Source organism: Crocuta crocuta, unplaced genomic scaffold (assembly GCF_008692635.1).
Source record: "Crocuta crocuta isolate KB4526 unplaced genomic scaffold, BGI_CrCroc_1.0 scaffold16, whole genome shotgun sequence".
NCBI classification, from domain to species: Eukaryota; Metazoa; Chordata; class Mammalia; order Carnivora; family Hyaenidae; genus Crocuta; species Crocuta crocuta.
In genome coordinates this window covers 3256367-3400545 of record NW_027531893.1, presented here as the reverse complement: position 1 = coordinate 3400545, position 144179 = coordinate 3256367, and the positions used below count along the sequence as shown (strand labels likewise).

Sequence of the window (144179 nt, the reverse complement as noted above, 5' to 3'; positions counted from 1 at the left end):
AGGTCACTTCCATTTCTATTGCACTAGCCAAAGTAAGTCACATAGCTGCGTGTAACTTCAAAGTGGGCAGGGAAATATAATCCTACTGTGTAATCAGAGGCAGAGAGAAAGAATTATCTAGTAAACAGCACTAATGATAGTAGTAAAATCAAAGATAGATTCTTGGCAAATTTAATCAGAATCAGATTTCTAAATCTGATTCATTCCATCCCTGTCCATCAGGGGTCAAGCTGGTTCCAGTAAGTAAGGACTATTAAAAGGAACTAAGATATGTCTCAGATATTTTAAATAGTTGACCCAGGAAGTAGGAGAAATATGATCATTAATAGCTGAGTTTTATTCCTGGCCCAGCAGTTTACTGTTTCTCTGAACTTTGTGCCAGTTATTAATCCCTCTAAGAGTTAGCAGGATGTATATTCAACTGTCAGATGGGGAAAACATACATACCTCACAAATTTATATAAGTCTATATAAGTATATCATAATACTAACAATATTTAACATTTATTGCTGGTTTTACTATGTGCCAAGTACTGGTTTGGTGTTTTTTTAAAACTAATTCATATTATCTTCATGAGTCTAGGAGTGAGTCATCATTATTATTCCTATTTTCTAGATAAGGACCTAAGGTACCCAGAAATTGAGAAATTCTAAGGTCACATATTCAATAAATTATAAGACCATCGTTCAATCTAAGCCAACCTGGCACCCAGGTTTATACACTTAAACACTATGGTAGACTGCTTCTCAGAAAACCTGACTAAATGTTAGCACTAAATGTTAGTTTAGCCATTCCACAATTTTTGTCAAAATAGTCACCTTTAGAGTCAGGGCTCTAGCAGCTTAGAAATAATTTTGGAAATCTCTTGTATAGTTTCTTCAGGACCTTGGTGCTAGATTTCCAGTATTCCTCATGGATACTCCATCATTGTGCTTTATGGATAGATTGTTTTTTAATATCCAAAAACTATTCATAGCCATGACTAAAGTGGATCCACAATGCCGGTAATTTTGGTGTGCTTTATAACTAACTTTGTAGCTAATTCCAGAACAGGATTTTAATTATGCTTTTGAATGATGTTGGTCTTTTAGTTGAGTATAAAATCTCACAAACTAACTCTCAGGAAAGTTCAGGGAAACCAGTAATCAGTATGGTCACAGAGCATCTACCATCACAGATCCTCTGCCTTTTGCAAAGAGTCATTTTGTCAGCTTTGTCCTTTTTTGCTTTGCAGACTCCCCCATTTTTGGACATGTACCTAGCCCTTAATTATTGTGGAAAATAGAGTAGTCCAATTAATATGAATATTGGAACTGATAATTCAATAAACAGAGGCTAGCAAAATGTACCCTCGGAGCAGTTTTATAGTCTCACATAGGGCATATCTTTGGCAAGCAGAGATGGAGAAATTTTGGCCACAGTTGGCCCCTCCCCCAGGGGCCAACTCACAACTGTGGCTCTGCCCACGCATCACAATCCTTCTAACTGGGCACACATGTACATTGTTTAAAATAACAAAAATCTTAGATCCCCAGGACCCATCCATCTCCATTCTAGAAATCCTTCTTTGATATAAGTGCATAAGAGCGGGGCGCCTGGGTGGCTTAGTCGGTTAAGCGTCCGACTTTCGCTTAGGTCATGATCTCGCGGTTCGTGGGTTCGAGCCCCGCGTCGGGCTCTGTGTCGATTGCCAGCTCAGAGCCTGGAGCCTGTTTCAGTCTGTGACTCCCTCTCTCTCTGACCCTCCCCTGCTCACGCTGTCTCTCTCTCTCCTAGAAATAAATAAAGACGTTAAAAAAAAAAAAAAAAGAGCATAAGAGCTACCTATAACTCATGTTCCCAGTGGGGGAGGGGAAAGAAAAACTGCCTATAAGGAAAATGTAGGAAGTACAAATCTGACTTTCTAATAAATTGAACACCAAAATATCTGTATTTTCTTCAAACTTTGTCATCTGCAACAATCAAATCAGTAAAGAGAATCTTAGAATAATTTAGAAGCCTTTTTGCATAAATGAATTTAGAATTTATTCCTTAGGTTAAGGCATTTTAGGTTTATCTGGAACTAGGTGATTTGACAAATATCAAAGTTATCAAAAATTAGCTAATTCAGTCCAGCAAACAGTCAGTTTAGTAAAAACATCAGTCAAGCTGAATAATAAGGAATATTACACAACACTTTTTTAGACCATGGTTTTCAGTGTTTGGTCCTATTTTCAGTTCCAAACTCAAGCAAAAGTGTGAAATATATACAATATGTATTTAAGGGGTGCCTGGGTGTCTCTGTCAGTTAGGCATTGAACTTCAGCTCAGGTCATGATCTCATGATTCATGAGTTCAAACCCCACATCAGACTCTGTGCTAAGAGCTCAGAGCCTGAAGCCTCCTTCAGATTCTCTGTGTGTGTCTCTCTCTCAGCCCCTCCCTTGCTCTCATTTTGTCTCTCTCTCTCTCAAAAATAAATAAACATTAAAACAATTTATACATTTGAGAACATTCCCCTCAGCACTCAAGGATACTTTCCTTCTTCTAGGCTCTTCTCCCAGCAAGTACTCTTCCTGCTTTCACTACCTGTCCGCACTCTTAAAAGGAATGCACATTTCTAGCCACCATTGATCATTTTTTATTTTTTAAGTTTATTTATTTTGAGAGGAAGGGAGCAAAGAAACACAGGGAGAGAGAGAATCCCAAGCAGGTTCTGCCCTGTCAGCAAGGAGCCCAACTCAGGGCTCTAACTTATGAACAATGAGATCGTGATCTGAGCCAAAATCAAGAGTCAGCCACTTAACCGACTGAGCCACCCAAACACCCCATCCTCGATCATTTCTTAACTAAACACTGACCTGTGGGTGAATATAGACTTAAACTGGAACAAGTCTCCTTTCACCCCTACCATTAGAAATTGTATCTTAGGGGCATCTGAATGGCTCAGTCGGTTGAGCCTCCACTTCGGCTCAGGTCATGATCTCACGGTTCATGGGTTCGAGCCCCTTGTCAGGCTGTGTGCTGAATGCTTGCTCAGAGCCTGGAGTCTGTTTTGGATTCTGTGTCTCCTTTTCTCTCTGCCCCTCCCCCACACATGCTCTGTCTTACTGTCTCTCAAAAATAAATAAATGTAAAAAAAATTTTTTAAAAGAAACTGTATTTTAGTAGATGTATTTATTCAATAGTATTTGAGTTATTCAATAGTATTTATTGATTAGAATATATTTGCTGGGACACCTGGGTGGCTCAGTCAGCTAAGCGGCAGACTCTTGATTTCCACTCAGATCATGATCTCATGGTTCATGAGATGTGAGTCCGAGCCCTCTGCACTGACAACGTGGAAACTGCTTAAGATTTTCTCTCTTCCTCTCTCTCTGCCCCTCCCCTGCTCTCACCTGCATGAGCTCTTTTGATCTCTCTCTCTCAAAATAAATATACATAAAAAATTTTTTTAAAGAAAACAGTTGCCAAAATAAAGCTAAATTGATACTATGACAGATAGTAGGGTTGATATTTTGAAGTTGGGAGCCTACCTTGCTTTAAGATACAAATCACACCAGTCAATCAAGGTGTGATTACAAGGCTAATTGTAAGTAATTTTCATGTATAATAGTAATCATAATTATAATTATAATTTAATAGTGCTAATAGCAAAAACAACAACCCTCTCTACAGTTTCTAGTATATCCCAGGTGGCTTTATATCTGTTATTTTCTTTTTCACAATCAGCTCACACAAGAAATGTTATTATTTCCATTTTACAGATGACTTTCATATACATACACACCTACCGATTGCAGTCTAAGACAACAAAATTCTGCCATTAATAGAGTTATGTATTTTAGGGATTTTCTATAGATAATTCTAAATACAGTGAGAAGTTTTGGATCAGTGAGCCAATGTACAGCCAATGGACAATGTAAGTAAATTTTTGCTTGCCACATAAAAATGTTGACATTGATACAGAAAGAAGTTACCAATACTCAGTCTTTTATCATACTTTACTCTGGTGGTTGTCAAACATTAGATTCATTGGAATTATCTGAAGAGCTTTTTAAAATATAGACTGCTAGACCTACCCCTGTAGCATTTGATTCAGTACTGTGGGATTACAGGAAGAAAATTTGCATTTCTATCAAGTTCCCAAGCGATGGTGATACTGCTGGTCTGGAAACCGTACTTTGAGAACCATTGCCTAGTATATTAACTAATGTCCAAATCAAATAATTTTTATAGAATTTTAGAATAATTAAAATAAATAACAGCTTTCTAGAACGTGAGTATGATCTCTCTTAGATTACCCAATATTAAAAAGTATCACAGGGTGCCTGGGTGGCTCTGTTGGTTAAGCATCCGACTTCGGCTCAGGTCATGATCTCACAGTTTGTGGGTTCGAGCCCCACGTCAGGCTCTGCGCTAACAGCGAACTCAGAGCCTGGAGCCTCTTTCAGATTCTGTGTCTCCCTCTCTCTCTGACCCTCCCCCGCTCATGCTGTCTCTATCACTCTCTCAAAAATAAATAAAACAAAAACAAAAAAAAAGTATCACTAAGGCCATCTCTGTGGATAACTAGATGTTTGTCTATAGCTTAAGAACCCCCATTATCAACACATGAAAGAATCTGAAGGTTGTATACATCATGATATCCACTCTGTGTTTCAGCCTTACTGAATTACCTACTTCCGCTCTTAAGTCTCTGTTCCATCCTCATACCACCAAATATAACCACCTGGCAAACTCCTACTGAGGGTGCCGTACTCAGCTCAAGTATTACCCATTTTATGAAGATTTCCCTCAATGACGTGGACGCCATTACTTGCTCCAGCTTCCCTCCTCCTACAATATCATGCATCCTCTATTATCCTGTATTATACATATGCTCCCTCTCCTCCATTGTTCTAAGTGCAGTGCTCAGCATAAAATAGGCACTTAATAATTTGTGAAATGAGTGAAAGAATGAAGAGTGGAGTCTTGTTCACCTTGACAGTGTCCTCCATTCCAAAGGTTGGGTGGACATTCCTAGGACCAGTTGAAAACAATATGGGAAGCATGATTTTTGTCTCTGGTATGACCTACAATCTTCTCTCAGTTCTTACCTCTTCCCACCTGGAGAATTCTCGTGGCCCTCTCTTTCACCGACCCTTTCTTTCAGGGTCCCTTCCACTGACCCAAATGCTGGCACTGTTTCTGCCCAGACCTGCCATCACCAGGATTAACCAAGCTCTAGAGCTGACAAATTTGCACTATCTTCCACTGATTTCTTCCCCCTCTTTCTTTTTATTAATATTTGGCATTAACTTGTCTGATTTCTAGGGGAGCTATTTACCTTAACAAATGGAAAGATTCCAATAAATTCCTTAAATTTGTAAATGCTGATAGAGCTTACTTGCTACCTCCACATGAGGCATTTGACTAAACCTTAAATGAAAGAAACGAGTCTAAGTCAAATTTCCAGAATAAATGGTACATGAAGTATGTGGGCTGGTGTTTGAAGAGTAAGGAATTGCCTCACATTACAAAGGAGAAAGACCTTCTCAACCTCATTTGTAAAGCTACCTAAAATACGTTTATTTTTCAAAAGTAATGAAAACATTTTGTGATTTGGCAACAACATGGTCCAATAAATCCTCACAATCTACCTCCTACTTCATTTAGAAGATAGATCACATTTAAGAAAATTGCTATCTCTGTGGCTTTTGGCTTATACCGTGTCTGACTGGGTCCCCTGTGTCTGTTCCAGAGAATACATTGTAAAGTTTATATAATGTCATTTGGTTCAATCATAAAACAATCCACTTGCTGAAAACCACTGCATACTAGCCTCTGAATACTGTACAATAAAAAGGTTCCATGTCAAACTAGTCTGAGAAAAATTATATACTATATCCCCCTTTTGTCTTCATAGTGAACATCCATAATATGGTATGTTGTAAGGAATCCACCAGCAAAGAAATCTGTTTGACCTCTCAGCATTTCCCAAACTTCTCTTGAGCACAGTACCTGTTGTTTGTTTGTTTGTTTCATTTCGTTGGTTTGGATTTTACCTATAATACTTACTGGTTCTTTGGACCCCAACTTTGAGAAATCCTGCTGAATTTAGAGAATTTAGAAGAAAACTGAATTTATAAAGAATTGAGACACATGGGGGAAAATGTGCTTATGAGACAATTTATTTCTACCAACACCATCGGTGTTTCTAAAGAATTTGAAAATAACTTCAAAGCTATGCTTTTTATTTTTTTACACAGACAATACAAGCCTTTTTGTTTAATTAAAAATCTGAAAGCCTCCTATTTTCCAAATAGGCTATTTAGTGAGACCTTACTTTCACTCCATAATATTTGCTGGTACTTGGCCATGCCAAGAAGTTGTATTTCCTACAAAATAGGGGTGGGGGCTGCAAGGAATACATTTCCTCCTAGTAGCTGGTGGTTTTCTTTTAATCTCTCATCTACAAAGCCACAATTGCCAAGACCGTCATACTGAGTGGGTCAGAAGTAAAGTGATTTTCTAAAATATCTTCATAAAAGAAATTTCCTCAATTACCTACTGAAAGCAAAGATGTAATCACAGGTCATAAAAACTGGCATTGTTCAACAGGCATTTGGTGTGATGCTCCACAAGACCAATTAAACCAATTAACTTATATAGTATTGTTGTAAAATGGAAGAAAAGTCGTGATTGAAATTTGAGGTTAGAGTTTTTTTTCTAACAAAGTACATGGCTTAGCAAAATGGCCTTTCTGTGTCTACAGCAACTGCTTATTTTCCCCCCAAGCTTAGAACTACTGCTGTAGTAGTGGTTGCCACCATATGTAGCTTTCCAGTGTGGACAATACGTGTCGTTTTCCATTGCTGGACGGTGTTTTGGGTTAATGTAAATAAATATCTCATTTGTGAAAAAAAAATGTTCTAATACTGCTGCGGAATGCTTGGAGAATAACATACATGAGACTAGGGACCATGATATAGGCAGTGTAATTGCATACAACAAATGCCCAAGGAAGGAAGAAAGAAGGGAGGGAGGGAAGGAGGAAGGGGGGAGAGACGAGGGAGAGAGGAAAGGTAGGAGGAGAGAGAGACCAAAAACAGGCATCAACTGTTTCAGGAGACCAATGAGATTTTAAGACTTAAATTTCCACAATAATCCATTTCTGGAAACCAAATGTATATTTAAATTACTTATTTCCGAATTACTACATCAATTCAAAGTCACTTCCAAATGTGCTTGTCATTTCCCATTGTTTTATCAAGTCTGGCCTGAAATCCTGTCTGGGCAGCACAGCTTTTGAAGTTAAAAATTTCCTACCTTCCAACTTCATTCTCTAGTATTGTCTCAGGGCTTTGAGTGATCTCAACGGTATACTGCTAACAAAGAGTGAGTTTTGTCTATTTTTCCCATCACTTATCAATATGATCTTTGTACAAAGTATTATTTTAACTTGGAGTCAGCAAACAGGAAGAATAAATTCACGGATGAAGAGAGAAGGGGTGGAGTTGAAGCCAGATGATATCTTAATGCTATTTTGAGAACTTCAGATGTCTCAGTGCTACTCTCAAATGCTGTGAGTGAAAGGGCATCTTGGTACAACTTTGGAGGGAAGTGTGATAAAACACGCACAGACACCCTTTGATCTAGGAATACTTCTGCTTCTAGAAACTGTCTTGCAGAAAAGTACATCATGATGTTCAAGTGGCAAAAGATGCTTTAAAAAATTAATGGTCGTTGGCTGGTTAAATAAATGATGCTTTATTCACTGGTATATTATATATTTATAATGAATGAGGTGGATCTATATATGTAGATATGGAAGGAGTTCCAATCTATTAAATGGAAACTGCTGAGTGCAAAGGAGTGTGAAGCAGATTGTCCCAAATGAATAAAAATATGTGTGTATAAATGTATGACTATATATATATACACACACACACTTGCTTTTATATGCCTAGAAAATCCCTGGCAAGACTCTCTAGAAATATTACCAGTGGTTGCCTCTGAAGTGTAGGAGTACGGTAGCTCCAGGTCCAAAGAGACTTACTTGCTTTTGATGCACTTTTGTGTTAAAATTTTCGTCATATGTATGTATTCATTTATCATTTTGAAAGCGGTAGATAATTTTTAAATTTTTATTTAAAAAAAACATCCCAGGGCTAAAGACTACGGATTGTATTTATCTGGGTTGTTTGGAAAGGAAAAAAGAAGAAGGCTTTATGGGGTAATTTTATAAGAACTTAAAGACGCCATCCCAGGCTTTCTTATATACACATGCTAGATACACATCTTACAAACAGAATGTTCACCAAAAAATGCCCTCCAGGAAGTGAAAACCAGACTCATTCCATGACTCATTCCATACACAAACAGCAGTTCTAAAGTAGAATGGAATACCAGATATCTGGCTAAACAGTGAGTTTGCTCAGTAATTGGTGATCTCACTGTAGCTGTGAACAATTGAAGTAACCACCCTTAGCCCTCTAAACTGGAGAACGTTCTCTATACATAAATGTTTTAAAGTTAAAAAATAAGTTTACAAATCTCCTTAGAGTGGCTCACTATGGTCTCATCTCAACAAATTTCAGAGAGAAATAAAAATCAGATAAGCATGCTGTGGTATGGGCCAGTGTCAATAGAAAAAAAATGGATAAATTGAGGATTTTTTTTTGGAGACTCCTTATTATTCGGCATGGGGTCTACATTGTTCAATTTAACAAAATAATTGCAAAAATATTTTTTGGTATTTGAGAATGCACATACACTACTTTATTATTTAATACAAACCACATATGTATTTTTAAAATACATTTTTTAAAAAATCTTATTTTAAGAAAAACTTTAAAAAGTAAGGAAAGAAGGAGGGAAGTAGAAGAAAGAAAGAAAGGGAGGCAAGCAGGCAATTCGTTCCTGGAATATATTTACTAATATTTATAAAGACATTAGTTTAAATGAAAATGATTTGGAAGGTAGTGTGTTGTCTTCATTTGATTAAGTTAAGTTATTCAGATTGGGATAAGTGAAAATATAAATAAAGGACTACTGCCGTTTTTCTCTTAACACAACTGACAGAAACTATAATGAAATAACTTGATCTTACTATAAAGACTTCATTACAAGTCTTAAATGCACCAACTCCAAAGTAGTTAATTGATCTTATTGAAAAAGTTCATGAAAAAAAAGTACTCAAATGGTGAACATTTAATTTTCAATAATCATATGTGAAAAGCTAGCATACTTATAAAAATGTGTATGCTGACTTGGGCATTACACAAGGGTGCCTTCACTGTTTTAAGAAACTAATTCATGACTAACTATGTACAGAACATTTATTTCTCTTCGCGCTTATAGAAAGCCAGACTCGCCAGGATCCGAGCAGCCAAAAGCGGAAGTGCTAATGCTTACATGCAGAGCAAACGGAATGGCTTACTCAGTAATCAACTGCAGGTACGGTCAAGCATTTCACTTTTTTTAAGGTTTGATTTATTAGTGTGATATTGATTTAGTTCTATTTAACCATATAATTTTATTGTGGGCAGTAATGAAAATGGCTACTGAAACAACAAAAGTGTCATTTTTAAATACCTCGCCCTCTGTACAGTCTCATTGGCTGTATGTAGCAGATTAGAACCTGGGCTATGAAATATTGCCGGTGAGTCATGACTCCCGTTCATGATTGGGCAATATTTCCTCACTGTCTTATTGAAACATGGGAAAGTTCAAAAATTCTCACCGATTCAAATACCTATTTTTATTTCAAAATTACTTATGCTCCTTAAAATTCGTTTGTGTGGGGTTAAGATGTCTTGTTTGGTTTCTTAATTGAGAGGAAACACCATTCAGTGTTCTAAAGCTCACATGGCAGGAAATACAAGAGAAACTTTACTTTTACCTCAAATTTTCCTTTAATATTTAGGATTCCACTCATCTTGCTATCAAAATAGCTTTTATATAGGTGAGCATGATCATGATTTCAGAATTATCTAAGGACTAGATTAAAATTTATTACCCAAAAAGAATAGCTCCCAGGCTTTCAAAGGTAGCAGTAGTTGAATTGGCAAAACCGATTTAAATTTTCAATTCAGGGAGGCAAGTCTAAAAGCCCGCTAATTTCACAGAAATATAAATGCTGATTACCAAAATTAAAAGCAACTGCACGTTTGTCCCTTTTTCGTTTAAAAAAAAATTAAACTGTTGCCATTTAATCTCAGGAAATAGGCTAGATCTCTCTGTGGAAATGTGTAGCTGAGGTTCTCATTGTTTGCAAATGAAACAGAAAGCACTTCTGTCTTCTGTGTGTTCACAGTCCTCAGAGGATGAGCAGGCCTTCGTGAGCAAATCCGGTTCCAGCTTTGAAACCCAGCACCACCACCTGCTTCACTGCCTGGAAAAAACCACGGTAAGGAAGAGGCCTAACTGTCCACCCTGTACTGAGACAGTAATAATACCATTTGCTTTGGTGAATACTGAGTGCTTCCAAGTATGATTTCACTGTCTACATTACTGGAAAATAGACTAAAAATGAAAAAAAAAAAAACCCACAATATTTGAAATTGCTTTGAAAGGCTATAGTGACATTTCCACTTGAAAAGTATTTTAGAGAATTATTTAAAATGTTTTTACCTTCAGTGATTATCTTAACTCTAGTCTGAAATATCAGTTTAATGCCAATGGAAAGTCGTTCCCCAACACCTGACTGCAGGTCCTGTAAATTATGACTTTTCCTCAGATAATCAAAATGTTAATTAAACAAAAAACAATGTAGTTCCTGTGTTCCTGACATCTAGGTAAAGGGAAAAACAATAGCAATAACAACAAAAAAAAAGATTAGTAACTGAATATAAGCATTCTTTCCATTAAAGGTTATAATAAACAAGATGGATAATAAAAACTATGTGTTCCCATAAGAAAAATGACACATTAATCGCTGGCAAGCCCCTTGGAACTGAGGATTGAGTCTGCACTTCTCCACATAGAAGCTTTCAGTCAGACCTCCACTTTAGCAGACGGACTCTTCCCTAACTGGCTTGTCAAAAAGGGTCACAGTCTTTGACCACAAAGCAAAACAAAACTTTCACCATATTTGAATCAAGTCTACTCACTCAGTCCCCAGGGGTACATACTTGTATTCTCATTTCCAACATATTCCCCATTCATTTATTCACTTCCTTACGCAGTCATTCGACAAATTTGTGTGGCTTGCCTACTACGTGGCAGACAGTGAGCCAAAAGTCAGGTGTGGCCTCTTCCCCCACCGAGCTTCCACGTATGGGATAAAACACAGATGTTACTGGAGAAGGGTCGTGAGCTGCAGAGGAAAATGAGGTCACAGTGCAGCGCCACAGAGAGGGTGGAGTCACTAGGGGCTTCCTGGAGGAACTTGCATTGAGACCCACAGGATGCCTAAGAGTTGGTTAGGCAAAGAAATGAAGGAGCTGAGAGGTGGTGTAGGCACCCGGGGAAGCCTGGAAGTTGGCCTAAGAGGAACTGCAAGAACTTGAGGGGGCTCAGAAGACAGGGCATACAGCGACTCAAGCAGAGACAGAGAAAATCTAGATAATGGAGGCTTTGGAGGCATGTGAAGAATTTTGATCTTTATCTCATAATAAATGAAATATTATTTGAAGGTTTTAAACAGGGTGGTTACATGATTATATTTGCATTTTTTAATGTTTACTTTTGAGAGAGAGAGAGCGAGCGAGCAGGGAAGAGGCAGAGAAAGAGGAAGACAGAGAATCCAAAGAAGCATGAGATCACAATCTCAGAGGAAGTCAGCCACTCAACCGACCGAGCCACCAGGGCACCCCTTCTATTTGCATTTTTAACTAAAGATTCATAACTTACAGGATATGGTCTATAACGTTTAGGATGCTCTTTGAAAGGTAAATGGTAACATTAATAATCAAATCTATTTATCCCCATGCTCTTCTCTTTTATTTTCATTTTTTACTATCTTACCTTTTATTTTTACTATTTTACCTTTCAAATAAAAATTATTTAATACCAATTAACACAGTTTAAATTGAGCTACCTACAAAAATAACAAGCAACAGAATGACTTCTTCACTTCCAATCACTGATGTGATAACAAATTAGAGTCTCGTGCATTATACGTTTGTATTTTGTGTGAGAATTGTGCATTGTAAAAGAAGAAAACAGATAGTGAATGCGTCTTGAACTATATTTTTTCTATAACATTTGACATTGAAATTCACTTCTTAATGGGAAATTCTATCTTATCTGGTCATATTATTCTCTGGACTTTAAACTAGAATCATAGATTTCATTTACTTCAGAATGCTTCTCTCAGCAAAGAAATAACAAAATGCGTAACTAAAACAACCTATTTGCTATTGGCCAGTGAATTGCTTCAATCGTTTCGCTAATATTTTAGGATGAGAGATAGTTATGTGGAACTTGGCATGTGCAAAGCCTTCCATTATAAGATTATTCCCACCCACACAAAGAAAAAAAATAGTAATTGAAGTCATTCTCCAGCAGTTCGTACCCAAATGTTTTCCCTTACATTTATGAGGTAAAATTCCTACATAGGCATTTTAGGAAGCAGTTCTTTATTAAATATTGTAGATGCAAAATTTACACTGTGTTTTGTTTAAAATGTGGTATGCAAAACGATGCCCATCACTGTTTGACATCAGAAGAACTATAAATACAGGCAGTGCTGAGTACAGCCAGTGACCTATCACAAAGGTAAGAAAGGAGACCTCAGAGTCCGGTGCTCACCCTTTCTGGATCAAATATAAAATGGCACATTTGCAGTATTTTACTTATTTTAACTAACAGATCATTTGTCTATACTTGGGAATTTTAAAGGAACAGCTGAAGAGATAGAAAGTATAGGGGCACCTGGGTGGCTCAGTTGGTTAAGAGTCTGACTCTTGATTTTGGTTCAAGTCATGGTTTCAGAGTCATGAGACTGAGGCCCGAGTTGAGCCCCATGTCGGGCTCTGCAGTGAGTGTTGAGCCTGCTTAAGATTCTCTCCCTTCTTCTCCCTCTGCCCCTCTCCTCTGCTGGCACTCTCTCTCAGAAAGAGAAAAGAAAGAGAAGAAAGAAAGAAAGAAAGAGAGAAAGAAAGAAAAGAAAGAAAGAAAAGAAAGAAAGAAAGAAAGAAAGAAAGAAAGAAAGAAAGAAAGAAAGAAAGAAAGAAAGGAGGGAGGGAGGGAAAAGGAAGGAAGGAAGGAAGGAAAAGAAAGAAAGAAAGGAAAGAAAGGAGGGAGGGAGGAAGGGAAGGGAAGGGAAGGAAGAAAGGAAGGTAAAGAAAGGAAAGAAAGAAGGAAGGAAAGAAAGAAAGAAAGAGAAAGAGAGTTTTAAGTATCTCATTTTCTAATTAGAAAATGTTTCAATCTCATGTGAAAATATTTGCTAATGTATAACAGAAAATCTAATTTGGGACATTCTATTAAAGCAGTTTTTTTTAACATAATTCCAAACTGTTTAAAAAATAAAGGTCAATTTGAATTTACACATTCACTGTGAATACTGTTTTATATGCATTTTCAACCATTTTTTTCTTTGCCTCTGAACTTCCAGAAATTATGTTTACATTAATAAGTTATATTCAAGATAAAGTTAGTCCATAAAGACATATCAAATCAGCCTGCAGTTGTCTATCTCAAAGACTAACAAGGGCCATGTTATTTTGACACAAATGCCAGCGTGAGCTGGCTTTGATATTCCAGCATTTATGAAAGTGGCTAGTTGCCCATTGGATAGTCTAAGTGTATGGGCATATTTGGGTTTTAAAAATAAAGCCATTCATTTCCTTTCTTAAAGTCACAATGTGTTTGTTGCCTTCTTCACATGTTCTCACAACTATGGAACAGAATCACGAGTTTGTGGATGAGCAAGTCTTTGAAGAAAGCTGCATGGAAGTTGCGACTGGAAACCGTCCTTCAAGTCACAGCCCGTCTCTCTCGTCACAAGGAGTCACCAGCACTTGCTGTTCACGACGACACAAAAAAACCTTCCGCATCCCTAATGCCAACGTATCAGGAAGCCACCGAGGCAGTGTGCAGGAACTCAGTACGATCCAGATCAGATGCGTGGAGAGAACCCCGCTGTCTAACAGGTACCTGAGGTTAATCTGTGTGGGCGCCCACACCTGTGCTTGCTCCCAGAGCGTACCTCCAGCCGCAGGCACGTCGCTGTCTTGGTGTATTTGGCATTTTGGGGGTGGGGTGGGAGTGGGGGGGTGGACAAATAATTTTTTTTTATTTATTTTTAACAAATACACTTGAGAAGCACCGTGGCATCTAAATCCTAGTTCCTAGGGTTTAGTATGAGACAAGCTAATACCGTAGCAAGTATGCCATAATATTCATTTGAGTCAAAAGCAGCAGCTGTACAGTATGAAAAGTAGGAAGAAGGCAAAATGGTCAGGCACGCACACATGTACTTCTGCCTCTTTAACTCCACAACTTTTTCTTATTTGAGCAGACACCTTTATACTCAGGAGCCGCTTGTGTAAATGCAAATAGCCTTAAATGATATGTGGTCAACACTTACTAAAGAAGACAAATTAAATTGACATTGGTATCATTGAAAAGTACTCAGCAGCACCTAAAAATAAATCAACACCTTCAATATAACAGTGAAAAGTAAAACTATGCCTATACAAATCTCTTGAATCAATATATACATTTGATCATAAAGATATTTTGAGCCACAAGAAACACAAAAATCAATCCCACACACACAAAAAAAGATAAGTGATAGGCTAAAATGGTTCACCTGTGGTTAGTTTATGGACAATTTAAGTGAAATTTTTCTAATGGTATTTTCCTTTGCTTCTCTTTATTCGCTTTTTGTTTTTTCCACAAACATGTATGTGTAATACAAAGTAATCCATTTCAATTATGCAACTCATTAAAATGATCAATTCCTGCCAAAATAATTTTGCTTTATTCTTCAAATTAAATAGCTATGTTTTTATATTAACGATCCATTAATTCAGTGCTGCTTCTTTGTTCTCATTCAACAATCTTTGTGAAAAACCTGTTTGAGATTCTGAATTGAGGCTGTGTTGATTTACATAAATCAGATGTCTCTGGGACCAGAATATTAAATTTTAGAACAATGAAAGATTTCTGTCTCTAAATGTTCTACCTCTGCATTACAAAATAAGGAGAAAACAGAGAAGCATTTAGAAAGACAATTGTAGGACATAAACATTTTAAGGAAGATTTCCACGAAAATAATTAGATTTAAGTATACCATGTATACGCTTCTTGTGCCTTTCTCCTTTTCCCTCTATCCACATAGAGATAAAACTCACACAAGAACACCACTTGGGAAAATCTTGAATTATAGGTAATGTCTAACATTCTAGGATTCTTAAAATTGGCTGTCACTAACTTGAGAGCTTAAAGGGCATCATCTCTCCCCAAAGAGACAAGATAGTAAAATGTTTCTGTGGTCAAAAGAACTGAGACACATTCCACAGGTGATTGAGGTACATGCCTTTCATAGGAGCATCTCAAAGCTCTCAGAGGTCCTGTCTTAAAGAAAGTAATTTTACGTTGCTTAACCCTGGATTTCCAAAACTGGCCTGAGTCTCTTTCTTGCATTTTTGTAGAAAACACTTTGATGAACACTGACTGAGCAGAATTGAGCTGGCTATTAGACACTTAGTTAATATTAATGAACTGACCGATGTTCACTTCAGCATATATTAACGTTTGGGGCTCCATTTTTTAAAAATCATGGTGACTGTCATTAGGTATTTGAAATGTTACTGATAAAATACATTCCTCAGTTGCAGGGAAGAATTTTCTTAAGTAAACAACTTATATTTTAAATCTATTTTTTCCTCATCAGCCGATCCAGTTTAAATGCCAAAATGGAAGAGTGTGTTAAACTAAACTGTGAACAACCTTATGTGACTACAGCAATAATAAGCATCCCAACACCTCCAGTAACCACCCCTGAAGGAGATGACAGGCCAGAATCTCCTGAGTATTCAGGAGGAAATATTGTCAGAGTGTCCGCTTTGTAAGACAATTGGAACCAGGTCTAAGAGAAATTGAGCTCTGGCTGTGGAAAGAATTCCAATGTGGAAAAAAGAAGAAACAATAAACCTTTTGCAGATGAAAACAGCAAGGCAAGAAGGTTGGCAGTGAAATAAAAACAAAGCTTCCAAACTTGAGGATGGAAATAAAACTACCAAATGGCATTTCTAGACAGAATTTGACCTGTTCTGCAGAGGAATAGTCCGTGACCCTTTGACTTTGTGATTGAGCACAATGAAATGCCACCTATCGATGCTTCTTATGATCTGAACTCTTTTTTAATAAAATAAATAAAATAAATCTTTGAACATAATGTTCCAGTTGAATGCAAAACAAAAAAATATGGAAAACATTTTGATAAAAATTTTTCCTGTTAAAACCATGAACATTGGCTATGATGAAGATTATTACATATTAAAAAAAAACTCATACAACACATTTGTATTGACTGAAGGAAACCATCATAATGCATGCTAGAGTTCTTTGGAGCAGTGATCTCAGTGTCCTTATGTTGTCTTCAGAATAGGCATGATAAACTATAATTGTAGAAAGGGGGACTTTCTATGCACTTACAACAAGCTGATTGCTCATGTTCCATGGTGGGCTGTGCAAATTAACTCCTTTTAGAGCTGCGGTATTTCTCATGGGGATGCTCATTAATAAATCTAAAGTGTTCAGATAGTTCAGTATTAATTATCATTTTACCTTGCACCTAGATACTGTTACAACTGCAATAATTCATTGTACACCTGTTGTATCAGGAATCAGGATTTTTTGTTGTTGTTGTACTTTCCAGATCTTCATAGATACAGTAAGAGCCACATTCATAGAGAAACTTCTGGTGCAGCCAGATTTTAGAGAACTTTTTAATCCCAAACTATTGTGCCACAAATGTTTTTCGGTAATATTTTTTGGTCTGCTGTATTCGTGTGACAGTGCATTATCTGTTCTTGTATTTCTACAGCACCTTTTCTTGGGTTTCTCGTCATCAACTGGACTAACGTTTTGTAGTTCAAATGACTTTCCTACTTTTGTATTCCCAACATATTATCTTGTAAGTAGATTACCATCATCAATCCCCTTGTCAAAAATTAGGAAAAAGGAGTTGACATCTACGAATGATCTCTAACCTCTTTGCTGTTAGGGAAAAGCCCAGACACTGGATATATCGTTACGTGTTCCCGGCAAAGAGTAGGCTGGGATGAATATGACAAAATCAGTGATCCCAGAATCTCACTTGATGTATTATTTATTTTACTTTAGATCTTGAATACATTTTGAGAACAACTAATGTGAATTGAAATGCAGAGATAAACTAGAGTGCTTTATGTAGCAATATTTGATAAAAGCACGCTTTCTTTCTATGCCGTTGGAGAAGGCAGCACAAATTTATCTGAGAAAGGCTCCTGTGGACGGCAAGGAGCAATTCTTTCCACGAAATCAGGAGGATAGGAGTTTGATGATGCAAAGTTGATCTCTATGTACATTGAAGTGAAAAGTCTTTACACCTTTTCACCTTTAAACTATATCAGCAGACAAGTCTGCACGTGACAGTGTAAAAAAGTTGTATGTCAAATGAAAAGTTTCGTTCATTCCAAACCACCACTGTAAGAAATAAAGTTTAGCTTCTGTACATGGAAAGAATTAATAATTATCCCTCTACTATAGAGATTTTAAAATGCTTATCATAATTTATCATAAAAAAGAATTAATCCAACCATTTTCAAGTAAAGCCAGAAATTCTTGCTTCCCATTTCTAGAATAGCTTCTAGAACAGTGCTGTGCACACAGTAGATCTTAATAAACATTTGCTTAATAAAAGTAAGATAAACTCTACTATCCTTTGGGAAGAACTGGCTTTATTCCTAGTATATCGTTTAAAAAGTTACTAATCTTCCTAGAGCGTGAATATTAACAATTATGTTAACACCTGCCTCATGTCACTTTATGCTTCTAGAGCAAATATATAGTGAAACTTCTTTGATGGCAGTGGTTGAAAAACTTTTTAAAAAGTAGACTAAGGAAACCACAATCGGGAATACTTAGGTCCTTTGAATCCCAATGAAAAGTTCTATTTTCATGTTCTTAATACTACATTTTAAAAAAATGCAGTTAGATGATTTCAGTTGACAATTCTGCCTCCTTTTCAACTTATCATTTTTCCCAAACTATTAATTTCTTTAGATTTTTGGAAAAGAAAAAAAAAACTTTTTGGTGTTTTAGGTGATTTAAAAATCTACTGTGTTGGTGGTGAATGACTATTGATGACTGTGTTAAGTGCATCTGTATCGTAAGTGAAATGTAATTATTTCTGTGTACCATATGGAGTAACCAAGGTCATTGTTTTTGACGATTTTGTTTGAAATTCATATATCTTATTTCAAAGGATAGCATAATATCTGCATTATGCTGGAAAAAAATAGACCTTTGGAGAATACTTAAATAAAACATGTGCATGCTTGAACAGGACAACATGGTTGGCTGTGGCTCTTTTTTCTTAGACTTCCTTCCTTTCCAAAATGGAGGCTGTGTCATAATCCTATTTGGGGGAACCTTATAACATGTACAAACTCAAAGAACCTGTCAATTGTGAGTAACACTTAAATCTAGTCTTCATCAGTGGAGAGAGTAGATTTCTTCCAACAATGGGATTGAGAAAGAGACTTTTAAAAAAGCAGTTAATATCACTTAAAGATAAAATAGAGCGCCACTGCTTTAGATGATCCTTTTAGGAAATATGTTGGCAACTATAACTCCATAGCTAATGATGTAAGTATATTACAAGGTTTCCTTGGTCATTACCAAAAAATGGTAGTATGTGTAAAATCAGTTGTTTTTGTATATGTGATACTTTTAGGTAGAGTGCTTTCTGCAGTGTATGACCCAATTTCTTAGCCACTAGCTGACATGCCACATGCCTATTGGACAGCATGGTCCAGAGACAAGTAAGGCTGGTGCCTGAACACTGTATGCTTCTTGACTACCACTACTTAGGTTAAGCAAAGTGAAGCTCTGAGTTAACGACATTGGTGAGAACGCAATCAGATCCTTAGTCAAAGAGTCTTTTCTATTCAGGCAAACAGACAAAGTGATATATTTGTCTAGCTATATGTGTGTATGTATATTTATATGTATTTATTCATATACCTACACATAGATTTTTATTCCTTTTTTTAAAAGATGTACATCTGATGGTTTCTCTTCAGGAGGAAAAAAGCAAGGAACTTTTAAGAGATTATTAGAAGAGGGGAAAATTCAGAATAAATTACAGAGAGTGATTTTGAATAGTGATAACTAGTGATACTCTTAGTGGATTGTCTCCTTTTTTTTTCTTGTTGATTCTTTTCTTTTATAGTCCTTGATTTATTGAGATGCCAACCCTCGTTAAAAAGGTTTAACACACCTCCTGATTCCTTACAGTGTTGGCTTGGAAATAGCCTCCAGGGAGTTATATCAATGTCTGCCAGCACCATTACTCAAAAGAATAAAAAGGGTTCTTGATATCAAATACATGACTCCTCAGAGTTTCATAAGAAAGACATCTCTTCTTCCCTGGAGTGTTATTAGGTGTTTGTTTTATTAACTCACAGGTACAAAAATGGTTATTCCTCTGCACCGTGTAAATTTCATCTGAACTTCCAACACAATTGGATAGGCACACTGTATTTTTTTTTAAATAACAGCTTAAGTTGGATATACATCAGCTGGTTGTGTTTAGGGTAGCAAAACATTTTCAAAGAGTAAGATGTTTTATATGTAAGGAATTATTACTTTTGAACAGCACATTTGCTTAAGAGAATTATAAAATGTATTTGTTGCAAAAAGTTTTTAGTGGAAATATTATTACATCTATAGCTTCTAATTCTTTGTTCTTTACTGTCCACTTTACATTTTCCCTCCTTTTTCTTCAAACACTAATCATTTATTCTCTCCCTTCCCCTAATCATTTTCCCCTCTGTTTTTTTCTATGGAAATCCACTAGGTAACTACTGCTCATTCTATATACAATTCAAATTATTGAGTGCATCACATGGGTCAGACACTGTGAAGGTGTTAGAGAAATAGAGATTGAAAATCCAAACCAAATCCTCCTCAAGGAGTTATATACTGGAAAATATACTTACATGCTCTCTGCTTTACACTGCTGTGCATAGTCTTATACTGCAGGAATTTTTCTTTCTGCCATAATAACAGTCATGTTTCTACTTCAATCTGCTGAAAACATGTCTTCAAAGGAGCTACATTGAGATAGTGTTCTTCAAAGCATTTTCTAAAACCCTCCCATCATATGATTAAAATCTCCTTTTTGTGGGTCATGGTTGTCTTTCTGTGGGGGTGCAGGGAAAGGGTACATGAATCCCTACCTACCTGCTTGGAGAGAGATTAGAAAGCAAGGCAAGACAAAATAAATCAGGAAAAGAGACAGAACTTCACATTTATGATGCAGGCATGGTAAAAAACTAGACTTCCCCAAGTTTGCACTCTGCCCTTCCTACCATCGCCAGAGAATATAAAGAAAGCTATTGAAATAGCCTTGCAGGAAGAGTATCACATAACATTGCTGTGAATCCTAATGCCCCTCCTCAAATTCATTCATCTGCTTAATCCCATTGAAGTATCAGAGAGATACTCTGACAACAGAGCAGTGAGTCTAGAAAGAAAGGTAAGTTTATAATTAGCAGCACTCACCAAAAAGGTGGGCACAGGTGGTCTGTGTCAGTTCCAAGGGATGAGGCTGGCTGAAGAAGGGTATTGAAGGGAAAATATCAAAGATGTGGAAAGAGATTTGGAGGAACCCCAGAACAAAGATGGGGGTATTGACACAGGCTACAAGGTGATAGAGAGGGGCATCTTTGGGCTTTGATTCTAAATTCAGCCTTTTTTTACTTTAATCAAGTCAGAGCTTTGTTAGAGCTACAAATCATAACACCAAAGGTATTATCTTAATCTATTAACAGTTTTTACTATTCAGTCATAGACAAATTGCTCAGAGATCTCCTGGGCTCTCTGAACAATAGAGAACAAAACCCTAAAAGAGGAGAATACGGAACCGGTACTGAGAAATGGGAAAGAGATTTGAAAGAGTCAAAGCATGAACCATGACCTTGAGTAGATGAATCTGTTACATTTCTGAACCAAAGGCACTGGATATAAAATTTTAAAAAGTAAAAATGTCATGCTCATTACAAGTTTAATCTGGACTTCATAAGCATTAATTTTATTTCCAGCCAACCTGGTAAGGAACCTCTGTACAAGCCACAGAAGTAAAATCTGAAGGCATCCTTTCCAATACACAGTTTCTTTCTTCTGTAGGTTCACAGTGAACAGTGCGCAATTATGATTATAGCCACCATGAAAAGATAACAACAGAAATAATGGCTGCTAACTTTTACTGTGCTCTAAATATATACCAGGCACTCTGCTCATCACTTTGTATGTATCAGTCCATTAAGTAATTATATCAGCCAAATTTCTGTTGAGAAAACTTTAACACTGAAAACTGATGGCTCTGGATATTCCTATTCAGATAATATAAATTTTTGAGATAAATCATGTATTTCTGTGAGAAAGTTCCCTTTTGTAGAAATATATATACCATTTCTTTTTTTAGTATAAAACAGAACTTAAAGAAAATGGGGGCAGGAAGAGGCCTGGTTATAATCATGCTGTATCAGTTGAAATGTCATTATCAAAGATAGTCAATGTTTCTTTCCATTTTCTTTGTTCTAAATTTCTCTTATCTTGAAAAGCATGCTACTAATAGCTATTCCTGATTGACTATTGGTGAATTAAAATAAAAATGAAACCTAGCTGGGAAATATATCAGTGTCCTAACTGACAAAGATTTTTCTAACAACTCCATAGCATGCATGGCATACATATTGAGAGAATTTTCCAGTAGCAGAAAGAATGATGTGCTAGGACATCCATTCATTATCTCTCATTTGCTTCCCTTTTTGAACAAGGCCTGCCAAAATGTTCAAGGTTGTTGATCAGAGCTGTGGTGATGACTGTGGCATCTCACTGGCCCCTAATCCATGTCCTAGAGGCATATAATAATGGAAACAGAAATGTTTTGGAATTACGGTCAATAACCACAATTCCCATTTTCATTATCTTTTATATTTTCCTCAGATTCTTGGAGGCAAAATCCCAGAGTAGGACTATGAAGTGCCTATTGGCATGTGGAATAAGGTGCAGAGAGATTTGGATTGGCAAAATAACTGTAGAATTCAGCATCTCAAATTAAGATGATATAATTTAAAATATCCTTGGAGTTTTACATCTTCACAAAGAATTCCAAAATTTTTCTGCAGGTCGCTGATAGTTTTTATTTGCTCCTAATAAAATAGAGAGCTTCAATACCGGTGTAAACACAGACATTTGATTTATATAGAACTGTAGAAAATTTAATGTACCTTTTAAAATGGTACTTGGGATATAACTACTTGTCATAAAACTTCTTTGGGTTTCACCGTTTGCTTGTTTTATGTTCGAAAATAACATTGGGCTATTAATAATATCTCTTTACCTTCCATCTCACTCTTTCCTTTCCTACTTCTCAATACGTAAATGTGTTAGTCATCATGAGTATTAACATTGTGTCCAAAACTTCTTTTTCATGAAAACTTAAGTTGAAATTATGATTAAAAAGAAAGCTACAGAAAATTTAATATTACATATGATTAATCATGGTCAAATCCTATGGAAGATGATAAGGGTAAAAATTCTCATGTCTGGTTTTTTTTTTCCAAAGTAGGAATATACAGCAGGTGAACCCTAATATAAAAAAAAAATCACACTGTATTTTGAAAAGGAGATATTTATATAATATCAGATGGCTCAACTAGTATCCAAAACAAAATGTTTTATTCATCCAAAGGTACATGGGCCCACTAATGAGAGACTAAAAGAAATGGTTCCATTTGTGACCCCAGAAATCTGAAATCACATTTTGTTTGGAAGATACAGAGTTTGAAAGGCCAGACAAATTTAACATCATCTCTCTCTCTCTCTCTCTATCTTAGTATTCAGTTCCTTGGCAAAGATTCTGAGAATTTAGTTTGATTACCCCACAGTTAATTACTATTAGACATAGATTATGAATTTTCTAGGATTATCTGAAATTAATTCAAGTCACTTCCCCCATTACTTATAGCCTCCAATTATAATAAGTATCTCAACATACATTTAAACCGAATGCTAAAATGATTATAATAAACTCAATTTAGGAGAATAAAGTTAAGGCCATCAGTCAAAAAGTAAGAGTATAAAGGCCTCAATTTATGTGTCCTAGTATCTCTGATTCTAATTAAATATATTTCTATAACAATTCCTGACTCTAACCGAAATTTAAATACAGATGAACTTTAAAAGTACTATTCTTTGTTTTTAAGTAGTTGCATTTCCCTTCTTATAGCAGAAAAAAAATACGTGATGCCCAAAATGTGTTATAGGAGCTTAGCCTCAACAAATGGCTTTTACAATATAAGAGAAAGCCACACAATAGGGCTCCTGGGTGTCTCAGTCAGTTTCAGGCTGAGCATCAGACTCTTGATTTTGGCTCAGGTCATGATCCCAGGGTCAAGGGCGAGCCTGCATTGGCTCTGTGCTAAACGTGAAGGCTGCTTAAGATTCTCTCCCTCTCCCACTCTCTACTCCTCTCCCCTGTTTGTGCTCTCTCTCTCTCTCTCTCTCTGTCTCTCTCTCTCTGTGGCTCTTTCTAAAAAATAAAAATAAATATATTTATAAAAGAGAGTGAAGGCCAAACAAATAAGTGAATGTAAGCATCCAATGCATTCTTCATAATATAAACATGTAAAGTAATATAAAATATTACTATAAAATAGAAATTCTTAAGAAATGTCTTGTATGCACATTTCTGTGTTTCTAATTTATGCAGTGGTTCTGCTATGAAATCTCTTTTATGTCTCAGATAAAGCTCAGAAGAAAAATGGTAGAGGGTGGGGTACGCACATACTGAAAACAGGCAGAATGTGGAGTTACATTTATTTCACTACCTGATGAAACAGAACTTTAAGGAAATTCTTAAAAGGACACTTTCTTGCCAGTAACATTGTATCTTCTGGTGCCCGTTTTTCTTTAACTAGAAAATTATAATGTAACCATCTAGTCTTTTAAATAAATTTTTCTGAAAAGATGGATCAAAAATAGCAATTTTAGGGGTGGCTCAGTTGGTTAAGTCTCCAGCTCTTGATTTGGCTCAGGTAATGATCTCACTGTTTGTGAGTTTGAGGCCAGCGTCGGGCTCTGCACTGAACATGGAGTCAACTTGGGATTCTGTCTGTCTTGTTTCTCTCTCTTTCTCTCTGCCCGTTCCTCACGTGTGCTCACACATTCTCTCTCTCTCAAAGTAAATAAATAAGCTTAAAAAATAGCATTCTTAGGATTACCAAACAGCGTTGTCTTTTGCTTAAAGTTAAACAAAACTATTTTCCAGCGGTTGCCTGAACCTGCATTAGTTGGTAGAGGGAAGAAATAAGTTAGGGGTGAAGTTGAGGGCACACGTGAAATCTGCAAATGTAGTGAGGATCTGTGCCTTTTAGGTGACTTTTAAGTAAAGGGACAAATAGATTTCCTTAAAATTTTATTCATTTCTTGGCTAAAGTTGTTTTCAATTTGAAGGTAATTATATCCAATAGTGGAATTGTGGGAAACTACCGCATCTTATTGCCATGACATTAGAAAAGACACCAAGAGCTTGAAATTCTTGCTTTCAAGATGCATCCATCAACTCTGCCCTGTTCCTCCTACATTTTAAGTGGCTAAACCACTTTCTCGTAAATTGTAAGGATCGCAGAGTATACATATGCCCTTGTTCTCTGGGTCACATTAATCACTGTATGTGACAATTTGTGGAGAACTAGGAAAACACGAAGACGAAGGGAGCACAAACACAGAAATGTGCATACAAGACATTTCTTAAGAATTTCTATTTTATAGTAATATTTTATATTACTTGAACATCATTCAAGGGGGATGTTAAACAGTGCGTTGCAACTCTAGAAAAGTGTTCGAAGTTCCCTTAATGGACAGTATAATAATGCCCACAGTTTATTTATTTATTTTTCAATGTTTATTTTTAAAATTAATTTCTTTTAGAGAGAGAGACAAAGCGTGTGTGGTGGAGGGGGAGAGGGAGAAGGAGACACAGAATCCGAAGCAGGCTCCAGGCTCTGAGCTGTCAGCACAGAGCCTGATGTAGGGCTCGAACTCACAGACCTCAAGATCATGACCTGAGCCGAAGTCAGACACCCAACTGACTGAGCCACCCAGGCGCCCTGCCCTCAGTTTAAAATTACACAAATTTCCAGAGATTTTCTAATAAGAGATTGTTTTAAGGAATGACCTTGCATTATACCTCAGCTATGGTGAAAACAGGACTGCAAAGGGCACCACGAAACTCGGGCTGTGGAGGTGGCCTTTCTTCTCATTCATTTTCTTCGTGAGCACATTGTATGCTCCAGGCACTGTGCTGGGTGCTGGGGACAAACTGAAAACAAGGTCCTGCTCTTGCTGGATCTGTAAGGAAGGATTTTCCCTCTGGCCTTCTGAGTTCTCTGTTGTGACCCCCTGTAGGAAAACACAGACTACAAAGAGAAGAGCAAACATGTTCATTCATGCGTATAGCTCATATATACACGAGAGATACCATAGAAAATGAATAACCATTTGAGGCGGCCTAGAATTCAGGACTAAACAACCACCTTGTAGGAAAAGAAGGTAAGTAGGTCTCTTAGCAGACAGTAAATGATATTGAGGAAAGAATAGATAGAAGGTATGATCATTTGTGACAAAGTTTGTCTGGATGTTCTAGTCACATAAGTGGAATTCAGAGAAAGGCTCTCTCTGCATTTGCTATTGTTCACATACCTACAGCTCAAAGTAATCAGAATACCAAAGTGGCATATTTGGGGGGTCCTGAACTCCTACAGTTGTACTGGGGAGGTGGGCTCTGCTACCTACCCTTCAGTGTTCATAGTCTACTTGTTGACTTGGACTCCAAAACAGAAATATAATTAAGCAAATGAAGTTCATAGTGAGATGTATTCTAGCAAAAACACATATAGGGTTCAGATCAGCAAAGACACGGTGATGAAGGAGGTGAGCAGGGGAAATGCTTAATATGATGGTAAAGGAAGGGCCTCTAGGAAAAGAAATGTATGATTTGCAGAAAAAAGAGCTAGTAACTCGAAGAGCATTCCAGGCTGGGAAGCACGAATACATTTGCCCTGGGTATTTAAACAACCAATCTGTTGGATTTCAAGAAACTTCTCGGGTTTTAACTTTTCCCTTTTGATCTCTGTTATTTCAGGCCTCTATATGATTTGGGGCCACATTTTTTTCCGGATATTTTAAAGAAATCATCAGTTTATCACTCTTCATTCCTATTTATTTCCCTTTCATAATTAAGTGCCAAGATAAACATCTTGCTGTGAAAATGACTGCTAACATTTACTCATTAAGCAATCACACAAGCGGAGCCATTCGCTTCCTTTCAATTCCTTTGTAACAACTTGGGAGCTAGTGTTAAGATAACCACCTTCCAAGTGAGGAAGCTTAGGTCAAGGGAAGTTAAGCAACTTGCCCCAGGCCACAGGACTGGTAAATGATTAAGATGGAATTCAGGTCCACTTTCAACTGCAAAGCCTGTGCATTTTACCCTCCAACTGAATCTCCCATTTGTCCCCAATAATATTAAATAGTACTGAATCTGAGTAGAGCACACAACTCCAGATTTCATCACTTCAAGGTAAGAAGTTTAGGAACATCTGTAACTTGCTTACATTTGTGCTATTGTGTTTTCATCACTGAGATGACAAATATGATCCCTGTCATTACAGTGTTTGCATCTAGGTGACAAGACTACCATTAAGCAAATAAACGCACAGATAAGTCATCATTGAAATTAGTGCCGCAACGGGAAATAACGGGGTACTAAAAAAGGGATAACAGAGAGACCCTCAGTTAAGAGTCAAATTTCAGAAAAGTTCTCTTTGACTAGTGACATTTATGGGGGCCCAAAGGAGAAGTAGGAATTGCCTACAAAGAGGAGAAAAATATTCCTAGGAGCAAACTTGCATCCCACAGGATAAAAAAGCTCTTGCAACATTTGGAAACTTGTGAGAAGGCCTGAGGGGTTGAGCCCTGGAGAGTGAGTGGTGCGGTGACTGCAGAGGGGAGATGGACGTGGCAGATATGGATGAATTCAGACACCCTTCCACGTAAGGGCTTTGGATTTTGTCCTCAGTCCAACGGGAAACCATGAAGAATTTTGAGCAGGAGCGACATAATCAAAAGTATGCGTTTTAAAGATCATTGTACTTGAGGGGCATCTAAGTGGCTCAGTCAGTTAAGTGTCTGCCTCTTGATTTCAGCTCAGGTCATGATCTCACAATTTGTGATTGAGCCCCATGTCAGGCTCCGCGCTGAAAGCACACAGCTAGCTTGGGACTCTCTCTCGCCCTTTTCTCTCTGCTTCTTCTCCACTTGTGCCCCACTCCCTTCTCAAAATAAAAAAATAAACTTAAAAAAATCACTCTGGTTGCCTTATGCTGAAAAATCAGTTGGGGGAAAGGCACGAAAGGAAGCTGGAGATCAATTAGGAAACCTTTTCAGTGACTCAAGTGAGCGACAAGGTATGGGTGAGTTAGAGAGACACCTGAAAGGACTGGTTGACTTAAAGAACATTTTAGAATTAAAGTCTAGGAGACTTGATAATGATTGATAGCAGCATGAGAAAATTCTAGAAAAGCTGTCAATTTCTGATTCGAGGTGAGTGGAGGAAAGTGCCATTTGCTGAGGAGATCAGATGTTCTGTTTAAACATGTTCATGAGTCATCCAAGAGGAGAGGGAAAATAATAACAATAAGAAGAATTAGTACATATTTATTAAATGCCAGACATAGTTTTTAAGTGCTTTAAATGTATGACTTCATTTATCATCAGAAAAAGCCTATAAAATACATACTCAGCTTCTCTAGTTTATAAAGAAGCAGAGGCACAGAAATGTTACATAACATGCATAGGGTCACTCAACAAATAAGTTGCAAAATTGGGATTGCTCTCCAGGTATCTCCAAAGCTTGAAATCTCAACGTCTGGGGACCTCTTGTTATGGTCTTTAAGTAAGCAGTTAGATACAGGTGTACACAACACTGTGTACACAGCACAGTGCCCCCCTGGGTTTCCTTCTTGGAGCCCCTTGCCCTTGTTTCTACCTCTGATTGCTGTCAGGCTATGCTTGGAAGAACACAATCTAACTGCAATAACTCATCGGAAGATACAGATGATAGATACCACTCCCAGGATATTTGTAATTGAAAAGAGCTCACTTCAACTTAATGAGTCTCTGGAGAAATATCCATATTGAGAGAGAAGATATCTGTGGCCCCTGAGTATTCTCAAGGAAGCTGCTTTACCCAATCTACCTATCAATAGGGATGTCACTGCATACACAGAGACATGCCAAGGTACACATACAAGCCCCCCCCCACAGACACACATGTGCATATAGTCAAAACACCAACACATTGAGACACATGTATGTTATACTCATGCACATACACACTCAAAATGCAGATACACGTGTGCATACAATGTGTGTTAATATACCTAAGTCCTGTGTATGTTTTTACATGGAATAGATGTTTATTAATAGCCCTTATATTACCATCTTTATTAGCTTATCATTCACTAAATTAGAGCTTCTTATTGGTGTGCCCAGCTTACTGATCCCAATCCTCCTCATCATGGTTTTTGGGGGGATTTTCTTTTGTTTGTGTTTGGTTTTGGGGTTTTTGATATAACATGCACAAATATAAAATCTCTTTCACTTTTATAGTGATACTCCTGACTCTGGGTTATTTTGTTCAATTGTTTCCCATAATTACTACTCAAACCATGTGTTCTAACTTTGTGCTTACAATTGAAATAAAGTATAATTTCCAGTTACATGTTTTTTTATAACCAAATTGTATATTATGTGTGTGTGTGTGTGTGTGTGTGTGTGTGTGTGTGTGATCAATGTGGCTAGCAAGTGGGCAGGGGCAGAAATCTGTAAAAAAATTCTAAGTAAGAGCCAAGAGTTTGGGCTTATTATTCTAAGTGAAATAAAAAGCCACAAAGAGGGTTTTTTATTACTTTTTTACATTTATTTTTGAGAGAACAGAGAGAGGAAGAGCACAAGTGGGAGAGGGGGAGAAAGAGGGGGAGACACAGATTCTGAAGCAGGCTCCAGGCTCTGAGCTGTCAGCACAGAGCCCAACTTGGGGCTCAAACCCGTGAACCGCAAGATCATGACCTGAACTGAAGTCAGACACTTAACCGACTGACCCACCCAGGTGCCCCAAGAGCCACAAAGAATTTTAAACAGAGGAGTGACAGGGATTGGTTTCATTTTCGAAGTGCTACCATGAGCTTGAACAACAGGGTGGACTTACTATGAAAGAGAAGCCCAGGAGTAAAAGCAGGGGATCAAAGTTCTCATAGCCATGGTACATTTGAATGCCTGTGAACCATGTGGAGATTTCAAGGAGCAGCTGCAAACATAAACCTGGAATTGCCAGGAGAGGTCAAGGCTGCAGACAGATGTAAGAATTGTGAGAATAGAGGTGGTGTATAAAGCACAGCACCAGAGGATGTTAGCAGGTGAGCATGAACATGAAGAAGATGTGAATACCTGGGACTCCCCAACATTTTCAGGCAGGGGACGAGGGGCAGCAAAGAAAATAGAAGAAACCATCATTGAAGGATCAGAAATAGCAAGTGAGTTTTTATCAGTTTCACCAGCATTGTGAACCAGCTGAACAAAATAAATCTATTTTATATGCTTTCTTCTGCAAAAGCTAAGAATTGGGGTGAGGCATTGCAGTAATTTTTGAAGATGTGTCCATGGATTCTTTGATACTTTGCCCTCCAAAAAGTGGGGCTGACTTTCCCTCCCCTTGTGTGTGGGCTGCATTTAATGACCCACTTCTAATTAATTGAATCTGGTGATTGTGATGGGCTATCACTTCAAGATGAGATTATAAAAAGACTGCAGCTTTAAAAAAAATTTTTTTTTAATGTTTTATTTATTTCTGAGAGAGAGAGACAACATGAGTAGGGGAAGCTCAGAGAGAGAGGGCAACACAGAATCTGAAACAGGCTCCAGGCTGCAAGCTAGTTGTCAGCACAGAACCCGACGTGGGGCTGGAACCCACAAACCACGAGATCATGACCTGTGCCGAAGTTGGACACTTAACCGACTGAGCCACCCAGGCACCCAAAAGACTGCAGCTTTTATCTTGGGTGCTCTCACTTGCTTTTTCTCACTTTCTCTTGGATCACCAACTGCTGAGGCAAGCTGATTACCACATTATGAAGTGACCCAAACGGAAAGGGACTGAGAGCTCCAATCAAAAGCTAGCATCAAATTTCGAGCCCCGCGTCGGGCTCTGTGCTGACTGCCAGCTCTCGGAGCCTGGAGCCTATTTCAGAGTCTGTATCTCCCTCTCTCTCTGACCCTCCCTCCCCTGCTCACGCCGTGTCTCTCTCTCTCTCTCTCTCTCTCTCTCTCTCTCTCTCTCTCTCTCTCAGAAATAAATTTAGGGAAAAAAAGAAAAGAAAAAAAAAAGCTAGCATCAACTTGCCAGACAGGTGAGTGAACCAACTTGGAAGTGGATCCTGCGTCATCAGTCACACCTCCAGATGACCGAAGCCTCATATCAGGCCTTCATGTGAGACCCTGATCCAGAACCACCCAGCAAAGCAGCTCCAGAAACTGAGAGATAATAATTGTTGTTTTAAGCCACCAAGTTTTGGGGTAAAATGTTAAGAAACAATAGATAATTAATTCATCAGTACATTGGAGACAACAAATGCTACATAACTATGAATAATAAGCTTCCCCTCCAATAGTTTTGTTACTTTAATCCTAAGGGGGAAAAATAAATCAAACATGTTAAATGTGTTTGGAGAGACCAGAGTTGATGTTATCTTTTCTCCACAAAGAAGTGAGAACTTAAGGCATGGACCCCGGTCTGGTTAACACCTTTCATATGCAGCTATTTGGGTCATTAGTATTCCTGGTAATGAAACACAATCTCTAGACATTTAGTGTCCACATGCTATACATTTTGTAAAGTATTCCCAAAAGGAATTACTTTAAAGCCTCCCCAATCTCCCTGAAATTGAAAGGTCAAGACCTACCTTACAGAGAGTAAGGAGAATAAAGAGTGAGTGAGATCTAAAGGAAAGAACAGAAGCCCGGGTTCTCCCCCAACCCTTCTGGGGACTTTGGAAATGTATCCAGCCTTTTGAGCCTCGTGACTGCATCTCTAAAATAAAGTTCTGCCCACTTCACAGATGGATGAAAAGTTAAATAAAATAATATGTGTGAAAAGACTTTTTAAATGACAAGGTCTTAGGGACGCCTGGGTGGCTTAGTCGGTTAAGCGTCCGAGTTTCGCTTAGGTCATGATCTCGCGATTCGTGGGTTCGAGCCCCGCGTCGGGCTCTGTGCTGACTGCCAGCTCAGAGCCTGGAGCCTGTTTCAGTCTGTGACTCCCTCTCTCTCTGACCCTCCCCTGCTNAGGTTGATTACACAGGCCATCCCTGTCTACTCCCTCTGCTATTAGAATGTGGATAGAAATAGCAGGATAGAGGTCAATGGTTTGTTTGAGGATAGAATATATTCAGGTGACCTTGAATGTTCCACTTTCAAATTCTTCATATATTGTATGAGCTCAGCACATTTTACTCCAAAGCACACATTTCTACCTAAGTATCCCTAGATAGCCTTATACACCTGATTCAGCTATTCTTCTGTTTTACTTTTAAAAGTGATTATTAGGAGCTTATTCCTTCTCCTTTTTGATAATTCTTGGTATGAGCTATTTTATCTGGATTAAAGACACAGAAAATCTTAGGGAATAGCTGTAGATTAGCTAGCATTTTTAGCATCAATTTTCTACACTCATTTCTCTGAGTTGAAATCATTAAAAAGAATCATACGAATCATGGCAGTTGCAGCAGATAATCATATTAAGTTCATTTATAAATAAAACCTACACTTTGAAAAATCATTACAGATGAAAGGTATATAAACAAAATATATGTGCTCTTAGTTGGTTCTTAAGGGAATTGTGGCATCAGACTTATTATTATTATTATTATTATTAATTATTTTAGTTTTATCCTTTCCTAACCTTTAATATAAGGGAGAAGAGCATTCCTACGGGAAACTTATGGTCTCCAGGAGTGAATGGAGAAAACCATCATAATGACTAGACTCATCTACCTAACCAGTCAAAGAAACATGCAGAATTAACATCTCTTCATAAAAAAAATTCAAATTAGAATGTAAATTTCACCTATTTTTGTCTTTGTCTTCTTAGAAGTTAAATTTTTTGTGATCAATTCTTTTAAAGGGCCTTTAAGAATCATTCTTCTGAACTTTAGCAAACATTTTGCAATATTATCTATACTACAAACATCTTTGCTTGCAACTGTTGGCTTCATCTCAAGTGTTTGAGATGTTAAAATATTTTTAATATAAAATATTTTGCAAATAATGAAAAGTAGGACAAATAAACAAACACTACATTCTCACCACTGAGATCCAACAAATGTTCATATTTTGACTTGTTTGTTTCAGATATCTCTACTATTTTTAAGAAATGAAGAATTAAAATGACAGGTCCAACTTTCCAGATTCCAATTCCGTCTTTGCTTTTCTGTACACAAACCTTACCCTGAGATTTATTTAAACCTTACACTGTTATTTATGTTTTAATAACTGTTCTGTATAAGGGAGTCTGCAGATTAAACAAAGTTGAGATACCAGAATGTCTTTGGTTTATTGTAGATGAAAGGATTCAAAGGCTGGGAGATGGGAATTTGGAATGTTTTTATCATGTGTGACCCACTCACCCACCCACTAACTCTGCCTTAAGGAAGTACCCAGAAAACACTACCTTTGCCAATGCTTTGAGAAATATACTGGTAAGGAAATGGACCTATACCTTAAAAAGTTCAAGATGCTTCAAGCCTGTGACGATGTTGAGATGCTCCCTCTGAAATGGGCTTCCTGATGCTCATCTTTTGCGACAGCTGGAGGGGATTATCAACATGGGTGGCAGGCCTTGCAGGCCTAGAACTGTAATCAAGAGAGTTTAACCTAAGAAGATCGTTGGTAGTAGCTAATCGATTATGGTGCTCCTCAAAGAAATATATTTGCACAGTCTACACTCTAAGGGACAAAAATTAATCTTTAATTCTTGTGAACAGTCTTGACTTTAATTGACTCAATGGAGTCACAATGTGTCACATAATCCCTATTCTTGAGCCAGTTTGTAAACATGAGCTCTTTACATGAAAGGACCAGATTGCTTCTAGCTTAGCTGGCATGTTTCTGCCACACTACCACAGGAGGTTGTGTAAATCTTCCTGAGTTGCCCAAAGGCACCAGCAATCATTTACTAGTGTGGCTGTGCAATGGAAAAAGTGAAATATTTAGAGTTTTCAGAGATTGTTGGACTGACTAGGAGTTAACACCAATTTAGGGAAATCTTGTAAATCAGTGGCCCTGTAGTCAGAATAAGGACATAAGAAGTCAGTGACCTGCATTAAATACAGTTGAGAAGCCAGAAATTCTTTATTATAATGTAGAGAAAGGAATGAGAATCAGAGTCCATCTCACTGAGATGGGTGAGTGGACTGAGTGGGTCTATAAACTCACCTGTGCTTTACCCAGTTTCTGAATACAAATCATGCCTTCAACAACAGGAAGTTTACCTACTTCAGCTCTTTTATCTATGGAATGAGGACAATAAGGGAGGAAGGATCAAATGAAAGTGGCTGGAGTAGCTCCTCCCTCCCAAAACAAAAAATCACCAATATTATTTCAGAAATTAGTGCCACTATCAAATTTCAAAGATAAGAGGTGGCTGTTTCTGTTACCTCTCCCGATTCATTCGTGTATGTAGTCTGTGCCAAGGACAGATGGGTTTGTAAATGTATGTGGATTATCATACATGTAATCAGGTAGCACTGACACTTGCACGGTTGTTCAAGTGTGGTTAATAGTATGCCATCATTACATCTGATGAATCCTCCTCCTCTAGACCAGTTAGTGAAGACCAGAGAAGCAATTTGTTTTTATGTTCCAGGGGCAATAATATAGGTGCCCTGTATGAACCTTGTGCTTTGAAGACTCTCTGGCTCTTATGATAACCAAGTTCTGGGGATCTTCGTCATCTTACCAACCCACTGAACATCACGCTGGCCCACTATTTTGGTAGCACAGTTCCAATTGACCCTGGAATGAAATGTGTGGGAATACTATTACACTGAGGCTGAATTTCTGCACATCATCCCTCACCTTGACAAGAGTTACATCTTTTTCTCTCTGTGCACTCTACTGTCTTTGTTTGGTCCCTTTACCTGATAAAAAAATCATGTCTCAATTTTCCCTTACCTGGCCTCTCTTACAAAGTGTGCTCATTTTTTTTCCTTAATTTTCTGACCATTCCTTCTCTGTGTCTTTCACTGCCTCGATCTCTTTAACACACACACACACACAAATAAAGCTCATTCTAGTCATCGCCCATAATCTCTGTACCCAGAATATGTTTTTGTGTTAGGATTCATGAGGAAAGAGGTCTCCAGTGTAGAAATTTTGAAATATAGGAAAATACAAGCCTACCAACGTTAGAGCTGGAGGAATCAGAATGAAGTCTGGGAAATGGCCAGAAATCTAGAAGTGATCTCTCCCAATTGTGAAGCCACCAATGAGAAGCCAGATGACAGCTGCCAGAGGAAGAAGTGAGGACTGAGCCACCTGAACTTCATGAAAGTGGCTCTCAATGGAATGATCTACCCTGAAGCCACATAAGAAGGAAATTCTGAGGACTTCTTTTCCTAAGTAACACAAGATGATGAATGAGTTGACAGAAAACAATCCAACTGTTTTCAAACACCAATCCTGAACCTGAGCTTTTCCTTTAAAAAGTTGTAGCATCCTGAATTTGCCATGATCATCTCAAACTTGAATCCAAAGCAAAATCTTTACAACAGTTCTCCTTTCTAGTTTTCTCTTCTGTCTCTGGCACTGTATTCTTAACAGTCTCTCTGACTTATACATCAGGGAGTCAGATGTTATTCTCTCTTCAAAATCTATGAGCCTCATTGTTTTCAGCCTTCCATGATTGGTTTCTTTCTTCCCAATCATACTGCAAACATGGTACTTCAAGTTGTCATGATTCAGTTCATTATACTGCTATGTTTAGTTCTCTCTGCCTTCACGTATTTTCATTGTTCAGTCTCTTCTCCATGCTATGCACATGTAGACTTCAAAAATATGGCCCTGCTGATAAAAACCCATGTGGGGCTCTCCATGGCCTCAGAATTAAGTCCAGAGTTCATAGGAGGCCCCCCACTGACCTACCTTCTCCAGCCATAAGGGGTTCCTTCCTGCTGTGAACACATTCGGCTAATGCCTGTCTTTTCGGCTTATTTATAATGACCCTAACCTGAAATATGCTTCTCATTTTTTTCTCATAAAATCTGCCCCACCACAAGTACAATTTTCCCATGATATGCCAAAACTTCAGTCTGCTTTCATGTCTTGCTTTCTCTGAAATCCTATATCTGTACCACATACTTTTGCATTTAGCCTTATACAAATTTTCAGTGTTGTTGATTCAATTCACATATTAATGAGTACCTTCAGCTGCCAGAAACTGTACCAGGCATTGATTAACTATTCCATGTCCATTTGCCTGATCTCTCCGATTACACTGTGAGTTTCTTGAGGCAGGGATTATGGTTTATTTTTTTGCTGATCTTTACAGTGTCCAGCCCAACTTATTCTACATAGCAGATATTCAATGAACCTTACTAAATTGAATTGAATTGGTCTCAAACTTGGCAAGAGAAAATAAGATGAATTCCAAGGAAAGCTAGGAGAGAATAGAAGAGAATTAGGACCCATCATTAGAAATCTGATTGTCAGATTGATTCATATTGAACCATAAGCAGAATAATATAGCACATTATACCTTCGTCACAGCAATTTTCTTCAATTTTGCCAGAGCACAGCTTTCCAGAGGGGAATAGATTTTAAGTTATGCATGTGCGCAGAACTTAACAACACAAGGGCAGTTAAATTCTCACATACTTTGTCCATAATATAAGAGGTAATAGTCCAAGGCGTAGGTTTTAGTACTGAAAGGCAACTTCCCCCCCACCCAACCTTTAACTGATCTAGCTTCAGGACCCTGCGTTTGACAAGCATTTGAACAATGAATCATAAAACAAAGGGAAGTTTCTCCTGCCTCAGTAATAGATGCCTTCTGTCTTTCTTACTATATCAATCAAAGATCATTATTTATAGGTCTATTTTGTTAAAACTTCTTTTAAGAATAGGAAAAAACATGTTCTGGAAGCACAGTAGAAATGCCCTGGATTGGAGTAGAATGAAGTCCCTGAGAAATGGAAGAGATGCTGTATCTGATTGCCTATCTTGCTGAATCATTGCAAGGCTCTAAAGATCATTTTTAGAGCAGGCTCAACATTTGATGTGTTATCTCTGTCCAGGTGAATTTCCTTACACTAAGCAGGAGTAATTCAGCCACGTCCTCAAAAAGTGTTAACCACTAAACACTGAGATTAGTAAATTGCTCAAATGGTTAATGAAGAATGGATATCAGCAAAGCCAGCCGAGATCATCCAGTTTGAGTAAGAGCAAGGTAAGAGGTGACCAAAGCCCAAACAGGCAAGTAGGGACCTAACCAATCCTCTGCATGCTCAGAGACTGAGACCCATCTTCAATTATTTATCATCCACATGATCATTTTAATTTTTTTTCCTCCCTTTCCTTCTTCAGTCAACCACTGATCTTTTTGTCATTATCAATTAATTTGAATTCTCTAGAGTTTCATATAAATGGAATCATGTAGTATGCATTATTCATTGTTTGGCTTCTTTCACTCAGCATATTTCTTTTGATTTTCACCAGTGTTGTATATATCAATAGGTCTTCCCTTTTTGTTGCTAAGCTCCATTCTCTAAGCATAGTTACTTTGTGACTTATCTGTGTTGTTGCATGGTTCAAGAGGCCATTCTTTTTCTTATTATTATTGAGTTATTCCATTATATGGATTTAATGCAATTTGTCCATTCACACGTTCAAGGACATTTGGCTTGTTTCCCGTTTGGGGCTGTTGCTGATAAAACTGCTATAAACATTCATGTGTAAGCCTTTGTATGGAAATATGCTTTGCTATCTCTTCAATAAATAAGTACCTAGGAGAGGAACAGCTAAATCATATATTACTAAGTATATGTTTAGCAATTTAAGAAACTGTCAAACTACTTACTAATGTCTTTTTCTTTTTTTAAGAGGGAGAGAGAGAGCAAGCAGGGGAGAGGAGCAGAGGGAAAGATAGAGAATCTTAAGCAGGCTCCATGCTCAGCACAGAGCCCAACTGAAGGCTTGATTCCACAATGTTGGAATCATGACCTGAGCCAAAAGCTCAACTGACTAAGAATCAGGCGTTCAACTGACTAAGCCACCCTGGTGTCCCATGTCAAACTGTATTCTATTGTGATTCAGCCATTTTACATTTATACCTGCAATGTATGAGAGTTCTAGTTCCTCCACATCTTTATCAATACTAGTATTGTCAAACTTTTCATTTTTGCCTTTCTAGTAAGTGATACACTGTGGTTTTAACTAACATTTTCCTAATGAATAATGGAATTTAGTATTTTTTTCATATGCTTATTCTCCATCTGCACATATTCTTTATGAAGTGTCTGCCCAAATATTTTACCCATTTTTAAATGCAATTTGTTTTCTTATTACTGAGTTTTCAGAGTTTTTATATATTCAGTATATAAGGTCTTTACCATATGTATATTTTGTAAATATTTTCTCCCGTCAGTGCTTTGTCTTTTTATTCTGCTAATGATGTCTTTCAATGAACTGTGTTTTTAACTTTGATGAACTCCAATTTACCAATTGATTATTTTTTAGATTATGTTTTGGTATCATATCTAAGAAATATTTGTTTAATCTGAGGTCATAAAGTTTTTCCTTTTTTTTTTTTCAGTGTTTATTTATTTTTGAGAGAGAGAGAAAGAGAGAACCAGCAGGGGAGGGGCAGAGAGAGAGGGAGACACAGAATCTGAAGCAGGCTCCAGGCTCTGAGCTGTCAGCACAGAGCCCTGCACGGGGCTCAAACTCACCAACCACGAGATCATGCCCTGAGCTGAAGTCAGATGCTTAACCGACTGAACCACCCAAGTTCCCCAAGATTTTCTGTTTTGTTTCTAGAAGTTTATTTTAGTTCCACATTTAGGCCTGTGATTCACTTTGGATACACCATTTTATCTTCATGTAATGGTGGTTGTACCATTTTTTTAATGATGCAAAATATGGAAGAAATTTTGGGGTTTTGTTTTGTTTTTTGGTTTTGCATCTAGATATCTTATTGTTCCAGTAGTATTTGTTGCAAATGCTGTCCTTTTACCATTGATTTGTCTTTGCTTCCTTGTCAGAAATCAGTTGTCCATTTATGTAGGTTTATTTCTGGACTTTTTATTCTATTTAATCAGTACCACACAGTCTTAAAACCCAGTATTATTATTAGCCCTCCAACTTTGTTCTTAGTTTTCAACTTTAAAAAAAAAATACCTTAGATCTTTTGCATTTGCATATGAATTTTAGAATTAGCTTGCCAATTTCTACAAAAACGTCTGCTGGGATTTTGATTGGAATTTGAACCCAAAGATCAATTTAGGGTGAATTATCATCTCCACAATATTAAGTATTCTGATCCATGAATATGCTGTAAGTGTTCATATATGTAAGTATTCTTTAAATTCTCTCAATCATATTTTACAATTTTCAATGGATAGGTCTTGTACATCTTTTTTCCCCTAGATACATCCTTCATTATTTAATATTTTTAATGTAGTTGTAAATGGTGTTGTTTAATTTCAGTTTCTGATTTTTCTTTGCTAGTATATAGAAAACATTTTATTTTTTAATACAGACTTTGTATTTTTCACTTTTACTAATATCACTTACTAGTTGTAGTATTACTTTTGTAAATTATATTGGATTTTCTGCATAGACAATAACATGGTCTGCACAAAAGATAGACAGACAGACTGGGTGTCTTTATTTCTTTTTCCTGCCTTTTATGACGAGGAAAAATGTCTTATATATTTACCCATGTAGTAGACCCTCCTTTATCCTTTAACACTTCCTGTAATGTAGTCTGCTGGTGATGAGTGCTTTTCAGCTTTTGTATATCTGAAGTCTTCATGTTACCTTCACGGAAAAGATATTTTCAGTGGGTAGAAAATTCTAATTTGAAATTTTTTTTCCTTCAGTATGAGACATTATCCCACTGCCATCTTTTTCCAGTAACGATTCCAGTGGTTGTTATCTTGATGCTTATTCATCTGTATAACATGACTTTCCCTGTCCTCCCTCCCCCACCACCCTCTCTCTGGCTGCTTTAAAGATTTCCTATATTGCTGATTTTAAGTAAAGTGATTATACTGTGACTGGGTGTAGTTTTCTTCATGTTTTTGTGGTTGGGATCCTTTTATATTCCTGGACCTTTGATGCCGGAGTCCCGCTCCAGCCAGGTCCAGGGGTCCCTGAAGGATGGACAGTGTTGGCAAGAGAGAGTGACAGAGCCATGAGAATCTTTCTGATCACCAGGCAGGCATCTCTGCTCTGACTGGGGCTCAACTTTATTTTATAATTAAGTGTTTGGGGGACGGCACAGAAGTGACATTTGCCTTAGACCATGATTTCTGATGACAAACTTTTTCAATTTGTAAAGACTCCTGCATAACCTTTATCAATAGTGATTGAGGTAGATGATTTAGATGCTTATCCTATGGGGAAGGAAGGTATCTTTAGCATACAAGACAATGTTTTTAGCATAAAAAAGGCAAAGTTAGTTCTTTGTGAGCAGGGGTCAATAGCCTGTTTACTTAAGGGGAAGTATTAAGAAAAACAGGTTTTTCAGGAAACACAAATGTTTGCTCCCATAATCACAAAAAAAGGAAGTTCCTACAATAGGTTCCTTCACAAGGTGCAATCAGCATATCAAGGCCAGAAGAAGTCACTCTGAATACCAATCAACAAGATGCCTTGGGGGTTAATGCTCAAGCAAAAACAATTGGGTGGGGGTGGATACAGGTTGCCATCTGACAGTAAGAGTTTGTGCAATTTACCTTAACCTCACAAGGAGTTCTTTCTCAACTTATGAGTTCAGAAATGGCTCCCAACACTTTGAAAATCAAGCCTGGAAAATTTTCTTATTCTTCAAATCTTTCTTTTGCTCCTCTGGCTAGAGGAATCTAATTACATGTATATTAGACCACTTGACATTGTCACAGTTCAGTGATGTGCTTGCATTGTCTCTAATTTACTTTTCTGTTGCAGCTTTCTTTTGTATAACCTATATTGCTATGTCTTGAAACTTGTTCATCTTTCTTCCACAATGGTTTATTTGCTGTTAGTTATAAGCAGCATATTTTTCATGTCATGCTTTTGGAGTTTTTATCTCTAAAAGTTCAATTTGATTGTTTTAAAAATTTCTTCCCTGTCTCCATTTAATTTTTATAACATGTGGAATACCAAGATAATTACATTTTTAATATCTTTGTCTGCTAATGTATCTGTGCCAGTTCTGGATCTATTTCATTTGATGTTTGTTGGGTTTTTTTTCTCATTACGGGTCACATTTTCTTGATTTTTAGCATGACTGGTCATCTTTGATTGGATGTCAAACATTGTGAATTTTCCCTTGTTGGAGGATGGCTATTCCTGTATTTCATTAAGTATCTTGAGCTTTGTTCTGGTTTTATTTACAGTACATAGAAGAAGTATGATAATCTAGGGTCTCGCTTTTGTGATTTGTTTGGTGCCGGCAGAGCCCTATTTACTTAAAGGCTAATTATTTCTCAGTACTGAGGTGGGACTTTCTGTACTCCACTCACTGCCCTATGAATTATGGGGTTTCTGGTCTGGCTAGTGAGAATAGCACTATTTCTAGCCTCTATGGGCACTAAGTACCATTTGCTCTAGTCCTTTTGAATGTGTTGATCATGACTCTTCTGAATACTCAAAGGGGATATTTTACATATCTGCTGAGCTGTTTATCCATGCATTTCTTTTCTCCATCACTCTCAAACTCAACTGCCTTGGTCTCCCTGTATTCTGAGCTTCATCTCCTCTGAATATGGAATCCAGTATATGGAATACTTAGATTCTCCCCCCTTTCGCTACATTCTGGAAGTTGTCTTAAGGAAATAAGTTGGGGAGACCACAAGGCTCACTTCATTTGTTACCAGCCTCTTAAAGATAACTTCTTGGGGCGCCTGGGTGGCTCAGTCGGTTAAGCATCTGACTTCGGCTTAGGTCATGATCCCACGGTTCATGGGTTCGAGCCCCACGTCGGACTCTGTGCTGACAGCTCAGAGCCTGTTTCAGATTCTGTGTCTCCCTCTCTCTCTGACCCTCTCCTTTTCATGCTGACTCTCTCTCTCTCTCAGAAATAAATAAAATATTTAAAAAAAGATAACTGTCTTTATTGTCTAATATCCAGTGTCTTTTAAAAAAATCATTGTTTCAAACTTTTTTTGTTATTGTATATTTCAGGCAGAAGGGTACATTTGATCCCTATTGTTCTATCTTGGCTGGAAGTGGAAGTCTTATTTTGCATTCTTAATGTTGATAATAGGTATATTAAAAAAATTTCATCTCATAGAATTAAAGACAGTAGGTAAGCCTTTCAAATTACTAGACTAAAAGGAAACTTAAATACATTTATAAGGCTCTAGTTTGTCCTTTTACAATATCTATCAAAGATAAATGAGTTAACAAACAAAATAAATGAATATAACTTTTGAATATATAAAATATTCCTAAAGAAACATTAATTAGCAAAAGTCAGCAATATGTTAAAATAACATGTCATAACCAAGAAATTAAGAATAATTTAGGAAATCTGTTAATATACTAGCTCTCTTGTAAAGTAGTTAAGAGCATGGATTTTGAATTTAGACAAGCCTGGTTAAAATCACACTTACTTGTTTCAGATCATATTAAAAAAAAATCACACTTACTTGCTCTGTAATTTGGAGTATGTTCCTTATGATCTCTGATCAATAGGCACCTTTTCTTTATTATAAAACCTACATCATTGGTATTATGAGAAGAGTAAATAGAAAACTGTTTCTGTGCTGATGAACTCAGCACAGAAGTTTTGGATACCACATATTATTTTATTTATTTGTTTGTTTATTTATTTTGAGAGAGAGAGAGAAAGAGAGAGAGAGAGTTCACTCATGCACAAGCAGAAGAGGGGCAGAGAGAGAGAGAATTCCAAGCAGGTTTTGACCTGTCAGTGCAGAGCCTGATGTGGGTCTCAGTCTCAGGAACTGTGAGACCATGATCTAAGCTGAAATCAAGAGTCGGATGTTTAACCAACTGACCAGCCCAGGAGCCCTTGCCAAGTATTTTCCTAAGTTACTTTCTAGAATTGCATGAAAACTGCAAAATTAGTGGTGATCTGCTACAATCTATAGCTCTCCAGAGATTTTTTTCAGTGATATGAACTCAGATTTTACTCTGTACACTTCCAGTTTAACAAATGTAGATTCAAAAGCTAAAGGGTTTGGGGTTAGGCATAAAAACATTTTATAAATGTAAGACACTCTTATTTGACTAGACCATAAGTACAACTTGATAGTTCACTCAGACATTTTATAAACTTGACTGAGCTCTAACTGCATTCTACAGATCCAATCTACATCCACTTACAGCTTAATGAGTACTTAGCCCATGAGAATCCAGTGTCCCCTATCCCAGTCAAGAACAGATGGCCTCCTTTAGAGTAGTTTCTCCTTATTGAAATCATTTTGGACAATAGCTTTTGATTCATTTAACTAACTCATAATTCATGCATGTATTAATTCATACACATAGTGAATAGAAATGCACTGATACCTAAGAAACACTACCCAGCCCTATGCAGTGTTGAGTGGGATACAAAGGAGCATATCTGTTCTCAAGAGAGACCAGACGTATGAAGAGAAAATAATAATATAAATAAAAAATAGTGTTATAAAATAGAAAACACAAGGCTCAAACTAGATATCATGGCAACAAATAAATGCTGAGCTCAGAGGAAGAAGGTTGCTATGGGCTGAAAGAAGGTTTGCTGTGGAGCTGCAGGTAGGAAGTGGCTGCTGAGCTGGAACTTAAAGGCTGAGTGCAGGGTGAGCTGGTGGACATGAAGGTCTGTGAGAGGAGCACCAAGATGTGAGCAAGATCAAGGAGCCCCCAGGTATATCCCACGAGGTTAGCGGCAACGAACAGACTATGGTTGGCCTGTGTGGCTGGTGAATATTGACCTGTGTGGGTAAGTACAAAAGGATTGGAAAAATAAGTTCACATGGACGATCTTATTCTGCAAGGACTGAGGAATGTGGCCGAGATTGCTAAGTGACACCTATACCAGTTTCCCCTTCTTCTAAGGTCGTAGAACTTCCTGGTTCAACTGGATACATGGGCACCTGGAACAAAGACTATTCCCCCACCCCCCTTATAGCTGTGAGATGTGAATGGAAGCTCTGTGTGTTTCTGGGCATGGGTATGCCCTTAAAGGGAAGAAGTATTTCTCCTCCCATCCGCTTTGCGCTTCCTCCAGCCTGCTGCCATATATGTGGAAGTAGAGTGTGCCATTTGGGGCCATGTGAACACAGCAGAGCAGCATAAGCAAAGGGCTTGAGTCCCTGACTCCTTCAGGCAGTCGTACCTTGGGCCACTCACACATGTACATTTTATGAAATATAAAATCACTTCTATTTTGTTTAAACTACTGGACTGCAGCCAAACCTGGGTGCTGAGCTATTGCTTTCCGGTAGCCCTCATTTAGCCGGGAAAGGCGCGGGATGGCCGGTCCTCTCAGACGTTCATTTACCCCAATGTGCCACAAAAATGACATATACACAAATGAGCTGGACATCTCTGTCTTAATTAAAGCAAAGAACTCCTGGAAGGGTTTGAATAAGGAAGTGACATGATAGGAATTGTGTTTTATAAAAATTGAGTGACATAAAGCAGGCCAGTGTCACCTGGGGTTAGGAGTGGGGATTGTAGGGATTTACAGCAAAGGCATGAGACGATGAAATGTCCTGTATCTTGATCATGGTTGTACTTAAATGAGTATATAGATTTGTCAAAACTAATACTTAAAATAGGTGCGATGTAGTATATATATATTTACATATCATCTCAATACAGTTGATTACAGAAATTAATTTGGCCCTGTATATGTGCAAGATAGATCAACGGAAGGAGACAAGAAATGGAGAAGAGAGAAATGTAGGGCTTCAGTCAAAGTGTTTGATAATTTGTTCTGGGAAATAGTAGGAAGAATGAAATTAGAACAAAGAGTCATTTTGAAGGAAGAGAATTTGGAGGCAAGTGGGCCTAGTGATACTGATGGCCATGGAGGAGGATTTGGCTTTTCTGTGTGGGGCAACAGACGCGCTTCACCACAGGCTGACGAAGACGCCACGTCACAAAGTGGTTAGGGGGAAGATACAGCACTGCCGCTTCCTGGTTAGATGTATTTCTTCAATATCTCTGAGTCCCCCTTCTTCATTTCTATCATGGGGAACATGATGCCTACAGATTACAAAACGGTTGTAAAAAACAGAGAAAATCCGTGTAACACACCCGGCACCTGGTGGCCTGGCACCTCACGCCCACCCCCGAATGCATCAGATGAGAAGTGATTGCAGTAACATATTCTAAGAGAAAATAAATGATTTTCAAATGGTATGAGGGACTCTCCCATACATGTTTCTAAGAGGTGCATGGAGGCGAGGAAATAACTCGATTAATAGGAAAGAGAAATCTGCTTGTAAATCACAGGATGATCATAGGGAGTGGGGCTGGATAAGCGACATAGCATTTGGCAGTATTGTTTTAAAAGGGGTGGCTCCTTTTGCCACAGAAGATTCAGTGGTATATTCATTTCTCTTTTCTTTACCTCGCTTGACTCATCCACAGGAGTGGGAGTTCAGACAAAAGGAAGCTTTTGTAGCATCCTACTTAAGATTCTCCTCATATTAGATTTGGTTCCCAGCCCATTTTCTGCCAGGCTTCCTGAGATGGGAAAGCAATGCATAAAAATTCTCAGGCTCGACAGTGAACTCTCTAAGCTCCAGACTGGAATTTGCAGCTGCCTGTGGACATCTCCATCCGCATGTCCTGCAGGCATGTCCCACTCGGTATGTCCCAAACTGAATTAATTACCCTCCCACACACCCACTCCCCCTCCAGTCTTCTATCTGGGTTCATGCCATTGCCAATTTACTAGCTACAAAAATCTAGAATTTCAGGTCTTTTACTTCTCATTCCACCCTCAATTGGCTGCTAATTTTTCTGGATTCACCCTGTTGTAATCTGTTTTATGCTTTCCTTTCCTGTTTTGTTTTGTTTTTTTCCTTCACATCCATTATCCTGGTGAGGATCCTTCTGTCTCCAGGACTCCAGCAACAGCAATCTACCCAGCTCCCCTCCAGAGTCCCAGGTGTTCTAGAATCCAGAGCACCCAGTACCTACACCAGGTAAAGAATGACCACCCCACAGTGATGTGTAGTAGCTGTACCTGTCCCGCTGCCACCAGTTTCTCACTGGGTAATCCGGTTCCGGTTACATTTCTTTTTTTTTTTTTTAATGTTTTATTTATTTCTAGGAGAGAGAGAGAGAGAGAGAGACAGCGTGAGCAGGGGAGGGTCAGAGAGAGAGGGAGTCACAGACTGAAACAGGCTCCAGGCTCTGAGCTGGCAGTCAGCACAGAGCCCGACGCGGGGCTAGAACCCACGAACCGCGAGATCATGACCCAAGCGAAAGTCGGACACTTAACCGACTAAGCCACCCAGGCGCCCCCCGGTTACACTTCTGAAAGTCAAATCACTTCTGAGAGCAAGCCCTTCAGTGGCTTCCCATTTAGCTTACAAAATGAATTTCAAAACCTAAATTTCACTCATTTCCTTTCTCATGCTATCTCTTCAAGCATCCTGTGCTCTGTCTCACCACATCAAAGGACACGCTCTGCCCCCAAAATAATAAATATTTACTGACCTCAGAGTCATGGAATGTTCTCCATGAGTTCGCTAAGGTCTACTTTCCTTCCTGACTCAGCCTGAAGACCATCTTTTCGGTGTAGTTGCCGCAATTCCACTCTTCTTAGTCTTTTGTTCCTCAGCATGACCCCAGTCACTGCACGTTCTCCTGAGAGTTCTATCTCTGGCTAGCACAAGGACCTCTCCACCAGATTTTAGTGCTTGAGGACAGACCCCATCTCCTACTGTCATTTCTGAAACTCCAGGGCACCCTGAATGGACTATTAACTAGTCTGAAAATAATCTTAAATTTTTACCTTACAAACTAGTGATTTTTTTTTTATTAAAGAAAGCTTTTAAAAACTTCCAAAGAAATAGTTAGCATTTTATTTCCTGCAGTGTACCCAAACAGTGAACTCCCTCAGCTCTCCCATATTAAATACACTTTTTAAAGGCTCTTGCAGTTTTATTTTTCCAGGTGCACTGCCACCGTAAGAGGCCTGTGTAGACCACGGCTATAAATGTCGTTTGTTCCCATTAAGCAAGTGTAGGATATATAAGATGTCTGTCTAAATTTATGTTGACTATTCTAGAGTACTAAGTTAGGTAATATATCAAAATATCTAAAGTCTAAAAATGTGGAAATTGGCTTTTATTTGTAATTTGCAGATTTTTAACTGAGGTCAACACAGTATGTGCTGTTCTTCCTGTGACTGAGACACATCAACGAAAAAGCAGCCATTTGGGTAATTTAAACATTATCCAAATAATTCAAACAATAGTCATAGCTGTCTCAATTCCATGGGCATTTTAAGTGACGTTATGGAGAGTTGGGTGTTGAGGAAATTATAAAAAGGGACTCTTTTGGTTCTGATTGAGCAAAGGATTTACTCAGTTTTCATTTGAATATAGTGGAAGAGATAAAATCTGGCAGTTAATTTCATATATTGCATTTCTTAGACTCATTTGCTTCTAACAGTTAACTTGAAGAAACTGGGATGTGCAAACATTGAGAGGATGAATTAGCATGAATGTGCATATTTTTATGTTCTAGCAAACAACCACATTATTTATCATTTCACTCAAAACCGAACCTGAAAAGTAAATGGGCTTCTTTTTGTGTTTTCTCACTGAGGATACATCCTCTTATAGATTAGTTCCAGAGTTTGGATATCATTATTGTTACTTTACTCCACCATTTCTTCTCGTATTTCTCTCCCCTTGCCAATCATTGTGAGTGGAAAAAGTGCTTGTCGTGCATAAAAATTAGACACAAAGTATTACTCTCTAGAAAATATTTATTGACACATTTTAATTTTCTCTTCATTTTCTATGAAATAAAAGCAATACACAAAATACAGTAAAATGCACTCTCCCCATTTCAAATAAATATATCTTACTCTTGTAAAAAATTTAATAATCTGTGTAATTCACCACAGTATCTTAATCAGTGAAATAAAACAAAGAAAATCTCTAGTTAAATTGTCACTAATTTTAATGATTCTCGTGGCATTTTGCTGAAGAGAAGGAACAGTATTCTCTGTAGAATTATATTCAGACTTGTGAACTATTGCCTCTTGTTTGGAAAAGACAAAGGTAAGCTTCTTTTAAAAAGTGTTGAGTGTCAAAAAGAGCCTTAGTTTGGGAGAAAGGTAGCATCCAAGACTTTGCTAAATGAACTAATGTTACGTGTAAACTTTCTTGCTAATACTTCCTAGAGACCAGACTACATTCTGAGTTAAAATGATTACTATGTATCACACTGGCAATGTTTCAAAATTAGTGGTTAAATATTTAAATTAACAGTTATGTATGTAATATAAGCCCAAGATGGATTTTTAAAGCTCTATTAACAGGAAAGGTTAACAATAATGGTGCTATACAGGACAAATTTATCCTTTTCACTCACAGTTGTTATTCTTAACATTATAAGAACTGAAATCTACTGAATTATACAGACTTGCCACAGACTCTTATATACACATAGATCCCTGATCAGTTTAAGACAATGTGTTAATTTGCTCTTGTTAAGTAGTAAGAATATTTTAGTAACCAGAAAAAATCACATTTAGATAGTCACCAATCTTTAGAGTTTTCTTATGTATAATCTACCCACTCTCAAAAGAATATGTCATCAAGTAATACAATTCATTAATACTGCCTAATTTCCTGTGTTAGCAATCCATTGGTACTTGATACTCTAGCAAGCTTATGAAAGTAAATCACACTTTACTGTGGCTCCAATGCCACCAGAGCATGGCTTGTTTACATGGATGCAGAAATGCTGGTCAAACTATGCCAAAGTATGAGCCTCAAAGAATAACTGTATTCAGTAAAAATCTTACACAGGCTATAAAATGGGTATTAGATCTGTCCTCAACATTAAAAAAGGCATCAACCATTATCCAGGTGGTGACTTATAAAACTTTTCCCTCTTCACTTTAAAGGGTAGAAAATTATATGCTTAGGCATTCCTAAAAAAAAAATGGCAACATTTTTATTTCCACACATTTCTGAAATGGTTAAGTGTGTGCTCAAAAATGCACAAGTCCAATAAAATAAATTTGTAGTTTCCTTCTTTGACATTCTCTATAATTCTTCCATCTCGAAGTGCGTAGTAAAGCTGTTTGCCATAGATGTGTGTTCAAAGATCCTCGACAGGCTTGGTTTCAACAGTTCAACTGAGTGACATGACAGATGCTGAGTCGTGTCATTCTTCAGGGACATCATTTGGTCTGTCCCAGGCTCCCTTCGATCATAATAGAGAGCCCAGAGCAGAGTAATGGTGAGAATCATGGCCAGGATTTGTGTCACTCCAATGGAGATCCCCAGAAACCTGAGCACCTGCAGTTGTTTGGTTCCTCTCAAAAAGGAATACATTTTCTTCCCACAGCCCTGTAAAAGAAGAACCACAGTCAGTATTACTTTGGGTATGGCACCGAGGGTCAAATCGTGAAAACAAACAATCTGTGTCAGTTAATGGAACCAAACAGCATGAATCATAAAAGTTTAACACAGTGACTCTCAGCAGGGAACACCTATGGAAAACTGGAGGGGAGATGGAGGGGAAACACTTTTTGAAAAGCCTGCCCAGGCGATTCTGATGAGCTTACTCCTTTTTCTATCTTCCTCACCCTTTAAATTGAGAATCACTGGCATAAAACACACTAGGGCAGGGATTGGTAACTTGTTTTGTTTTGTTGTTGTTGTTGTTTGTTGTTTGTTGTTTTTTTTTGTATTCAATGTTACATTATAGGTCATTTGGTCAGAGACTTCTCCCCAAGGACCAGGAGATCAGGAATGCTTGCCCAGTCTGCTACTGAAACTTGCTGATGGGTGGAAATTAATCTATTCCCTTTCACCTATCATCACACAATTTTGTCCACTGCCTTGTGAAGAAATACACATGGGGGGGGGAGAGGGTTTGGCACAGTATCAAGTCTTAGCTGGATTTATTTATTTATTTATTTATTTATAGACAGAGACACAGAGAGAGAGAGAGAGAGCATGCACGTGAGCAAACCAGGGAGGGGAAGATGGAGAGGGAGTAAAAGAATATTAAGCAGGCTTCACACTCAGGGTGGAGCCTGATGCGGGGCTCAATCTCGGGATCTTCAGATCTTGACCTGAGGCAAAATCAAGAGTTAGATGCTTAACTGACTGACCCGTCTAGGTGCCCCAAGTAAGGGTTTGAAAAGGATCTTTAGTTTCCCTACATGCTAAAGACACTTGACTTAAACTGATTAACAATGTTTCTTGTTTGTTTATATTTAAATTTAAGTACAAAAGACTAAGGTGTGCTTGTGGGAGACAGAAGAGAATTCTGAAAAAAAAAAGAGACGAAGAAAAAAAAGGGGAAGAAGAACTAGGACTAAGGATAAAAATAGGGGTGGGGGGTGGGGGAACTGCAAAGAAAAGGAGGGAGAATGAAACTAACAATTGTCCTAAGTCACTTCTCTGGTGAACAAAAAGCACAGACAACCTGCCAAGTCTCTGTCGAATCCACAACAAAGAAATGATAATTCCCTCTTCCAAAGGGAAGCTGATTCTAAATGAAGGTGAAAATCTAAGAAAGAATTTTATAATAATAAATTTCAAGAACTTGGAAGTTTCTGAGACTTTGCTCTACTTGGAAGAGAACAAATCTGCCTGCCACAGTTTCACGGACTTCTGGCAGAAGACAGAGACCATGGACTTTATTACTCATAGCAACAGCAGCAGCCAGACTATGTGCCAGTTCCTCGGGGTCCAAGTGCAACATGGAGACGACTGCACACACAGTGGACTGCATTATGAAAGAGAAACCTGAAGTTAGGGAACCCTAATCTTTCATAACGGGCAGTAAGCATAAATGTCCTTTGCACTAGAGAAAGTCATCATCTTTATTATACTGGACAGTAAATAAACTTGCCCTTTTCTTTGGAGGGAGACACCATCTCTATCATCAAGGCTGTTTTCTGTGCAAAAGCTCTTGAAAAGATAATCCAGAAAAAGGCTTCCAGTGCTTCTGCTCATAAGACATGCAGAAATGCAAGAGACCCATGGGAAATTATCTCCCAACAAGATGAATTTGACTTTTCAAGACTTTTGTTCTGAATTTGTGGTAACAGTGACTCATTCTGCTTACCCTATTGAGGCAACTACTTGAATAAAAAGAAATTGATAATTACTTAGAAAACTGCCTCCTGTTTTCTTCTCTAGATTCCACAAAGAACTCCAGTAAATCAAGGACAGCAAGACTACTGAATCAGTTGTTAATCTGTGCATTATAGTGGAGAAGAAGAATGAACAATATATAATTCTAAGATGTATTCTAATTAAGATTGATCAGTAACTTTACTCCAATAAGTCATTATTCTCAAAAAATACAAAATCATATAAAACAAGTTCTGGACATACTACAAGAAATTTTTCTGGTAAATGATGTAATGCATTAATGACAAAAGATTAGCATACCTTGATCAATGTCACCAAAAGTGAATGTAAAATATTTATAATTTAATACTACTTAACATGGGTTTAATAAAATCACTTCTTTGGCCATCTTACCTTTTTAATACATATACAAATACGCATGAACATGCATGTATGCACACACACGCACATACAGTCTGTGAAACCAAAACAGCTGTCACGGAGAAAATTCACCCAAGTTACATATAATTCTAACAAGCATCCTTGCATGACACAGTATAGAGTAACAGTTAAGATCATGAACCGCAGAGCCAGAATTCTGAGTTTCAAATCCCTGCGCTACTTAGAAGCTATGTGACTTTGGACAAGTTACTTAATCTCTCTGTGCTTCAGTTTTCTCATCTAAAAAAGATAATAACAGTGCCTACTTATCTGTCATGTTGGGAAAATTAAATGAATAAACACACTTAAGACTTAAAGTGGGGTCTAGTGCATGGTTACAGTCCCTTGGGTGTCAGCTCTGATCTGGTGCGTCGGCCTCATGAGGTTTTGGGGGTTATTGTGGGTGATCTGGGGCCAACGGCCAAGAAAGAATTCTTGAAGATGGAAATAAAAGGGTGATTTTTATTAAACACTGGGACAGGACCGTGGGCAGAAAGAGCTGTCCCAGACCCTGTAGAGAGACTGGTTATATACTTGGGAGTTGGGGGAGGTAAAGTCAAAGGAAAGTTTCCAATGAGACTTTCATATGCTAAAGAAGACTCCGAATACTGGAGACCTAGCTATGGTCAAGTCAGGGTTGTTTTTCCCTCTAGCAAAGGATTGGCATTAAGACAGTAGGGAGTTCCTAGAGAAATATTTTACTCTGCCTGCCTCAAGTATTTGTCAATGGGCTGCAGGTTATAAGGAAATTAAATTCTATCTGCCATTTCCCTCTGTCTTTGTTTCCCACATCAGGCCCACTAAAAATTAGAAAACTCAAATTAAAATAGATAAAAAATTGGGGCATCTGCCTTGGGCTCAGGTCATGATCTTGCAGTTGGGGAGCTGGAGCCCCACGTTGGGCTCTATGCGGACATCTTGGAGCCTGGAGCCTGCTTCAGATTCTGTGTCTCCCTCTGTCTCAGCCTCTCTCTCTATCTTCCTCTCCTTCTCTCTCTCAAAAAAATTAAAAATTAAAATTAAATTAAAAATAAAATAGAAAAATCTATGAAAAGCAAGTTTGGATGAACAAGTACAAGGTACAACACTTTTTAAGAGTATGAAAATAGCAAAATCACAGCATTGTGTCACAACTGAGTATTGATGCAACAGCCCTTGCTCACGAGAGCCAAAGTGGCTGATGTTGTTTTTCAGGGCAGTGAACTAACTATCTAAAATGATTATTTGCCACCGATACATTAGATCACTAGCTTTCTCATGAAGCAGAGAAGTATTATTCTTTTTAAGTTTATTTATTTATTCTGAGAGAGAGCAAGTGGGAAAGGAAGAGACAGAGAATCCCAAGCAGGCTTTGCAGCATCAGCACACAGCCCGATATGGGGCCCAGAACCATGAACCGTGATCATGACCTGAGCTAAAATCAAGAGTTGGATGCTAAACTGACAGAGCCACCCAGGCACCCTGAAAACTATTTAATATAGTTTAGAAAGGGTCACATTAAAGATAGTTAAATTTAAATGGTTTAGCTTCAAACATTTGGAAAATTAATTTCTATAGATACATTATTTAACATCATTGCCAAGTAAGATAGTACCAGATCCCCATAACCATCTTCAGAACAAAGAAATGGATATAAAATAGGAGCGGATTATGTTTAGTTAATTCCTTACCTATATTCATCAGTACTTAGAATAAAAATGGATGCTTAATAAGTAAATAAAGGATTAGTTAGAATAAACAAATCAATAATTTGGTAATAATAATTAAAATAAACTTCAGAATTAAATGTAAACCATTCAAGAAATACATATGCTAATGATTCAATCCTGTGAAATACCAGAAGTCAATTATCGTTTGGTTTTTACCTTTTTAGTAGTCACTGGTACTTACATTTTACCTTTATCATGATATATAGTTCTTATTGGCATAAGATCTCCCACTCCTTTTGACTAATTCATTGTAACTTAAAAAACTGTGCAGGAAAGGCAATGTTTCTTATTTAACAAGTCAGTAAAATCAAGCAGAGATTGATAACCGAACTACAGTCTATTGTGTTCCATATTTTGGCTTCGGGGAAAGTTTGTTCTAATTATATTTTAAACAACCACACTTATAAAAAGGGTATGGTAAATTATATCCTCTGGGATAGTTTGGGAGATGTGATATACTAGTTAACAATGAATGTTCTAGAGTGGAAGGAGACCTTGGAAGTTAATGAGTTCAACTTTTTAACCTTTAAAAATATGGCTAAAACCCATTTCCAGAACAACATCTACAAAACTGGCAGAGAAAGGACCTCTAAATAGTCTCACTTCCACGTATGTAATGAAAGCATTAGCAAAACAGTGTCACAATCAACTTTTTTGAAAATCAGCTCTGAAAATTAACCAAAGCTTACAGCCATCTGAGGAGCATTATTCAAGAGAAGTACCTGAGTCTCGGTAAGAACAGCAAGCACTGTCACATCGTAATGAGCCCTGTCCCATACCCTCTCCTCAGCCCTGCAGCAGCCTTGAAAATCAACAGCCCATAATTATAGCAAAAACCAGTGGCTTGGAAGCCAGAGGCAATAGAATATGACTGGAGCTCCTTCAAAGCCCTATTCTCAGAGAACTGTCATTATTTGTCCAATCTGGTGGTTCCCTGGAAGACCTCATTTGCAAGGCTGTTTTTATTTGAACCTGAGTTGGAGCTCAACAGGGCAACAGCTTTTTCCCTGGGGGTGTCTGTCAAAAGCACCCAGAGGAACTCTGAGGCTGCCTGAGGCAGTGTATAATAACTGCACACAGTGAGCTGGTCAAAAAGCTTAAAGAGAAAATCTGGGGGAATGAGAAGTCCACAGGGGCCTTGGCAAAGCTCTGGGATGCTTGTGGAGATCTCCAAAGTTACACACAAGAGTAGGGCAGTGCTCATGCCCAGGGCTGTGTACATGTTAAGGGAAGACCTAGGAAGGCCCTACAATCTCACCTCTGGCTAACTCTGAGACTCTGTGCACCCTTGACAGAGACGGGGAGCTTTATCAGTTCCAGAAATCTTAAGGAAATCTCTGTTCATTCATTAACTGCCCCTAAGTTAATGAAGCAGACTTTAGAGTCCATACATGACAAAGAATACAGATTTTACAGAATTAATTCAGGAAGGTCACTAATGAACAAACAAGCAACAACAAACTCTAGGGAGGGAAGAGAATCTGATTTCCAGAGTTGCCACATTTTACTATTTACAATGTCCAGTTCTCAACAACAATAAAAACAATTATAAGATGTGCAAAGATTCAAGAAAAGAAGGACTCATATGAATAAAAAGAGACTTCAAGGAAAATGCACTTCTTTTTTTAAAAGTTTTTAATGTTTTTAAAATTTATTTCTGAGAGAGAGAGAGAGATAGCATGAACAGGGGAGGGGCAGAGAGAGAGGGAGATACAGAATCTGAAACAGTCTCCAGGCTCTGAGCTAGCGGTCAGCACAGAGCCGGATGCAGGGCTCAAACCCACAAAACGTGAGATCATGACCTGAGCCGAAGTCGGATGCTTACCCAACTGAGCCACCCAGATGCCCCAGAAAATGCACTTCTAATGAGAAGAATTCCCTGCCTCACTAGGAACATGGTGAACATCTCAAGACAAGGGAAGGCAACCAGGCTATGTGTATGTGCACGACATTCCTTATGGCTCTGTAACATAGACTGCCCATTCAGACTGTATGGTACCAGATAGGAGATGTACAGGAGCAAAGCTTGTACAAAAGGCAGCCCCCTGCTGCACTAGGGCCTCAGTCTTTTGGGTCTTAGCCCACTGAGCCCATACTGGCACAAATAAAGCTGATTCCTGGAAAGAAAACTCTCAGTGTCCTGACTCTCTGTGACTCACTGCTACATTCGGACAACCGAGGTTGTTGTGAATGAAATTGGATTCTGGGCAAAAAGCTTTTTCAGGTTCCCCAGATGTGTGGATATGGGGATATGTCATATGAATCATATGACACATAGTCAGGACCTGGCCTCCTTCTGGATCTTGGAGACGCTAAAGATTATTTCCATGTTAAGGTGGGCAAGGGTTGTTCATTAAAGGCAAAGGTCTTAGATTCCTCAATTAATATAACAATATGTCAGCCTTATCACTAACTCATTTAGTTTACAAAGCATATAGATAACTCCTCAAACAAGATAGAATTTTAATACTTAAGTTTGTCATTAGAATTCGTTAAATGCAAATCTCTCTATACTGCACACAATTTAATACTTTTTGATGACTCAGAGGGTATTGTAGCATGCATTGTGCTGAATATCAGTGAATCATTTACACAATTATTTAAAGTTAATTTTCCAAAAGAACAGTCTTCTTCTTCTTTTTTTTTCAATATATTTTTTAAAAATTTATTTCTAGGAGAGAGAGAGAGAGAGAGACAGCATGAGCAGGGGAGGGTCAGAGAGAGAGGGAGATACAGACTCTAAAATAGGCTCTAGGCTCTGAGCTGGCTGTCAGCACAGAGCCCGACGCGGGGCTCGAACCCACGAAACCACGAGATCATGACCTAAGCGAACGTTGGACGCTTAACCGACTAAGCCACCCAGGTGCCCCAAGAACAGTCCTCTTCTTGAGGACAGTGTTTTTCCAAATTTCTTTTTTTTTTTAAAGAATTTTTTTAGAAATATTTTATTTATTTCTAGGAGAGAGAGAGAGAGACAGTGTGAGCAGGGGAGGGTCAGAGAGAGAGGGAGTCACAGACCGAAACAGGCTCCAGGCTCTGAGCTGTCAGCACAGAGCCCGACGCGGGGCTCGAACCCATGAACCGCGAGATCATGACCTAAGCGAAAGTTGGACGCTTAACCGACTAAGCCACCCAGGTGCCCTTCCAAATTTCTGTATAAGCATTGTCCTCCTTGGTCTCTCTCTTCCATTATGCACCTTTGAAGTAAGTCAGTCTGAACACAAGTTGTGAGCTTATTTTCAGTCAGTCAGATAATCATGCATAACATTTACACTTTTCAGTGCAAACTTGGACACTTTTGTTAAAAACCAAGACACCAAGTCTAGAGAAGAAAAAAAAAATACAGATGTGTCTCTATACCCTCTATTGTACTATTCATAGAGATTTAGTTGCATAAACAAACATTTCTGTTGAGTGAGTCAAAGAGGAAACAGAAATGTTAGAGTTCAAAACTGCATTCCATTTCACAAAGGGTGTTTTATTCAGAATTGGAAGGAACTCAATTATACTTATTTGCTTTTCTCAAAATAAAAATACTCTAAGTTGATTTACCTTTAATATGTTTTCTTCCTACATAAAGCAATGTTAGTCGTATGTTAATAACTTTGGAAAACTCAAAGGTATGAATACGCATGTGGGCTAACCTACTTTACTTGCTGCAATATTAAAATTCTGGTCAACTATTAACTGTAAATAATAGCACTAACTTTTTATTAGAGAAAAAAATCACTAAACTCTACATTTCCTAGAATCTATTAGAAGGCATGTCAGGATACCTCATTTTACTTAAGGAAATGATATACTTGAAATTATGCTCTGATCTATCTCCAAAATGAATTTCTAAAATGGGAAGAACCCCATGGCTTTTTGTTACTCAATATTCATGGGCAACATAGAAAAAATTAGGCAGACTTCTAATCAGCTTATAAAGATAAAGTATAAATTAAGTCTATGTGCCAATATATGCCAGTATTGATATTTTTCTAATTGATGTTTGGTAATAAACATGGCTCTCAAGTTTGAAATGACTGTGTTAATAATCACATACAACTATATAATCTTCAGCCTTATTTCTTCTAAAATTAAAAAAGAGAATGTACTTCATGAGTCCATGAACTTTACACAGGTTGGACCAAATGTTCTCCACTGATAATCATAAGTGCTGCAGGGAAATGAATGCTTCCTTTAAAAAACTTAAATAGCAAGTAATAAAATTCACCATAGGACTTTCTGTTTTCTTTAAGGGCAAGGCTAACCAAACCCATCCAAAAGAAATGCAGTAAAAAAAAGTCTTCGTATTTCTTAATGACACTCCCTGGTGTCTCTATTAATTCTCACAACATCCCCATTGGATAGACAGAATCACCAAATCTAAAAGACTGCATCTACTGAACATTTTTTATTTTTACAGAGAGATGTGGTTGTAAAGAGACTATACAGTCAGAAAACACAGACAGTGCTGTTCTCCCCTGTGAAGCCGGCTCCTGCAGGAGACACTCCTGATTGACTGAGCAGAAGCACATTTACAAGCTGCTCATTCAAACATTGTCTCATTCAAACATTGGGCCCTTTGGCCACCTAAATTACATCTATAAGAAGTGAGAAGGTGTTAAAACAAGTGAAGTCAGAAACCACATGAAATCCTCAAACTCTTGACCTGAAAATCTACCTTCAGTCAGCACAGATCTATAGAACCAGAAAATGTATACTCTTCCTGTCTTTAACTAGCAAACCCGAGTCCAATTTGGCTGTTAAAAATCTAATCATAGATTGTTAATCTTTCTATTTATTTTAATAAATACATTAATGAATAAGTTATTATTGTCATTACTGTCATTAGCTACCGCCACACATTGGAGATTTGTGTTTATTATATGCCAAGTGGCTTGCTAAGGGTTTCTCATTAAGAAGCTTGATTTATCTTTGTAATACTAGAGTGCTGTAGGTACTATTATTATCATTATAAAAATAAAGACATTGAGGTTTATGAGTGAAAAAAATCTAGAAGCATTCAGCTTGTTCCTCACCATGTATTCTACATCTCAAAATTTTAGTGTCTAAAAATATGGGCTTTGAAATCAAATAGATCTTAGCTCAGTCACTGACTAGCTATGACACAGGGTTAGATCACTTAGCCTCTTTGAGTCTCACTTTTCTCATCCGTAAAATGGAGATAATAATACCACACCTTAATGGAAATATTTTAGGGCTTTAATGAGGTAATGCACATTTATAGAGCTATGTAAATATGTATCTTATTTTAAAAAAATCCAAGGAGTTTCTAATCTCTAATTTATCTTAACTCTCAGCTGTTACTGGTAGTATTTACTGCAAACAGGCATTGTTCTTAGGGCTTTAATATGGTCATTACTCTCCAAACAACCCTGAGATGGGTACTTTGGTTATCCTCATTTTGCAGGTGAGAAAAATGAAACACAAAGACAGGAAAATCTTGCTCATGATCACACAGCTAGTAAGGCACAGAGTGAAGATTTAACCTCCAGAGTCTGGCCTGGGAGCCTGGTCTTAATCTCTGAACCATGCTTTCTCACTGAAGAAAACTCATTCCTAAAACCCTCTCCTTCCTTGACCTCCAGGACACTGCTTTCCATTTCTCCTCTGCCTATAGGTGGGGTTCTTTTCTTTCCTTCATGGCACCATTCCCTAAATTCTGTCCTCTGCCGCATATATCACACCATCTCTTTGTGTGACCTGATCTCCTCCGATGCATTCACTGCCTTACCTACACTGATTACACCTATAAACTGTCAGTCCCCCCGCCTGCTCCAGCCTGTTCTCCACTTCATTGTAATCAGCGTTGTCTATGGGAACACAGTCTCCTAGTCAGAGGCCACATTTCCCAGCCTCCCTTGCAGCTAAGCAGGACCAAGGAAGCCCTTGCCAATGGAACATGAGCAGAGGCGATGAGTGTAAAGCTGAACACGCTGGATGTTCTCTTTCCTAGTTCTTCCTTCCCACTGACTAGAACTGGAGAAAAACAGGAGCAATTTTGGAAAGCAGGTATGAAAAAAGGTGAAATTGTCTCACTATCCTGGGTCCCTGGATGAACCTAGGCAGCAGAGTTGTGTGGCAGCCTGGCCCACCTGACTGGTTTATGAGAGAAAAATAGACTTCCACCTTATTCAACCCACTGCATATGGAAATAGCTCTTTCCCTGATCGGTCCACACAAAATCCACATCTCTGACTGATTCGGTCTACTGAGCTTCGTATTTTTTACTGGATTTCTGTACGTGGCGTACCTGACAGAACATTAAACCCACCATTCCCAAGATGGACGCAATCAAATCCAACCTATCTCCTCGGTAAATGGCTTCTTTATCCAACCAGGGTCCAAGTCCAAGGCTAGTGTCCTTACAGCTTCCTGTCATTTGTTCTGCACAACCAATTCATCATTTTGTTCGTGTCCCTCAAATCACTCACATCCTTCCCCTCCCCTCTGTCCTCAGTGGCACAACCTGGAACCCAGCCCTTATCGTCACATGAATCACTTGCAATAGTTTCAACAGTCCCCTACCTCACTTGCAGGCCTCAAGGCCTAGTCCTTACCTCGACTCTTCACAACGGCGACATAATGATTTCAAGGCACGCATCTAAACTTGTCACTTCGTGAAGTACTTCTTTCAGGTCAAAACATTAAAATGGCTTTCTTATGAGCAACTTCTAAAGGTAAACCTTGCAAGTCTTCATTAACAAAGCACAAGAAGAAAAGTCATTTGAACAGTGACTAGGTACCTGGAAACCCACAAGTGAACTGTGCCAGAAAGAAAAGAACGCATTTGTACACCTTAGGCAAAACCAGCAGAACAGTTCAAGGCCCAATTAGATCAAGCAAAGCCTGAAGATAAAAGGCACGTTCCCCCCACCAAGCACAAACTAGTCCTGCAGGGCTCTGAATGATAAAACAGACATCACCCCAAGTCAGAGTCAACCTGAGCCCTGCGGGCAGGTGCTGAGGAGATAATGAAGTCAGCAGAGGGGCAGGAGGGAGTGTCTTTGACTTCATATAAAAGAACCCTGAGAATGGAACTTCTTGGGGATATTCCATCTAAATAACCACTGCGCCTGAAAGCTGCCTACCGATTACTATCCGCGCAGGAGGTTCTGTGTGTGTTTATCTGAGAATGGAGCTTCATTATTAATAAATCAGAATCCTGCAACTGCCCAGCGCTAAGCTTTCCTTTCATAATAATGCCTCAAATTTGTGAATTTGTGCTTGCCTTCCTACTTGGCAACTACTCACAGACTTTAGCATAAAATGCATGCGGTTAGCTGGACAGACAGGGGTCTTTGTAATCCAGTGCCTGCCCTGGCCCCCAAGCCAGGAAGGCCCTCTCATGCCCCAGGCTCTAGCTCTGCTCTGTGCCTCCAGCTCTAACTTGGCACAACTAACTCTTTGCTTGCGATGCTCTTTCCGGTCTTGCCACCCCAATACTTTCTCCACCTGGCTAACACCTGCTTCTCTCAGGGAAAGACTAGCCCCTCTGTTCCCAATGCATATCTCAAACATAAACAAAATGGTAATTACTTACCTGTGTCTGGATCCTTCATGTGGCCCAATATGATGAGGTCATCAATTCCTATCTCTTATTGTAACCACTGATGTGAGGATCATTACTATGCAGATTTGACTACGTTTATGTTAATGCAATGGCCCATCCCTAGCCAGGGGCCTAAACTGTTACTTCTGGCTTCTGATCTTACACTTATCTTTCAACACTTGCTTCTCATTTTGTTTTTTTGTGTGGCAATTTACTTGGTCCTAAGAAAAATCCTACTACTAGTAATTTAAGAGCAGGGTTACCTGGGAGAAAAATAATCTCATAGCTATGTAGAACTTGCCAGAAAACCATACCCCTGTTCCCCACATCTCCTTTTGTATCTACAATACTCTGTCATGTCTCTACCACAGAGCATTGTTAAGGAAATATTTCTGTGTTGAGGATGTTGTATATGAAAATTATAAAATCAAAGTTGTTTCTATTAATCAAAGCAGACGTATAGAATTGACTCATCTTTCTAACTGTTAATAGAAGAGTGTTCATCAAAAGTGCTGAAGGCTAAGATGCTGCCCACAAAAGTAAATGTGCACAGATTACAAAGCAAATACCATTTGCCGACGACAACAGGGTACAAAGGAGATAGAGGAACAGGATCTCCAACCTGTGAGAGATGATGGCTGAGTTCACGACTCTCAGCTCACACAGCAGAGAACACACAACAGAGAGAACAGAAACCTAAAACGAACCATCCCACATGGTTCACCATGAGCTGGCCCACCTTCAACCTGGAGGGGGGTCTCTAATATGTCCATCTACCTTCTGGGAGTACCATGGACCCCCTACATGCCTGTCACCATCTAGGCTCTTCATGTTGAAAACCAATCACATCCCTTCACGTCCACGTTCCCTGGCCTTCTCTATCATCCTATCTGTACATGTTTTCTGTTACTCAGACAAGAAATAAACAACCACCTAAAGAGGCAGAAGTGGTTTGGGGAAAAATTACTTGGGAATTATAAAGAATATTTGCTATTCAGACCCAACATCACATGGAATATATAAAGACAGAGGGTCTAAAGGGAAAGTGTTGCAGGGGCACCTGGGTGGCTCAGTTGATTAAGTGTCCAACTTTGACTCAGCTCATGATCTCATGATTTATGAGTTCAAGCCCAGCATCAGGCTCTGCACCAACAGTATGGGGCCTGTCTGGGATTCTCTCTCTCTCTCCCTCTTCCTGCCCCTCCCCCACTTGCTCTCTCTCTTTCAAAATAAGTAAATAAACTTAAAAAAAAAATAGGGGCACCTGAGTGGCTCAGTTGGTTAAGCATCTGAACTCACAATTTGTGGGTTTGAGCCGTATATTGGGCTGTGTGCTGACAGCTTGGAGCCTGGAGCTTGCTTCAGATCCTGTGTCTCCCTCTCTCTCTGCCCCTCCCCTGCGTGCATTCTGTCTCTCTATCTCTCTCAAAAATAAATGAACATAAAAAAATTAAAAATAAATAAAATAAAGGGAAAGTGTTCCAAAGGCACCCACCTGTGTGGAAGTCATCTCTGTATCCAGCCCTCACATAAACTGCTGTGAGTACTACTTTTCCGAAGAAGCCAACGATATCTTTTAACTGTGGTCTTTCTCCTAACTACAAAACAAAGACATGTGCCTTTGGAGGTACATTTCACTTTTACTCTCTGTTCCTCGTTGTTTTACATTTTGAATTGGTCCATTTGAAGGAGGGCTAGTTGTGAACTTGTTTACTTGCATTCATTTTTCTTGAGGCGGCATGCGGAGGAAGAAAATGACATTCCAATCCCTCTGAAAGATGTTTATGCTTCATTTCCCAACAAGGGAAGCAAACACTGCAACTATCTCTATGACTGTGGTTCTTCACACTTTTTGGTATGAAACTCCAAGAAAAGCTAACGAAAGCTAAGGATCTTAGTCATTGAAAAACATGCATATATAATATTGAAAACAATTCCAGCAGTACCATCTTTCCCTTGAAGCCTGTCCTAGAAGAGTAAGGTCCACGGACAAGAGGCTGACAGTCCATACTCGACAAAGCTCTTTTCTCTGCTACCTTCTTTATTTCTCTGTCTCTCCCTTTTTCTTCTCCAGATCAAGTCTAGACAGAGACCTTTAGTAACGACATGGTGGAAAACTCAGCAGGTGAGAGAAGGAAGAGACATCCCAGTCCCATATTCTACCAACTGACACTCTGAGTCTGATGCTTTGCTGAGGCCGAGTCTCACAGCTGGTATTTAGAGAGTGTGGTTACACAAACGACCCCAAGGAACAGGATAGTAAGCAGTCAATACTCACTGACTAGGATACCTCTGGGTGAGCTTTTGCACTTACAGTTTCTTAGGCTGAAAAATTCTTCAGTGGATCTTTTTTTTTTTTAAGTTTATTTTGAGAGGCGAGGGGAGACAGGTTGCACNATACCTCTGGGTGAGCTTTTGCACTTACAGTTTCTTAGGCTGAAAAATTCTTCAGTGGATTTTTTTTTTTTTAAGTTTATTTTGAGAGGCGAAGGGAGACAGGTTGCACGCATGGGGAAGGGGCAGAGAGAGAGAGAATCCCAAGCAGGCTCTGCACTGTCAGCATGGAGCCTGACGTGGGGCTGGAACTCAGGAATTGCAAGATCATGACCTGAGCCCAAATCAGGAGTCAGATGCTTAAGTGATGAGCCACCCAGGTGCCCCTTCAGTGGATCTTTGTATGGCCACATTCTTCTCATCGATCACTCTCAGTTCAAATGTCACTTCCTAAGAGAGGGTGCATAACCATCCTAAGAAGCTCCCTCATCAATAAAGCCATTCTCCAGCACACAACCCTACTTAAGAGTCTTCAAAATGCTTACCATTACCTGAAATTATTTTTATTGTTGTTTTCTTTCTTGATGAATGTCTATACTCCTAATGAGAATGTAAGTTACACAGGAGGAGAGATTTTTGTCTGCAACATTCTTCCTTATATCCTCAGCATTTATAATAGCATCTGGCCCTCACAAAACAATGTGAATTAATGAATGTGATGGACCAAATTGATGGTCAGAAATATTTTCATCTGTGATTTTTACATCTATACTTTTATACAAGTGTGTAACTTATTACAGGTATTGGAGGAGTTGTGTGCCAATGCCAATAATACCTCTGATGGGAATGTTTCTAAAATGTGCAATTGTTGCTTTATTTCTGCTCTGTCATTTTTCACAGGTTTCAAATGTGTCATAAAATATTATTCGGTCAGGGACCATGCAGGCCACCAGATGGTTGAGAATGATTTATTTCCTTGATTTCAGACTCCTGAAGAAAGATTGCAGGAAGAAAGCCAGTTCTTATCTCTGAGTTTACAGAATAGGAAAGATAAAAAGGGACCTTGAAGTTCATCTAGTCCAGATCCACTCTTAATTTAAAAACCCATTCTACCCACCAATGACATGGTTATCTGACCTTGACTTTAATATTTTTAGTGATGAGCCACTCATTATTTTATAAGAGAACCTGTGTCACAACTGACGGATTTTGATGAGCAAGGTCTTCCTTCTATTGATTCAAAATTTCCTTCCTGTAACGTCTGGCTCTTGGAGCAACAATGAGTAAGTCTAGTTCCTGTTCTGAATGATGAACTTTGAAATATTTGAAGACATCTAAAATATCTCCCCTTAGTATCTGGTACTTCAGAATAAGCAACATAAATTCCTCCAGCTGTCCCTCACTTGTTCCTCCCTATTAGACCCCTCATCTTCCAGGTGGATGGTCTCTGGGTACTCTTCAATTAGGAAGCATATGTTCTCCAGGGCAAAGTGGAATTAAGCCTTATTTTTAATGATGGGTTTAATTGTACTTGTACCATAAAGCTACTAAGTGATCCACTTTTGTAAGTCAACTATGCATATAATTATGCACTATATCATTACCAAAACCAGCATCTGTTATTAATTATGAAATGAAAAAGCAGATTTACTCTAATATAATGAACCTCCATCTCTGCTGGAAGTCTGTCTAAAGAATATCTTATAACTGGCAATGCCGGCTTGCTACTGAAAAATCTTTTGATGAAAATATGGAAAAGCCTTTAAAATAATCTGGCTCCTCAATCAGCACATGCATAATAGTGTGGCTTCTTTCAATCTTAAAATCCATAGAATAAGCAATTATAGACAGTCCGAATGTAAGGCATTGCATTATAAATACTACTAGTGGAAATAATCGAAGATAAACTAGTAAAAATGAATGGCATTTTTACAGCAAAAAAAGTTTATCAAAAGTTTAATTGAATGCTTCCAATCAAAGTACAAGTGAAGTGAATATATCCATATTCAGACTTTATGGGAAGATCTGGGGAATTGATTCATGTTTTGCCATTCTTATGATCTATATTGGTTATAATCATATTATCAGTATTAATCACTAATGAAGGTAGAAATTATGTATAGTGTTGTAGCCCAATAATTTCCCATACTGACTTGCCGCTCCCGAAAACTAACAAACGAATTAAGTTCACACTAGGAAAGTTGATAGGTTTCAATTCACATATACACTTAATATCTATCCTGTAATCATCTGTGGTTTTAAAACCTAATGGGAGTTATAATGTATTTGAATATCCACAGTTATGTTTGCATTTAATAGTATCTTAGAAATATTAAACATTGTTTTCTGTTCTACGGCATGAACAGGACTTTAACTGTTGAACTGATGAACTGGCCATCCTTATTTCAGACTTTCACCCAGAAAAAAAGATGTAGCATAATCACTAAGGAACTCAGAGATACTGACCCAGTGATTCTTTGATTATCTTTTAAAATAAATAATCTAGATAATTCAGTTGTTTCAACAATAACAATTCTTGTTATGAGTTGCGTTGTGTTCCCCCAAAAGCATAGGTAGAGGTCCTAATCCCCAGAACCCCAAATGTGATCTTATTTGGAAATAGAGTTATTGCAGATGTAATTAGTTAAGATGAAGTCATACTGTAAGAGGGCGGGCCCCTAATCCAACATGACTTGTGTCCTTATGAACAAGGTGAAATCTGGAGATCTACACAAACAGGGAGAATTCCATGTGAAGACGAAGGCAGAGATTGGGGTGATGCTTCTACAACCAAGGAGCACCAAAGGTTGCCATCTAACTGCCAGCAGCTGAGGGAAAGACATAGAACAGATTCTTCCTCACACCCCTCAGAAGGAACCAACCTTCCTGACACCTTGATCTCAAGCCTTCTAGCTTTCAGAACCACGAAACAATAAATATCTTCTGTTTAAGCCACTCACTTTAAGGTACTTTATTACAGCAGCTCTAGGAAACAAATACAATTCTAAATCTCTTAAAAAATACTTGGCACATTTCTCTGTGGCACTTCAGAGCTCAAAGCACTTTATTTTGGATGTACTTAATATGGCATAGTCTTGACCTCTGAGATGAATTCTTTAGCTTATATTTAAGCTATAAATACGATGGATCATTTGTGGAGGTAATCGCCGTCTTTTTCAAATAAGTTAATTTACACCATAAATTCACGAAACTGATTTTTGTACATCTTCGCAACTAACTTGGGCAGCCTAAAAGATGTTTTGAACAATAATAGTATTTCTAGGGGAACATGTATAGCCTCTTAAGATAACTATCTTGAAATATATAAAAATTCACGTTTTATAAATCCGGATGTCCTGTTTTAAAAATTTCACTCTTTATTGCCATACTTTACAGTAAGCTGGAGGTTTTCAATGGTGCTTTTGGATACCCAGATGCTTGACTGGAGATGTTTCTGGGAAATGATCCCAGTCCCTCAGCCTGAGATGCCTCCCTTCCATCTGATTCACATTTTGAGCTTCCACTCTAGATCAAGACTGCAAGAACATTTTCCGTAATGTGGAAATGTCTTACATCTGCATTGTCTAATACTGAAGCCGCAAGTCTCAAGTGGCATTTAAGCATTTGAAATGCAGCTCTTTAAACTAAGGAAATGAAATTTTAATTTAATTTAATTTAATTTTAATAGCCACATGTAGCTATTAAAATTAAATTAAATTAAATTAAAATTTATTTTACTTTATAAATATAATTTATTTATAAAACTATACTGGATGGTGTAGTTCTAGATTTTAATTTGAATTAAGATTCTGCTGCTTAACAAAGTTTGAAATTCACCAGTAAAAGTAAAGGGCTAGGAAAGCTTCTGCTAACAAAGGAATAACTAGTGATTCTGCTAAATTCTTCCAGAAAACACACACACGCAACTTTCTTGGGCATGTGATGACTGATTTTAAACCCAGTAAGCATCTAGTTTTTTTAGATCAGCTTAACTAAAACTAACATTGCTGATCATTAGCCAGTAGGGGGAACTGAAGAGTAGAAGACAATGTTTTCCCGGGAGAGTGGGATTTTTTTTTTTCCCCTACATATGTTTTAGTCTCTGTGGAGGCCCTAAAAAACATAATCTATTCGAGAACTCCAAACCTTGTCTTCTGAAATATTCAGAGTTCTTTACACTCTCTGCACACCTTTGTTTTCAAAGGGTCTTTAGGAGGAAAGAGAACTTGGTTCTAGACAATACAGTTTAAAATCCACTGGTTCTAAATCTAGTCTTCCCCAATTTCTTTTTTGCTTAACTTCTCTTTTTAATGTTTATTTTTGAGAGAGACACAGAGAGACAGAGAGACAGAGAGTCAGAGCATGAGCAAAGGAGGAGCAGAGAGAGAAGGAGACACAGAATCTGAAGCAGGGTCCAGGCTCTGAGCTGTCAACACAGAGCCTGATGTGGGGCTTGAACTCACAAACCATGAGAGATCATGAACTGAGCCGAAGTCAGACACAACCGACTGAGCCACCGAGGAGCCCCTCCCCCCAATTTTCTTTGTTAACATGTGATAAGGTTCGGGTTTTTATACAGATTTTTAGTTCTAACCTGTTTTTCCACAAATAAGAGAATAGTTTTAAGGGCCTTTATGTTTAGACAGAAGAGGAAAATTTCATTGGCAAGTTGTTGATTCTTAAAAGTCATTATTAGAAAACTTGTACGCATAATAAGTTCACCACATATGGCCTTACCTCTTGATAAAGGTCACTAAGATCTTCCTGGTGGGCCTGTTTGGAACATCCTGGGAATTCCCTAACACAACAGGAATCTGGGGGCCAGTCCATCTCTGTCATTTCCAGCCAGTCGGTGAAGTACACCACCCCGCAACATTTAAACTGCAAAAGAATGACTCGTCAGGCTCAGCAACTACAAAAATATTTTCTTAATTTACAGAAGATTAAACATTAGATTTCTTAAGTTTTTATACCCAGAGCTAAACTCAACTTTTGTCATCACCTAACGATATGTGTACATTCTATGCTGATGACAAAAATGTAGCGAAGGACTCTATAATGGGACAATTCTGAACAATAATGCTCATAGCACATGAGGACAGATCAGGCATGGCTGAGGCTCTCCACCAGTTTACAAGCCTCCGCAAGTGGTCCTACAGCAACGGACTCCATATTCACAGTAACAAAATCATTAGCTTACCATTAAACCTTTAGCAACTAAAGAATAGTTGATCCATCTATTGGCATATCACCTCGTTGAACTAACTTAACTGCTTATAAATTCAGATATTAAAAGTTTCCATTATCTCTGTAGAAAGAGTTGTTGGCCAAAAGTTCACATCACAAAGATCACTCAACTTGGATGGATGAACCAGTAAATTTTCAAAAATTTTTTGAAACACAAACACAGGTTTGGCCAACAAATTTTTATTTAACTGAACGAGAATCTTGAAATAAAGTATCATTCTATCACCATAATCTCAGAAGAAATTATGTGCCTTTAGCTTGAATAAAATTGGATTTAAGGAAAACTACCATTCTCTTTTGTTCTTTTTTGTCTCATTTCACCAAGGATGAGCAAAAACTTTTCTCTGGTGAAAGTTTAGAAACACTGCTTAAGGACATATGTAGATTAGGTTCAGAATAATTGATTATGGTAATTTTCTACCCTTGGGTCGAGGGAGTTACTCTTCCGTACAGTCAAAAACAAGGACTCTGGGCAACCACTGAGAAGAACTTTGCCAAGAGTGACTGGCTCTGCAAATTATGTAGCCCAACAGACCGATCTGTGTCCAGGATTAACACCGTATCATAAAATATCACAATCCACCATTTCAAAATCCAACTAAAATTAACTACGAAGAATTCTGAACTTCTCATGTAAAATGAAACAAGGAAAATAGTAAAAACCATTTTACACTTTTTCATTTGCCTAAATGCCTAATTTTTAAAAAGAAAAAAAAAACATCTTAAGACTATTGTGAATGATGAATTACTGATGCCATGAGTAACACTAAAAGTTTCTAAGAAACATTTTTTATATTTTTAGTATTTTCCTTTTATAAACTCGTTCTAAAAGCTACAGACATACCATAAACACCATAAATTAAGTCAAACACAATTTGACATCATATATTTTACATAAGGCCTGGAGTATCCATAAAAAAAACATATGTAGTAAAAAGACTTCATTTTCTAAAAATCATAAACTACTATATTTCCAAGTCAGGCTTTTTAAATCCTTGCACTTAGAGAAAACCTACTTCTCTCATTTCCTAAGGACATGTGTTTTTCTATGTTGATGACAAAAGTACAGTTCTTGGAACTCAGACTCTATCCACACTAGAGCAGCCCATTTATCTGGCCTTGTCAGGAAATGAGGTGCTCCACAGAAATGATTTTTCCAAATAAGCATACCATGTTCAGTGCCAGATATTTTTTTTTAATTTTAATAAGTCACTGAATCATTTTTTCTCATTCTACATAGTTGTTTTCCTTTTATCAACAGAAGATACTAAATCGGTGGTGGTGAAATTTTTCCTGAAAACTTCTCTAAGTGGTTTCCGCATTATACTGCACAAGACTGTGGTCTACATCTTCTCAGTTTTCTCATCTCCTTTAAAATCACATTATGAGATAGGGCCACTCTTGCTAGCATCCTGTGAAACTGGAAAATACCACACCACTTCACATGCAAAGAAAGTGAGGTTCTGATGGGTCAGGTAACTTGCAGAGATCACAGACCAGTGTGTGGCAGGAGCCTATGTATTCCAAAGCCTGTACTCCAATCATTAAGTTAAAATAAATAAGTAGATACACCTAAAACTTCAATTTCTAAAAAAGATAGGAAATGAAGATCACTAGGGCTTGAGTGAGAGTCCACTAAAATGAGGTACATGGATAGAACTGCAGTGAAAGAGGGTCAGAAAAACCGGGGCCTGGCAAGGTCACCATTAACTCTACAATTTATTTTGCAAGACTGGTGTTATGGGCTGAACTGTGTTCCCCCTTCCCAAAATTCACCCCAGAATGTGACCACCATTGGAGACAGGATCTTTACAGAGGGAATTAAATTAAATAAGGTCATAAATGTGGGCTCTATTCCCATATGACTTACATCCCTATGAGAAGGAGAAACTTGAACACAGATCATACAGAATGATGACGACATGAAGACACGGGGAAAGACTGCGGTCTACAAGCCCGGGAGAGAGGCTTCAGAAGAAATCACCCCGTACCCCTTGATCTCAGACTTCTAGCCTCCCAAACGGTGAGACAATACATTTCTGTTGTTCAAGCCCCCAAGTCTGTGGTAATTTATCATGGCTACAGCCCCAGCAAACTAACACGAAGGGGCTTTAAAAGACTCAGGATGCCCAGAGGTCTTCACCACCTCCTTTTGGATGAAATAGGCCTATGGTACGGAGGACGGAACTTACCAGGCAGCAGAGCTAGAAACACGTGCACTATCATTTGCAGTGCCGTACCTTGTCTACCTGGGTAAAGCCCCTCATTGTGCCACTGCGGGGAGAAACTCCCCTTGCTTTCTAACCTGTTTTATCACATCTACATCAGAAATCCCAGGAAATAAGGAGCTCCAGGCAGGTTCCACCAAGGCCAGCAGCTGAACACAGCTTACCATAAAGTCCCTAATGCCTCACCTATTTTCCCTTCGTGTTGCTTTTAGTACAAATGAACAGTAAACAAACAAAGTCAGGAAGCATTTAAATAAATAGGAAATCTGTGTCACTATGATAATTTTCACCATCTCAACAACTGTAACACAAAGAGCCAGATTTGGAGATTATCCTGGACTTGAACCTCTGCCCGTATTCCAGACAGAGTAACTGAGCAGAGAGCAGGATATCTATCATGTAAAACACTGCCTCTCACAGGCATTGTGTCCCAGCTCTAAATGAAATGAAAGGAAACAGGTACACTCGGTCACCCCTGCATCTCCAGTCACAAGAAAACTGCTTGGGCAATGAGTTTGGTTTGAAGCAAGATCAGCGGTTAACTTCAAGTGACCATTTTAAACATGTAAATATAGTCTGTGTTTGAGAAGATGATTGGATACGGCGTTATATAGAAGCTAGGTAAGAAAAGCTAAAAGCACCTGTGCTTTGTGATGCTATAGTTAATAACCTTAAGCTAAATGAGATTAAATTTATGATCCCATTTAATCTTCTCAACAATCCAAGGAGGCGAGTAATTTTATTATCCGTGTTTTACAGGGGAGGAGACTGAGGCTGAAGAAGTTAAGTAAATTATAAAACTCATATATTAGTAAGGAGCAAAGCCAGAGTCTGAACCAAGATCTGACTAGAAAGCTCATGCTTTGTAAAAAAAAAAAAAAAAAATGTTTCTTTCTTTCTTTTGAAAGAGAGATCATGAGGGAGGGGCAGAGAGAGAGAGAGAGAGAGAGAGAATCCCAAGCAGGCTCCATGCTGTCAGTGCACAGCCTGACACAGGGCTCCATCCCATGAACTGTAAGATCATGACCTGAGCCGAAATCAAGAGTCAGACGCTTAACCGACTGAGCCACCCAGGCGCCCCGAAAGCTTATGTTCTCAATGATATACTGATGTTTAATTTCACAGTAAGAGCCATTATTAAAAAAAAATTAACTTTAAAAATAAAGACAGCCCTAAAGGTCATGAAAAATTATCTACTCAACTAAAACTTGAGTATTTATCAAGAAACTCTCAGAAAACTTCACAGTAGTGTAGCAACATGGCTTTTAAGAAATTCTTAAAAGATATGTGAAGCATGTGAAATGAAGGGGAAAATGGTACACACAGGAAGAAAAGAAGGGCATGGAGTCACTTAAGGTATTTCTCAGTAACAAATTCCATCAATGGTAACTGAATCATAGGCTTCAGTTTTCAGCCCAAAGAAAATGACCAAAGCAAAAGCTTAACATTTGTTTTGAAAGTGTGCCATTTATTCCATACTCTCTACCTTAGAAATTGTAGCACTTACCTCTCTCTGGAAAAAATTCCAAGCGTGAGTAAGCCACCGGTATCTAGGTAAGCCATAGTTTGTCATTCTGGCTTTCAAAGTGACCATGTCTGACCACTGTACTGGAACCTGGAGAAACAAATGAAATATCAACAGCTGGAACACACAAACACACACATGCAGACACACAAACATTCATGTATTCACAAGTACAATTGCTCACAGACTCATACACATAGTTGGGATGTACTGCAATTAACCGATGCTATTTTAAATTTATATTTGTGGTCTAAATTAAGCTCAAGCTTATTATGTACTTATTAAATGATTTCTATGTGTAGATGTTTGCAGTAAATGAGGAAGTTCTTTACATTAAACAAAGAAAAATAAGCAAAATCTTTTAATGCCAGTATCAAGCATTAGGAAGCCACAAAACAAGAGGTTTATTGTATATCCTACAGACCCAGCTGAAGAACTCCTCATAACAAATGACCCCTGCCCAGAAAAGCCCTTTGATTTGATTTCAGAATGCTATGGAGTTGGTCTTTGAAGTGACTGCAGATTATAGAACTAAAATAAAGGGGTAAGAATTAAGAAGGGAAAGAATTCAGCTCAAGTCAAGCCTCACTCTGGATTAAGTGTGTAAATATCTTTCCAAACATTGGATTTTGGATGCATGCTAGAATTTTAGAAAGGCTACCTCTCAAATTAAAGCACTTTTTGTGCTTCTAGTCTCCAGTCACCGAGCGCCGTGTCCCTTAACAGGGTGTTTAATCATGACAGCTTCAGGTACACAACCCAACAGCTGGCCAGAAATCTAGTCAGCGTATCACGCGTGCTTTATGTACAATGCCAGGGCAGAAACAGACACGTACGTGTCATAGTCTCACCACACATGTGGTATCATGTTTAGAATATGTAACTGGGAAACTGGACAAATATCCACATCCAATCAACGGGGTGATACAGACCAAACTTAGCCAAACAAGCTTGATGCTCACTCAAGGTTAGGGCTATTTTGAAATCTTATTTTAAAAGACAGTAATATCAGTAGAAGCAGTTTCAAAATTCCTGACCACAGAAATTCTTCATTGTTTTCCTTTGTTACTTTTCTTTTTTAATACTTGGAAATCCACATACAGAAGAAAACATGCCAGCACTTGGGCACACAACTTTGTTCCCCCCAAAATTGTCTGACCAGGTACCCTTCATGTTCACATGGCTTCAAAAAAATTCAGGGAACTAAACCAAAATTCAGGCTACTCACTATAAATTATTATTTCATGTGCTTATGAACGTAATATAAATGGAAATAAAATAAATTCTCTAAAAATCATAATCTGAAACAGTTAATATTATTAATTTTTCTAGACAAAAAATGAATAGGAGGTGACTATGTATAAGCAACAGAAATAACAGGGAAATGGACTGATGTCAAATCTCTTGACTGGGTTATTAGAATAGTCTTATTTTAAATTTTATTTTACAAAATAAATATAAGTTGTTTCCCTCTTGTGACCACAATCAAGCTGAGACCAAACATGGCAAGAAACAGAGATCATGGAGGTTCTGGCACAAAATACTGTGATTTGGCCATAAAGGAAAACACACACTTACTGGCTCCTTGCATGGAACAGCTAAGAGCACAAAGCCCATTCTATGCAAAGGCCGGGTTCTGCAAAATTTGGCAGCTAATAAACTTTAATGGCACTTTTCATTCACACTGCTATTAGGGCAAAAGCAATAAAAAAATTCTGACAAACTTTTTTTCCAAAGTACCATTTTCCACATTTCACTTTTAAACAGCCCAAACAGCCTTTGCTCTATCCTGGTGACTCAGTGGGGAAGATTTATATAAGCAAACAGTGATGTACGCACTCGGCTGAAATGGTGGTGTGCATCCATTTAGTACCATTATGATACCAAGACAGTATGTGGGGACTGCCCCTTAATAGAATAGAAGAAAGGATCTTCTAGGATTAGATATATTAGAATCAAAACAATTCCTTTCAAATACCTTAAATTAATTCATTTCATATTTGTTATAATTTGGGAGATTTATCAAATATTAGTATGACATAAAAACCATACAAATCATTTTAAAATCCATAGAAAGCAAACTTATTTCTAAAATCCTTTAATTATCAAAAAGAACATGATCAAAGCTGAGCTGAGGGGCTCAGAAGTTAATTATAGGACTACTATCTATTGCTGGAATGCCATTTTATATATGTATTTTGTGAAAACAGAAAAAATTAGAAGAGAACATCTCTTTATCTATAAAGCATAGAAACTGAGTCTGGAACGAACTACTCTTTCATTTTCCTAGATATACAATGTTTCTAGGGATGGGGTGAAAATAGGATTCTCAAACACAGCAGAACATTCCTATTTTAATAGGAGATTTCATTTTGAATAAGGTGTTAAACTTTATCAAATTAGTTAGAACCTGCCCCTACTTTTCAATTTTTAATAGAAAAAAAAAGTCATCATAAATTCTCTCTTCTTACTAAGAGTTGTCAGACAGGGGAAGCACGAGTGTTTTCAGAGGGGTTCAGACACGTGGCAGTGCCAAAGCATCGTTTCCATGCAAATTAGAGTATGCAAAGTGCCCATTAGTCTGTAATTACCGCTTAGGATTCAGAACAGTCTCACAGTACAGTAACAGATTCGCCACAGAAGCTTCAATAACCGTATCAATACCGAGACAACTTCCATTTTACTGCACAACTGCTGTAATGCCTCTCTGAAACAAGTACAAAATAATCTCTCTCTTCTTAAAAGCTCTTAGATTTTAAAATGTTGAGGGTTCACCTGGGGAACTTGTCACAAGCGCGAATGCCTGGTCCCTGCCCTTTCTCCCTCTGCTTTCCCCTCTATTCTGGCCTAATGCCCTGTAATGCGCATTTTAAAGAACTGCCCTGGGTGACTCCTGCTTTAGACGGTCCAAGGACTACTTGTTGAGAAACATCATCTTCCTGAAACAGAATTACTCCAAGATGCTCGCAGGGGAAAACTCTGGCCTGCCACCATGAAAACGGCCAGCAATCAGACATGCAGAGATGTTCAAGCTCACTGGCAATAAATGCACCAATTTTCACCAACGAAGTGGGCAAACATTAAAAAAGTAATAATGCCTGGTGTGAGCAAGAGTGAAGGGCAAGTGATACACCAAGCAAGACTGGTAAAATCTTAAGACTGAGAAAGTCTTACCCTTGTTTATTGTCACATAGCTATACAAGTTTATTTCAATTGATAAAATGAAACAGGAAAAATGCTTAAGAGCTATCTTCATGTAGCCAAGTCTCAAACTAGCAGAGTGTTTCTAGGCTGAAGTAAACACACAACAACTCTTCAAGTACACTTCTTGAAGTGGAAGATGGCTCAGCTTGTTGCAAATGGAAGATGCACTTCCTAATCATCAGGGTACAGCTGTGGGGGACAGTTCCTGAGGCTTACATGTAGGTTTTCAAGCTCTCCCAGATCCTGCTGCAAACGCGAATCTTTCCTATTGTACACTCAGAAGCTGGCAAAATTATTTTAGAACGTATATTATTTCTGGTCTATTGTATCCATGTTTAAGCAACCTGTGGAATTAAAGACATACAGTACAGCATATAAAACATTACACATTATGATTTGGAACTATGGTTTGGACACAGACAAGAAAATGTTAATTTTCAGAAGTCCTGAGACCATCATTGTTATCATCTGGTATAAACATTCAAATTAATAATCATGGGCCTAAATAACTCCAAAGTATAGGATCTAGAAGGCTGCACTAGATATTCTTCAGACTGTAACTATATCCCACTTTGAACTCACCATAATCTCCTGCTCGTACGTCCAAACACCGCAAGCCAGTTCCACACAGAAAATGACCAGCAAACTTCCAAAGTACTGTAGAAGAACAAACAATTAATGCTGTTAGGAGAGAGTCAAAACAAGATATGGTCATCAGAGACAAGCTAACTATTATTCAGCATTGTTAATCTGGTGGGCCAGAAAACAGAGGCACTTATTCAAGAAGCTCCCCCTGGAAAGATGTGAGAAATGTCAGCAAATTTAGAGAAATATGCAGACAACATTCAGTAACTCACCTATATGGGCTGTTTCGCCAGTGCTCTATTTTATCAAGTACTTTCATGATGCATTCACTCAAACACCTTGTGAAATGGATAGGACTGCCTCATTTTATATATGAAAAAGTCGCTGCAGAAAGTAGACCGTGTGATCTGCTCAAGAATGTGTGCAGTGAATTCCGGAGGGCTAGACCCTCGCGGCTGTGTCTTTATGCCGCACCTCGACACCTCTCCCACTGGTGGAGGTACCTTTGCAGAAATAAATAGTAAAAGTGTGAGAAAGAAAGGGCTCTCAGAAAGTTCTCTTCGCTAAATTCCAGCAGAAATAAAACAACACCACTGCTTTCTGCATCTTCCATTCCTTTTATGTCACTGGGTCAGGGTCGGAGTCCCCGCTAGTGATGATTAGTGATTAACCCCGTTACTGGAATGGCATTTCCCTTAAGGGCAGGAAATTTACTGTGCTCCTTGTTACAAAGCGGGTACTCAATAAAGATTTGTTACATAATAGAATAAATGAAAACAAAGTGGACTGAAATCACTGTAAGAGACTGGGAGCTGCCTTGGACTGGGTGAACTTTAGGAAGGGGACTTTTAAGATGAGTCAGTAATGACAAGAAGAAGGCAATGCTGATAAGATTTGGGGAAAAGCAATCCAGGAAAGGGAAATATCAAGTGCAAGGCCACCTATCTGAGCAAGGTAATTAGTTAAGAACTCCTTGGCAACTGGAGCACAGAAGGGGGCAGGGTGGGTCCAGGGAGTGTGAGTAGATGAGGAGGAGTATAAAGGGGCAGATCTTCGTGGGCAGTAAAAAGGATTTTGGCTTTTATTCAAAGTGTAATCAAAATCCAGCAGCATGTGACATGATCTGACGTACATTATAAAAACATAATGCTGGCTGTTTTTAAAAAAACAACCTGCAGGAAAGCAAAGGTGTGACAATAAAAAAATTGTTAAATAAAAAATTGCTGAACTAGGATGGTAGCAGGGAAATGAACTGATATAGAATTGTGAGCCATCAATACTTGAACATCGAGTCTCTTTGCTCATCATTTTTTGCCAAGAAAGGGGAGGAGGAAATAAGAAATCTAGAAAATTGAGCTGATTTTCTACTACTTCCAGGATATATCCCTATGATTTAAAGACCTCAATCACTGTTATTAGTTTTAATTTGCTTCTTTCATATAAAAAAATAAAGAATATATAGCTGCATAATCTCATAGATAATAACATGGCTTGAAAATAAAAATTGGTTCAAAAGATTAAGTGACATTTTCTTAAGGGCACTCCATTTTATAAGCACTTTTATTTTCAATATATGCAGTACTCCTGGTCAGCATCAATCTACTCAAATCTCATTGCCTTACTTTAAAGATTTTAGCCTTAAAATGATGATCAGTAGAAAGTTTGTGAGCACTCAGTACTTTAAGTCAGTTTTTTTCCAAACTCTCTTTAATGGCTTAAGAGATTTCTAGACATGAGCAAAACCACATTTCCCCCTTATGTTACAAAAGCAAATATTCAATAATTGTATGCCACGTCAATTTTTTCCCCTACATTTGAGAAGAAACTGCAAGAGAGTAAGACTCCAGAGAAAAATAACAGCATGGGATATTTTTGTTTTCTCACATCCCTAATCCAAATTCTTTTCAAAACTGATGTTTGGTTACAATGAAGACCAAAGCAGTCCCGAAAATCAAGACATCTCTGAAATAAAACATAGACATGGCCGCTGTTGCTGGTCAGGAGATAACCTTACTTTGCCTTGAGGATCACCAGGCAGATTTCTGGATTGATTTTATATCCTGTTAAATCCCACTTGAGTCACTTCTCTTGTTTCTTGCCTCCTGGAGTCAGTAGCCAGTTTACAATGTCTGTGCTGCACCAGCAGAAGGGCCCCCAAGCCAAGAACCCAGGGCAAAGTGCCCGGGCGTAAGCGATACTTGCAGTACCTGAGTAACTCTGCCAGGCCTATGGATCCAAATAGTGCAGTACCTACTCGCATGGCAGCACCTCTGATTTCTCATGGTGAGCTTTGCAGTGGGCTCGCAGAATCATGATCTAAGCGTCCGCAGGACTGCATAAATGGAGCCTATACAACTAAAACAATCGCTTATTAAAAACTCAAAACTGGGATTACCCATCATGGGAAGGAAGACATCCTCATAAATTGGACACTCCTTTAACTCTGGGAAAACTCAAAAATTATTTTATTTTTGCAGATTTCCAATGATGTCATTGGATGCAAGTTCTTTCATATAAAACAATACTTCTGTCTTTATTCCACTTATACTTGGGAGCACAGATTTTTTTCACCTTCAGATTGAAAATATACATTTCATCAACATTGTAAAACCTTCTTGAACTAAATAAATCTAAAATTTAATTCAAATTATACGCATATATATAATGTATATGTATTTTTTACAAACAATGCTGCAGCCTCATGATCAGATGCATGCCTCTGCTTTGTGGTCATTGTATTGGCCTCACACATCTGGTCTTCTAATTCCAAGGAAAATGTTACCTGCCAAATCCATTGTGAACACAGCTTACAGAGATCAACCCCATTTACCCCAACCTTTTCTGTTTCAGTGAGCTCTGAGTCTCAGATGGTCATCCTCAGATTGACTACTGTCCAAAGAATCCCTCTGCCAGTATTTTGTTTAAGGGCTGGATCTGAGTGAGGCATCTGCTAATCTGTAGTTGCAAGAGAACAGAGCTACTAGAGAATAAAGCAATGGCTCCCACTGCCCTTTGCTATGGTATGAAGTGCACATACATAACACATTTCACTGAAAAGCCATCCGTTGTCCTTGGCAGTACTGGGGACATGTGCACATCTCCCCTGAAGGTGTTAGCTTGTGTCTCCCGCGCTTCTACTTTCCCCCTGCACACACCTGGGTGAGATGGTCTGTGCCAATCTAGTCTGCACAGCAACCTGCCCCTCTCATCTCTTTGGGCGCTGTCTTTCCTCAAACTCGGGAAGACCTCAGAATTTGGACTCAGAAGCCTGAAGTTCAAACCCAGCTCTGAACACACTCTGTGACCTCTGGCAAATCATTAAACTGGCCCAGCTTCAGTTTACTCATCTGTATGACTAAGGTGAAAATGAAGCTTTACTCGCTATTCTCATCAAGGTTGATGGGAAGGTGGTTTGAAAAATGCTTTTAATTTTAAATTTGCAAAACACTATACAAATGCTATTCTGAACCAGTGTGTGAAATGCAATCCAATATTAACCTTTCCTTCCTTGCCATAGAGAGTGTGCATTCCCTGCAACATGACACGGTTTTTTCCTCGTTCTCCAGCATTTCCTCTCTGTTCTTTACTACTTTACTCTACTCCTTCCCTCCATGTATGGCACAGCTCCTCCTGCTGTCCCTCAGGCCTCACAGGCTTTGGCTTTTAAACCGGTGGCTGCTCCACACATAGGTTACAGTGCTCATTAACTACCTGAGTATCGGTTCTGCCCGGCAGGGATCTTGTTTGTTTGTTTAAGTTTATTTATTTTGAAAGAGAGAGAGAGAGAGCATAAGCAGGTGAGGGACAGAGACAGAGGGTAAGAGAGAATCTCAAGCAGGCCCCACACTGTCAGCAAGGAGTCCAACACAGGCTCGAACCCACAAACCCTCAGATCATGACCTGAGCCGAAACCAAAAGTCAGACGCTTGATGGACTGAGTCACCCAAGTGCCCCTGGCAGGGACCTTGTGCTTAAACATTACTCTATGCCAGGTAACTAAGTAGTACCTGTCACACAGCAAATCCTCAATTAATGTTCAGTGGAAATGGTAATCGATTTACCAACTAAAAAGACCTATTTCAGATTTCCTTGAGATTCTCTAATTCAAATTGAGTTTCCTGTTGACATCTGACTCCCTTTGACCTCTGCTTACACACCTAAAGAAATTTTAAATATTGCCTTTCAGTTTTACTATTGTCTTTTTTGTGGATTATTCTATGATAACCCAGTGTGCCTTTAAACATATGAGATGATTTATTGAAGCTAAAGGAAAGGATCTTTCCTCAGCTACCAACAACTAAACATTTTCAACAAATGAAGAAGGTGAAACTGTGTGTGTATACAAAAAACCCAGAATGTGATCATTTGCATGACAAATTATTTTATTTGCTTAAAAAATGATTCAGTACAGAGTTCCTTTAAATAGCTAAGTTCTTCTACTACAACTAAACCAAAATTTTTGTTCTATGGATAAGCTTTATCTCTAAGCATATGTTTAAGAAAAAAAAACTGCATCAAATAAGGCAAGCAGACAAGAGGAAATACACTCCCAAAATATGCAATTAATTAGTGATTTTTTTTTTTTATTACCAAATCTCTCAAGCAGAGGGTAATTACCGTCAGTTAAGAACTGAGAGCCCTCCCTGGGTTAGATAAGAGAAGATCAAATAAAACACTGTATGTGAAATTGCTTTGTTGATTCTTTTTAAACGAGACAAGTGAGAAGAACATGGGATATGAAATAAAATACACTTGGTTTCCATATTCTGGCTCATGTACTTATCAGTTGGATGAATGTGGGCAAACAACTAAGCCTCAGTTTCCTCATTTGTAAAATGAGAATGTTAAAAATAACCTTGTGGTGTTGTGCTAAGGACTCAATCAGGTACCGTGTTCTTGGGTAGTAAACACTCCCTAAATAGCAGCTATTAGTAACCATATTATAGCACCTAGTAGAGTATAAACTCAAGTGAGGACAAGATGTATTATTTTGGCTTAAATACTTAGCATACTGACTAGCATAGTGCAGACACTCAAGGCCTATTTCTTGAGTGGGTGTGTCAGGACCAGAGGAGGATGTGAGTAACATGGTTCATTTCCTTCCATCAGTGGCACTCCCGTGAAAGGATGTCTCATCCCACAGGTTATTTGCCACAATCTTTTCTGAAATCCCTACCTAGTGAGAATATAGCTGGTATTTTTTCAAACATCTTTATTAGGAAGCTAAGGAGGAAATAGTGGGTGGGGAACCCAACTTCTTTGTAAAAAAGGACTGAAATCAGGTTGTTATTTTAAACTGACGTTGGCCACAATGCGGCACGAATGGCACGGGGGCTAACTACCCCCTCTGCCCACTGGAAGTATGTGAGGAGGAAGAGAAGGACATGAAATCCCACCTTCCTATGTAAGCCCTTGGTGACTTGTAGGTAAATGCATCCCCCAATAGAAACAAAGGGGATTTATTCCCCACTATTAAAGGTGATTTCATCTTGTTATATGTATACAGACAAACTAGTAAAATCTCAAGGAGGTCCTTTCTTAAAGAAACACTTATTTATAAAAATGATTTGGTTCCCTGATACCATCCATCCCAAGATTTCCTCCTAAAGAAAGCAGATTAATAAATACATGTCCCTACCCCTTCTCCCTCCTGAAGTTTCACTAAAAAAAGGGGGGAAGGGGGCATTCAAAAAAAAAAAAAGGTATATGCCCAGAGGTAAAGGAAAAGGAGACAGCAGCAAGTATAGTTTGGAAATGCACAAATTTATCAGCAGTCCCCCCAAAACCTGAGTCTTAACCACTAGTGAGGAAAGTTGAAAACAACAGGGTCCCCAAATGCTCAGGTGTTGGCAGCTGGGATACCTCTGAGAGTGCATGAAGGCAGGGCTAAAAGAACGACTTGTTGCAAGCCTGTTTAGGAAGAAGTGAGATGCCTCAGGTCCAATTTCCCCCCACCAGGTAGCTGGGTGACTACACAGCCCACCCATACAGAAGTTGGGGATATCGATTCAATGGAGACAGTAAAACAGAGTGTCAGGACTGGGGACACTGGACACAGTAGAGGATAAAGTACTGTACTAAAAAAGAGAATTGGGGACCCAGCAGAATGGCTCCCATAAAGAAGGGAGGCGAGAAGAAGGGCCTTTCTGCCATCAACAAGGTAGTGACCAGAGAATACACCAACATTCACAAGTGCATCCATGGAGTGGGGTTCAAGAAGCGTGCCCCTCGGGCACTCAAAGAGACCCAGAAGTTTGCTATGAAGGCGATCGGAACCTCAGATGTACGCACCAACACCAGGCTCAACAAAGCTGTCTGGGCCAAAGGAATAAGGAATGTTCCATACCATATCCATGTGTGGTTGTCCAGGAAACGTAACGAGGATGAAGATTCACAAAATAAGCTCTATACGTTGGTGACCTACGTACCTGTCACCACTTTCAAAAATCTACAGACCGTTAATGTAGATTAGAACTAATTGCTGATTGTCAAATAAAGGTATTTCTGTCTTTAAAAAATAAAAAAGAGAATTGAAATTCAAATTTACATACCTTTTCCACAAACGTTCAAAACTCCAATGGAACCAATTCTAGGGAAAAATTGATTTCTAACTATAATTCCAATCAAAATTATCATGAAAATGCAAATAAACCCAATTTTAGCCATACGGGCTTTAAAAAATTTATCTCCTCTATATGCTTCTTCAGCAAATGACTGAAAGATGTGCTTCCTAAAATGAGAGACTAAACAGAAAAAGACAATGATTTGCGCTCCAAAAAACAAGGGATCTAAGATAAGAAAGAGGCAAAGGAAATCCCAGAATGGTAGTAAAGGAATAGTCCATGATGACAAGAGCTACAGTGCACCTAGACTGGAGCAGGTCTAGAATGTTTTGAGAGAGATTTCTTTTTAAAAAATTGACAGGATGCCCCAAATATTTGGACATATAAAGAGAACAGTTACACCAGAGGGAGTTTAGAGTTGAGTTACACAGAAATACATAGAAAATAGAATTATTAATTCCAAGAAAACAAAGTACTATTCCAGAAAGAAAAATTAAACCCAGTACTTTTCCTGGCCTAGCTGTGAATAGTATTTACATAGTCATAATCCTAAGCAATCCTAATCTATCCGGAGTTACGACTTGTCCATGTTGAGGTGTGATAGGAAGTATGCATGAAAGGTTGGGGCATGAGGGCAGGAAACGGAGTTGTCCATTTTAATAAGTTCTTCATGGGGCACCTGGGTGGCTCAGTCGGTTAAGTGTCTGACTTCGGCTCAGGTCATGATCTCATGGTTCATGGGTTCGAGCCCCGCGTGGGGCTCTGTGCTGACAGCTAGCTCAGAGCCTGGAGCCTGTTTCTGATTGTGTGTGTCTCTCTCTCTCTGTCCCTCTCCTGCTCACGCTGTCTCTCTCTCTCTCAGAAATAAATAAAACATTAAAAAAAAAAGTTCTTCATCATAAGAAGTCAATGGGTAGTACTTACAGCTAAAAATGTTTTAAAAATGAGAATGTACATAAATGAGATTTAGAGATGGGGAAGTAAATTCCAAGGGAATCTGCAAAAACAAAATTGAAAGCGGCTGCCTCTTATGGGTAGAAAATGGTGTAAGACTACTATTTCTCATAGTAAGGCCTTGAAAATGAAATTAACTGTAAATTATGTGCATGAAGCACTATGATAAAAGTAAAAGCAAAATTAAAACAAACAATAGTCTGCCCAAAGCCTTGACACCAAAGAGAAGAAGGTTGGAGATGAGATTATCTATGTTTTACATAGAAAATGTTATTCAAACAGGCTGTAAATTTTAAGTGGTCCAATTATACTTCACGGTTACTGAAACTAAGGGGGGGTGGGTGGCAAATGGAAACTTCATGCTCAGGTGCTGACATCTTTTTGCTCAATGAACCTTCAGTAGCTTAAAATAGGAGTGCTATAACAAAATACAAAAGGATATACTTAAATGTGATTTATAGACCCAACCCCGGGTCTCTCTGTATCACTGGATCCTGTTTGGCAATTCGGATCTCTCCTGCAACACTGCTCAATAAAACCACACATACAGTCTTTTCAAGTCAGTTTGAGCTGGATTATTTTCCATGATATTCCATTTCAGTCAAAAAATTATGAAGCTTAGAATTCTATTTAATGGACAAATTTCATTCAATGAGAGGGATCTGGCTTTAGTTAACTTGCTAGAGAGATATATACTTTTGTATACTCAAGTAATGTGAGTATATACCATTATAAGTGTGCAAAAGTATATTAAATGTGCGTAAACAATCAACTATACTAATATAACTATGTAAATATGCGTATGTGAATGCATACACACACACACACACATGCATGCACAAATGATTTACTGTGCCAGAGATTTACATGCTATATAATTTATATAATTATAATTATATGCCATATAATTATATAATGCTAAACTATATAACTTACTCCTCAAAAAATATTACAAAAGCATCATTATCTCTATTTTTAAAAAGGGAAAATGGAGGTGGGCACATTCATCCATAAGTGAGAGGCACTAGAACACGAAGTTTCTCAGAGCTCAGGTTTTGAAGTCAAACATCCTAGATCAGATCCCAGCTTTACCACTTAATAGTTGGGCAAATCACTTTTCTATGTCTCAATGTCCTCATCTGTAAAATGAGGATAACAATAGTGCAACCTCATGGTGTGGTTGGGAGAATTTACACATAATACTAGCTGGCACATAGCACGTAGTATATTAGGGATGGCGGTGGTGGTGTTAGCAGTGTCTCGCAATCCACCATCTATAGACCTGCAACTTCTGGACGTACATGCACACAAGGACATGTTCACACATGTTTATACAAAACCTTTCTTATCTTTGAACTGATGGGGAATGACCTACAAACCTTATGTTCCCATCTTTGACCTTTCCTAGTTGGAAAGAAAAGACTGCCAATAATATCAAAATTTTAAAGATGGCAAGAAATGTCCTTTTTCTTTCCATCTACAATGGCTAAAGGTACAAATGCTGTTTTAATTGCTATGTAAAATCCTTGACAAGTTATATCAAAAATTCCATCTTTTCTTTTTATGTTTTGAACTTTTCATTAGGTCAGTCAGATCAGCTTCTTTCCAGCAGTAAAATTAATTTTTATTCTTACTCACATTTTACAATCTTATAATGAAGTCTGGTGTCATGCAGCCAATGAGTGCTTAACTGTTCATTAAATGGAACTTTTATGAAAGCACTAATAAATGAAAGTGATTTTTTACACCTTTAATTCTTTACTGTTAATAATCAATAATAATAAAATTTCTAATAGTATTTATTTTTGTATAAAATGTCAACTAATTGTCACTTTTGGGAAAATAGAGTAATGTTTAAATTTTCACTTCCAGCTTTTATCGGTCTAATGAAAACATAAAAACAATCAATGTATTGAGTGTTTAAATTTGGAGAGTATTAAATTTTATTTTATTTTATTCTAACGTTTATTTTTTTGAGAGACAGAGCATGAGTGGGGGAGGGGCAGAGAGAGAGGGAGACACAGAACCCAAAGCAGCTCCAGCCTCCGAGCTGTCAGCACAGAGCCTGACAAGGGGCGCAAACCCACAAACTGTGACACCATGACCTGAGCCAAAGTCGGCGCTCAACCAACTGAGCCACCCAGGCGCTCCTGGGAGTATTAAATTTTATAATCAGTTGAGAAACAGAGGAAAAAATATTTTTGAATATTAAGAGCGTCTTATAGAAAATATATTCTATCACTACAAAACTTCTACCTTCATTCCTTCCAGCTTTAGAGAGAGAAGACTCTGAGGTATATAGTATCTAAAGGAAACAAAAGGCCCTATATCCAACCTACCACAAATAAACCAGGCACTTCTTTTCCAAACTGTTGTTCTATATAAATGCCATTGGAAAATAATTTTTACGTTAAAACAAAATTGTAATATTTTCCTTGAACACTTTCATATAAGTTTCTCTGCGCAAGCGAGCAGATAACCAGCCAAGTACCGCAGAACACTGTCAGTAAGAATATATTTCACTGAGAGAAAAGTACGAATTATAAACAAGGTAAAATTTATTTTAACCTGCTACTCTCTTAATTTATAACTAAAAAAATGTATAACTAAAAACTCAGGCTGTTTTATCATAAGAAGCATTCAAAATATTGAAAACCATAAAAGTCAGATTTGCTTATCTTGGAAAATTAGTACAACCTGAGATTCACCTCCCTGAAAATGAAAACCATTTCAAAATATAACATACTTTACTGGACATTTTAACATTTTTAAAACACGGTGCCTTCGGACTCCTATCTACATGTTACATATCCAGCACTTTTAATAAACAAAAAGTTTGATTAAAAGCCTGCATTCATGAAATGATAAATGATAAACTCCAGTCTCTACCCTGTCAAATACTAAACTCTGCAAGCTTTCAGTGCTAAGTATCTCTATGTCAGTTGTTTATTTTTCCTTTCCTGGTGATTGGAGGTTTAAAAATATTATATTACCTATAGTTAGTAAATAAGAGAATTCCAGTGCCAAATATTTATACAAGATAATGGAACGGCCGACATTTTGTTAAGAATCCACTGGGACTAAGCTACTAACAGTCCAAGAGTACTTGCTGCTTAAAATATACACCCACACAAAGCTGCTGTGTTAGCCGGGTCTCAAAACGATGTCATAGGCTTGGTACTTTCTGACGGCCAATTATTCACCATGTTTTATGTCTCTTTACAAATTATTCAAAGCAAAGGCAACATTAAACATCCTTTCTTTTAAGAATCACAAATGGAATGAGATCAGCCTAATTTAGGGAAAAGCCAGAACTATAAACCAATTTTTGAAGAAACCCAATCTTGTAACTCCTGAGCCCATACAGAAATTCAGGGTAAAGTAAGAAACTATAGGAACGACATGGTCCTTTCTTCATGCTTATGTGTGAATAAATACAGAATATTCTAATAGCACATCATAATTTACGCTCCCTTTTAATTTTATTTGTCCGGTAATTGCTGAGCTAATTTCTTTATCAAGGATGTTGGTGAAGTTCAAATTAGTACGTGTTTGCTTCACGAGCTGTTCAAACTATTTGAGAAATGGGTTACAGCAGAATCTGAGGGACTTGGCCAGGGGCTATGAGTTCTCAGGGTCAATGATCTATATCATGAGAAGTAAAGCATTAAGGGTGAGGCAATAAAGCAGCTAGACACGCTAGACAGGTTACCACATATATAGCTTCTGTTGCTTTGTAAGCCAGGTCAGCTAAAGTCTGCCTGCTCAGGCCTATCTCTCCAAAGATTTACGGGGTGTTACTGGTCTCTGAAGAGGCTATCTTTACATATAATTGGGCCCTTCCTCAGAATTTGAGACAGGGGTTCCCACCCCCAGACCCTGGGCGGAAAGTGCAAACAGGAAGGAGCTTGAGAAATATTCTAAGCAACAATATCCAAAATAATGCCAGATTTGATTCCCATCCAGATTGTGCTTCTCACTCAGACCCATTCAAATGTGGTCAGATCCCTCCTAAACATGTGAGAGGCAGGAGTTCATTATTACAGGCACTTTTATGAAAACATCTTTTACAGGTTAAGAAATAGGAAAAATTTAAAAGATGATGTTTTATTGGGCAGGAAGAGAATTTATCCTCTAATACCAGTCAGTAACTTTTGAACCTATTTGTAACTCTGTATCTGTGAAAGTTATCATCTTATAAATCACATTCTTTTAATTATTTGACGTTTATTTTCAGACAAGATATGCACTTTAACCTATTTTTGTATATTCTCCAGAACACCACAAACCCTATTTCCTAAAAAGAATATTAAAATAAAATGTTTCCTTTAATTGTACAAAGCTACGCATACAACATTTATTGTAAGACTAGAGGTTGATTCTTTTTTTTTCTTGTTTTGATAAATCTATTCAAGCAAAAACACATTTTTCCTAAGTCAAAAATATACCTTCTTCCTTAAAAGAAGAAAGTATGTGAACATAACTAAATTCAGAGTCATGCTTAATGTTCAGGGAGAGAAAATCATGTGTGAATAACGATAACATCATTAAATTCTCACCAAAGTTGTTCAAACATCAATAATTCAGCCTCCTTGATAGAAGGTATCGTGTAAATTAAATAGCATGAATTACAGAACTATTTTAAAGAAATGCACCCTTATCACAACAAATATTTGAGCTGTACCAGTGTTGAAAAGTAGAGATCCTCCAAGACCTGCTTTTAACAACAGACCAACAATCATTTGAATGGAGTATATCCATTATCTACAGGGAAATGCTTCTAACACGCTTGAAAAGTTTATTCTCAAACAAGTTAAGCAGTTCTACGACAATCCTCTGACACCAGTCAGTTATTTATGGAACTGTTCCCCCACCCTCCCCAGGCTGGAAAATTGCTGTAGCACTTCAAAGAACTACTGTTCTCACCTTTCCACAAGAGTCCTTGAACCTGGCTTGTCTCCCTAAGGGAACCTTAGCCCCGCACCCAGTTTCCTAGTGCCTATTTTAACCTGATAAACATATTTTTGCTATGACACCTGAACTAAATACATCCAGATTCACGGAATTTTTCTTTATAATATACATCTGAAAAGAAAATTCTAAGATATTAAACTTCCCCACCTGAGTACCTTTATTTCTTCATCGGTAAAGGCACATTGTTAGGATACAATTTTCTGCCATTCTCTCTTGTATCATTATAAAAGGCTCATCATTTAAAAATGTGAGCTCCCTTATCCCATAGTGGCAAAACTAGGTAGGTATTTTCTCCAGGGTAAATGAGCAGAAAGCCCAGAAGCATGCAAGAAAGGACACTGCTACCGGCGTTAGGTGGCAAAAGGTAGATCACATGACTCTTGGGCTCAGAGAACTTTCAACTGCAAAGTAGGTACACATAACATTCAAGACTCTTCATCATGTGGCTAAAGCTCACAAGGCAAGGCCACCTGTCTGCCCTGCATATCTGGCCCACATTTACCATATGATGACACATGCCCTTCTGCACATACACCAGGAGCTTCCAAATGTTTTACTACAATTGCTCTATCCACCAGCCTTTCCGGTCCCCCAGAGTACCTTCTCCCGGAGCCAGGACCTTTCTGTAAGCCACCTCCCACCTCTGCCTGCCCTTCAGCTCCAGCACCATTTCCCGTCCTGTATTAAATGGTCTCAGCAGAACAAGGCTATTGTTCCTTAGAGCTCTTTTTTTTTCTTTTACAAAGATCATTATTTTATTTTATTTAGAAATAGTTTATTGTCAAGTTGGTTTCCATATATGAGCCTTAGAGCTCTTTTAAAAAGCACTTTAGTAACACAAAGAGAAAACTTACAGAATTAAAATATTTTAATTATAAAAGGCAAATGTCTCATGGCCTCACTAAAAGTTCAGCCCATGCCTTCAACTCCGTTTGTAAACCCTGTGAAGAACCTGAAATCTGAAAATATTTTAAATGTTTGTTTCCTAGAAAAGACACTGAAAAAAATCATATTTTTACTTAGTGAAAAATAACTGTTACATTGGCAAGTATCATTTCATAAATACTTTCTTCTTAAGGATGATATTTCTAAAATGTTTAATAGCTGTGATCATTGTGAGGAAATATGTAGTTTCAAAATGTTAAAGTTTTAAAACTAAAAGAACAGTAATCTAAAGAAAATTCAGGGGTAACCACTTATTTTAGAATGACTCAGATATATTGCGCAACAGAAATACTGAGTGATACAACAGTACTTACACATTTCAAATAAAATTTAAATGAGTGTTTGTCATGTGAGCTGAGAAGATTCATCTTAATCTGAGCCCATAACCAGGACCCGTTATCACCCTTTATCTGAAAAAAGAGAGGATTCTATGGATCACAAAGTGTTTCAAATTTATGAAATTTCATGGAAAAAACTAATTTATAAGCTATTATTGCATTATTAACTTCATGAGACACTGCATATAAAGTAAATATTAACCATCATTTTTCTAAAAAGTTTATCTGAAAGCTATTTTCCTCAGGAGCTGAAATGACTTAATTCTCTCATCTTTTACATGTGTCATTTGCCCTCTTGTTTGAACTCTACTTCGAGGGACACCCCTTCCTGAGTCAGTCGTACAGCTATACGATTTCAAATGAATGCCTACTGTTTAGCATTTGCCAAAGGAAGCCAACAGACTGACAATGTGGAAGCAGAGGACAAAGCAAAACCATAGCACAATTGCTGAATTCACCTCAAGGGAGCATTTGCCGCACCGGCAACAGGCATTCACAGCTAGAACGGACCTTTCAATAGAATAGCATGTTCTGCCAGAGAAATACCTGGCTTTAAACACTGCACAGACTAAAGGCGTTCACCAAATTAATGGATATAGATTTATGTGGCTAATATTTAACCAAAGCTATCTCAAATGTATATATTAGCAAACAATAGACAACAAAGTTTAAAATGTTTACTATGACAGAGGACACTTAAATTATGCAAAGGTCAGAAATATAAAAACTTGAACTATTCACACTTCAAACCCCAATGTAAGCAGAAAGTCCAACGAGCACTCAAAATCCTGTCACAAAGACCCAACACTAAAGGCATGAATATCACACAATTGTCCCTGGCCCCTGTCTTGGACACATTTACATTTGAAGACATCTGCTTATGTACTCTTCTGGGGCATAATTAGAAGCAGTCAAACCAATATCACTTAAGACACTGAAGAGGTCACGGAACTCTGTGCTGGGCTTTTGTGGATACGAAAGCAAGTTGTACTGAGCCTCTGAATCCAGAAATGCCTACATCATCTTCAGTTTCTTCTCAAGACCTGAGACTCTTTGTGAGTTTAACAACTTAGTTTGAAAACTATAGCTTTTAAAGAGCTCTAGTTGAAAGGTCAAAATAATATGCCAGTATTGCAGAGATGTGTTTTGATCATATGAAAAGTACATCAATGTAGAGTAATACCTCATTTCCTGATGTCAAGTAATACAAATATTACTATCATGTACAATTCTTTATTCATAATTCAATTTCAGCAAGGTCTCCTGAATTCATCCACCTTCCATCCAGTCCCCAAAGTCTTAGTTCAGACCCCAGCCATCGCTTTGAAGACTACTGTGTAATCACTAACAGGACTTCCCAGCGCCTCCAGCCCCAAGTGCTACAAAAATCCATTGGCTCTTCATAGCCCAAGGGACATGAGACTCTCCTACAAAGACCTTCACAACTGGATTACCTCATGTGTTTTTCTCAGTGCACTAACACTACAGCCACACAAAACTTCTAAGTTTTGCATAAACTTGCCATGTTCCTTCACTCCTCTGTGTCTTTGCACACTCTTCACATTGTTCTAAAGCCCCCTCCCCTTCTCCACCGAAAACCTGACACATTCAATATCCTTTCAATAGCTCAAATAAAGAACCTCCTTTGAAACCTGCCAAAAGTCTCCAATCGCTCCTTATTCTGTGTTCCCACACTTACTTACCTCTAACTTTAATATTGTATTTTGCTTTGCTATTTTCTTTCTATTACCCTCCCCCCCTTTCATCTTTGTATCTCAAGTGTCTACCACACACTGGTCAGAAGACACCTGTCTAAAGAGGGGAAAAGGAAAGAAACGGGAAATGGGAAGGAAAGAAGGGAGAAAGGAAAGGAGAAATGGTTGGATTCTGTGATAAAAGAAAACTATGGCAGAACTTTTATGATAAGGACATTAAAAGATTATATTTTTAAAGGCTAAGTGACTGCCTTGGAATTATAAATGAAGCATATTTAAATCTTAGAGAAATGATGCCAGTAATGAATTAATGTATTGTAAGAGTGGTGTGGTGTAGTGAGTGAGCCCTGCATGGGCCTGAGCAAGATAGGACTCTATTTGAATGCTAATGATGGCAACTAGCAGCTCTGTAGCTTTTTTTTTTTTTTTACTGTTTATTTATTTTTGAGAGAGAAAGATAGCGAGAGAGAAAGAGAGAGAAAGAGTGAGAGAGAGAACACGAGTAGGGGAGGGGCAGAGAAAGGAGACACAGGATCTGAAGCAGGCTCCAGGGTCTGAGCTGCCAGCACAGAGCCTGATGTAGGGCTCAAAGTCACAGACCTCAGGATCATGACCTGAGCTGAAGTCGGACACTTAACCGACTGAGCCAAGCAGCTCTGTATCTTTTTTCACCCATCCTTCCTTCATGTGTACAATGAATCAAACCACATAAAGTTGCTTTTTTCCTAAGAAAACAAAGTAAAACACTAGACAGATGCTGAATATGTGGTCAATAATATGATAGACCTTAACTGAGAACCACAGTTGCTAGGCTACCAACCAAAATCATAAACAGAAAATAATAAAGATATTTAACTCAATAGCTTAATTTTAACTTAATGGCTTATGACTAGCTATATAATTATAAAATTTATAACTGCTTGAAAGAAGGTCTTAAACAGAGAGTCTGTGGAAAATTACCATTTAAGATATTCCGGTTTTGCATTATGATTTCAACCAACAAAAAAACCCGAGGATGGTTAATTTCCTCATGGCTATTAAAAAGTTACGTGATTTCCATTAAGAAAAGAATTTCAAATCTGGCTCAATCACTGTATATTTTAAGAAAGCTTTATAAGCACTTTCATATAATCACTAGCTATATGCAAATTCTCTGGAGTAATAAAAATGGAAAAAATAAAAGAAAACCTTCCCTTTGAAACACAAGGTACTTGGTCTTGAACTTGTGAGGTGCATCCAACTTCAGTTCTGACCAGTGCTTGACTAGTGGTTTGCTGGCGGTTGGATGTATATTAGCATCATGCTCTGACAAGTGATGATCTCCTGATGGTGACATTCAGCTGTTGTCGATATTGTAAACATGTTCGCTCAATCTGTTTACATTCCCCTGAGCGGGCACCACTTTCCTACTGCCTGTGTTAATAGCAAGATAGAACTGCAATAACAAATGAATTTCATTTAGTCTACTACTAAAAGCCTTGGGAGTAACCATCTAAGGCTTAAAACCAATTTCCATGTAGCTTCAATTCCTTTTTACAAAAGAGAAGGAATTTCTATTACTAAAATCACTTTGAAAGTCATGGCATGTGCAAGTTTATTTTCCTAGTCATTTTTGGTTTGTTTTCCTAAAATAATTTGAATTTAATTACTTTTGTAAATAAACAAAATATATTGTTATAAATATATAAAAGTTTCTGTTCTATGACAATTTCACATGTGTTAAGAATAAATCTAGTTAGAGTAGGGTTGCCAGACTTAGCAAACAAAATTACTGGATGCTCATTTAAATCTGAGTTTCAAATAAACATGAATAATGTTTTGTAGATGTATATCCTAAATATTGCATGAGACATACTTATACTAAAAGATTACTTGTTGCTTATCTGAAATCCAAATTTAATTGCTTATCTTGTACTTTACATAAGAATTTTAAATTAGGGTACTTTAACAACTTGCATCTATAACTCAACAGATCAGTAAAATTCATGTCCAAAATTCACCAAAATGTTTCCTATGGGTGGCCTCTTAGGCTGTCTAGTTTTTGGTATTTTAGGGGGGTGGTGTAAGCAGAGGGCAGGTTGGTTACAAAGACCTGTTTTGAGAGTCTCCCATTTTTTCTTGATCAGTCTGATAAATAACGGCATTCTGACTTTTGCTCAACAGCACCTTAGCCCAGTAGCCAGCTCCTTTTTTTTTTTTAATCATTCATTGAAAAAAAATGACAGCTCTCAGAGATACTGGTTGTCTTAAATAAATAAATAAAAACAAAAAGCTTCTTCCTACTAATCTCATTTACAGTTCTTAAAAGTGAAACAAGATTTTGAATAAAGGGAAATGAATGAGTTGGATTGAATGTACTGGACTTCTTAAGATATTAATTAGGATAAAAGGCTAAAGGGCACAAAGTAAAGAAAACATGAGAGTTGTCTTGCAAATATTTGCTAAAGACCTAATAACATCCTGTCCTATTTTGCATTAGTGCCTCTTCCCTCCTTTAAGAAGCCATTCCCCTTGTAGTGGAACCCTATCCACTAGGCTCCTTCTTTTTTATTTTATTATTTAAAAAAAATTTTTAACATTTTTATTTATTATTGAGAGACCGAGCATGAGCATGGGAGGGGCAGAGAGAGGGGGAGACACAGAATCTGAAGGAGGCTCCAGGCTCTGAGCTAGCTGTCAGCACAGAACCTGATGAGGGGCTTGAACTCACAAACTGCGAGATCATGACCTGAGCCGAAGTCAGATGCTTAACTGACAGAGCCCGCCGGGCACCCCTATTATTAATTTTTAAACATGATCATTCTTTATATGGGGTTTTAACAATTTCACAATATAAATTCAAGTAATAAACCTGCTTGGAATCAACCAGATGTCCAAATAACATCCAAAGACAGGGTGGTGAAGATGGCAGTTTATTTGCTGCCCCAAAATGAAGACCTGCTTCGATTCAATTCCAGCATCGTCACTGGAACTCGTGGGTCAGATTCCTCCTTTGAAATCTCACGCGCCTCACTGCCTGCCTGGCTCCATCTTCCCTCTGAGTGGCTATCGGCTCCTACTCGCACTGTCCTAATGTCCCACCCAGTATGCAATTTTATAAACATTTACTAAAGCTATAGGCAAAGTGAACAGTTCATATTACCAAGTTGTTTGTAGTCTGGTAGTTTGGGCTGGTTACAAAAAAAGGAAATTTATAATACGGTAAATGTGCCAGGCTTCAAAGGTTGAGAAGCAGCTACTAGAGACATCAGTAAAGGCCCAATGAGACTGGGCTTGACAGTTAGAAACACTGAGGTTTGGATCAAAGCACCACCCATAATTGTTGAGTGGCTTTGGACATATTACTGAAACTTTCTGAACCTCATATATAATTATTTACCTTAGATATTTGTTGTCAGGTTGAAGAAATGAAAGATCATAGGGAAAATACTTTATAGAATGTTAGAAACGTTTATAAGCACTTAGGAAAAGACGGCAGCGTAACATAGTGAAGTTGTTACAGATATGTCGTACTGGACGGCCATGGCCTGAGTACAACAGATTCTCCATTTACTAGCTATGCAAACCCAGACAATCAGCCAATCTGTGCCTCATGTCCTCATCCATATTATGGAATTAACAGTATCTATCTCATTAGAATTGTGGAGACAAAATTGATGAATTCATATAAAACTCTTTGTGTAAAAAAATTCATGTAAACCTCTACAACATCTGGAAGCACCTGAGAAATGTTAACTACTTTATCATCATCATCTTTGTTATTATTATGATTTCAGTCCTCCATGTCACCTTTGCATCATAAGGTTCTTTCCAGCCTCTCATCACAATTCTCTGTGATTCATCCTGCCTCAAGTAGAGACCAAACTACTCGGTTCTTTGTCAACTTGCTTTACGGGCCTTCAAACAGCCTAATGGAATGCATACATGGTCTTCAAAATGGGTTCCTAAAAGTCTTTGAGCTTCCAGGAAATATGCTATCCCACCCTACCCAAACACACAATCCAGGAACCGCCCAGAGTGGTGGAGACAGGGGGAAGACTAGTCATTCTTAAATTGTTGTGTAAATGGGACATTATTCTAAAATTGTGGTTTTAAAAACGAATCCTGGTGATTTTTTTTAAGTTCAAAATACCTTCTTCATCCTTTAAAATATGAGTGTCATGTAAAGTAAGCCCTTGAGGTTATGTTTAAATTATTGTCCAAATGTCTTAATTGGCAAATTAAGATTCCAAACCCTTTTGCCATTCTCCTCACTGTATACCAAAGGGGAGACAAGTAAAGTAATGGGCATGTTTCCCTTCTCTGAGTGTAGTTTATTTTCTGCAGCATTTTCAGTTTTCCAATCAAGGACCCGAAGAATCCATGAAGCCAACAGTTATCCTCCAAGAAGCCAACTAATACATTAACACAGGTTGTTCCTGTGAAATTCAAAGCTTTAGTTCAGCTTCCCACTAAGATTCTGTTTTAATTGGCTTGGGATGGGATCCAGTCAAGCACTGGTGTGCGGGAGCGGACTCCTGAGAGCCAATTTGTGCTCATCTCTCCCCAACTCTGCATTCAGTGATACCACTTTGGTAGCCTGAAATCAACCATGCTGCAAGTATTTACCCCACGGACATCTTCAAATGCTACAAATCAGGACTTTTTTCCGCTCAGATATCCAGCATATCAGCACACCATTAAAATGTTTTTTGAAAGTTCCCTACAAGAAATTAATGCACGGTTAGCACTGAGTTCTACTGCAAAGAAAGGCATATATCCACTGAATTAATTCTTCCAGAATCTGAGATGTCTGCAATTCCATGTTAGCAGCCTCACTACCTGATGCCACTAACAAGCAATGTGTTATTGCTTCAAAAAAAAAAAAAAAAAAAGATGTATGTATATATATATGTATATGCTATAGTTTAAACTGACTCAAATTTTTAATGTTAAAAGAGAGTTGTCTAAGCCTGATTACAGATTTTAGAATCATAGATTTTATATGCTGAAGGGAATCTGAGAAGCCATCTAGTCCAACTCTTTCAGAATCAAAACAAAACAAAACAAACAACACAAAACAAAAGCCACAGAGATTATGGAAACCAAGACTCACTCTATCCACTAACCTCTGTAAAGGCAGTGCTGGGATTTTAATATCCGTCTGCTACTTCATCACCTGAATTTCCATATAGGTTTTTATGTTTGTTTTTTTTAAGGAAGAGAGAGAGAGAGAGAAATAGAGTTCTGTTATGTCTTCCTCATTCTAGTCCTAAGGAGCCTGTTTGGGTAGTAATAAGGCTCATGACACAAGAAAAAAAACCTCATTCTTTCAAATGAAAATGTCAATACATAGCCTGAGTGAAATAATTAAATAGCATACATATTTCCATACCTCATCATTTGAGTACAACAAATACTTGTGCTGAAATCATCTCTCATGGAAAGAACGCTTCCCTTCTCACAGGATGTTGAACAATTACCACAGATTAGAGTACTGCTATCACGGTTCCCTAAGCACGTAATCTTGTGCACTGATAAAAAAATAATAGTCCTGGTTGGTCATTTTACCCATAACAAAGAGAAGATATAAACACCATACCCATGCAAGAAGTAACAGATTTCTTTTCACTGTTCCACAGTATCCTAACATCCCCACAATGATAAGGAAACAGCAAACAGCAATCATGACTGGATGAACCACAGGAAAATAAGTCAAGATGACAGCCTCCTCTACCCTGAAAGAAGAACAATAATGTCATGTTATACATAAAATAGAACCAAAATGCACCCAAGACATAGTACAAGACACAACTGAGATTCGTGTTAATAATCTTTTAAATCATCATGCCTCAAAGCTGATGACTGTAGTGCTATTTTCAAAATCACTGCACTATCACTGACTTGATTGATTGTCTTATTTTTGTATGTTTTGCTTAGGTTTTTTTTATACAAGTGGTAGCACTTCTACCTTCACTCATTTAAAGTACATTATAAGATATGGCTCAGTCAATTAAGCATCTCAGGTCTTGATCTTAGGGTAGTGAGTTCAAGTCTCACACTGGGCTCTACAGTGGGCATGAAGCCTCCTTTAAAAAAAAATAAATGATAGGAGTCCCCAATAAGAAGTCAATCTACTATCAGCTCTGAAGCTGTAGCCTAAGGAAACCACACTGCCCCACTGCCGCTTCCTTGCTGAGAAGAATCTCCCTCCTCCCCTGATCTGGGATTTCGCGTGCAATACTCTCTCTGCCCGGCAAGTAATCTTTCACCAAAATGTGAAACACGGTTAAGTAAAAAGAAATTAGTCTATATTAAAAGAAAGAGGGAGGAAGATGATTTTTACTAGAAAACTTTTTTCTATGAAAAAAATCATTAACAAGAACCATACTAGTAAGAGTAATAATAATAACAAAAAATTAGCCATTACTGTTTACTAAGCTCTACTTTGTTTAGGGCTTTACAAAATGTATCTCAGTTAATCGTTCTGATATTTCAGATTGGTATATGTGACAGTTCCCATTCAGACATGAAGAAATGGAAGCTGGGAGAAGTTAAGTAACTTGCCTTTGGTGATGTTAGTGGATCACCCTTTTGAAATTTTAGAAGAAAATGGGAATGCTGAGTTTGGTTTTCCGTAGCTGAGGGATATGAAAGTAAGAAGGTGTTGGTAGTAATTTTCTTATAGAAAAGTAGTTATACTGTCCTTTTCGCACAAATGTGACACGGCTGACTCACTGTCCAGAGGACAGGCAACTGGTGTTAGCATACCCAGAGGTGTTCTCTAGGATATGTGGCATACTTTAATGACAATGCTAGAAGATTCAAGTGTCTGTAACAAAGGTTATTGATTGTGGAAGAGCACTACCGTCTAAACAGCTAAGGGCAAAGTTACTTAGCAACTTGGGTCTAAGAAAACCTGATGAAAGAAATCAATCATTAATTATAAAGCTTACCTTGTTTCTGCAGTTAAAGTCAGAACATTATTTAGGTAGTCCCTCATCCAAGCGGAAACTGCCAACACACTGATAGACATTAACTGGAAAGAAAAAAAATACAAATTGGTTACCAACATTCTCTGCAGGATTAATCATTTTAAAAATTAAGGATTTTTTTTTGTTATATAACCATTGTGCTTTTTCCCCAATTACCATCTAGAAATTTACTATTATGATAAATATCTGCCCCTTCATTTTGTAATCATGCCATAGCCCCTAAATAGAAGGTCACCAAATAGGCCACAGATAGCAAAGCTATTACATGGTTGATTCCAGGTTCAAGGCAGGAATTGAACAAGATGAAGAGGCCACAGAATGACTAAGTGATCAGATGTACAAGATAAGCCTAAAACACATCATCTGCAGTAGCAAGGAGGCAATGAAATCCATACGACTGATATTGCCAAGAAAGTCACAGAAGGGAACTTGAAAGGGCTTCCATTGGCTAAAGGTCAACAATTTGAGCATCAAAATAATAATAATAATAATAAATGCAATGCTTTGAAATATCACATGCTAAAATCTATGAATTCATATAATAATTAAAACTCCCTCGTCACCTTTGTAGGATGGTGGATACTCATTATTCAGAAAACTTGTAGGAATCCAATATTTATCCTACCTTTCTTATACAAAAGAAAGAACTGAAGACTTCATGAAAGTTTTATAGAAGAATTTCTGCTAATACATGCATAAAGCATAATAGAGCATCACTATTTAACCACACCCTCTGAAATAATGGATCTCTAGGCAAAGATCCTCAGTGACTGCCCAAATTATCAGGACAGTGGTTCTCAGTTGTATTTGTACGCCGACATCACTTAAGACTCTTAAAAAATTTACTGAGCCCAGAACCATCCCGGACAAATTCTTTAAAGTGGGGCAGAGGCATGAGAAATGTGTAAGGTTCCACAGATGTTCTAATATGTAGTCAGGACTGTGAACTTTGTAACGCGAAAGGCTAATTTCTAGAAAGGAGAGATAAGGTGGAAGTAAAAAATACCAGACCCCACTCCTTAGTTTTAATGTCACAAAGAAGACACAATGTCCCCCGAACAAGATACAATCAGAAGTACGCAGAGATGAAGTATTTTTTACCAACAAGTCAACCTGAATCTAATCAAGCCTCCAGCTCTATTTATTGGTTTATAGGAAATACAGGGAATATATTTAAACTTGTTAAATGCCACTACGGGGATGCAATCAGCAAAATCGAGAATATGAGAAATTTCACAGGACAAATGGTCTGATTGCTTCAATTAAAAAAACTGGCCAAGTGGAAAAGAAAGAAGAAAAGAGAAATTACTATAAATTAAAAGAAATTTAAGAGATTCCCCAAAGCAATATGTTGACCTGATCCTGATTCAAACAAAACAATCACAGAAAGACATTTATGAGATGACTGGGGATATTTTCACATGACTGGATATTTCAAAATATTAAGAAATTATTGTTTTAGATACGACAGTGGTATGAAGATTTTTTAAAGGATCCCTATCTTTTAGAGATACATGCTGAATGGTTAAATAAATAATCATGATGCATAAGATTTAGTTGGGAAGTGGAGGTTATGTTGACAATTGGATAATAGGTGATTAAGAATTAATTATACGGTGTTTCCCACTTTTGTATATGTTTTAAATTGCCCATAGTTTTATTTAAACAGCTATAAAGAACATGTTCAAAATGAGTCTTCCTGGGAAAAATTTTCAACTTTTTGAAAAGTTGAAGGTAACCCCTAACCCTCTCCTATTTAGATGGAAATATTTTCTAAAGGGTAGAGTTATATTTTTAAGCACAATATAGCGAAATTTGACTTAGTTTGATTTTTAATAATTTCTGGCATATTAATGAACATCAATTACCATTATGCATTATAGATTTAGCTTTAAATTCATTAAATAATGAATGTACAAGACAAGAATGAGTCTGTACTGACTGAGTCAAGCAGTGGCCATGCAAATGCTTTCTGGATAAAGGCTCCAAAGCAAACAGAATATGTAGAGTTCTATGACCTCTTGTACAGGGAAGTATGGCTACCTGCTTGGAAAATCAGGTAGTGAATTTGCTCATTTTTCATTCAGTGGCAAATTCTGACTCAACACCTGTTAATCTGCCTCACACTGTCTGTGCTAGATTTAGAGACCCCACAGTGAGTAAGAGATGCGAGATCCCAGCCTTTGTGAAGCTGCTTGTGGGACACGAAGAGTTAACAGTAAAGTAGATAATTACAGACTACAAAGCATATCATGAAGAACAGAAAAATGAAGTAATCTGTTCAACGTCCTACAGCTTCTAAGTGCCAAAACTGAGATTCAAATCCAGGCCATTGGTCTTTGGAGGTTTAGGCTTAGTCAGTAACTTCTTCCGAGTTTAGAAATGAACATATCGAGGCACCCAGCTGGCTCAGTCGGTTCAGCATCCAACTGGCTCAGGTCATGATCTCACGATTCTCAAGGTCTAGCCCCGTGTCAGGCTCTGTGCTGACAGCTCTGAGCCTGCTTCAGATTCTCTGTCTCTGTCTCTCTCTGTGTGTGTCCCCTCCTCACCGGTGCATGTGTGCATGTTGTGCACTCGACTCACGTGCGTGCTCTCTCTCTCTCTCTCTCAAAAATAAATAAATAAACATTAAAAAAATGAATGTGTCGATTTCCACAGTGAGGAGACTAGCCCACACAGCATGTAGGGATCTTTTTTTAAAAGGAGAGGGATAAGACTAAGTCTGAATGTCTTAACTATATCCTTTGGGGAATAGAATCTCAGGAGTCAATGGCGTAAAACAGATTACGAACCCTGGGGCCACAGTTCAGTGAAGAATAAGGCCAGTTATTACTATCCTCATTTTTGTTGGGAATAAAAACAGATTGTAAAAGTAAAAACTAATAAAAGTTACCCCGTGGGTCAGTCAGCCACAGTTTATTAATCATGCTTCTAGCTTCTGTGAATTTGATGCTTTAACATCTGTTCTATATGTTCAAGCCGGGCACACCTTGGTCTGAACAAACTGATAATGTGCCTGAGCCATCTTGCCTTGGCTGCCTGCCCTCCACCACCTTCAGAGGAGGTCTGCTCCCAGGTTCGCGCTTGTCATTTTCAAATACAAAACAACCAATCCAGACCCCACACCCCAACCACGTCTTGTATGGGTCTGTTTCACTCTGGCCCACTCTATACCTGCCGTAATCACAGCAAGGTCCAGGTGCCAGACGACCAGGGACACCCCTGTACTCCAGACGCTGCTGAAATTATTTATACTAGCCAATCCAGAACCTACTTACTTTGCCTTGCCCATTCCTTGTTGATGTAGCTACAACAAAAGTACCCCATCCCTCTTTCTCTCTGCCTTGTGATGGACCTCAGTGCTTACCCTTTGGCCCTCATGTTGAGACGTGTACTGTCTACCTCAGGATCTGTAAGTATAATAAACTATCTTTTCAACGGTAGTCATCTGATCTGTTGGCTTCTCCATAGCTAAATAATAACAGAACCTATTAAAACACTCAGGGCTAGCAGGGCACCATGGACCTTATATCTAAGGCTCCATATTCTCCCTCTATTTGACATGTATGTGGGCTTTTAAATACCTTGTAAGTTTCACAGGAGCCAGAAAATTCTATTAATGTTATAGTTTATTTTCTTCAAATCCTTGTACAATTACAAATAATTCTCTCCTCTCTTTATCATTATTTAAAGTAATTACTGATCTTGGTTTCTCTGTCTTCTAATTTCTTACAGTCTATTTAGCCAATGTTCAGTATCTTAGCTCTGAGACAGGTGTCAATAAATTATCAGATTCTTCATTTTGGTATAGTAATATTATCAGTGGTTGTCATTATACACATCTTCCATTTATAACAAAAAATGTATATATCTTTTAAGTGGCATATCCCAAAACATTTCTAGTAGGATAGAATTGGTTAAGTGGACAGGTTTTGAAGTAACTCTTACATTCAAAAAATATATATTGATCAACTGCTCTTGGCCAGGTCCTTTCTGATGTAGTAGAGATACATGGATGGGCCATACCAGGCATTATCTCTATTCTGTGGTGAAATTTAGTAAGAGAACACACCTTAATCAACCCATCAAAGACATAAATGTGTAGCTGTAAACTGTAATAAATTCATTCTGGGAAGAAATAATACTGGTTGCTATAAGAGTCTTATTTGTGGTACCTGACCTATTCCATGGAGTCAAAAAGACTTCTCTCAGAGAGCTGAGGTCTGAAGGATAATTACACATGTTCATTATGGAAAGAGCAGTTGAAAAGTACATTCCAGCCAGAAGGAAAAGCAAAGACCCTAGGATGGAAGGCTGCATGACATGTTCATGGAAGGGAAATTGCCATGTAGTAAGAATGGAAAGCCAAGCAGGGACCCGAATACACGGTCTTAGAGACCATTTAAGGCATATAGTCTTGGCCATGATGGCTATAAGAAGCCATTGAATCAAAAAGCCTTGGTTTATAATTCCACCTGTGCTCCTTTTTAGCTATATGACATTGGGTGTCATTGAATCTTTCCTAAGCCTGTTTCCTCACATAGAATCTGTAGGCTAGGAAGAGCGACTTCACAGAGGATTTATGCAATGAAAAGACAGACTAAGATTCTTACATATATTACCTACTACTGTCTCAAGTCACTTTTGACCTCAAGGCTTTCTCTTAATCTTTCTCAGTCAACTTAAGAGATAAGACAACTCCTAGATCAGTTCAGAATGGAACCTTCAGATATTTGAAGGTCTAGCACGTGGATGAGGAAGGAAGCTCTGTGATATAGCTACCTATTGGATTGCATGGCCATTCTCGATTTTGACATCTCTGAAACAGAACTCATTTCCATTCCTCTCGAAACCTGTGTGTCCCTCCCACTGTGTTTCCTATCTCAGTAAATGGTATAATCAACGCTTCAATCACATAAACTGGCAACTTGGCAGACAGCCTGGACCTCTCCCTCTTCCTCAGTCCTATATCTAATTATTTTCAAGTCCTACAGACTGTTCCGGCACCACGGCTGGTGAATTCCTCCCCGCTTCCCGCCACTTCTGGCTAGTTCAGGCCCTCAATCTCTTGCCAGGTAATTACACTCACCTTATAATGAACTCTCCGGCTCACAGAGTCCACCTCAAATTCACCCTTCAGTTAGCTTTAGGAAACACAGATTGAGTTCTTCTGCTTATACAGCTCCCACAGCTGCCCTGAGGGGGCCTTCCCAGCTCTTGTTTCCACTGCCCCCAACTCTCTCCTAGAGAGTCAAGTTTAAACTCTTCAGCAGGGCACAGAGGCCCTCTTCAGTCACCTTTAAGTGATCTCTTCAATCTGTTCCCTGCCTGCTCCTTCCCACACACATTCTGTACCCAGATACAAAAAGCTGCCTGTACTTCTCTGGCAATGCACCATGCAGCTCCCCCCAAGCCTCTGTGTCCTTGCCCATGCAGTTCCCCCTGCCTGGGATGCACCCTGCCCCAGCCTTCCCATCCTCACCAGCAGAGCAGCTCAACCTTACCCTTCGAGACCAGCTCAAATGGCTAGCATGTAAAGATGTTCTCCCAATTCCCTCCTTATCCCCGGGACAGACTTCACACAGCAATTATCTATTGTTTCCTATTTTCACCCACCCATCTTATTCCACAGAGCACTGCTTACAGCCCCATCACGCAGAAGAGTACCAGGCCCAGCAGTGAGACCTGACAGATATTAGATGAATAAATGAGAAAATGATTTAATTAAAGAGAGACGATTTCACCTTGCTAGATGAGCTAAGGAAAACTAAGAGATGCTTCAAGAAGAGCTAAGCTTTCTACCACTGGAAGTTTTCCAGTAGAGAGATGCTTGCTGAATTACAAGTTCAAAGATTTATATATCAGGTCAGAAGCCGGTTTAAGTGTTCTCAAGCATCCTTTAAACTACAAGCTTGTACTTGACTCTACTGTTCTTTTGCACAGTAGTTACCCAAGCATTGTAGTTGTGCCCAGAACATTAGTCAAAATAAATAATATCAACACAAAGCCCTATCTTACGGCAAACAAGCAACTCTGAGAATAAAACTGCTTTTTATTATGACATTATTTCCAGCTGCATTAAGTGTCTGGAAACAGTTTCATTCTCAAAGAGTGGTTTTACTCACTGGGGTTGAGAAAATCATAGCAGTAACAACATAGAGTGCATGGTGTAGCAAGAAACAAAGCTAAAAGGAGATGAGGTCACCTCAATACAAATCTTGATGCTATTAAATCTACAAGCACAAATAATGCAAGCAATTCAGGACCCTTTCCTAATAACAGCATTTTCTACTAGGTTTTCAAATGAAAATAAAATAATCCTTCAACTGTCATTCATGATGACTAAATTACCAGGGGCAGTATAATTATCATACATAACTAGGCATATACCTCCTTACATTTTCTCCAATATTGTGAAATATTGTTTGTAGTTGAAGAAAATGTTTAGAAAATAACCCAAATATTACTCTAAAGAAATATACTTAATCTACTACTTAGCAGGACATTTGCCACATTCTGTCTTGCAAAACATTTAGAAAATGCTAGCTCTCAACAAATACTTATACATATGAAATTTGCTGTTGTTGGAGATATATTCTGGTTTTGCTCAAATCTAATTATGTAAAAATAAGTATTGAATCAAGTTGTTTTCTCAATCAGAATTTTACGTGTATGCACATTCCCTAAACTTATTATGAAATGTATGATTTTGGTTTCCACCAAACAATAAGAGCATAGTCACAAAATAGACTTTCTAAGTCCTTCAACTGTCTGCCATCCATAATCTATAGTCTTATATAAAAGAACAGTTCAAGGCTGTTCAAAGCTGTTCAAGGCTGACAAATGTTTAAAACCATCTACCTTAACTTTACTTTTTATGTCAAATCTGGTAGCAAAGAGCAGAATGCAGAAGAGAGATGGGAAACTTAGTTACAGTTCTGTCTCTACAGAGAACTTGGACAAGTAATTCAAACTTCTGGAACCTTTGTTTGTTTATCCTGAAAATGGAGCATTGGACTAGGTGCATTTAAAATTCCCTTTGTCTTGGGGTGCTTGGGTTGCTCACTCGGTCGGTTAAGTGTCCAGCTTCAGCTCAGGTCATGATCTCATGGTTTGTGGGTTCAAGTTTCTGGTCAGGCCCTGTACTGTTAGCTCAGAGCCTGGAGTCTGCCACAGATTCTGTGTCTCCTGTCTCTCTGCCCCTCACCTGCTCGCACTCTGTCTCTCTCTCAAAAATAAATAAACACTAAAAAAATTTTTTTTAATTCCCTTTGGCTTAAAAAAAAAGGATTGAAATAGTTATTTCTTGAAACACAAAGTTAAATCAAGTCTTGATTATTTGGGGGCTGGCAGGCCAACGTCAGTACTGTTCTGGTCTGCTGCAGGGTCACGGTCGAAAGAGTCACCCAGGCCCCTCTCCCAAGGATGGTCCTTATGAACCATGCGATGGCTCATCTTTGCTCAGTTGGGGCCACACTGTATAAAAAACATGTGCCGGCTTTGACTCTGAGACTAAAGCTTATTTAAAGTTTATTTTTATTTATTTATGTATTTATTCTCTGAGAGAGAGAGACAGCGTGAGCAGGGGAGGGTCAGAAAGAGAGGGAGACGCAGAATCCAAAATGGGCTCCAGGCTCTGAGCTGGCAGTCAGCACAGAGCCCGACGCAGGGCTCGAACCCACGAACGCCAGATCATGACCTGAGCGGAAGTCAGACGCTTAACCGACTGAGCCAGCAAGGCGCCCCTAAAGTTTATTTTTAGAAACAACTAACATTTGTTGGGAGGCTCTCCCCTAGTCCTTAGAATTAAAGAAAACTTCAAGGACTTTCAGAGTATAAAGTTAGGGACCACGATTTAAAAAGTTGTATTTTTATATGACTACATAAATGCCACGTGAATACAAACGTCTACTTGCCAAGAATCTCTGTAAGGTCTGCCACGGGTCAAACACCTAAGGTTCAGTACATATGGCCAGGGAAAAGGAAACAGAACACTAACCTTCTGCTGTTTCATTTACCCGAAAGATATTCATTTCATATCCCAAAAGAATGAACTGGATTCCCTATCCACTTTTTAGGTTTTCTTTTATAAGCTTCTTTTCTTAGTTCATTAGAGTAGTTCCTCTCTATTGCTACTATCTTTAGTAATGGTAGGTGAAAAACAGTGGCTCTTATCTGCCAGTGAGAAATCGGATTTAAAAACTACAGATGGGAAATTATATTTTTAGAAAATAATAAGCAAACATATTTGATAAATGTTAAGTGCTCCCCAACTTCAAGAACTTCCAAAGACAACCATATTTATCCACAGTTGTAATAGCAGAAAATTATCATCTAAGAATGGCAAGCATTCATATCATAGAGCCACAGAAGTTGTCTTTAAAATGGAGGAAAGCTTTCATTTACTTAAATAATATGCCATTTAAATAGTAAAAGAGGGATAAAACTGAAGTGAAAATAGCTCATTTCCTTGCTCCTTTGTGGCCAGAATGTGAATCATGGTTTCAAAAGAGCTCTTGGGGCAGTTCACCCACGTGCACCGTGTCCCATGTGACCTCTCCTGTTACAAACCCACGACACTCATGACAAACCTCCAATATCTGTGTGTCGGCTCCCCTACAGCTGTACCAGGTCGCGCTTCTTCGGAACGTGGAAGAGCCAACTCGACAGAGGGCACATCGAGGTGACTGGTCCCACGGCAATGGAGAGAAGGCAGTGCGTTTGTGATCTTGAATTGTTTCCTCTTAGACATGTCTCTGCCTCACATTTAGAAAACTGCCCAGAATGTACTTTAACACACACACACAAAGCACTCTGTTTGATGTCCAACTCTCAGAACAGCAAAACAAAATTGTATAGGTCCTCAGTTAAGATTTTCGTTTTCTTTTCCCTAAAATTCTTTTGGGTAGAGAAGGAAAGATGGTAGCAATAGGGAAGGTGGAGGGGTGGGGGAACTATTAAAATGTCAAAAGAAGGGTAAAATGTTTTAGCTTTTGATCCCAGAGGTAAAGAGGGCAGGTTTCTTGCAAAACTAGGGGCAAGAATAATCCCCTCTCCATCCTCAGGGTGTGAAGTCTGATGTAAGAAGTTGGGCTCACGTGTTACACTTGTTTGTTCTGCTTCTAATTCCGGTAAGAACTGAACAGGGACTAAAGCCTTGCTCCTCAATACGTGGGACGTAGACCAACAACATCACAGAGGAGCTTTTTAGAAAAGCAGGCTTCCAGGCCCAAGCCCCTGCTGTACTGAATCAGAATCTGCATTCTAACAAGCTGCCAGGTGGTCCGTATGCACATGCAGGTGAGATGCACTGCTCTAGAGGACTTGGAATTAAGAGCCGGACAGCTTATCCCTTCCTGCTCAGGATGTTTACCTCTCCACTGCAAATAAATTCACCCCCATTTCCAGTCCTACAACTTCCATCACACTCGGGGAAGAAAAATTTTGAACTTGGAGTCCCTGTTCTGCCACTCACTAGCAAGTTATTGAACTTTTCCGAATAACCTCTCTTTCTCCAAAAAAGAAACAATTTTCCAAGGCCGTTATGAGAACTAGATGAGAGAGTAGTGCAAGAATGCCCAGGAATGCGCCCGGCACAAGGCTGAAAACTACGTCTGACTCAGTAAGAAAACACAGGATCTACAAACATTGTTTTAGCACTGAAAGAATAATGCCAATTCTCCCAAAGTTAGATATACAATGCATACAATTCCCAAAAGATACCAACAGATATTTTTAATTATATAAAATAAGCTTAAAGTCCATTGGGAAAAAGAAACCCTGACTAAAACAAGAAAGACAGGTGCTTTGAAAGAACAGAAGAATATGAAAGAATATATAAAATCTTAGTGAAAAACTCTTTTTAAAACAGTATATAAAAATTTTTTGGACTATTGTATAGTAATAGCATAAATGAAATCAATGAACAAACTGTAAGGCAAACCTAAATGGTAAATATGACATACTTAATGAATATGAATTATGAAATGAAATAATATATATGAAATATATACGTGTCTAAAGAAAATTATGCTCATGCTCAATTGGGAAAAGAGGAAATAAAAAACAAAGCAACAGTGAAATAACACTTTAAACCATTCAAACTGACAAAAATTTAAAAGTGCCCTAATACTAACAAGATGGCAATAAATATTTGTGTGCATAAAATGGGATGTATTGGTATTCTTCTTTCTAGAGGATAGATTCCTGGCGCAGGATTTCTGGGTCAAGGAACCAGTAACAATTGCTGCTATTACTGTTATTACCACCACAGGGGTTCCTTTGATTGAACACTCCACCTCCTGATAAGCTACTTGAGCATCATTACTGTAGTAACAGTGGTAACAAACACAAGTACTACTATCTAGTATTACTACTTCCACACAGCACAGGTAGGCCCCACTGTGTACATTAACTCCAATCCTCACAACAATGCTAGAAAGGAGGAACTATCATTCCTACTTCACAGGCTGGGAAGCTGGAGCACTAAATGTGACTAGCAAATGGAAGAAGAACTGTATAAAGATTAGTTCTTTTGTTGTTGTCTACATCACACATCCTCCCACGAAGCAATCCCACTCCTGCTACTTGAACCCGCATGAGAAAAAATCAACTTAACAAAAAAATATTGTGAATGTACATATAAATGTACGTGAATGAGTATATGGGGGCAGGTATGAGTAAATACATCTTTGTATGAAATATAAAAGAATACAGAGGGATCCATACCAGGCAGTTAACATGAATTATTTCGTTGGAGGGGAAGCTGGGCTGGAAAGGGGCTGGGGAAGGGCTGGAGAAAGGGGGAAGGGATCTCAATGAATAAATAAAACATGCACACAGAAAGTGAGAAGGTTGAGGTACAGGCTAACAGCAAAGACATGACATTTTACATTTGGTGGGGGGCAAGAAAGAGCCCTGGAGGAATTTAATGAACAGTTTTTTTAAGTAATTCATTACTTGGAATAGCAATATTTTGGTTAAATGATTGAGGTTTTTTCCACCCACATAATACAGATTATTAAAAAAATTTCCAAATCATTATTCTTTGGACAACAACAAAAGCCCTAGAAATTCCAAGACTGAGAACACAGTAATCATCCATGTAAAGGCACTTTCTGAGAGAGAGAAAGCAGAGTTCTGTTACTGGAACAGTCACCATCGGGCCATTTGAGTTCTGGCCAGTCACTAACCTACACTTCGTTTTCTCATTCACAAAGTAAGGAAGTTCAATCAAGTCATCTTTAAATTCCCTTTTAGTTATAAAAAGGTGATGACACTATAATTAAAAAGCATAAAGAAGTGAAAAACCAGTAAATTGAAGTGACAATTATTATACATTTGAAAAAAAAAACACAAAGTTCAAAATCTTAACAACCTTATAACTAAGTGGGTGATTTAATAATCCACTGAAGAAAATGTACATATTTAGAATTAAAAACTGCAATAAGATCAATTAGTGATTTTACATTTCCAAGCGGTGAATTGAACTATTCGATGATTTTTAACTTTCAGGTAGAGGAAATAAAATGTTGCCAGTTTAGATATCTTTTCAGATTACTCATGGAAGGAAGGCTTAATTTGTCACTTTAAAAGAGAGCCACCTATGGGGACTAGTTCAAGCCAAAGTGTCATCCTCTAGGGACCATATGTACTAGCCTTATGAAAGGAGGCTGGTCAATGCCAGCTAGTCAGCCAGATAAATAAATCACACATTAAAATTTCTAATAGAAAATTCTGAATATAAATGATTAATAAAATACAAAATTGGCAAAAAAAAAAACTTGCTTAAGGACGACAGCTTCTTGAAGCAACATTCAAAGTTTTAATTTTTATATTTTCCTCATAAATTTTATAAATAATAATGTGATTATTAATATCACTTAATGAAAATTTATGCCTGGGCACAAAGCATAGAAAATCACTAGCTCATACAGCATAAAGATTTCCATGAGCTTGTTAAATTTTATATATTTTATTTCCTTAAAAGGTTATGGGAATTTCCAAAAGCATACATAAAATTCCCTAAAACTTTGCCAACTTAGAAATAGTTACATGAAAACCACCTTTTCAGGGGATCTGTGGAATCTCCTAGAAAAATCTACCCAATCTTTCTATAGGGTATCTGTGCATGAATTCCTAAAAAAAAAAAAAACCAAAAAAAAAACACTGTACGACTGCTTTACCCCAACCAGATTTTATAGGCTAGGATGAGGTAACGCAACAATTTATGGCTTGGGCAGTTATCTGAAATTCCTGAAAACAAGCAGTTCCCTAAGTAGTGTGTCATAATTTTCTTATCTATAAGCACAAGCACGTGCATTTATTTATATCCCTAGATTAACTTCAAGTCTAATTTTACTGCCACCAGTATCCAGGCGTCGATTTCTCTTTTCTAATTACAAATGGCACTTCAGCTAGATCAAAGGCATTTTAAGGTCAAAGTGGACTTCTCTGAAAAATAGAGGGTGTGATCCTCTGTAATTAATTAATGTTTAGCCATGCCCTTTGGCGCATTAAGCGGTGGCTGGAGGAGACCGAGTCCAGCCGTCCCCACCTGTTGGTGCAGTGGAGCTGTTTGACTTACCCAAAAGAGCAGATTGAGGGCATAGAGAAGGCAACGCAGGCACTTCACGGAATCTTCTCTGGCCATTGTGAGCCCCGTATGGGAGAAGCCCCATCCTTTCACCACATCCTACTCTCTCCGGCAAAGTAGCTGAGGTCTGCAGGGGGCGGAGAGAACAGGGGACCTCTCATCACCGCGCTCCTCACCCCCCAGCCCATCCCGCCTCTGCAGCCCTCAGCTGGGTCCAGAGTCCGATCCGAAGCCTAGGTCATTCGAGACATCGCTTCATCGAAAATCAATTGTTAAGCTTGTAACTGTAACCCAAACTCCCCTAAAGTTCCAAACGGGCTTCAGATAACACCTGCTGAGAAGAGAAAAGATTGACTCCCGGATGAATGAAGGCACACAGTAAACTCCGGTTCTCAGGGGACGCTCGGCGGTGTCCTCCGCATTCTGATGAGACGCTCTTGAAAACGTCCCTCAGTCCACGCCCCTCCTGGGGAACAGCTCAGCTCGGAACTGTCCCGAAGGTTGGAAACCACACTACCCCCGGGAGACGTCACCGGCGCCGCCGGCTAGTCCGCGAGTGCGTGCGTCCCCCGCATTAGGACAGCTCCCGGGCCCCCCAATTCCGCACCCCTCCCCATCCCGCCACGCGAGTGTGAACGCGGGGCACTGGGGGAACGCGGCGCTGAGCTGGGATTCCGCCCCGCGCCTAGGGTTTCTCGGGGAGAACGTGAGAAATGGTGCNCAGTTGCTGGAAAGTCTCTGTTAAGCCACCTCCCAGCGCCGCTGTCCCTCCCAAGTCCTCGCCAAGTCCGGACGAGGCAGCGGCGGCAGCCAGGGCCAGCTGCACAAACTCTCAGCGCATGCTCCGGCCGCCGGCTGCCCGGGTTGGATCCGAGTGGGTGTTTCTTGTCCCTTCACCAGGCGTGAGCCCCCGAAGGGACGCCTCACCTCTAGGAGACCCGGTCCAGAAAGATACAAAACCGATGCACTTTGGGGAAGTCCGCGCAGTCAACCTCTTAAAATGGTGGTGCCCGAGAAGGGGAGGCTGGGTTATAACCATAGGGAAACAGGCTTTTATTATATGAAAATATTTGTGTTTGAGAAGGGGGGGCGAAGGAGTGGCCCAACCCAATTCCTGCAATGAGAAACTGGTTTTCACAACCTTTCTGGAACCACCTCCTGTGATTTGTCACTAACATGGTGCCCTATGATCCTTCTTACTGCTTTGTTGCCCTCTTGATTTAAAATCAGAAGTTCTTTCCCACTTCCACGGTGAACTGATACCATTTACGTAAGAGTAAACGTGTCCGGGTCTGATGTCCAGAATAGGAAGAAAAAACATTTTTAACTCTTTCACAAGTAACCCAAAGTTTCCAAAATTTTCTCCCAATAAGATTGTCTGAGTTTTAACTGGGTGACTTCTCTTGAATTGTGTGTAGAGTAGCAGGTCTTTAAATTTGTTTTTAAACTAGAACTTCAAGAAGTATTAAAGTAATAAGAGACTGTCTTTCCATTGTACCTTCCCTTTGGGAAATAAGAAGTTTTACACTTAAAGAAAATCACTCACTCATAGTCTCCATATAAGACATTGATGTTTTATGCCCCGTGATAGTTCACATCTCTATGATTACTTTTGTGCACATTGTGTGGCAAATAAAACTATACTAACAAATACAAGTTCCATGAAATACAGGCAACATCTTTGGGAAAACCTCATAATGTAAGTCCTCCTTAAATTTCTTTAGGAGAAAAAAAGAAATTTGGAGCTCCTGTGTCTATCATCATCTGCCTGGAGTCAGTAGCTGCATGACCAGAGTGACAATGAGACACACGCTCTCATTTGGGTGGAAGTAAAATCAAGACTAAAAGGCACCTGAGAGCTCTGGGTTAGGGTCAGGAAAATTCTTGGTCAGCAAGTCACCAAGCTAAATGTAAGGCATCAAGCTCAAAAGAGCACAAAGATAGCTCTCCACACAAAAGACCAAGAAAAACATGCAGGAGTCCCTTAGATGACTCTAATCTGGCAATAAAGTATCTTCTGGAATCATGGAGAAGAGGAAAGGAATCCATTTTTTATTGGGATGTACACCAGTCCTCAGCAGGGGACTCCTGAGAATCCTGCCATTTGAACCCTGTTGATCACCCACGTTCCTCTGAGAAGCAGAACCGTCCCCACGTTGAGGGGCGTCTATGACTGCAATTATAATTAACGGGAAAGAGTCCAAAGAATTCTCAAGTCTCTGAATAGAGCTCCCCCTCTACTTTGAGAAAGCAGTAAAGTTGCCTTTTCATAACTGATAAGCTTTTAAGGGTCCTAGAATAATAAAATTTTGGAGGAGAGTGCCTTAGAAGTAATATACATCCAACCTCTAAATAAGGAATATGGAACCAAGAGAAGTTAAGGAAGCTGCTCAGTGTTACATCTCTGGTTGACTCAGATTCCAAACTACAATCCAGAATCATAATTCTCGAGCAAACTAGTTCAGTGACTCTCAAAAGTGCTGTACCTTCGAATCACTTGGAGAGTTTTGAAAAAATCCTTAATACTTAAGTCCTACCCCACACCAATTAAATCAGAATCTCTGCAGATGGGCCTAAGCATCTAGATTTTTCAAAGTTCCCAAGTTAATTTTACTCAGCAGTGATGTTTGAAAACCATCATGACCAGTGATTTACAGATGCCTGAAAACCAGCAAAGGGGTCTCTTCAGGTTTAGTTGGATCAAATCCCTCATCTGTGAGCTGATAAATCGTGGTTAATATCCCTATTTTTCAAGTTAAGCAGAAAACAGAGCTGCTATAATATTCCTGATAAATGGTCATCAGAGTCTATGAGTCAATCCTTCAGTAGAGGAGTCCTCACCATCTTTGAGGCATTGCGGGACCAGGCAGTTCTCATTGTCTAAACCTGACCGCACCTCCCTTTATCTTCTGTTCCTCAACTGTAGTTCCGCTTGTAGTCAATCCTCCCATCTGGCAGCCTGTCACCTTCTCAGGGACAGCTGCTCTCCCCTCCTTCTCCAATTCTTTTCTTCACCGGGATTATAGGAGCATGAAACGACTTGACATCCTGGCTGCCATTCTGCAGGCTCTATATTTTTTTGGGTGAGAATAACTTATTTTGTGCATAAAAAGTAAGATAGAAAAATATCAAAATGGCATGACAACTTGAATATAGAATAACCCATTAGAAAGATTGTATGGTCTATGCATTGTCCATGAGGTAGGAACCCAATTCCATGCCTGTTTATGCTCATTATATACCTTTTGGTTGTGTGGTATCCACTGTGCCACATGCTGGAGATACTAAGGAAGAGATGGGGCTCTATCCTCCAAGAAAAGGGAAACCTATTCTTCTCAGTTTAGGTACTAACAACAGCTATAATTTATGAACAACCTCATATGCATCAGTTTCAGAGTCAAGAGTAAAACTCAGTTAGGGACGCCTGGGTGGCTCAGCCTCTTAAGCATCTGACTTTCAATTTCAGCCCAGGTCACAATCGCACAGTTTGTGAGTTAGAGCCGCACATTGGGCTCTCTGCTGTCAGCATAGAGCCTGCTTCAGATTCTCTGTCTCCCTCTTTCTTTGCCCCTCCCCAAGTTGCACACTCTCTCTCTTAAAAATAAACAAGTATTTAAAAATAATTTAGGGGCGCCTGGGTGGCTCAGTTGGTTAAGCGTCTGACTTCAGCTCAGGTCATGATCTCACGATTCGTGGGTTCAAGCCCCGCGACGGACTCTGTGCTGACAGCTCAGAGCTTGGAGCCTGCTCCAGATTCTGTGTCTCCCTCCCCCACTGCCCCTCCCCTGCCCATAGTCTATCCTTCTCTCTCTCTCTTTCAAAAATAAACATTAAAATATATATGTATTTTTTTAAAAAACCCACTCACCTATGCAGTAAGTTGATACAAGGTTCTCAAGGCACAAAGCAACTCATTTGTCCACATCCTATTGCACTCACTCTGCTCAAGTTGTGCAGACGGAAGGAGCAGCATCGGTACTTGTTTGGATGAATGAGTTTCTATTGCTTCTTAGCGTAATATTCTTACAAGTACACCTAAGAGAGTTCTTTGCAATCAATACAAGAAAGGAAGTTACTGTGTTTGAAGTAATATGTGCCTGGCATAAACGGTGCTTCTCAAAATGTACACTGTTAATTTCTCATAACTACATAGTGAGATACTGGGACTCAGATGGTAGATTTCTCCTGCCCCGAATAGGTGGTAAGTAAAGAAACGGAGACTTCAGGATCTGACTCTTTCTACAGTTAATCTGCATTATAATAATATTTCAAATCCTGGTAAGGATACATCAACAAAACTCAGGAAAAAAACGTATTTTAGACATTTTTATTAGTTCTTGAGAATATGAGGCTGAATTCCAAATATGTATACTGCAAGTATAACTGGTCACTCTATTTCACCTTTTACCTCTGAAAGAGCATACATAGCCAGTAGGACCTGAGCAAAGCCTTTCATCCCTGAATTAGGTAAACTGTTCTCAATGACAAGCTTAATGTTGGCACATAAAATACAAGGTGCCTTGTTAGATCAGAATTTCAGATAAACAAGAAATAACGTTTTGGTGTAAGGGTGCCCCAAATATTGCATGGGACAAATACCACATTAAGCATACATACACTGAAAAATTATTCATCATTTATCTGAAATTCAAGCTTAACTATGCAAACTACATTTTTATTTGCTAATTCTGGCCACCCTCTGCAAGCTAGAAAATTCAACCGGAAGTGCCACAAGAGTAAGGATATAAGTAAATACATTATTATACATAACAGTAAGTCCCAAAGTAGCAATTCATCCACTCAATGATGACATCAAGGAATCAATTATTTTTGCACCTTGTTCTTTTGATCTACACAAGGTATAAGCTCCTGTCTTTTGGCTTCATCTTCTCATGAGTGCAAGATGGCTGTGCAAATCCAGGCATTGTATTCAGTTACTACTTCTTCTAGAGGAGGAAGAAACTGTTCCCTTCTCTGGGTCTTCCTTAGAAGAAGAAAACCTCTCCCAGAAATATTGTAGCAGGCTATTCCTGGTGATTCTAGAACCCTGTGTCATGTCATGTATGCATCAGTTATTGGCAAGGAGTATGAGTCTGTCGTGGTTGATTCAAAGCAGTCAAAATGCATTCCCTGAGTCTTGGGGCAACTCTTCTCTGAAGCACTTGGCCAAACAGAGGAGGACAGATAACTGAACAGAGACAGACTTCTGTCTGAACCCCGAAGTGGAGAAAAGAATGGATACTACCATCTTCTTTCCTGTTCACTGGTAAAACAACCCAGCCGTCAGCCAGCTATTTCTTGGCACTACTCAGCCAAAGCCCTGGGTCACTGAAAGAATCGCCGAAGCAGGAACAGATTAGCAACGGCAAAGGACCCTAAGCAAACCCCATCACATCATTTCCATCTCATGACCTAAGCTTACATCCTACACCCACACTTGCCTTTGTACACCACGCTATTGATTAAAGGATTGCCTCAGTCGGCACCCTCATAAAACCCCCTAGAAGACTTTCCTCTGTAAGTTTATCCAAACCCAGCCTCTGTACAAAGTTCAGAGACTTGGATTCATTTCACCAGCTGATACTGGTACAAAGAATCCAGTCCTATTTGATAAATATTTATTGAATTGTTACCACAAACTCAGAACTCTAACAGGAGATTACATTCTAGCGTAATTTTGACTCTCAAAGAATTTATAACTTCATTAGCATACTTCCTCTTCAGAAAGCAGAATTTATAGAATTTAAGAACTCTTTCCCTTTGTAAGAAGTCTTAATTTACAGTTCTTTGAAACATACTGTACAGGCTCCATTTACAAACAGCTGCTAAAGCCTACCTTTCTTATAAAGATCCCTCAGGAATTCTTCTATTATTCCACATTAGCTTCTTGTCATGTCCACAATATAACCGGGAAGAAGAGAGTTACCATGAATATTAGACGTTAGTCTTCATCTGCTGCCCCTTCCAATCCACTGGCTATGCTCTAAAGCTTTCAGGTTTGCCCAAAAATTCATTAATAAAACCTTTATTTATTTATATTAGATTAAAATATTTAATTTTAGAAATCATTTTCTAAAATAATTAGCTAATCCAAACTCACTAATGTCCTCATGCTACCATGTACCGACCAACCATTTTATGCAAAAAACAAAACAAAACAGAAAAAAACCCTGTGATTTTGTGGTTAGAATTCAGCTTTTACAAAAGGTTTACCATTGCAACCTGGATTTTCTATTCTTATGTTATTATTATATGTATGTGTATTGGGTGTAACCGTATGTGGCAAACTAGAGATGTAGTAATTTTTCATTTCATATTTAGTAACATGAATGCTATTGACCAATGAATAAAAAAGAAACTAGTGTCTCTGCTTTCTCTGATGATGAACCCTTTTGTTCATTGCAAAGAACTGACAATTGCCATTATGTTTTACTGTATTTGTATCATCAGTATTCTTTCTTAGAAGGAGTACTAAATGATTTCTATTCAAGGTAATAAAGGAAGAGATACCATGTCAGGAACATAAAACATCTATATATAACGTATACAGTTAGTCTTTTAAACTTACAAGTGTGTCTATCATTTTAATGCTTTTCTTAGCTTATCATCACTGTAACTGACTTAAAAAAAAGATTTGGAAGATAATATATTTGATTTAGCAAACTTATATGTATTTTCCCGAATGATTTGCAGGAATGAAATTATTATTAATTTTTTTTTTGGTGTAAGTTTTACATTGATGGTGTTTTATGACCCACCATCACATTAGCACTGGGTCACAGGGACGACTCTTTCCAGGCCTGCCAAAGTGGAGACTAGCTGGTTCTCTCTCCAGGGAAGGTGGCCCAAAACGTAGCAGCAGCCAATGTAGGCTGCAAGGCTGACCATATGTTAACTTAATTAACTAGGTCCCAACAGCCATTCCTCAGATCAGACGTAAAAGCTGAGTCTGTAGCAGCCAAAAACTTATGTTACTTAGGTGTACTCTGTTTCTTGATCTTTTCTTTCTTTTACTGTTCCCAACTTGCACATATACTGACAGCATTATAAATCACGTCCCCTCTTCCCTCCCTTCGACAGCCTCTCTCTTCAGGCTAGGGTTGCCACCCATCCCATGAACTGATCAAGTGTGTTACACACCCACAGTCTCACAAACGTGCCTCATTCGGTTATGGGAGTGGGCAGGGATGGCCAGAACCTAAACACTAGACCAATCCAATCAATTAGGGTGTGACTGGAACTCGAGGGAAGATCCGTCAAAAGGCAATGTAAATTCAGGCAGCCAAGCGGAACTAAGCATGAGGGGAATGTGCTGGCAAGCGCGAGAGGGGACTCTAGCAGGAATACAGACGGCAGCATCCGAGAAGCCCAGCAAATAGGAACAGGCAGGTGCCCTGCCGGACAAACGGAAGTCAGCGGCACAGGAGCTGCACAGCAAAAAAGCATGAAAAAGTTCACAAGATCAAGGACAGCTGCCCTCCGTGTCAAGGTGATTTAGTCCTTCTCTGCCAAGGCCCAGAGGGAGAAGCTGGTCCAGGTTGATGAATGCAGTTCAGAGAAATGCAAGATTTGAGAGCAAGAGCCCCAGTCACAGAGAAATTCCTCTAGTCCTTAGTTTTAAGAGTCATAATGTTAAGATTAGAGAAGTTTGTGGTTTCCAGATTAAGGGAGATCCTAAATGCTGGGCAGAGGAATGTGCACTTCATTCAGAAGCAATGACCGCCACGAAAGGGTTTTGACATGGGCGGAAGAATAACAGAAGGAACCTACCTCAGGGGTTTTGGCGTCAGGCCCCCCTGAGTGTGAATGCTGCCTTCACCGCTTGCTTGTAATGTGATAATGAGCAGATGACCTTGCCTCTCTAAGCCTCAGTTTCTTTTCTGTATACCTTCCTCTTAAAATGGTCATGAGCATTCTGAAAGGTGTGAGTGGCCTAAATTTGGCTGGGGTCACACCGTCCTTTGAGGTTTCAATAGAATAAGTTGAGTTTATTTCCCATACACGGTGGGGAGATCTGTTTTCCCTGTGCAATCCTTCTGGGGATTATTTGGATGAAAAAGAAGGGGCCACACTTCTTCTAGAGTTCTGAATCAGTTTATGGATCATCTCGTCATACCATGCATGCTATTCTTTTCTCTGAAGGATGGCAGCCTTCAAGAAGACTCCTTCCTTCTCAAAGTATGGCCAGCACAAGCTACGCTCCTAGTTGCCTTTGACTGAAATCTCAGAGGATCCGAAGGGATTTCTGTAAGAGCAGCACATACAACTCAAAAACAAATATTAGAAATTCTCTGATTCCTCTAAAACTGCTTATTTGTTACCTGTTGCCTTTCTCTGAAGTTTTCGCGTTGACTGACCCTCCTCTTATCTGCTCTTCTCTCTCAATGCTTTTACTCCAACCTCAAATTCCTCGTAGCTTCTCATGCAGACGACATAGCTATCTATTTTGTTTTACAGTCAACTTTGAAGCGATGCCGCAGACGTCTCAGCTTTCACACAATTCTCTCCCTGAGCAGCATGCTGGTGTGAGGCAAGTGTGAAGAGAGTCATGGATCTGATGAAGGTACAGTGGACAGTGGACAGCTAATTTTCAGAAGAGAACCTGGGGTGATAATGGTTTTGGGGAGTCATTTTGGGATCAGAACAAATATCACTGACCTCAGAAACTATTCCTTTCAAGAAATCGCATTTTGATTGGATGACTTTGTAGAGAGAGGAATCTGGGGACACTGTTGAACACAATACCAGAACCGGCAGGCAATTAGTGGAATTTACCAGCTGGCTGACGTCAGGGAAAAGGTAGAGGAGAACCTTACCAGTGTCGTGGTCACCCCAGGATGGCTATAGCACACCCCACGCTGTGCCTCCATGAGGAACAGCATTGGAGCCTTAACACCAAGTGGGGGAAATGGATTCCACCAAAATAACCCAGGAGATCACTACACAAATAAACAAGCAAATAACTATAACAAGTCCCAAAGTGGAAGGGAGGGGCCAGTACCTAGAGTTTCTACAATATATTATCTGAAATGTCTGGTTTCCACCCAAAAAAATTGAGGCCTGAAAAGAAACCGGAAGGTATGACTCACATACCAGAAAAAAAAAAGCAGACATCAGCAGCTGCCTGTGACAGTGACCTGATGCTGGATCTAACAGAAAAAGAGTTCAAAGTAGCCATTATAACTATGTTCACAGCACCAAAGGAAGTATGACCAAGGAAGAAAAGGAAGGCATGATGGCAGTGTCACTTCACATAGATAATACGAATAAAAAGATCTAAATTTTAGGGACTCTTGGGTGGCTCAGTCGGTTGAGTGTTCGACTTTGGCTCAGGTCCATGATCTCAAGGTTCGTGGGTTCAGGCCCCGCATCGGGCTCTGTGCTGACAGCTAGCTCAGAGCCTGGAGCCTGTTTCAGATTCTGTGTCTCCCTGTCTCTCTGATCCTCCCCTGCTCATGCTGTCTCTCTCTCAGAAATAAATAAAATATTAAAAAAAAATTTTTTTAAAGATCTAAATTTAAAAAAATAACCAAATGTTGCTGTATGTGCTAGACTCAATAATACATTTTATATTTATGAGAACACTTTATATAAACAGATTTATGTATATATATAAAACCATACATTATATATAGCTATGTGTGTGTGTGAGCCTGTGTGTGTGTGTGTGTGTGTGTATGTGTGTGTGTGTGCAAAGTGTATTGTTGGGCCTAGAACACATAGAAATGTCATATAATTGTAATATACTTGCCAACGACAGCACAAAGGAGGTGTGTAGGAGCAAAGCTATAACGGGCTACAGGAAATGACTATAGGTGATAAAGTAATAATTATATAAAATAGAAAAAGAAGAGGAAGGAAGGAAGGAAGGAAGGAAGGAAGGAAGGAAGGAAGGAAGGGGGGAAAAGAGAATTCCCCATCTGCCTCATCAGAGATAATGCGTACGAACCCCTATCTTCCCTTGCAGCTGCTCGCTACATCCTGATGCCCCTCTTCTGCAGGCTCAACCCCAGGCTGGTGTGGAGACACTCCTGATGTAGCAATACAGGAGTTGCAACAAGATGGGCGGAGCCTATTTGGTGCCAGGGCTTCTGAGAATCCCCCTGTCCCCCAGTTGCAGCCCATCCTTATTGACTCTACTGCTCCAGCACTAACTACCGGTTCTGGCTTCTGCTTTTCCTACCTGACATTCCAATTTAGAATTATATTTAGAACTAAAAATCCTTCCCCAAACCCCATCTTCTTGGCTAGGCCTTAGTAGTCTTCTTAATCTCTCCTTCCAGGGGCTCGATCTTGCTTCCTATGTTTCATTTGCTTTCTTACCTTTCTCGGACATGTTGGGATTAGATTCTGAAACTATCAGTATTACATCCTTCTTAACTTGGAGTTTTCTTGATGTTGCCCCACCCCCACCACCATCAGCACCCTCCATACTTACACACACACACACACACACACACACACACACACACATGATGTTAGATTTTCTTAGTTACAAAAACCAGCAGGAAGCAAGTTTCCTGCCTGACCCTTCAGACAGGTACCTGCAGCCCGAGAGCTGGGGCACAGTCTCAGCCCTTTCCTATACTGGCCTATAGGGATTGCTATGGTTTTTGTGTCTGTATTTGTTTTGTCTAAACATGTTTGAGTTTTACCAGTGAATGCGCTCAAGTGTCCTCAGAACTGATCTCACAGCTTATGTAAATAAGTAGGTTATTAGCTTCTCTACTAAGTGAGTTTGTAATATAACTTCCTGTTGTCTCACTGTCAGACTGGCTTTTACTGGTTCATTTGTTATCTTTTACTGGTCAGCATGTGCCTGCAACAAGCTACTCAGCCTTCCCCTTCCTTGTTCCCTGCTCTCTTTCCTACCAAAAGCAAAGGAACACATTTTCTAATTTACTCTGGGCTGAAAATCACTAGAAGCAAGATGCTGGAACCAAACTCAGAATCAGAGGAAATATATTCTAATGAGACTCTAGAAAAGTCCCTGAGCTTAAGTGTAAGGACGTTGTGATGTCTGTGTTTGCATGAGGATTTAATGCAAGGATTGTGTGTACAGTTGTGTATTTTTGTATGTTTTCACTCATCTGTGTTGTGTACAGTTAAGGTTCTCAGATCAGTGGCTTCTGATCATAAAAGTATAACTACATTTTCCTTTTGAAAAAAAAAAAGACTCAGAAAATATGTGAAGGGAATTTTATTTTCAGCATATCATAATACTTCCAAGTCTAATTTTGTATCCGAGCTCCTTCACACCTATATAGTGAGTGAAATGACCACTGAACTGGGAAGCAGAAGACTGCGGTTCAAATACAGATTCTTCTTGAGCCAGGAAACCTAGTGTTGTTTAGTGTTTCTCCATCTAGAAGGTTAAGAAAGAATGTAACCTGGTTAATTTTAATGTTATAGTTCCAACTTTGAACAATTCAATCACATTTCTGTCCTTCCTGCTGTTTTTGAAAAATTTTTTTAGTGTTTATTCATTATTTTTAATTTAATACTTATTTACTTTTGAGACACAGAGCATGAGCAGGGAAAAGGCAGAGAGAGAAGGAGACACAGAATCTGAAGCAGTCTCAAGGCTCTGAGCTGTCAGCACAGAGCCCAACTCAGGGCTCGAACTCACAAACCATGAGAGTTCATGACCTGAGCTGAAGTCAGCCACTTAACACAGGCATCCCTAGTGTTTATTCATTTTTGAAAGAAAGACACAGAGTATGACTGGGGGAGAGGCAGAGAGAGAAGGAGACACAGAATTTGAAGCAGGCTGAGGCTCCAAGCAGTCAGCACAGAGCTCGATGTGGGGCTCAAACTCATGAACCATAAGATCGTGAGATCATGACCCGAGCTGAAGTTGGACGCTCAATCAACTAAACCACCTAGGCACCCTTGTCCTTCCTACTTCTGACAAAAGTTGCTACCCATAGTAATTTTTATAGAGGCAAAACATTCATGATCTTACATTCTTTTCTTAAATCTAAACACTAAGTGCTGATATGGGGGAATGTCCCTCAATTCTATTGATAGCAATAGTTGAATGATTTGATATTATTATGACAAATCACATTCTAGTTATTAAGGTTCAAAGTTAGGTTTACAATATTAGTTTATATACTATTTTTAATTTAAAAAGACAAAAATAATCCTCTGTAAGAGATCTTTAGAAACAGTCTTTGTGTTATATAACAAAATACTCTTGTCTCCTCTAGGTGTATTTAGGCATTGTAGATGTTAAATTTGCTTTCTTTCTTATTCTTTTGTCTTTCACCTTGGAAGATGGCTGTGATTGAACCATACAGTTGTATTATGTGTCCACATTCATACTTAGTCCTATCATGTTTTGATCATTGGACATTCACAGTAGACGTAATTATACTTTATAAATCTGTGCTAACTGGTAGCTACTAATTTCCCCTGTTAACTCAGATTCAACACCATAAATCACGATGCATTTATCCTACCGTTCTTTCATTTACAGAATAAAAATGACAATGTGATATGATTTTTATGACTTGACAATCATCACAAAATAATTAGTATGTTAGTAATCAGCAATAGCTCAGTACAAGTACATTTGAGATTCTCAATTGAATAGAATGGGGGGGGAAGGTGGTTTTCAAAAGACATGTTTTCTGCTAAAACTAACAGTAGTGCCAAATGTTTTAGACATTTTTGCAATGCAGATAATAAAACTGCAGTGAATTAGACTAGAAATATCAAACTCATTTCAAATAACTGGCTTGTTCTTAAGTCAGACTCCCCACTTTGCACTAGGCATCCTCTTCATGAATACTGAAAAAGAAACACTTAACTCGCTCTGATGAATGCAACAATTATAACACAAAAGAAATCATTAATGCATCAGAACAGAAGAGTATGGTCTGTTAGCATCTAATTAGGCTCTTGCTGTAATTATCCTCCATTTGAGAAATTTTCTTAATGCAAAAATGATAAAACAAATCATGAGTATTCACTTAGTTTAATTAGTTAGCACTAAGGCACATTTAGTTTAATCTGTATCCTTTTTATATACTTTGTTCAAATGATCTTAACTATGGAAAAGCTGAATATTCTACGACTTCAAACTTTTTACAATATCCACATCATAAAATCTTTCTTGTATACCCTTGTCTCTCCACAGACAAATTTCCAACATTGTGCTTGGTTATTTGTGCTGAAGGGCTAAAGGAGGAGGGGAAGGATTAGGAAGCATTGTTGAGTTAGAGTTGGAGCAGAAAAGGAATGAGAGAAAGGAGAAAGCAAGAAAGGAACAGGATAGGGATGGAGGAGAGATTTTGACAAAGAAAGGAAGACTAGGAGAGGAGATGGGAGAAGATTGAAATGAAGAAGGAAGGATGAACCAGAAAAGGAAGAGATAATGAGTTGGCTGAAATAAAAGGAAGAATACAAAGATTTCACTCATGGCTCATTGATGATCACATTGTGATTTTTAAAAATTTTATGTCTGTCTGTCTATCTATCTATCTACCTACCTACCTATCTATCTATCTATCTATCTATCTATCTATCTATCTATCATCTATCTACTCAGTAATGGGTTTTTAAAAAAAAAAATCATCCTTCTTTCTCTGGGAAAAAGCACAGGAAGAGAGGACTAAATTCTGCCTACAATTCTCCAAAAAGAAAATTCTCCAAATTCCATAACATTTTTCCATTTCTTCCATGACCAAGAAAACTCTCAGACACCTAACTGGACTAAGTCAGTCTTGATTCTTAGGATCACAAGTTCTTGCTGGCCCTTTGAAAACATGACCTTTAATCAACCGAAAGCTCCTAAGAGGGTAGGAACAAACTTTAGCCCAGTGCTGGAAAGCAGGTTAATGTGCATGCCTCTCTGTGGAGAGGCGTGACAGCACTCCATCTAGACGTGCTGGCAGGATTGAGTTGTAACCAAGTCAGACTCTTCCCCTATTTGCATCAGTGGAAGAAAAATTCATCTTTCCTACTAGTAATTTCTTTTACAATTTATGATCAGTAAAGCTTCTTTGCTATTCTGATTACATTTTTAAAAACCATGCTTGGAAAGACTGTGCTAAATGAGTTCTTCCCAAATCTTTATGTGTAACGGTCTTGAGCTATTTCAAATGCACATATACATTAAAATATTTCAATACATGAGTAAAATCTTGATTTGGACCTATAAAAGCCATTTGGTAATAATTCAGTTTTGATTATAGATCTGGGGTATAAGGAAAGTTTCAGAATAAGTAGTTCTAAAATCTCTTCTATCATCAAAATTGATGTTTAATAAAATAAATACTTGACGAATAATCAAGGAAGCATGCTCAGATTCATTCTCTGAAGTAAAACATAAAAAATATGCTGCACACCATTGATTCAAGTTTTTGAGAGGGAAGAAGCTTTTGAGAACTGTCATTTAATTTCATCAGTTTATAGTCATCTGGCAAACAGTGGTAATGTCATGCTGGTCATTAACATATTAAAAGCTCTGAACTACTTGGTAAATAGCAGCAGCTCTGAGCCCTTGATTCCCCAACCACCCTGTCCACTCTCTCATTATCTTCCCACTGTCTAGAAAATAAAGCATTAAGGTTGGTGCAGCACGTGCTCTCCAGGTTCTGTCCCAAGGCTTTGGAACATCCATGCTACTTTGCTTGTATCTGAACCATAATGGTATTTGATAGTTTAAATATAACCTCTGAATGGAATATGTGATGTCAGTTTCCACCTAATGAGAGAATTATGTTTGCAGAGGGAAAGAGTGANACAGACTCTGAAACAGGCTCCAGGCTCTGAGCTGGCAGTCAGCACAGAGCCCGATGCAGGGCTCGAACCCATGAACCGCGAGATCATGACCTAAGCGAAAGTCGGACGCTTAACCGACTAAGCCACCCAGGCGCCCTTTTTTTAATGTGTTTTTAAACTGCAAGCTTGTATACCCTTCTCTCCTTTGAAATGGTCCAGCCTATTCCACCCAGTCTCTTCATATCACTAGAACTTTGTTCTACAGACACAGGTGCCAATATAGTGGCTCAACTTCCATTGCCAATGTTGACCTCCACTTCAGGACTCTGTTGCTCCTAGTGATGTAGGCAAACCATGGCATGACTGCATTGCCATTGCGCCTCTTTTCTTCCCATAGTCTTTTCCACTTCCGCCTTGAATGAAGGAGGAGAAGGACATGTATGTGGGGGAGTGAGCTAGTCTTTCTCCAGCCAGCTTAACAGATCTTTTAATAGGTTCATGATCACAGCGGTTTGTGATCATGAACACAGGCTTTTCCTGTACAAATTTTTTATGGGAGTTCTTGATTTATCTTCATGGAGCAAGCTTCCTTTGGAGCTGGGTTGTGGGTACCACAACCAATAGAAGTCAACTCTTCTCACTAATAATTACATTGACAGGTCTAAAATGAAACACCTTTACTTTCTCCTTTTCAAATTGAGCTCCCCATGACTAGGACCACTGTTGAGAGAAATCTCTCTCTGTTCTTGAGGCTCATCCCAAAAAACCTTATTTCAGCTCTGGCATGTCCAGACTTCACATCTCTTCCAGGAGGTAAATGAAACCTTCGGGGTGCCATATCGGTGTGAGATGAGGTCCGTGAGATAAAATGTTGCCTGAATCTCCACGACACACACACACACATGCAGTGGGCTGTAAGAATGTCCTTCCTTTCCCAATCTTCCTTACTATATTTAACATCTTCTTTTTAGTTATTATCTTTAAATGTTCCATGCTAGTCAAAGACATATCCAAAATAATTGCGCGAGTTTCTTTTTCACATGAGAAACTACAAAGGTGCTGAATAAAATAGCACCATCTCTTCTTTCTGCATTTTGTGAGAAGAAAATATTTTGCTGATGTAAACTCTCCTCGTAAACTCTCCTCATTTCAACTTCATTATTTTGTTTTCTGCCTTTTCTCGGAGTTAAAAGGGCTTCAGGTGAGAAGTGATCGAACACTGAACGTGTCACATGAAACTTTCTCTTTCCACTCAGCACTAATGAAAATATTTGTCTTCTACTTAACTAACAGGTCTTTTCTTTAAAACTTGCTGAACTTGTTTTTTACCTGAGGAACTTCACTGCAAACCATAACAGGGATGCTTTAGATTTCCATCTCTTTCATTCCTCAGGAAAAAAAGAAAAGAAAGGGGGAGAAAAAGGTCCCAATTTTACAAGCAGAATAAATAAAATGAAGACAATTTTCTTAGTTCATAAAATGATAATTTTAAACTCTCATTGGCTTATTATTTTTATTAAATATGAACCAAAAATCACTCTATATCACCAACACAGTGTATGTAAATTGCCAATATATTTTCATTTTATGTAATTACAATGTGGAAAGCACAAATAGAAATGAGCAATCATTAACAGATATGTAATGCTTTAGAATTTTAACAGTGATGTTTGTTCATTCAGCTAACTCAAACTTAACATACGGCATACCTAAGTTTTTTGCACCTTAAAAACATCTCAATGTCCTGCTATAAATCTACCGATCCAATTAAAAAAAAAAATTGGTTAAGACATATAGGTATATACAACCAGCATAAGAATATTGTAAACTGTTTTATCTACTCAACAAAATTATTTCACTGAAGCTAAATAAATAGTCATCAAATTACTACCCAGAAAACTCAGCAGCTGCTTCCATTTAAGACATTCATATATGTCTTTACTGTCCCCTCCCTACCCAGCCGAATTAACCCGAGAAAGAGACAGTGGGATTCATTTCAAGAGCTCTTTCTCCCTGCAGGGCACTGGGAGATGATGGAATGAGAAGCAGCTGCATTTCCTGAGCCATTCTGTCCCTTCTAGTTATTTTTCTTCCTTTTTTTGCCCTCCACAGTCTCTCCCTTCCCATATACAATCTCAATTAGTTCTCAAGCTTTAAATTGCATTTTTACCTTGATGACACCTAAAAGTACCTCTCTAGCCCAAACTCCCTCTACTGGGAACTCCAGATGCCAGTATTCAACCAGGCTGCAGAATATCTCAAGCTTCATGTGTGCAACATGGAGCTCCCTGTCATGGAACACCGTACCATTTCTCAATAAGTGTAAATGGAACCACCATTCATACATTTTTCAACCAGAAACCTAAATTTTATCCTTGACTCAAATTTCTCTCTTACCCTTATATTGAATTTAGCCTGATGGAAAGTTCTATTAATTTTACTGCAAAATATACCTCAAATCCATTTCATTCTGTCTCCACTGCCAACAAGCCCATCAAGAAAATGGCGATCTCTCAATTGGACTACTTTGTCAGCCTTTGTCACATCAATATTTGCTCTCCTCAACTCATTCTCCATAAGCAATAGGAATTCTTGTCCTATTGTTATAGAAAACTGAGGTTCCTGATGGTAAATAAATTTGCTCAAGTTTACATGGCAGTGAAGGATAGCATTAGACTTTTAAGCCAGGTGAACCAGCTCAAAGTTCAACAATTTATTCAACTTCATGTGACTACAAAATGGATCTAGCTAGTTCAAATTTGGGTTCTTTTTACTAAGTTATACTGCTATTCTATATTTAAAGGAGTAGTGACCAGAAGAATACTTTTTATGTCTCGCAAATTAAAATGGACCAGGAAACTCACATGTGTATGTATATACATATATTGTAGAAAATATGAAAATGGTAAGAGATGTTAAGAAGGGAGTAACAGAGAGATGAAATTATGATTAATTTATTTTCTGCATAATTTTCTATTTCTTAATTTTCCTAAATTTTCTATTAATGACATATACCTGTTTAAATAGGTCTGAATATAACTAAAATACATATTTTAAGTAAACTAAATTAAACTGAAACCTTAACCTGTTTATATTACCTTTATGATCAAATTTTCATTTCTTTAATAGTTTTATGACTTAATTTTTATTAATTTTATAAATTGTGTTAAACAGATTAATCAAAAGATTCTCTGCAATTGAAATGAGAAATTTTAAGTTTTTAAAGACTTTGCTTCCTTCTTACATTTTCCTGACCAAATCTGTCATCAAAACTCTTTCTCTTTTAATTCTTAAGTTATTCTAAATACTTTAGGGTAAAAGGCATCTTCATGTACACTTGAAAGTAATCATAAGGACTAGCATAGAATTTACATATTGAATGCTTCTTAGAGGCCTTTGATTGTTTTCCTAATTGTGAATGGTCCCTAGAGTTCCATCTATAACCTTTACTTGCTCCAAAATTGCAACATGATACATCCACCTTCTATTGATGACCACTCTGGCATTTTCAACAGCATACACCTAAAACTGAACTCGTTGACAGGCCTAGGCTTAATTAAGTCCCCCTCATTGATGCTTCCATAACACCCTGTGAAACCTCTTTTAACACATAACTTGTGTGTCATAATTACCTGTTAGCCTATATTCTCCACTAGATTGTAACCTCCTTAACGGCAGTCTCTGTCCTTCATCTCCCCAGTGTCTAAAAATTGCCTTAGGAGATTTTGTCAACATATTTTTTCAAATTAAATAAGTGAACTTCTCTAAAACAGTATAATAAAAATAGTTTCACTCAATCAAAATCTACATCATGGTAAGAAGCATAACTAACTCTTGAAGGCAATTTAAAGTTAGTCAATCAACATATATTTCAATGCCTAAAACATTCAGTTTCCTCTGGACCAGCCTGGGAAGGATTTAAAGATACAGTTTATCAGTTGGAAAATTTTGGTTTTTGGCATACTAAAGAGGAGATAGCAGCAAAGTGTATTCAAATCATGGTAAAGTATTTAATTTCAATGTTCTTGAGTTCATGGAGTTGGTCTTCAATTTTCTTCTGTAGTTCACTAGATCTCATCTCTGTTATTCCATTTAGAAGGTGTCTTTAGATGTACAAAGACTTCATTGAAGAATAATAAATTTCAGTAAGGCTGAAATAGAGGGAATTGTTTTCCTTTCATATAGCTCTCTGAAAAAGTCTCACATTTCGTTATCCAAGTACTGTCAACATCTTTGCAAGCTCTCTCTCTCTCTCTCTCTCTCAATTCTATTTCATTGTATTTGATTCTTTTAATGTTGTTTAGTGTTGGCACGTGATATAAAATGACACTTTGAGAATTTCAACAACCACAACGGTATGTAGATGACAACCACTTTTTACAGTTTCCACAAGAGTTTCAAAGTCTCATATTTTGCAACAAATAATCATGATTAAAAAAAAAAAGAACTCGGGCAGCCATTGGCTATATGAACAAAACTAACACCAGGGTATTTGGCTGGTGAATGAAGGAGACCTTAAGGACTTAAAGTAGGCAGCCCCAAATCTAGTGTATGGTAATTGTTGGGCCTAGGGATTCTTCTCACTCCAATGGATATAGGATATGTGATCTCTGGGAGATTGTATGCAGCCAGAGTTTCAACCCCATGAAGTCTGAAGTTAGAGTTCTTGTGGGGTATCGTTTACACTATGCAGATCGTTGCCTAACATTGTACAAGGGGCTTTGGAGCCTCTGTTTGGCAGCCAGCCATGATTCACTGCAGCGGCATATTTTTGAGGCAGCTGGTCCTCTGTGTACACACACACACACACACACACACACACACACACACTCAACCCACTGCAGAAATTAACCCTTTCTCACCTAACAATACATGCATACCCTGACTTCACACTGCCCATGAGAATCATGTCTTACTCATTGAGGGCCAGTTGTGTGCCACCTCTTGCCATGTAATACCTCTAAGCTTCACAACAACCCTATAAAGCAGGTATTACTATTCCCAATGGACAGTGAGAACTTAGAGGTTGAACATCTGCCCGAGTTTTCAGAACTAGTCTAAGGCTTAACTGGTTTCAAACCAAGATCTGTCTAGTTTCCAAACCCTTCTTCCATTAAAAACTAGTGATCTATTCATGCATCACAAGAGGACCTAGAGAGAGGACAAAAGCTCTTTTGAAGTGCAAACTCTTAAAAAGCCATTAGGCAGTTAGGTAAATTCTATTATTAAAATTACAAGCCTATCTTCCTTATTACAGAGCTGACTTGCTTGAGAACCATATGAGCCTGTGATTAATTAAAGTGTGTGCTTTAATCTCAATGATATGTTGTATTTTAAATATTCATTATTTTAGGGTCACCTGGGCGGCTCAGTTGGTTGAGCGTCGGACTTTGGCTCAGGTCATGATCTCACGGTTTGTGGGTTTGAGCCCCACATTGGGCTCACTGCTGTCAATATGGAGCCCACCTCAGATCCTTTGTTCCCCCATCTCTCTCTCTCTCTGCCCGTCCCCTGCTTGTGCTCTCTCTATCAAAAATAAATAAAACATTAAAAAATTAAAAATAAATAAAAAGATATGCATTATTCTAATGAAATAACTTACTTTAATAAAGCACCTCAAAAGTTGTCAAGGTTTCAAAAAAGGAAGGGAATTGCCAATAATGTGGTCAGATTGCAGTACGGTAAAGGTCAGCTGCCCATCTCCCAAAGCAACATCCGAGGTTGGCCTTCTCTAGTGAGTTTACCATGGCTAACTGGGGCACTGGCTTCAACATTTTGAGGTTGATTTGTGTCTGATACTAAAAGTTATTTCTATTAAATAAGAGTTTTTATTCCTCCAGACTGGTTTTTACATGGGGAGAAAATCCTTAATGGTTTGTTAATTTTTTAAATATTCAATTTATTATAGTTATAAGGAAACAAGGATTAGTTCTTCTTTACAGTTGTCAGTTTATTTTATAAACCTTATTATCCCATGTAGAGGACTAGCAAATTTTCACACTTTAAAAGAAGCCTTTAATTACTATTTAAAAGGGGTTATAAACCTTGTTAATTAAACTGCTTTTAACATTTTAAACTGCATTAATACATTTAAAATGCTCAAATTCTTTCAACACATACATAAATTATCTAGCACACTTTTTCAAGTATTTAAGCAATACTTAGAAAATTAATAAATGAAACTTTAAAAATGGTTTCCTTTAAGTTTTTTAAATGTTCAAATACTGTATATAATAAATCAGTTTTTAATTAGCCAGGTGTAAAAGTGTCCTATATATTGCAGATATATTTTTAAGTTTATTTCTTTTGAGGGAGTAGGCATGGAAGGAGCTGAGAGAATGCAAGAGAGAGAGAGAGAGAGAGAGAGAGAGAGAGAGAGAGAATCCCAAGGAGTTCTGTCAGTGCAAGGAACCGAATGCAGGGCTGGAACTCATGAACCCATGAGATCATGACCTGAGCTGAAATCAAGAGTCTACCACTTAACCAACTGAGCCATCCTGGTGCCTCTACTTTATAAATATCTAATATAGCAAGTATGCATACATTAATTAATGTAAAATATTAATAATAGCTTTTGGACCTCTAAAACATTTGTACAATTAATTCTAAATCTTCTTAGAGTGTAACATTCTTTTCCACAAAGGAAGAAACATATATCATCTCACAAAATGTTAGGGGTTATATCACCATACAACTTTTGTAGTTGCCTTCTCAGCTCCTCAATGAATTGAGACTAGTCCCCTGATAAGACTGGATCCTGTCTCTGATAGGGATGAAACATGCTGAACCCTGTAGAATATAGCAGACTATAATAAGGACTTTAAGTGAAAGAAGAAAACTTCATGGAGCTCATGACCATTAGAAATGAATCACATGATTATCTAATTTTCAAGTCAGGTTAGAGTCCTACCCAGGTGGTCATGCCTCTTAATTGGATTTTGCTTTCCTTAGTTCTTAAGACAAGTAAATATATTCATATCTAGGTGTAAAGATACTTGAATGTAAGGCATTTCTGCATTTTCTCACACTAATCAAATTACCCAACTCTTCCTGGTATTAAAACCATATTGGATTGAATTCTGAAATATCTTGGAGCTTTGTCTGACAATTTTGCTCACAACTTCTAACATCATTCTATGAACAGACACATCTCTTTAAGGCAGATGCACACTAACCAGGATCACAAAAGTAAATTATCAAGACAAAATGCCAATGTATTAATTACAAGGAGAAGTAGGGCTGGTAAGAAAGCCAGGCACTTAAAATCTTCTGGTGCATACCTTATCTTCCTTTAATCAAGACTCATGAAGAGGTGAGTTATTACGTGAAGATTGCCTGGTGAGTATGAATCAGAACAAGAGAAATTAAATATATCTATGATTTAAATAATCATATATTATCCTTCCTGCCCCGAAAGTTTGGTACCAGTTAAAAAGCAAATATGGAGTCACACAGATACAGCTCAAAATGTAGAGACACAACGTTAGCTGCCTTACTAAGCGCACTTGATGCTATTCCTTCGCTGAATTAGACCAAATGACATTATCACTAGTATAACTGCTCAATACCAGTTTCCCTTATAGCCAGGCCCCTGACTACGGGGAAGCAGAGAAACGAAAAAGCATGCATTCTGTGGGAAGACTGGTTTCCAAAGAGGGAGACACTGAGAGAGAAAGAGAGACAAAGAAGGTGGCAGAGTGCCATCTCTCTCTTCCACATTTCACTTATTAGATAACACATTTCTTTTCCTGCTAGAAGGGGTAAACTGGGGAAAGAGAGGCCAGGAAGTTTTCTCTTAGGGAATCCTTCCACATAAAGATTGGGGAATGAATGCTCCCTGAGCCTTGGTGACATCCATCTCCACAGGAAGGAGTGATCCCATCTGCCACAGCATCTGGGAAAGTGTTGTTTGGGTACCTGGACCAGGACTGCTTCAGCCCCTGTTGGGGCAAGAAAGGCACGGCCAGTATCTGCCCCTGGAATTCTCATCTTCCCATGCTTCCATTGCAGATCAATCCCTTTTCTCATTTGCAGGGAGTTGTGGTGGTTTTTTTTTTCCTTCCTTTTTCTTTTTAAATTCTGTTAACATATTAAATCAGGTTGATGTCAAGTTGCATGGGCCTGGAAGATATTCTGCCTTTCTAAACACCCTTTGCATGTCTCTGCCATGATCCATTATACTTCCATCTTAGTTCTCTCCATTCCAAATTCATGAAGGATGAGCCAGTCCCCAGGAAAGTCATAATAGATTCTGTGGAGCTAAAACTACTCAGTGAGACGGAGAGATTCTCTCCTGTTTGCATCCTCCCGGGAACCTTCATGCAATGGCAGTAATTGATTTCTTTTTATGGATATGTCTGCTTTGCTGCTCAGTTTTTCAAAACTAAAAAATAATTGCTTAGGAATAAATACATAGGTGCTGAATTTATTTTTTTCAGCAAGGGAAGATTAGTATCAAAGTAAAAAATGAAGTTCCTCCTGGGATGAGAGGGAGGGAAATGTAATTAGGAAGAAGCACAGGGCACTTTCGAAGTACTATGAATGTTCTATTCCTTAATCTGAGTGCTTATTGTTACCACAAACACATTAGCTATCTGTCTTCATATTTTTGTATATGAATGATAAATTTCAAAGAAAAAATAATTTATCCACAATAAAAATGGCAAGTGTAATGATTCAATTTAAGTAAAATTTTATGCACGTGTATGTATGTATAATAATAGAGATGTGTGAAATGACAATCATAAAAATGTTAATGAAAGATCTCTTAAGATAATGAGATTTCAGATTGTTTTTGGTTAGTTTCTTTGAGGTTTTTTTTTCTTTTCCTGCATTAATGTTCTTATGTTATGAATGTAACTAGAGAAATCAATAAAGCTGTTTTCATTGAGAACCAAAAAGAAACAGAACTGCTGCACACAAAAAGTTATTAAGTGAAGTTGTATATGTAGCTTTGTGTTTTGCATTCATTATTCAATTCCATTTCTAGGCATTTATTCTTCTCTAATTAATGGAAAGGCAATACCTGGTATACTGTGTGCTGCATGGGTTCAAACCTCACTGTGGGCACCAAAATCAGCATTATTTTTCTATTGCTGCCGTAATAAAGTACCACAAATAAAGTGACTTAACACAGCACACATTTATCACAATTCTGAAGCTCAGAAGTCCAGCATGGGTCTGCGTACGCTCAAATCAAGATGGTCTCTGTAGGCTCAAATCAAGATGCTTGCAAGGCTGCTTCCTTTCAGAGGCTCTAGGGGATGGTGTGTTTCCTTGTCTTTCACAGCTTCTGGAGACTGCCCATACTTGTTGGCTTAAGGCCTCTTCTTCCTTCTCTCTGTCCATTCTTCCTTCGGATTCTCTTCTCTGCCTGAAGGTTCTTTTAAGGACTCATGTGATTAGGTTGATTTCCCCATTTCAAAGTCTTTAAGGTTAGTCATATCTTCAAAGTCTCTTTATTCATGTAAGATAATATGTTCATAGGTTCTAAGAATTAGAATAGCAACATCTTTGGGTGGCTATTATTCTGCCTACTATATCTGGCTTAAGGATACAGAATTATAATTCTGTGTTTATCTACATATAATTTTTCTCTAATTAAAAAATATAAAAGAAAATTCATTTAATAATCTTCAAAAAACACATTGTCAAATATGAACGTAATTTTAATTTAGTGAAAATAACTTCTGAACAAAAAATGGAAAGCATTGTTTATGACAATGACTCAGTTGAAAAATAGGCACATTTATAAATTGTCAAATAAAAATGCAGTCATGTAAATACTGGAAGCCCAAACCTTATAAATAATTCAGGGCTTCAAAAAATAAGGTTTCTTCAACAAGTTTTTATTTAAAAAAAAAATTTTTTTTTGTTTTATTTATTTTTGAGACATAGAGAGACAGAGCACAAGTTGGGGAGGGGCAGAGAGAGAGGGAGACAGAGAATCTGAAACAGGCTCCAGGCTCTGCACTGTCAGCACAGAGCCGGTCGTGGGGCTGGAACCCACAAACCATGTGATCATGACCTCAGCCGAAGTTAGCTGCTTAACCAACTGAGCCACCCAGGTGCCCCTCTTCAACGAGTTTTTAAAAAGACTATAAAATCAGATGGCCACAAGGCAGAGGTAGGAATTATCATACATAGGTACATCCCTCAACCAGGGTCAGCTTCCCAAACAGGTGTCAAGAATGCCAGTGAGACCGGCACCTGGCTGGCTCAGTCTGTAGAGCCTGTGACTTCATCTCCCGCTTGTGAGTATGAACCCCACATGGGGTGTAGAGATCACTTAAAAAATAAAAATGTATATAAATTAAATTTAAAAAGAATACCAGTAGGAGCCATTTACTGCACACTACTAAGGCCTCTTTTTTGCACCTCATCTCTTACCCTTGTTGAACATTCTTCCAATGAGGATTTATTCCTTTGGGTTCAAATCCTCTATTATGATACCAGCTCTTGGAATATAAGCTAAATATTGGCAAAAACCTTGGCCTGAATTTGTTAAAAACAGCGTAAAGTTTGGAGGAAGGAAGTGCACCAGAAGAACTCTACCAGAAACTAGGAATGGGTCACTGAAATGGAAAACACAAGAGTCTAACTTTTCCTATTTTCTATTTTTTAAATGCATCATCCTGTACCAATAATGACAAGTCTTGATGACCAGCCAAGGGAAAATAAGATATAAGGTTATAGAGGCATTTTTATTAAATTTAAAAAATTTGATGTCCTGTTCAGAAAGGACAGTGACAAGGGATTCTTGAAGAAATAATATGAGAGGAAGATGTAATCTTCAACAAATGGAAAGAGATACATGCAGTCTATCATAAATCATTGATCATAGTTATGCCTAATGTTTTATAACGTTTTCCATGCATTGCCTATTGTTGATTCATATTAATAAAAAATAACCTGAAATTAATGCCAAATGCCCTCAGAAAATATTGCAAAGAAAGGACATTGCTTACAGGATTACTTCTGCTTCTGCTCAGAAGAGTTTGAAAGCTTTATATCACTCGGTGACATATTTCATTTAAAGCAGGCTTGTCTACTTTCATCTCTGTGCTATGTATAGCATGCTGAGCTATCTTCCTCAGATCAAAGGGAAACTCACTGTACTTTATTTACAAAGGCAAATTTAATGGGTAACCAAGGTACTTATTTTACTAAACTGACTAGTTCCTTTGAACTAATATCTTCACTGATCCATAGACCATGCTCAAATGTGGAGAAGGCTTCCTTGAATCTGGAAAATGTTCTTAGCCTAATTGGTGCACTTTCTTTGAACTGCATGCCATGGATTTTATTATGCTGTAAATGCACAACAGAGGTTTCTTCAGGACACATGAGTGTTCAAAACCTTTAGAAAACAAAAAACAAAACAACAAGAAATATACCAACACTGCAAAATTGAAGCTATTTTATTTCATCATCAGTGGGTAAAAATAACTCACTCCAAAGTACATGAGTATGGTATTAGTAGTTTATAATAATAGATGCAGTAATTTGCATGTAGCTGGCTAACTAATAACTTACAATGCTCACTTCCACATTGATTTAAGGAGAAAATATGTTTGGTGTGTCACATTAATGTAACTACGAACATGAATATATGTGAAGCAACATCGTGCAATTGAAAGAATATAGATTTAAGAGTCTTACATTCTAATACTCCATTATCAGAACAGAGTGATTTTTGCCAAAGTTGTTACTGTCTCTGAATCTCAAATTCCTCATCTTCAAAATAAGAAGTCTTCTTTTTTGATAGACATCAATAATCCTCACCAGAATTTCTGGCTCTCGTCCTATGGGGCACAAGAGGGAATTGCATTCTTTTGCCCATTGAGCTTACTATGCATGATGCTGTAACTTACTTTGGCCAAAGAAATATGAGGGGAAGTAATATGTCATTTCCGAGGAAAAATGCGAATTAGCATTATGAAACTTTACAGAAGTGTATTTCTTTCCCGGGACAATCTTGGAAACATGTATGCATATCATATGGAGTTGCAAGTCTGAGCCACCACATGGAGAAGAGCTGCCTTTGAGAAGTAGTTGGATTTAAATCTTGCTGTTTTGGGGGGCACTTGGGTGGTTCAGTCGGTTAAGCATCTGACTTTGGCTCAGGTCATGACCTCATAGTCCGTGAGTTTGAGCTCCGCATCTGTGCTGACAGCTCAGAGCCTGGAGCCTGCTTTGGATTCTGTGTCTCCCTCTTTCTCTCTGTCCTTCCCCCACTTGTGCTATCTCTTTCTCAAAAATAAATAAACATTAAAGAATAAATAAATAAAACCTTGCTGTTTTAAGCACTGAGAGTTGTTACCACAGTTGTTGCCTGTTCTGACTGAATATCCCTGTGAAATTAATGACAAGATTTGGTAAAATCATATAAATAAGGCACCTAGCTGAGTGCTTAGCACGTATTCATTGATTCATAAATGCTTGTTCTTTTCCTTATCTTTTGTAAAGTCTTGTCCACTTTTTAAAAAGTGAACGTGCTATCATAAGCTTACAATAATATACAGTTAATAATTTTCTCCTCACCCCTTCCATCCTTTCCTATTCTCTTTTCACTTCTCCTGCCTCTTTCTCTGGCTCACAGCAACCAGCTATTGCAGGCAGAAGTAAAAATATAAACATTTATTTTATAAAAATTTCCATGCTCCTCATAGTGATAATATCAAGAAAGAGAAAGGTTTTTTTTAATCTTAGAGAGAGTGCATGAACAGAGAAGAGGGGAAGAGGAGCAGAGAGAGAGAGAAAATCTCAAGCAGGCTCCACATTCAGCATGGAGCCCAATGAAGGGCTCGATCCCTTTACCCTAAAAGCATGAGCTGAGCTGACATCAAGAGTCAGACACTCAACTGACTGAGCCACCCTGGCGCCCCTCAAGAAAGAATTTAAACATTGGCTAAATCACCTGAAAATGCAATTTTTGGCCTCCAGAGCCTGCAGAGGTAGTCTTCTCTGGATTGTCTTCCTTTGATGCTATCGCTTCTAAGTACTTTCCAAGAACCACGGCAGTTCTGAAGAGTATTTTCTATTATACTTACTTCCGTGTCACAATTTCCGTTGGTTTAATTGCTCTGAGAATAGCTATATTTCTGTTTAGCTTATCTTGGTCTTACATTGAGTGTTTGTTTTGTTTTGTTTTAATTTACCACACTACCTGGAAAATGAAAGCATACAGAAATATATAACAAGATAACTTTTCCTGTCCAGTGAATGTAATAAATGGCCCGGAACATAATATCATTAACATATATAGACCACTGACTATGTGCCAGGTGCTTTCTAAGCACCTGGCAAGCAACGCTTTATGTAGTCTCCATGACCCTATGAGGTAGTTAGTACAATCAAGAATGATAAAAGCGAGGGGCACCTGGGTGGCTCAGTCGGTTAAGCGACTGACTTCGGCTCAAGTCACAATCTCATGGTTTGTGGTTCAAGCCCCGTGTCGGGCTCTGTGCTTACAGCTAGCTCAGAGCCTGGAGCCTGTCTCCGGATTCTGTCTCTCTCTCTCTCTGTCTCAGAAATAAATAAAACAAAACAAACAAACAAAAAGAATGATAAAGGTGAGTTTAGAGAAACCAACTCATCAACATCCCTGGCACTAATTAGTGGAGCAGGACAGGTGTCCAAACAGTTTGACTGCAAAGTCCATACCCTGAACCAATTCCTAGTACCCGTATCACAGTGTTGGTGTTGCCCATAAAGCCATTCTGTAATGTACAAAGTCATGTGCTTATAGAGGTATACTAGCAGACTGTTTCACACTGATTTCTTATATGCCAAGTCCCACCCTCAGTCCCCACTAAATAATTGACCACATACTACATTCGTCCCTAATAAATGGATTGCCCACATGTACATATAAGAACATCACATATCGAGAATATTTGTTTCTGTAAATTTCCTGGAAATCAGAGAATGGAAGAAGAGGGGGATGCTTTTGTTTTCCCTTTGTCATCCAGGGCACAGGTAGCAATTATTTGTTTATTAAACTCTTGGATTATTTACAGAAAACATTTACAGGGAGGTATTTTAACCCATATTTATTGAATTTTTGAATATGGTTGTATAAAAGACACTATACTAGGAATATTTATGAAATATAGAGATTTGATCCTTACCTCTCCAAACTCAGTTTTGGAAGGGAAAATGGTTGAAAGATGAGCTAGATTGTTGTTGTTTTTGTTGTTGTTGTATAGCTGTGGTCACCTGTTGTAATGGAGAAGAGAAGAGCACAGCTCTAGGTTTCTTTGTATAATATTTTAATTTCATTCCATATTTAAGTTAATTAAAACTGCTATGGAAAATTATCTCTAGTGCCTTCTGTTCTCATTCCATTCTGAGGAGGAAAAAAAGAGAAGACATTCATTACTCTACCCATTAATTTCCTCAGAGTTAATTTTTTAGTGTAAGGAGGCTGCTCAGAATCCTTTAGAAGTTCTGAGGTAGAAAGGAAATATTACGTGTATTAACCAAAGGAACAGAGGGATAAGATCCAGGAGGAATTGAATAGTTATAAATATGGTATTTTAGATTAGCAAACAATATTGCTTTAAAATGGTAAGTAGCTTCGTTATTTTCTCACATCATCTTTATTTCTGCCTCAATTGTACATATATGTATACATATATATGTATGAAGGATTCTCAATTTGTGCATATATGCATTCATAAGAATTTTCTAATTGAGTCTTCTTGAAAGTCTGTCATTCACTTGACTCCATTGTAAAATATTCTCTAGTTCTACAGAGAAAGAGTTATATGGAAGAACAATATTAATATTTGGGGCTAAAATGTGTCATACAGTTTGATATAATTTAACGTGGATGAATAAATACATGAACATAAGCATATGTGCAGAGTCAAAAAGAATGTGAAAGGACATCTAGTTCATACTGTGTCTCTAGGTAGGGGAGTCCTTAAATAATCAAAGACAGACAGTTATTAAGAACATTTCCTTGATTAATCATGAATTTGCTGCAGGGAGAAGAGCTATAGATGGAGGGATAGTAAGCTGATATTTCCCCAGAGAACAATTTAAAATCTTAATTTTGATAAATGTCTATAAATTAGAACACTAACACATGCTAATTATAGCAACTGACTGAAGCAAAAGTAACACAAAGATAAAGGAAGACGCACTACTCCATGTTTTAATAATTTATATACATGTACACTGAGGACGATGAAGTCCCAAATGGATGAGGATTATACTCTAGGCCTAAACCTCAGTGGTAAAGAATTCCTAGATGACAAAGAAATAGTTGCCTCTATCTTGATCAAAAGCAATATATTGCCTTGTCAAGAAAACATATATATTTATGTTTTCCAAAAATATATTTAATGCTTTGACAAGAATGCATTGTTATACCATTCCCATTTCCATGAATTTATCCGCACTTTAAATGGGATTTAAGAATACGGAAAGAATGAAATAAATACTGTATTTATAGCAGTTTTATCTAATTGCCAAATTTAGGACAAGTTTTGTGACCGTCAGTTGTACATCAATCAGGGGAATACTACTTAGCCATTTAAAGGAATACACTTCTGATACACACAGCAGTGCTGGTGAATCGCAAAGGCATTATGCTAGGTAAAAAGAATTTGCTCAGCCAACTCAGAGAGTTACATAGTGTCTAGTTCTGTCTATGTGACATTCTGAAAGTGGCAAACTATAGGGATGGAAAACAATGCAGTCAGAGGTTTTGTATGTCAGGGACTAAGTACGATAATGCGTAGGAGAAAAGATAATGACAAAAGAGACATAAGTGAATTTGGGAGAATGAGTGAAATTGTACTGTATCTTGATTGCGATCCATTTTTCAAAATGCAAAAAGAATGACTTACATTCTATGTAAACTATACATCAATAAAAAATACCACCACCAACAAAAAGGAACATATTTTCTAGTAACTACAAAATATACTATGGTTAAGTGAAATATGTAACTCTGACAAAACCTGATGTATTAACTTCTATGGATTTCCCTCAGGTGAAAGAGGTGACTATAGTTTGGCACAGAACTTCTTTTGGCATTTAATTCACAAATGCCTATACAAATACATGTCTGCCTCTTTAAAAATGTATGTTTTGTGTGGCTTAAGCAGAAAGTTGATGGCTTTGCAGCCTCTAGCATTTGTGCAATTTTCATTATATGATGTACATGAGAAGTAAATCCATTCTTTCGTCAGAAGAAGCAAAAGGTTTCCAGTTTTATTAAAGAATTAGCTTAGTTTTTATTTTTTTAATTAATTAATTTTTTTCTTTTTTTGAGAAAGAGACAGAGACAGACAGACGGAACATGAGTGAGGGAGGGGCGGAGAGAGACAGAGACACCGAATCCAAAGCAGGCTCCAAGCTCTGAGCTGTCAGCACAGCCTGATGCAGGGCTCAAACCCACAAACTGTGAGATCATGACCTGAGCCGAAGTTGGCTGCGTAACTGACAGAGCCACCCAGGCGTCCAATTAAATAACTAGCTTAAGTGATATTTTTGAAACTGGAAAGACCAAGATAAGTTGTGTCATGGTGTTTAAAATAAGGGGACTAATTAAAAATTGTTTTTAAACTAAGCATACATGTCAATTTTAGTGACATAAAAATGGACTCTTTCAGGAGAAATTATTATAAAATACAAATAAATTGCTATACAATGCAAAAGATATATACATAAAAGGCACTAGTTTGATGAATCTGTTAAGAAAATATAAGGATTCCTGTAGAAAGAACAGGTAACATAGAATGAGGTCATCAAGAATAGACATTCATTAGATTTCTGGAATTTTTGACAATATACTCTCCTTCTTAAACTGATTGTGTGATCCCTTGCTAGCCAGGGCCTCAATCCTTACAAATTTAGAGCAGTTAATATCAAATTCTATCCTGCATAATTTTTTCTACCAAAGCACCCTTAAAAATACTTTAAATAAACTTCTCACAGTGATATTCAGAATGATTCCTGTGCATGCATTTATCTTTTTTCTTTTCTGTGTATGTTCTTAAGAAATTTACCAATGAATTAACTTGGTTAAATGAAACAAAATATTGCTGGCATATAGTTTTACTTATTTTTTTTCTGATTGTGATTTTCAAAAATTTTATAATCCATTTCAAATAAATCTAGATCAAGTTAAATTATTATCACTGTGTGTCCATTACCAAGTTGATTCCAAGGAAACTGTACCAAATCTTAGCCTATGTGATAAAACAAAATTTCTTATATAAATTGAGCTAATTCATGAGATTTTCAATTTTTCTAAAGAATGTTAATTCTCACTAGGACTTTTTAAGCCTACATTCAGGTATCTTTATTTAGTAATAATCTCTGCAGAAAAGAGAGGATGGTATATAAAATACTAGGAAATGATTCTTAAGGAGAATCTTAAGTGGAGAATGCACTGATCCAAATATTCTTTTCTGTACAACTGTTTTCAGTTTAACAACGATAGTGAAAACAGGATATATGTAAGTGACTCATCAACGCATGTTTAATCACAGAAAAGACAGTTATCTCTTACTCAGTGGTGACTGAAATTTAGGCCTGAGTAATTCATGGCTCACTTGAGGAGGTAAGATCTGTGGAATGTGTCAGTCTCTCAGTGTTTGAAAGTCTTCATACAGCAGACAAAGTCTGAAGGCCTTTGCCTCAACACAGGAGGTGCAGGGAAGATACACATCCCTCAGACTTAGCCCTCATACTTCATCCCCACTCTACGTAGGTAGAATGTCATGGCCTCACATCCTTGCAAGAGTTGGAGAATACTGATGTGGGCCAGCAAAATTCAGTATAAGATAACACTATGAACTTCTGAGTGGTTTGGCTCCCTGCTGAATGGAGGTATGGAAATCATAGTTAAATGTCATGGTGGCATTTACTTTTTCTTCCCCAAAATATCACATATGCAAGGAAATGAGAAATGGGGAGAAATGAGAAGGCTGATGGAAAGCTCAAGTGACCTTCGGAAGAGAAGCTAGACACACACATATTCGTAGAGGAGTGAATGACAAATCAGAAGAGATTATGTTTCTAGTGCAGCTCAACGAAGTGCCCAAAGTACAATAAGTGGGTTTTTTTAGAGAAACTAAAGCCTCTAGGGTTTGAACTACATGCTCTCAGGAGGAAAGGAGCAGGTCATTCGTGGCACTATATCACTTCCTCATCAAAGAAAGATTCAAAAGCTGTGGCAGTGCTGGAGTGGTATTTCAAACACACTCCAGGGGTCAGTCCCATGTCACCACCCAAGGCTGGAAAACTAGAAGTTTATTTAAAACAATTCCCTAATTCTTAAGATAGAATATTGTCTTTCTCAAAGTGATTTTTTTAAGTTTATTTATTTATTTAATTTGAAACAGGTGAAAGCGCCAGTGCAGGAGGGACAGAGAGAGAGAACCCCAAGCAGGTTGCATGCTGTCAGGACAGAGCCCATGGGGGGCTGGAACCCATGAACCTGTGAGATCATGACCTGAGCCAAAACCAAGAGCCAGACGCTCAACTGACTGAGCCACCCAGGCGCCCCTTCCAGAAAGTGATTTTTCATTACAAATAAGGCTAAGGCAAAAGATTATATTTTTGAAGGTGTGTGAAAAGTAAAGTTGAAATGAACTTGTAGTTTCCTCAGGGAGGCTTACTGATGGAAGCTACTATAAGATTTCCCAGGAGACACAGGAATTTCAGTGTAAAGAAAGTCTCTTGTCAGGGAGAATAAAGAGTTTACCTTGGTTGACTAGTTAACACTTGTAGAAAAGCAAAAACTTCGGGGGAATAGGTTTTCCTAGTACTTCTCGTAGTGA

General features: G+C 38.2%; 2 protein-coding genes and 1 pseudogene across 2 annotated transcripts in view; 2 read left to right on the top strand and 1 right to left on the bottom strand.

Annotated features, from left to right (window-relative positions):
- Nucleotides 1-18475, top strand: part of KCND2 (potassium voltage-gated channel subfamily D member 2) — a 494824-nt gene extending 476349 nt beyond the window's left edge. Inside the window, exons 3-6 of the mRNA XM_077773338.1 lie at nt 9326-9421; nt 10281-10373; nt 13820-14064; nt 15813-18475. Of these exons, the coding sequence (XP_077629464.1) occupies nt 9326-9421; nt 10281-10373; nt 13820-14064; nt 15813-15990 (612 nt within the window). The 3' untranslated portion in view covers nt 15991-18475. The remainder of the gene's footprint in view (nt 1-9325; nt 9422-10280; nt 10374-13819; nt 14065-15812) is intronic.
- A 28981-nt stretch (nt 18476-47456) lies between these two features.
- Nucleotides 47457-111158, bottom strand: TSPAN12 (tetraspanin 12). Its single transcript, XM_077773248.1, has 8 exons — nt 110978-111158; nt 110638-110773; nt 98010-98092; nt 96656-96791; nt 75583-75657; nt 71779-71886; nt 67534-67677; nt 47457-49071 (listed from the first exon to the last, which is right to left on the bottom strand). The coding sequence occupies exons 2-8, from the start codon at nt 110701-110703 to the stop codon at nt 48766-48768; spliced, it is 918 nt and encodes a 305-aa protein (XP_077629374.1). The 5' UTR covers nt 110704-110773; nt 110978-111158; the 3' UTR covers nt 47457-48765.
- LOC144239308 (large ribosomal subunit protein eL31 pseudogene) lies at nt 81692-82057 on the top strand (annotated as a pseudogene).
- Nucleotides 111159-144179: the final 33021 nt, after the last annotated feature.

Coding starts and splice junctions, on each gene's coding strand:
- TSPAN12 (XM_077773248.1), bottom strand. CDS start 110,703: ATGGCCAGAGAAGATTCCGTGAAGTGCCTGCGTTGCCTTCTCTATGCC. Junction 98,093..110,637: donor CCCTCAATCTGCTCTTTTGG/GTAAGTCAAACA, acceptor TTTTCTTTCCAG/TTAATGTCTATCAGTGTGTT. Junction 67,678..71,778: donor GGAATTTTTTCCAGAGAGAG/GTAAGTGCTACA, acceptor ATTCTTTTGCAG/TTTAAATGTTGCGGGGTGGT.